General features: G+C 34.2%; 4 protein-coding genes and 5 pseudogenes across 4 annotated transcripts; 7 read left to right on the forward strand and 2 right to left on the reverse strand.

Moving 5' to 3' along the window:
• Nucleotides 1–33,987: 33,987 nt before the first annotated feature.
• Nucleotides 33,988–35,626, reverse strand: LOC145623850 (fatty acid elongase 3-like pseudogene; annotated as a pseudogene).
• A 5,942-nt stretch (nucleotides 35,627–41,568) lies between these two features.
• On the forward strand, nucleotides 41,569–42,941 carry LOC145623859 (uncharacterized). Its single transcript, XM_081676743.1, has 2 exons — nucleotides 41,569–41,766; nucleotides 41,922–42,941. The coding sequence occupies exon 2, from the start codon at nucleotides 41,979–41,981 to the stop codon at nucleotides 42,729–42,731; it is 753 nt and encodes a 250-aa protein (XP_081532869.1). The 5' UTR covers nucleotides 41,569–41,766; nucleotides 41,922–41,978; the 3' UTR covers nucleotides 42,732–42,941.
• A 14,605-nt stretch (nucleotides 42,942–57,546) lies between these two features.
• Nucleotides 57,547–60,992, forward strand: LOC145559513 (putative galacturonosyltransferase-like 1). Its single transcript, XM_081620930.1, has 2 exons — nucleotides 57,547–58,377; nucleotides 60,394–60,992. Exons 1-2 carry the CDS (start codon nucleotides 57,726–57,728, stop codon nucleotides 60,747–60,749), a joined length of 1,008 nt encoding a protein of 335 aa, XP_081477056.1. The 5' UTR covers nucleotides 57,547–57,725; the 3' UTR covers nucleotides 60,750–60,992.
• A 144-nt stretch (nucleotides 60,993–61,136) lies between these two features.
• On the reverse strand, nucleotides 61,137–66,711 carry LOC145559503 (vacuolar histidine transporter YPQ3-like). The gene is made up of 12 exons (XM_081620922.1): nucleotides 66,380–66,711; nucleotides 65,790–65,832; nucleotides 64,659–64,685; nucleotides 63,997–64,095; nucleotides 63,803–63,906; nucleotides 63,507–63,699; nucleotides 62,337–62,441; nucleotides 62,143–62,238; nucleotides 62,004–62,024; nucleotides 61,835–61,893; nucleotides 61,642–61,732; nucleotides 61,137–61,488 (listed from the first exon to the last, which is right to left on the reverse strand). Exons 1-12 carry the CDS (start codon nucleotides 66,631–66,633, stop codon nucleotides 61,384–61,386), a joined length of 1,197 nt encoding a protein of 398 aa, XP_081477048.1. The 5' UTR covers nucleotides 66,634–66,711; the 3' UTR covers nucleotides 61,137–61,383.
• Nucleotides 66,712–74,916: 8,205 nt separating this feature from the next.
• LOC145559524 (putative calcium-binding protein CML41 pseudogene) lies at nucleotides 74,917–75,651 on the forward strand (annotated as a pseudogene).
• A 2,297-nt stretch (nucleotides 75,652–77,948) lies between these two features.
• On the forward strand, nucleotides 77,949–82,667 carry LOC145623867 (cold-regulated 413 plasma membrane protein 4-like). Its single transcript, XM_081676754.1, has 4 exons — nucleotides 77,949–78,365; nucleotides 81,857–81,964; nucleotides 82,068–82,138; nucleotides 82,220–82,667. The coding sequence occupies exons 1-4, from the start codon at nucleotides 78,250–78,252 to the stop codon at nucleotides 82,459–82,461; spliced, it is 537 nt and encodes a 178-aa protein (XP_081532880.1). The 5' UTR covers nucleotides 77,949–78,249; the 3' UTR covers nucleotides 82,462–82,667.
• Nucleotides 82,668–83,151: 484 nt separating this feature from the next.
• Nucleotides 83,152–86,628, forward strand: LOC145623877 (lysM domain receptor-like kinase 4 pseudogene; annotated as a pseudogene).
• Nucleotides 86,629–88,624: 1,996 nt separating this feature from the next.
• On the forward strand, nucleotides 88,625–90,776 carry LOC145623880 (lysM domain receptor-like kinase 4 pseudogene; annotated as a pseudogene).
• Nucleotides 90,777–92,115: 1,339 nt separating this feature from the next.
• LOC145623887 (lysM domain receptor-like kinase 4 pseudogene) lies at nucleotides 92,116–94,065 on the forward strand (annotated as a pseudogene).
• The last annotated feature ends 14,884 nt before the right edge of the window (nucleotides 94,066–108,949 follow it).

A 108,949-nucleotide genomic window follows, 5' to 3' on the forward strand; every position in this document is an offset into this window, starting at 1 on the left:
CCATTTCCTCACTATGTTCTCTGGGTACATATGTGGGTAATTAATTATCTACATCGTGTACTTGGAGAACTAGGGGGAAATGCTGCCGGATTTTCCTTAAAATTGGAAAGTTGACATACATTTACTAGTGAGAGTAGACATTCAAGGATGGGTTAGGTTGGAGTGATAAGGACCCTTTGGAAACATGCATTTTTTCACTATATGAATGGTATATTCACGTTTTGTACTTGAATTTGATTTACATAAAATATGTAGCACTTACACATTATAATTATATGGTGCTATATATGTTTAGAGACAATTTACTAAATGGAGAAGGATCGTGGTTGGATGTATGGTAGACGCGATACATTGGAATTTTGGAATGGGGTTCAAGAGTTTTGTGAGAGGGCTTTAGCTTATCAACGCAAACTGGGAGGCAAAGGCCTTTATTGTCCTTGTGTTGATTGTAATAATGTGAATGTGGTCGATAATGTTGAAATCATTAGAGATCATGTATTATGTCGTGGGTTTAGGCAATTATACCATGTGTGGATTTAGCACGGAGAAAGTGGAGAGTACAGTGGGGATCTTGATCGGAATGATGTGCGTGTTAGAAGCACTGAGATTCATGTGGACGAGGAATACGAGAATGATGAGTATATTGTTGATAATGGTGAGGATGGAGCCGATGAAGATCAGGCGGATGAGGTCGAGGATGAACAAGTGGATGAGATGTTGCAAGGTGTTGAAGGTGAAGTGTTGGATTATTATCGGAGGCTTCCAAAAAGCCTTTGTATCCCGGGTGCAAAAAAATACTCCAAACTATCGGCCGTGCTAACACTTTTCAACATTAAGTCGAAGCATGGGTGGACGGATATCAGTTTTACTTCTTTGTTGACCGCATTAAGTGATATGTTTCCTGATGGGAATGAAATTCCTAAGTCTTATTATTACGCAAAGAAGCTCATGTGTCCCTTTGGTTTGGAGTATAAGAAGATACATGCATGTCCTAATGACTGTATTTTGTATCGAAATGAGTATGAAAAACTGCAGGAGTGTCCACGATGCAAGCGGTCGCGGTACAAGCGCATGAGTTGCAATCCTGGCACGGAGGGACCTCCTGCTAAGGTGTTGTGGTATCTTCCCATTATTCCAAGGTTTAAGCGTCTGTTCTCAATACCAAAAGACGCTAAAAACTTGAGGTGGCATGCAGAAGGAAGAAAGAAAAACAGAATGCTGAAGCATCCAGCTGACTCTCCACAGTGGAAGAACATTGATTTGAAGTTTGAGGAATTTGGTAATGAAGTCAGAAATTTAAGGCTTGGGTTGTGCACGGACGGGATGAATCCATTTGGCACTCTTAGTACCCAACACAGCACATGGCCGGTACTTTTAGTGATTTATAATTTGCCTCCTTGGCTGTGCATGAAACGTAAGTATGTAATGCTTTCATTGCTAATAACTGGTCCTAAGCAACCTGGAAATGACATAGATGTTTACCTTGCGCCGCTTATTGACGACTTGAGAAAGATGTGGGACGAAGGGGTTTCCGTTTTCGATGCTCATCAGAACGAGATGTTCACATTGCGTGCAGCCCTTATGTGGACCATGAATGACTTCCCTGCATATGGCAACTTGTGTGGGTACAAGGTCAAAGGGAAAAAAGCATGCCCCATATGTATTGATGACACATCAAGCGTATACCTGACTCATTCTCACAAAGATGTCTACCTACGGACTCGAAGGTTCCTTAGGCGTGATTACCCGTACCGTAGGCAGAAAAAGGCTTTCGATGGAACCGTGGAAGAGGATACTGCGCCTAGACCATTGACTGGTGTTGAGATTAGTGCTCGGGTGAAAGGGATACGAACGGTGTTTGGAAAATCAGAAAAAACTGTGGTCTCAGCTGCTCTGTTTAAGAAAGAATCAATCTTTTGGAAGCTGTCGTACTGGAAAGAACATGACGTTAGGCATTGTCTTGATGTGATGCATATAGAGAAGAATGTGTGTGATGCTCTTTTGGGGACGCTTATGAATATCCCAGGCAAAACAAAGGACGGAAAGGGTGCACGGTTAGATTTGAAAGAGATGGGGATTCGTCCAGAATTGTGGCCTCAAGAAAAGGTTAGAAAGGGGAAGGAGCCGAGAATAGAAGATGAAAATGTTTCGAAAAAAGGGAAGGAGAAGAGCAAGGGAAAGGGAAAGGGAAAGGCCAAAGATGCATCAAAGAAGAAAGTTAAGGGTAAAGGGAAGGATGAAAAGAATTATTTACCCCCGGCTTGCTATACATTGTCAAGGGTAGAGAAACGTATGTTTTGTGCATGTTTGTACGGAATTAAGGTTCCATCAGGGTACTCATCTAACATGAAAAGATTTGTAACCTTAAATGGAGAATTGAAGCTGACAAGTATGAAATCCCATGATTGTCACATTATGATGCAAGTATTCCTACCGATTGCAATCCGTGGTATTCTACCGAAACACGTGAGGGAAGCGATTACAAGCCTTTGTTCATTTTTCAATACAATTTGTAGCAAAGTTCTTGATCCTTGTACACTAGATGCTTTGCAAGCAGATGTGGTTGTGACTTTGTGCAAATTTGAGAAGTATTTCCCACCCTCATTTTTTGACATAATGGTTCGTCTGGTTCTTCATTTGGTGCGTGAGATTAAGTTGTGCGGTCCAGTGTTCATGAGGTGGTGCTACCCTTTTGAAAGACACATGGGTACATTACAAGATAAAGTACGGAACCGAGCTCACCCTGCAGGAAGTATAATGCAAGGGACAGTGGGTGAGGAGATAGGTAACTTTGTGGTGGACTACATAGCCCTTGCTCAACCTATTGGTCTTCCTACTTCTTGACATGAAGGTAGACTTGATGGTCATGGCACAATTGGGTCGAAACGAATGTCACCAGACCGAGATCAGTTCTTACAAGCACACCTTTATGTGTTGCACCATGTTTCAGATGTGCACCCATATTTAGACGAGCACATGGCTTGTTTGCGTGCCGAATTTCCATCCAAAGGTGAAAGGGCACTTATGCAGTTGCATAATAAGAAATTTGTTGATTGGTTTCGTGAACGAGTAATGAGTGGATTGAATGATACTAATGTGACCGATACAGTACGGTGGCTTGCGTACGGTCCTAGGGATGATGTCCGTTCATTTGAGGGATATGACATCAATGGGTACACTTTTTGGACCGAGGCTCGTGATTTGAAATCTTCCTCCACCCAAAACAGTGGTGTAACTCTTGTGGCATCGTCAAGGGAGTTTGCAAGTTCTAAGTATAAATCACCTGTCGATGTAGAGTTGTCATACTATGGTCGAATTCAAGAAATATGGGATCTTGATTATTGTGACTTCACGGTTGCTCTTTTCAAGTGTAAGTGGGTTGATAATATCAGGCGTAACGTCAAACATGAGGAATTTACTCTTGTAGATCTTGGCCACTTAAATGATAGTGCGGAACCATTTATCCTTGCATCTCAAGCTAAGCAAGTGTTCTACGTAACTGACCCAATGGATTCAAAATGGTCTATAGTGCTAGCTGGCAAAAGAAGAATCCTAGGCATTGGATATGTTGAGGATGAGGAAGAATATGATGCGTTTGATAATTCAACACCTTTCACTGTTCCTAGACCTGTTGTACTAAATGACATAGACAACAAAGCAGGTTATATGCGATCAGACCACAACGAAGGAATTTCAGAATGAGGTAGTTTGATTAAAAGTTAGTAATGGTTTAATTGCAAATATAGTTTAGTTATCATGTATATAGGAGCATAAGTAGGCGAAAATGATCTATTTGTAGTTTGAAATTGCCTAAGTGTACTCATTATCATGCATATACAAGGTTATAGGACCATAAGTAGGTGAAATTGGCTTAAATAGCTTCTACTTAACCCAATTCTTTTGTTTTGTGTATGAACTAACATTTATTCATTCTAAAAACCTACATTCAATATATTTAACATGTTTGTAGTTTGAAATTGCCTAAGTGTACTCATTATCATGCATATACAAGGTTATAGGACCATAATAAGTAGGTGAAAATGGCTTAAATAGCTTCTACATAACCATAATAACTATCATGCATATACTTTACTATACACTAATATTGTTTTATGATTGCTTTGACAGGTGCTTATATCTCATGGCGGACGATCATGATCCTCCTTTGGTAGAGGACATTGACGATGATGAGTATGAGGACGAGTACGAGGATGACAACTCCGATGATAGTGATGTGCCTTATGATGTGAATAAGGAGGATGACTTGGGTGAGCCAGAGGATCAGGCTCAAGATGAGTTCGAGCGTAGGCTTGACGATTATGAAATTTCAGTTGAACGTGCACCGGCCATTGTAAATACAGCACGTGAGATTGTTGGTGAGAACCCGACTCTTGAAAGTCAAGGCCAAGGACAAGATGAAAACAACACAGGTGGTGGAGGGGGGGAAAAGGCACCGGCTGAAAGAAAAAGAAGGGGTCCGATGAGAAGCTTTAAGAAATCGGACGGTCCCATGGTCTTGGAGTATGACAACAAAGGCCAACCCGGGCCCAAATGGCGTCGACAATATGCTAATCAAGTTGGCATATGTTCGCGGAAAATCCCCATTACACTTGTAATGCGGCAAGTACCTCCGGGTTTGATTCAAGCATTTTGGGATGATACAAGGGTAAGTGTGTTTTTGGCACATTTAGACAATTTAAGATACCTTAACCTTATGGTTGTTACTAAATAGAAACTAATAATCGGTTTTAATTTGTGCTTGCAGAGGCAGTTTTCTATTCCTAATGATCCCGAGAAGAAAAGGGTGTTTGTCTCTTTATTAGCGGAAAGATTCAGAGGCTTTAAGACCAAGTTGACTAATCGGTGGATCCACAAGAAGAAGAAGGTGCAAACAAAGAAGAAGAATGCCAAAGAGGATGACCGTCTCCCGTGGCAAATATGGCCGACCGTGTCAAAAGATGATTGGAAAGAGTTCGTTAGAATGAAGAGTCAAAAGAAAGTCTTTGTAAGTTTGTGTAAATATGATCTCAATTAAATAATAGCTTGACACTTTTTGTATTAATGAGACTAACATTTTTTGTTTTGTAGGAACTTCGAGAGCAAAATCAAGCGAATGCAGAAAAGAAGGAATACGTCCATCGTATGGGTCCTAAGACTTTTGGTGAAAAGAGACCTGAGTGGGCCGCTTCGGGTTTATACCCTAAAGCGCTTCTAGTGGCATCGAAGGAACCCTCTAGTTCCACGATCACTACATTGGTGAGTCGTGCTGGTGATTTCTTTTGTTCTCTCCATTCGTTTGATAAGAAAACCGGAAAATGGTTCATCAAGGGTCCGAAAGCCAAAAAACTGGCGGATAAGCTTGTAAGTTACCTATGACTTGTTGAAATTAAGTCACTTTTGCATCTAATCACTGTACAAACCATTAACTGTTTTACTGACCTCATTTTTCCTTATGCTATAGCTTGAGCACACTCAAGAGATGGTGGAGGGCAAATTTGAACCAAGTGTGGAGAATGACCCTTTCACCATGGCTTTGGGAAGGCCATACCATCCAGGACGAGTAGTAGGTTCGGGAGGGTCATTGCTTGGATGGAATAAGGTGATGGGTCCCGAATACACAAAATCGGGTAGATCTCGAGCCAGTGTTAACTCACCGGGGGAGTTGGATGCCAAGGTGGCATCAATTAAGGAACAAGTACGCAACGAGTTAGTTGGTGAATTGAATGCTGGGCGAAGCGGATGAACTTACCAACTTTGTCGTTCCTCACTAGTACCCCGGTCGACTCATGTTCTGAACCAAAAGGACAAGGAGAAGGTGATAGACATGGAGGAGATGAGATAAGTGGTGAAGATGTGCCATTTGAGGTAAAATCAATTAGGTTATTAAAAGTTTTAAAATACCGAGTTAATTGAGATTTGAGGTGCAATGATTGATGTACTGTTGCAGGTTCCTACTCCTACACATGCGGACTCGAGGGAGCTTGAAAATCCAACACCGCATGAATTTCCAGAGTTACAGGTGATTTGTAACCCTCTACCTTAATGAATTTTGTTATATCTATGCTGTTGTAAAAGTCCTATTTAACTATCTTCTTTTTATATATATACTTGTGTAGGAAGACACCCGGTGTGCACTTCTAGCCCCGGGGCATGCAAATAGTACCGCGTTGAGTTTGGTGGCGTATGGTAGTGCCCAACCGACGACGGGTGCTACGGCGGGGCCACATCATTACTCGGTTGGGATCGATTCAGTGGTTGCGGGGTTCGAAGACATCCCACTACCCGTACTGATAGAGGAGGTTGAGATAACAACGCTTTGGCAAGCTGTAGGTAGCTTCGTTGATTGGCCACGTGCATGGGTGAAGTTGATTAATAAGGAGGTAAATTATTTAGTTCTCAATTTTTTTGGCGCATTTCATCAAAATAAAGCCAATTCGAGCCGAAATGGCTACTTACTTGCCTATTTTCTTCATTTCTCAACTTATAAACTCCTTGCATCTCAAAACAACTCATAATCACATATTTATAAGTGTTTTTCATTTGAAATTACATTAAAATCGCTAAGTTCTAAGGTTTTGGGTCCAATTCATCAAAATAAAGCCACTTTGAGCCGAAATGGCTACTCACTTGCCTATTTTCTTCATTTCTCAACTAATAAACTTATACATTATCAAACCATATCATAATTACATATGTATAAGTGATTGTGACATGAAATTGCATAAAAGAAGCAAACTTCTAATGTTTTTGGCGCATTTCATCAAAATAAAGCCAATTCGAGCCGAAATGGCTACTTACTTGCCTATTTTCTTCATTTCTCAACTTATAAACTCCTTGCATCTCAAAACAACTCATAATCACATATTTAAAAGTGTTTGTCATTTGAAATTACATAAAAATCGCCAAGTTCTAATTTTTTTTTTTTTTAAAATATGCAACTTCCGCCGCACCGGGACACCCGAGGGAGCCGCCCCCGCTGCCGGAACAGCGAAGGCAGCCCGCGCCGAGGCCACAGCAGCCCCGACAGGTGGCTGCCAAGGCTGTAGCAGCCACGGCAGGTGGCTGCCAGACTGCTGCAGCCTCGGCAGCACCTGCCTGTGCTGCTACAGCCATGGCAGCCACCTGTCGAGGCAGCAGCAGCCCAGGCAGGCTGCTGCCAAGGCTGCAGCAGACTGGCAGCCACCTGCCGTGGCTGCTACAGCCTTGGCAGCCACCTGTCGGGGCTGTTGTGGCCTCGGCACGGGATGCCTTCGCTGTTCCGGCAGCGGGGGCGGCTCCCTCGGGTGTCCCGGTGCGGCTGCCGTTGCATATTTTTTTAAAAAAAAAATTTAAGCAATTTTCATCATTTCATCAAAATAAAGCCATTTTGAGCCGAAATGGCTACTCACTTGCCTATTTTATTCATTTCTCAACTAATAAACTTATACATTCTCAAACCATATCATAATTACATATGTATTAGTGATTGTGAGTTGAAATTGCATAAAAGAAGCAAAGTTCTAATTTTTTTGGCGCATTTCATCAAAATAAAGCCAATTCGAGCCGAAATGGCTACTTACTTGCCTATTTTATTCATTTCTCAACTTATAAACTCCTTGCATCTCAAAACAACTCATAATCACATATTTATAAGTGTTTGTCATTTGAAATTACATAAAAATCGCCAAGTTCTAAGTTTTTGGGTCCAATTCATCAAAATAAAGTCATTTTGAGCCGAAATGGCTACTCACTTGCATATTTCATTCATTTCTCAACTTATAAACTCCTTGCATCTCAAAACAACTCATAATCACATATTTATAAGTGTTTGTCATTTGAAACAACTCATAATCACATATTTATAACTTATAAACTCATAATCACTTGACTATTTTATTCATTTCTCAACTACTAAACTTATACATTCTCAAACCATATCATAATTACATATGTATAAGTGATTGTGAGTTGAAACTTATTATTTCTCAAACTATTTCAGATTTCCAATGGAAGCAAAACTTCAAAGAGAAAGAGGGTGGAGAAGCCTAAAAGAATTGATCAACCTAAGAAGAAGCTAAGTGAACAACGGTCCAAGAGTGAACAAGCGTCGAAGTTGCACTCTTCGAAAGGTTCACCCATGCCACCTACTCCACTAGTTGAAGACATTGTTCTTCAATTGCTCTCTACTGACATGACCTTTCTTCACAACCGTGCTTTTCATTTGGTCGATCCCATGGAAGTTGCACTTCCTAAGGCAATGTTCCACTATGATGAGGATGCAATTGCATGGATCAGCAAAGAAGATGTGAAGGAATTTCTACGTGGTGCAAAGCTTAACATTTCCCTCATTCAAATATTCATGAGGTAATTCAATGCCCACATAGTCTATACTTTTTTCAAGTTATTCAAATTGATGGTGATTATCCTACATCTGATAAATTATTCAATGTTCATGCACGCAGAGCACTACAGGAGCACTTAACTGACACTGATTCTCCTTGTAAAGTTGGGTGGTTATGCCCCGAGCAGTTATCCACTACTAAAATCATAGGCAACCCCCATGACGTGTTGTACTATGTTGAACAGAGTATAAGGGAATCAGCGCGTGCGGGAGACAAGTTCATATTCGCCCCATGTTATAGAGAGTAAGTCTAACCATGTCAAATTCAATCGATTTGGCCTCATTATATGTTGACTCCTAAATATTAATTACCTTGTCTATTGTGAACTTATGTAGTGAGCATTGGAGCCTCATGGTGATTTGTAATTCCACTAACACAATTTATCACCTTGATTCAGCTCGATCATCGGAGAAGTGGCTCGTGAAGTCTATATTGCAAAAGTAAATATATATAGCGACCTAGTGATGATTATTGCTAATAATAACTAATTTAGTAATCATACGACTAATCAAATTTGAATGTACTTTTTTATACTACAGTGTTATGAAGAAGCTACATTGTCGTGCTCCAAAGGGTCCAACATGGAAGACACCGTTGGTAATTTACATGATATTGTGATTATCTTGAAAATCTATGGTAGTAAATATTTTCTCATTTCCTTTGCATGTTTCACTGATGTGATTTGTTTGTCATATGCTAGTGCGCACAACAAGAGAATGGACTTGATTGTGCTTTGTATGTGATGAGATTCATGCTTGACATTGTGACTCATTGTACGGACACTCAACAGCTTGATGAGGTAAGTCCTAAAACTTATTGAAATTCTATATTGATGTGATTTCACGCCTTAGACACCTAATATTACCCAACAATGGCATGTTATGAGAAACAAAAAAGCTATTTCACAAGAAAGGTAGAAAATGGGCTGAATAGAAGTCATATGGGCCATATTAGGGCCATTTTGTGTTAATATGCTCTTTTGATGTGATTTCTTTCCTTATACACATATAACTAGATAATATTGACATGTTATGAGATAAATAAAGTTCATTTAATAAGAAATGTAGGAAATGGGCAAAGTAAGGTCATATAGGCCATATTCGGGCCATTTTGAGTAAAAAGCGTCATAAACCTTAATAAAATGCTCTCCTATACAATTTTAGGGCTTACACACATATAACTACCCAACATTGACATGTTATGAGAAAGAAATAGTTCATTTGATAAGTAATGTAGAAAATGGGCTACATAGAAGTCATATAAGCCCTATTTGGGCCATGTTGAGTAAAATGCGTTGTTAAACTTCTTGAAATGCTATATTGATGTGATTTCTAGCCTTAAACACCTAATATTATCCAACAATGACATGTTATGAAAAACAAAAAGGTTATTTCACAAGAAAGGTAGAAAATGGGCTGAATAGAAGTCATATGGGCCATATTAGGGCCATTTTGTGTTAATATGCTCTTTTGATGTGATTTCTTTCCTTATACACCTATAACTAGATAATATTGACATGTTATGAGATAAATAAAGTTCATTTAATAAGAAATGTAGGAAATGGGCAAAGTAAGGTCATATAGGCCATATTCGGGCCATTTTGAGTAAAAAGCGTCATAAACCTTAATAAAATGCTCTCCTATACAATTTTAGGGCTTACACACATATAACTACCCAACATTGACATGTTATGAGAAAGAAATAGTTCATTTGATAAGTAATGTAGAAAATGGGCTACATAGAAGTCATATAAGCCCTATTTGGGCCATGTTGAGTAAAATGCGTTGTTAAACTTCTTGAAATGCTATATTAATGTGATTTCTAGCCTTAGACACCTAATATTATCCAACAATGACATGTTATGAGAAACAAAAAGGTTATTTCACAAGAAAGGTAGAAAATGGGCTGAATAGAAGTCATATGGGCCATATTGGGACTATTTTGTGTTAATATGCTCTTTTGATGTGATTTCTTTCCTTATACACCTATAACTAGATAATATTGACATGTTATGAGATAAATAAAGTTCTTTTAATAAGAATTGTAGGAAATGGGCAAAGTAAGGTCATATAGGCCATATTCGGGCCATTTTGAGTAAAAAGCGTCATAAACCTTAATAAAATGCTCTCCTATAGAATTTTAGGGCTTACACACATACAACTATCCAATATTGACATGTTATGAGAAAGAAATAGTTCATTTGATAAGTAATGTAGGAAATGGGATATATAGAAGTTATATAGGTAATATTTGATAAAATACATATCGTTTGCCTAATTAATTATTTTTAAAATAATGTTTTTGTATTTCAAGTTTTGCAAGGTCCAAAAGGATGGTCCGTTGACAATCAAGGAGCTTAATGAAGTTCGTGACATGTTGGCGTCTTTTATCACCTTCAACATGTAAATGGCATTGTAATTGTAAATTATTTATGTTAACTTTTGAACTATATAACTTATTATTCATTATATATGTACGTACTTACTATTATTTGTATATTTAAGCAACTTTTTTTTTTTTGTATTGAGTTTGGGAATATTTATATCTATATATATAATTGAATTCTTGTTTTTAATATTATTTTTGTATCTTATTGTAATAATTAATAATATTATTATTATTAGTTATTATAATAATAATATTATTAATTATTATATTTAATATAATTGCTGGAATTACAGGTTATTATTATTGCTGGAAACAGGTTTTTTTTTTTAAATATTATTGCACGATGGACAAAAAAAAAACAAAAAAAAAAAAATTTGGTGAATAGGCACCGGTTAGGCAGCAACCGGTGCCTAAAATATCTACCACCAATAAAAAAAAATTGGCGGGAGAGCAGTTTTAGGCACCGGTTAACCGGTGCCTATTTTACCCTATGGCACCGGTTAACCGGTGCCTATTCCACTCTATGGCACCGGTTTTGAACCGGTGCCAAAAACTTGGTTTTTGGCACCCCTCACATAGGCAGCGGTTCAAACCGGTGCCTTAGACCGGGTTTGAACCGCTGCCTAATGCCTTTTTTCACCTAGTGTCCCTTTTTCAAGTAAGATTAGATATGTTTAGGAACATTATACTATGTTCCGATAAGGGTAATTCATGTCCAAACTACAATTAAAATAAGTTATAACAAGTTGTGATCTAATAAATTTATATAAAATTTGATAAAATATGATAAGTTTATATTATGTAAACGGATTTTCACCGTATGCCCCTAAGTTTTGTATATTTATTCACCATATACCCCTGAACTTTTGTATATTCAATTCATCATATGCCCATGAGTTTTTACAAAAATATATTATATACCTTTGATGACTAATGATTTTTAATTTTGTCAATTATTAGAGTTAATTATGAACCGAAACCATCCTGAATACATTCCCCTACCTCCGAAACTACCCACATTCTATTTTACCACCCTCAAATCCTCTAAATTTCCTTTTTTTTTTCATTCTCAAAATCAATTATACAAATATAGTTATGGAGATTTGGAGTGGTTTTGGGGGTTTTTCTCTCATAAACAGTTCATTTCAGTTCTGTTCAGCTCAATTCAGTAAATTAGAACAGGCCCTAAATATGTATTCTAGCCCTACAAACTACATATTGCATTTCCCTACTAAATTATAATGATATGAGGCATATGACCATTGAATTTTTTATACGTGTACTCCATATTTGCATAATAGAGTTTTATTGTTTTAAGTACTGTATATATTTTATAGAGTTTGAAAAATTGGTAAGGTATTTAAACGACTTAAATAGAGTTCCATGTAAAGACGAGAGAAAATGATTGGTGCTACTTGTATTTATTTTGATGATAGTATCCTTGTGTGTCTGTCAAGTTTCTAGAAGTGTCAACTTATTATTAGACCCTTATTAATTACTACGAGTAGACGTAGTTTGTTTAGTACTACTCCATCCGTTCTTAAATTACATTCCTGGTTTTATTTTGGGTATTCCAAAATTACATTCCTCCTTTTCATTTTTAGTAATTTTTTTTTTTCTAATATCCCAAATCAACTTTTTTTTTTTTTTTTTTTTTTTTTTTTTTTTTTTTTTCTGTTGTATATTTAATGCATTCTCACTCTTTTTGTCCGAATCTCACTCAAGATCCTTGTGCCTAATTTAAATGAATATGATTGGTTCATAATTTTCAATTAGAAGCATGTTATTGGTCCTTTGTTTTTGCAAAGGATTGATGACATGGCATCATTAATCATAAATCTATTTTTGTTTTTATTAAAAAAAATCATATGTTTTGTATTTCCCATTAATATATTTCATTATTGTTATTTGTCTTATTCTTTCCTCCTTAATTCACGTGTAATTTTACAAACAGAAATGTAATTTAGGGACGGAGGGAGTAACTTTTTGTTAAAATTAAAATAATGAATAGGAGAGGAAGAGGAAGAGTTGCAAGACTTTCATAGTGCTACTGCCTGCTAATGAACAAGCACTATGAATGCACATTTTGCATTATTAACATTTTTATTTACACTTTATTAAAAATTCACAAAAGTTAATTTTTTTAAAATTAACAAAATTAATTTAACAAGAGTCACATGATTATGTTTCTCTTAATGCTTACTCCGTAACATACAATCACAAAAATGGTCAAAGGAGTTTCTATAAATAGTGTAAAATTCTTTATTGTTAAGATAAAACAAAGTTGGAGGAAGTATTTAAATTAAATACACTATACACTATAGGGCAATATTGTGCATTGTGAAGGAATTGTGTCTTCGATAAGTGTAATTATTAGATATATTAAGGATCACTATTATGGAGATAATAAGTTCGTTCTTTTGGGTCGTCATTATCTGTTGCTAGACTATGATCAATGATCTTTGGGCTAGACAAATATTCCAAAGCCTACTAAAATGGATCCTATGAGGTCACACAACAAGGGTATTGGGTTAAGCAAGTAAGAGGCCTATTAATGGGCCTCATGAGCAACTAACTAATCATGAAATGGATTGGGCTAGCATAGTTAGATGAGAATTAGGTTTTGAGCTTTTGACATGGGCTCTGATTTAGAGATGAGATTTATAAATAAGATCCATGCCTAGGGTTGCTTGCAAGCAGTCATAATTCACACACGGTGTATTTTGACATCAAGGCAATCCCAAATACCCTAATTCCTCTCTCTAACTCCCGGCATTCTCTCTCCTCCCCTCGTCCGTACGACCGGCCACCTTGGTGGCGCGTGTGGTGGTTAGTGGTGGTTCATGGTGGTTTGTTGCTCGCACTTCTCCATAGAAGGTCAATTGAAGGGTTCAATTGCAACTAACTAGCATTAGTGGAGGTCTTAATCTGTGCCCGTGGACCAAGTAGAGGAATCACGCTTGAGGTTCTTTATCTCCCATTGTTCTTGCTCGATCGCACGTGGAATCACGCTTCAAAGGTACGATTATATGTTCTTTATGTGTTATGCATTAGATCTTGGGATTAGGTACTATATGAATATGATTCATGTTTTTCCGCTGCGTAGTACCTATAATTCTCTACAGTGGTATCATTTAGCCTATTGCATTTACGCATATTGACTATAATTCTTTGATAGTAGTCCACAATTTTAATTCAATTAGGAGGGAGAATAATTAATTATGGTTCAATCTTTATATTAAATGGAGATTTAATTTTTGGGATATGATTAAATATGATTTAATTGCTCAATTGTTCTAGCAAAATCTGAATTTAGCCCTAGTTTTTTTGAAATTTTTTAATTGAAATAAAGCCTTAAATTTTGATTTTTGTGCTTAATTTTGATGATTTTCGAATAATTTATGCTTCATAATTTTAATTATATTGATTTGATACATAAAATATGATTTTTGTATAATCAATATTTTAATTTAAGAGTTAGATTAAAATTGAATTAATTTTGTGAAGAACCCTAGATTTGAAATTGAATTGTGAATTTGATTTCAAAATTGAATAAGGCATAAATGTTATGATTTAATTCGATAGACCTAATTTAATTTAATTTTTCAAAAGTTGTTTAATTAAATTAAACTCTCAAAAACAAAAAAAAAAAAAAAAAAAAGGAAAAGTTTTGTTGTTGGGAGGGGGCAGCCGTGGCTGGGTGGTCGAACCACCGTCAGGTGCCCACGGCGGCTGCCCGGGTGGTCGAAGAGAAGGGAAGGAGGGCGCAGGCTGGAGGACAGGTGGCGACGACGAGTCACAGCTACGAGCGGCAGCAGGAAGTGCAACAGTTGCACTGCCGCTAGCTGCTGCCGGCGACTTGCTGCAGCCAACAGGCGCAGGTGGCTGGGCTCCGGCCTAGCTGCGACGCGCGGACAATCCTCAGGTTGTAGCGCCGGCGTCCTGCTGGAACAGTTCCAGTCAGGTTGCTGGTTGCGCCGTGGTGTATTCCTGGCTGTGGTTGGGAATGCGACAGTGCCGTGGCTGGGGTTTGCTCCTGGCTGCGGTTGCGGGTTTGCGAGAAGCAGCTGCTTCGTTGGTTGGGGATTACTCCCTGGCTGACGTGGTAGCAGCAATATTAAAAAAAAAAAGTTTTTATTAAAATTATTTTGTTTTAAATATATTTTCAAGATAAAATCTGATTTTATTTTGAGATAATATCAAATTTCAAAAGTTGTTTTTGATAATTATCTTTAATTAAAGTTGTTAATTTTGGATAGGATTTGTTAGAATATTCTGAGCATATTCCAAAAAGATAAAGATTGTTTTAAATAATGTGATTATCCCATAATTATTTTTTGATATAATTGATTTAAAATTTTGTGATTGGCTAGTAATTAGGATAGAATTTCCTAAAATTGTTAGGATAATCTTTGAGGATAAATATGATTTATCTTTTAAGATTAAAATAAGATTTGATTCTATCTCATGACTAATTTAGAATATATGATATTTTATTGATGGTCATGAATAATATATGATATTATCTAATTGCATTAATTAAAATATGAGATATTTAGATGCCATGTTTCCTTAATTATGATCATTCGATGTTATAGTTTAGGAAATCATGATGAGTGATTTATTATGTGGCACTTTATAATATATGATATTATTTACTGCTATATAATGACTAGTATGACCCAGTAGATTGCTAAATACGATCTGCGCATCGTGATGTATTTTTGTAATCTAAGTACGGTCTACGTACCGATGAAGTATTTTTGTAATTTTATTTCATTTTATTTAAGTAGTAGATAGAATAGAGTAAAATTACAGGTTGCAGTTAATCCAAGAAACCCATGAAGTGAAGGCCCAAAGGAGCAAGGTGGATGAGATCCGTGATGATTCAATTCAAGTGGGAGCATTTACTTTATTGGTTTTCTTAGGATTAGGGGGTCATGCTATGTCTTGTTTATGCATTCAGTTTATTATGCATGTTAGATTTTATTGATGTTTTGTGATGATGCGCTAGAGTTCACTATTAATCACAACATAATGAATCTAGGTCCCAGTAATATTGAGGTAGATTTTCCAATCAAAAACCCGATGAAACCTTCGATATTTATGATGGGTCATGCTAAAGCTGGGTGTCATATTATATCTTAGGGGAGTAGGGGTATAACAAATTTTACAATTTTGATTGGTTATACTCAACAAGGTTACCTAAAGAGTTTAGAACCTTGAAGCTAAGGGTAATAATTAAACATGTGATGATTAATTATTCAACCAAGAGTTACAAAGAGTTGTAATCAGTAAAGAGTTTACTCACCTTGAAAATGTAATGGTTGATGGTAGGGCTAAAGTCCGGTCAATTATTGCACGAATAAAGGATCTTGGAATCATTTTATTCAATAGGGATCAAATTAAAATTGAATAAATTCTTTAAAGTTACCAATATTTAATTCTTCGCTTATGGTACTTTAAATTTTATTAAACATAATTGAATTTTGCGTTTACTTATAAGTAACATGTCGTTCTAATTTTATTATTATATATAATTTTGCTGCTAATCTCCCCGATTGAAAATAAAGTTGAGAAATGTTCTCAAAAGGTTAAAAGATAATCCATAAAACTATATTCCAATTTTGCTAAGATGGTTCTAAAAGGCAAGTTTTATAAATCCATGTCACATGTCTAAGGTTGATTTTATTCAAAATGTTTGAGTAAAATGCCAACACATCTTCATTTTGAAAAGTGTTTCAAGGGATATAATGAGATGGGAGGTACAAACCCTCTAAAAGACAAGCATAGAAGTCCAATAAAATCTCTTATTTTCAATATGATTGGATATAAGAAAGTGATTGGAAATTTCTATGATCAAAAGTTGATCAAATGACGCTATTCTTCATCCATTTTATATAAGAGTTAAATAGTTGATTAAACTCTATTATGAATAATGATTGAATAGACTTAGCAAAATCATGAAAAGTGCTTAAAGTAGTTAAGCAAAGCATCATTTTGAACCTAAGAGAAGTGTTCTAAGTGGCTCAAATGGGAAAGTTTTAGGAATATATGAGGATTGCATTAAGAAGTTATGGGCCAAGAAATGCAAACAAGTTGCTACATCTCAAACCTAGAACTACTTACATGCTAAAAGTTGTTAAGAACAACAAATGTTTCAAATTAAATGGACCAATTCCAATTGATTATAAACTACCTCATATAGTTGGAAGGTAAAAGAATGGAAATGTTCCAATTTAATAAGTATATTATAGAAATTGATTTAGCACATTGCTACTTCTTGGACATATGATGTCTTGTTTAGTTCTCTCTCGTTGAGAATGAGATTGAACTAAATGAAGAATATGGCTAAGGGAGAAATAAATCTACAAGTTTAGAAGCAAATTGCTACTTCATAAGTAGAGTCTACGAGTCTGGAAGCAAAAGTTGCAACTTTATAAGTAGAACCTATATTTCACCTTACCTTGTTATTGGCTAGAATTAAATAAATGTTATTCACTCTTGCCATTATCAAAGCACCATTCAATGTTAGTAATGACTAAGCATCGAAGATTCAAAAACGTGGAATAAATTTTATTCTATGCTTCATTGAATCATAATGTGTTTTGAGATTGCTAAATAGGTTCAAAGTTCTATATGATAGAAATAATTAAACCATTTCTATATATATAAATTGTCTCTAAAAATGTCAATTAATTCGAATGAAAAATGAACATTGCATGCGAAAGATCCAAAGGGATGGACTTTCAAAATCATTGGATTATGAATCCATTGATATATGTAAATATCATTCTAATTTGAAATTATTGACAAAGTCACCATTTAGAGAAATGATGATGAGAACTCAAGGTCGAATACATATCGATGTAAGAAAACCAAAGGTTCAAAGGTTAGAGAAGGACAATGAAACTTCATTTGTGATATGATCACATGTGCTTAGTTGAAGCATAAGTATGAAAATTTTGAAAAGTTCAAAATGTTCAGTATGAAGTTCAGTATCAACTTGACAAGATAATAATTGCATTACAATATGATTGTAATTGTGAAAATTTGAGTCAAGACATTTACTTGGCAACACATTCAAAATATTGTGATATGATCGTAATAATGAGAATTTAAGCCAAGACCTTGATGAACATCCAAGAGTTGTGAAATCGTTTTACGACAAACTTCGAAAGAAAACCTTGTGAAGTGTTTATGAAGGGAGCTATCAATCTATATGAGATATATTTTGATAATGGATGAAAATTACCTATCTTCCAACCATTGTTCAAGGGATATACTTTTAAGATAAGCTACAAAACTAAACAAAGAAACATAGGTCAAATCAAATTGTAGCAAAGGTTTCATATGTGATATGGATAAGAAGAGTTCTTATAAAGTCTTTCTACAAAGAAAGGAATAAAAGTTGTATTAAATCGTTTAATGCACGATCAATTCCTATACAGAGCATGGGGTGCTACTACACAAATCATACTTAGCACAAAATGTTTGTTGCTCAAGTAGGTGCCCTTATGGAAATTGTTCCAAAAGGTCAAGTGGGAGTAGTATAAATCTCGAAAGAGTTCGAGAAAAGCAACAAACAAACATGGTTCAAACCATGGTTGGTTCACCCTATGCTAAAAGTGCCTCCTCAAAAGGCAAGTGGGAGTATAAGAATCTCGAAATGTTTGAGAGCCTTAAAAAGTTCAAGAAAAGTGATTTTGAAAATCTTGAAGAAATTCAAGAAGTAATCGAATAAAAGCAACAATATGAGCATGATTCACCTCATGTTACAAATGACAACGCGTGGTCTCATTAAGTGTAATGAGAATAATAACCATGTGTCGAAGGTAGTACATTCCAAGTGCACATCCTCAATTATCGTTTCTCATTGAAACTAAACAAAGTTGTTGTATAAGTTTCAATTGTTGCATCAAAACCCACAATGATGACTAGCATATGTAAAACTTAGTCAAAGAAATATGATTTCATATTGATTAAGAGTTCTAAAATATTCATTTTGGAACATGATGATTATGCAAGTAACAAAGATGATTTGACAAGTTATAACTCTAAGTGGTTTAAAAACCAGGAAATCTGAAATAGATTCTAAGTCTGTAAGCAAGTGTATGACACTTGAATAATTTGCCTAATTGGGTGAGACCCATTATAAGCAAAACAGACAAGAAAGAAAAATGTTTTCTAAGTAAGCAAAGACTTGTTAAAGGATTCAACTAATTCATAGTATGACTATGACTACGTCGAAAACTTTACATTAGTCATGTTGCAAAGATCTATTAAAGATATTTTAGTGATTACTACCTTATAAGATTTGGTAGATGAATTTCAAAACACTTTCTTGAAATTGTTCATGAAAGAAGATTTGTGTATGATACAATCAAAAGTTTGAAGATCCAATAATCCTAGGGATGCATAGCATCATGGAGTTAGTGTTCTTAATTTTATGAGTAAATCAAATCGTTTGATGTTCTCGTAAAATGAAGAAAATGTCTTGTGTGTACAAGATGTTTAGTGGGAGCTATGAAGTCTTCTTGGTCCAGTATAAAGAGAAATTATTCATTGCTTGAAGGGTCAAGTAATGGCTAATGCATTTTGTATGAAAAACCTTGAAGAAAAAGATGAGTACATTTGGGATTCAAAGTCTATAGAATAGGTTTTGATGGATGTTTGAGCTTGGTTAAGAAACTTATATTGATAAGATTCTTATAAGGTTCAACGTTATATTGAAAGGAGTTTCAATCCCATGTAACATGGCACATTGATCAATGATTCAATGCTTTGAGAAAGGTTGATGAAATTAAGGTCTTGAGTGATGATCCTTATGCAGTTTGCAAAGGATGCATCATGCATGTCATGGACTATACTCGTCTATTTGATTCACATGTTTTAAGAACAAGTGATGATAGATTTCAGTCGAAATCCAATGTAACGTTGGAATACAAATTAGAAATTCTAAAGTTCCTTGCGAAAGGGCGAAGGAAAATTCTTAGTGTATGGAGATGAAAATGATTATAAGATTTAGAAATTGCAAAGTTCATGTTTATGAGAATGTCTCATGAACTCTACTTACTAAACCCCTTCCATTTCCAAAGCATGAGAAACATGCTAATGAAACTGGATTGAGGCAAATGATGTAATTAGAAGTTGTATTTGTTTTTGGGGAAAAACAAGTTACATGTGTAATACATTCATTTGCAGAATTATGTTTATCAATTGAAACAAAGTTTCAATCTTATTTAATCGTGGTTTCAAGATTAAATAAAATGTCCAAAATAATTATGAATTGATGGGCTTATTAGGTTGATGACCTGTTGAATGAAACCCCACAAGTGAACTAAATTCATACATTATTTAAGTTCCTAGTCCGGAATCATTAAACTGGACATAAATGATTTCATAAATTGGACTAGCATGTAAGATTGATTAGATAGTGCAGTTTCATGGGCTATAGGAGCATAGTGATGATGCTCGGTCAATCACATGGATATGCATGAATGATGCATGATCGAACTATTGACCTACTTTGAATTTCAAGTATAGAACTTCCGGATATATTAGCGGATTCATTTGACATGAGTGGAACATTGATTTCATTCAATGGATTTTATGGCTGTGGTACACTCAAACGTCTGCCCGTAACTGGAGATTATAAAGGGTGTTTCCCGGTTATTTCAGAAGTTGAGTGGGAGCTTTGGTTGCCACAATATTGGATTGAGTCTACCTATTTAATTAGGAATGTGTCTTGGCCCCTTGAAGAGGGAGAATTCATAAAATGCACGGCCGTGCTCAAATGGATTACATAGTAACCATTTGTTTTGTAATTCTCACTCAGTTTTCAAGAAAATATTTGTAGACTAATATGATCACGACATGAGATGCAATCATATTATCAAATCGACACACATTGACTTAAGGAATTTGAATATTGCGCACTTGTCTCAGACAAGTGGGAGATTGAAGGAGTTATGTCTTCGATAAGTGCAATTACTAGATATATCAAGGATCACTATTATGGAGATAATAAGTTCATTCTATAGGGTCGTCAATGTTTGGTGCTAGATATGACAATTGATCTTTGGGCTAGCTTAATAGCCCAAAGCCTTATAGAATGGATCCTACAAGGTCACACATAAGAGTATTGGGTTAAACAAGTTAGAGGCCCATTGTTGGGCCTCATGAGTTCATGACATACCATATTGATAATTGGGCTTGGATAGTTAGAAGAGTCTTATGGGTTTTGGACTTGACATGGTTTTATTTCTAGATATGATCTATAAATATAAACCATGCCTAGGGTTGCATGACAGAACAATTGACATACAGTAAATTGTCACACAAGCAACCAAGCATCCCAAAAACCCTAACTCTCTCTCTCTCTACTCGGCCCTCTCTCTCTCCTCCCTGTCCGTACGGCCCTCCCTTGTGGGTGGCGCGTGTGGTGGTGCGTGGGTGGTGTTGTGGTGTGTTCGTGGCTCAAATCTCCGTTGAAGGTTGATTGAAGTGTTCAGTCACAACTAACTAGCATTAGTGGAGGTTTAATCCATGCTCGTGGACTAAGTAAAGGAATCACGCTTGGGGTTCTTTATCTCCCATTGTTCTTGCTCGATCGCACGTGGAATCACGCTTCAAAGGTACGATTATATGTTCTTTATGTGTTATGCATTAGATCTTGGGATTAGGTACTGTATGAATATGATTCATGTTTATTTCCGCTGCGTAGTACCTATAAACTCCTACACACACAACAAGGGTATTGGGTTAAGCAAGTAAGAGGCCTATTAATGGGCCTCATGAGCAACTAACTAATCATGAAATGGTTGGGCTAGCATAGTTAGATGAGAATTAGGTTTTGGGCTTTTGACATGGGCTCTGATTTAGAGATGAGATCTATAAATAAGATCCATGCCTAGGGTTGCTTGCAAGCAGTCATAATTCACACACAGTGTATTTTGACATCAAGGCAACCAATCCCAAAGACCCTAATTCCTCTCTCTAACTCACGGCATTCTCTCTCCTCCCCTCGTCCGTACGACCGGCCACCTTGGTGGCGCGTGTGGTGGTTCGTGGTGGTTCATGGTGGTTCGTTGCTCGCACTTCTCCATAGAAGGTCAATTGAAGGGTTCAATTGCAACTAACTAGCATTAGTGGAGGTCTTAATCTGTGCCCGTGGACCAAGTAGAGGAATCACGCTTGAGGTTCTTTATCTCGCATTGTTCTTGCTCGATTGCACGTGGAATCACGCTTCAAAGGTACGATTATATGTTCTTTATGTGTTATGCATTAGATCTTGGGATTTTTTTTTTTATGCAAATGTGGGATGAGTCCCTTTTATTCAAAAAACGAAGAAAATTACACCACCAAACGAGGCAACGCCACCCCTATGGTGTCCTCCCAAATAAGGTCTTTTATTTTGATTGGAGGATCATCGAAATAAACCACCCTTTCTTGGAGAAGGACACCCATATTGGCGAGCCTATCCGCTACTCTATTCCCTTCCCTGAAACAATGAAATAGAAAAAGAAACAGAAGAATTACAAATACTACGGCAGTGATTAACAATGTGTACACATTCACCATGTGGCTTGCTTGGGTTGGCTATAGCTTCTACACATGCTTGGTTATCCATCTGAACAATTAGCTTGGTAATTCCCAATTGCTTAGCTAGAGTCAGCCCATGTTCCAGCGCAAGTAGTTCTGCTCTAAAGCCGTGACATATCCCAAAGTTCAAAGTGAATCCTTTCACAAACCTTCCATCAGAATTTCGAATTAGACCACCTCCTCCAGCAAAACCAGGGGCACCTTTGGCAGCTCCATCGGTGTTTAAGGTCCACCATCCATTAGGAGGGGCTATCCAACGCACATGTATTTCTCTTTTCTCCCTTTTCTTCTGGTCAAGTCCTGGAAACGGATTCCTGGGATTCGACAAAACTTCCCAGATTACTTGAACTTTCCCTTTTAAGAAGAAGCTAGCATCGAGAGGGATTTCATCTTTTCTATCGAACACACGCATGTTCCTCCATCTCCAAATCCACCACAGAGTGGTAGAAAAATATGTGGGCCATTTTTCATAGAAGGTAAGTCCTTTTGCTTCCAAATTTCGTACCATCCAAGCAGACAAATCCTCATTAAAAAATGAAGGGTGAAGTGCTGAACCTCCAATACTTGACCAAATTTCCTTGGCAATTGGACAAACCCTAAACATATGTATCAAGGTTTCATCCTCTCCTAGATTGCATTGGTGACATCGAGGATCATCTGTAAGATGTCTCTTGAGTCTGTTGGCGTTACCAAGTAGCCGATCATGGAGGATAAGCCACATAAAAGTACGGACTCGCTGCTGAGCAGGGGCCTTCCATACAAGGTCCCATTTTGGGTCTCTTGGTATTATGTCGTCCTCTTTCATAAGTTTCATAGCTTGCTTAATGGAAAATTTTCCATTTGAAGAGCCTGGCCAGTAGTGCACATCAGCTGTATCAGGGTCCTCAACAAGGGAATGGGATGCAATGAGTTTGAGTTTCTGATCAGGTAGTAGATGCGCAAAGAGATCCCATCTCCATCCATTTTCTTTATCCCACATTTCTTCAACAATAGCTCCATCAATCAAACTTGGTATTGCTGCTGTTTTAAACTTACGAAGAGGCTTGTTTGTGGCCCAGCAATGGTCCCAAAAGAGGGTTCGACGCCCATTTCCCACGGCCACTTTTGAACCTTTCTTTAACCAATTTGCATTTTCAGTGATTCCCCTCCACACATTAGACATGTTAGAGGTAGGAGTAAACATATCAATGTCACACCGTCCCTTGCAATATTTTGCTCGAAGGACCCTTGACCATAGGGCATTTGGTTCGGTGAGAACTCGCCAACCAAGTTTTGTGAGAAAAGCTGAGTTTGCTTGTCTGGTGGATCGTATGCCCAGTCCCCCCTTATCTCTTGGGAGCTGCAAAGTCTCCCACGAGAGAAGGTGAATCTTGCGCTTTTCATCCGAGCTTCCCCATATAAACCTCCTAGCTTTCCTGTCAATTTCATCACATATGGAGCGAGGAAGATTTGTTGTTTGCATTGAGTAGTTCGAAAGGGTAGTAAGCGTGGATTTTGTGAGAGTGACTCGGCCTGCAAGGGATAAGTACTTGTTCTTCCATCCAGTAAGCCTGCGATCTATTTTTTCACAAAGGTGGGCGAATGTCTCACGTGTAACCCGGCTGGACAGATTGGGCATCCCTAAATAAAAGCCCAGATCCTCTGTTGTTTGCATTCCCGGTTCGGTACTAATAGCAGCTTGGACATGAGGTTGAATATTACTTGAGAAGTACACACGAGATTTGGCCAGACTAACCTTTTGTCCTGAGGCTTTACAAAAGCGGTCAAGGCAATTTTTAATTATTTGTGCTTGTTCGATCGATGCTTCAGCAAAAAGTATGAGGTCGTCGGCAAAGAACAAGTTTGAAAGAAGCGGACCACCTCTACTTGCATAGATAGGCTTTTACATCCCCTTAAAATCGATTCTTCAATAATCTGGTTGAGCCTTTCCATACATAGCACAAATAAGTACGGGGACAAAGGATCCCCCTGCCTTATCCCACGGGAAGGATAAAATACCTCAGATTTTTCTCCATTCCAGAGTACTCGCATTGAGGTTGAGGTCACACATTCCATAATGACTTCTATCATGATCTGAGGGAAGTGCATCTCAAGAAGGGTATCACGGATAAAGGACCATTTAAGCCTATCATAGGCTTTTTCAAAGTCAATTTTTATAGTCATGTAACCCTTGCCTCCTTGTTTTCTTTTCATCGTGTGTAAAACCTCTTGAACAATAACAATATTGTCCGTGATTTGTCGTCCCGGAACAAAGCTTGATTGTGATAGAGCAATGATATTTGGGAGAACAATTTTGATCCGGTTAACAATGGCTTTAGTATTATTTTGTAAGTAATATTACACAAGCCAATTGGGCAAAATTGAGATGGTACTTCCGGATTATCCAATTTTGGGATGAGAACGAGAAAGGTTTCATTGAGAGTATCCGGAAGTCCCTTCCCCTCCAGCGCTGCTAGAACCATGCTATACACATTCGGTGCCACCAAGTCCCAATGTTTTTGATAGAACAAAGCTTGAAAGCCGTCGGGTCCTGGCGCCTTTAAAGCTCCCATGTTCTTAACAACATATTCAATATCACATGGGGTATAAGGCCTGTTTAACTTGTTCCAATCTTCCTGGGAAAATTGCTGGCAGACTTGGGATTAGGTACTATATGAATATGATTCATGTTTTTCCGCTGCGTAGTACCTATAATTCCCTACACATTGATCTGATAAAAAAATGAAAAACTCTGTGGAACAATAAGCTCAATAACAAAACAAAGAGAAATTTCAGTTTTGGGCTAGATCAAGTGCTCCAAATCCCTTTTCATAGAAGTAATTCATATCCAATTATCCGACCCAAGCACAAAACTCTAATGGGTATCACACTATCACTTTACTCAAATTTGACACTATCTATTTTGACTAACCCCAAGCCATACCAACATGACAAATCAAATTGCAGAGTTATGAATATTTTTCATAATTGAGTCTATTTATAGGGCATTCTTAGATTGAGAGTAATGTATTATAAGGATAATGAAAGTCATAGGGAAGGAAGAGATTGTGATGGCGTGATTGTAAAACGTTTTATGTAGTGGTGGTGTATAGGTGTGGTAATCGACTAATAAGTGAAGAAAGGGAAACTATTACCTAATCATGAACCCTCATTATGAAGGTAATGAATCCTCCACCTCCCTTTTTCTCATATATTACAACTACCTTGTGCCATTTATAAAATACCTCCTACGACAACACTTCTAATTAGTCACTCCGTATATGTTATCCTACTTTAATTTTTATTACTTTGTACCGCTAAATAATCTATCACCTCAATATAAGCAATCATGCATTTCCGAAAACTGAAATTTATCCTGCCCAAACAAATTAGAGACAAACCCTAAGTCAACTACCTAAACATTTCCCAAACGAAGTTAAACCAATTGACACAATTCGATTGCCCCTTCTATTCCGCAACGCTAATTTAAGCCACTTACCAATATGCCATCTTTCTCATCAATATTTCAAAACAACTTACGAGTATTATGTATTTTAAAACAAAACAAACAACTCTGGGTTCGTTTGGCATCATTGTAATTTTTTTTTTTTTTTTTTTTTTTGCTTTTGTTTTTCAAAATCATATGATATAATTTTTAAAAAATAATCAAACTTGTTAAAATTGTGATAATTTTGAAAACTAAAAACAAGAAAAGTGAACATTTTTTTAACTGAAAACACAAAAAGGAAAATGTTGTACATAAACCTAATGGCTCTACATATAAGCATTAAATTTTCACTTGAAAATCGTAAAAAGTTAACAAAACATAAAAATATAAACACTAATTACACTGATTTACGCGTGTTTTTGTCATAAATTCCTAATTTTATACAATTTCCAAGAGTGTATTTAGGGCCTATCTCATTGACTGAAATGAGCTGAACTGAACTGGACTTAGAGCTGAACTGAACTGAACTTATTAAAGCTGAACTGAAAAATAACTGAACTGAACTAAACTTATTAAAGCTGAGCTGAACTGAACTTATTAGAGCTGAGCTGAACTGACTGGAAATAATCGTATAAAAACAGGCCCTTAATGCATATACTAGCTCCGTTACATATTATTTGCAACGATTTGACATAAAGTAAAGTAAAGAGAAAAAATGTCTAATCGTTGCACATAATATGTAACGGAGGTAGTATATAGCCTTAGGACTACATATAGCGTTGCCCAACAAAAAATAATGTCAGACGAAGCAAGAAATAATTGATTTTTCAATCCAGGCCATTATTAATATTAAACAAAAATTTAAAGCCCAATATATAAAAACCATTTTCTGGCCCATTTTTAACTAGTTTTGGTACTTTTGTCGCTCGTGGATCGACCCCGTTCCTATCGTATGAGTCTGGACCTGTTTAATTGGTCGGTCAATTCTTAATGGGACAGGGGTGGATCGGGCCTTTAATGGGTCCCCAGCTCATTGAACACCCCAACGTAGGAGTCTACGACTCGGACCCATAACATTAATTACATGGTTGTTCATCTAGTTAACAGTTTAACACCACACACATAAAAATAGTCATTGTTTGATGTGTCGCCAAGCCTCAGCAATCTGTTTTGAGAGGGCGATGTTCAAACTAGGCAAAGGGTTCGTCATCAAATTGTTACTGAATGTGAAGCTTTATATACTGGCGCTCTTTGTTCAATTCTGCAGCCGCTTACACGGTTATACAGCTAAGCTTAAATATATTATTAATTAGAAGCAATAAAATCCGATTCTAGAATTATATCCTGTCTGGAGGGATACTTAGTGAATAATTATGCAGATATACTGATATAGCTTTTAATATCATCAATATAACTGAATTTTAAACCAAAATTATACTAAAAAAAAAATAAATAAAAATGGCAAGGCGCGCCACTAGTTACACCTGACAAAGAAGTATGGAGTACGTGCGCTAGTAGAAAAATAGCAAAGGGCATTGGTTCAAACCCGGCTTAAAGCACCGGTTTGAACCGGTGCCAATGTGGGGGGTGCCAATTACCCCCTTTTTTGGCACCGGTTCAAAACCGGTGCCATGAACCGGTTAACCGGTGCCAAAAATACTCAAAAAAAATATTATCCCTCCTTTTGGCACCGGTTAACCGGTGCCAAAAATGTCCAAAAAAAAATAATTTTTTTTTTGGTTTTTTTTCACTTAACAATTAAATCAACTAAAAAAAATAACATCACAATATAAATCGAATTGGTTTCAATATAATCCAAAATTTACAATATATAATCAAATCCAAAATTACAATATAGATCAATTACAACTAACATATATATAAATAAAAAAAAATTACATTATAAATCATAAAAAAATTACAATATACTCGTAAATCAAAAAGAAAATTACAATATGAACATATCAATATTCTTGCATAATCTGTACCTGCACCAATTAACACAAACAAAAAAAAAATCAATTAGTAAAAATAAGCTTAGGAAAAAAAAAACCCAGAAATTCAATCCAAACAATTCAAACCCAGAAAAAAAAAGCATTAATTCAAACCAAGGAAAAAAAACAGAAATTGAAATCGAAATTAAAAAAATATCAAAATCGAAAAAAAAAAATTGAAACCGAAAAAAAAAATCAAAAACAAAATCCCAGAAACCGAAAACAAAATTGAAACCCAAAAAACCAAAATCAAAAACAAAATCCCAGAAATCGGAAAAAAAAACCAAAATTAAAATTGAAATCCAGAAAACCATAATCGGAAAAAAAATCCCAGAAATTGAAAAAAAAAAAAACCAAAATCAAAAATAAAAACCAAAATCGAAAAAAAAAACCAAATCCGAAAAAAAAACCAAAATCGAAAAATTTGAATCGAAAAAAAAAACAATTAAAATCGGAAAAAAAAAACAGAATTCAAAAAAAAAACCCAGAAATGGAAATCGAATAAAAATCGATTAAAATACAAAAAAAAGAATAAAAATCAATTAAAAACTCAGAGAATGGTGTTGCATGTCTTCGTCTTCGTGGTGGTCTTCGACTCTTCGTGGTGGAAATCGATTTCAGATACTCGTGGTAGAAGGAGATGAGAAAGTAAAGGAGGAGATGAGAAACCCGTGTAAGAAGGAGATGAGAAAGAGCCCGTGGAGGAGATGAGAAAGAGCCAGGAGAGAGAAGGAAAGAGGAGGAGAGGAGAGAGAGAAGGAAAGAGGAGGAGAGGAGAGAGAAGAGAAGGAGAGGCGCATGAGGTGAGAGTGTAGGGTTTGGGGGGTTTTATGGGGTGGTTTTTTTTTTAATATTAAATGGCACCGGTTCACTTGAACTGGTGGGCTTTATGTTTTTGCCACCGGTTTGAAGTGAACCGGTGCCTTAAATACTGGTATATTAGGATGCCTATTTTTTAGCCCATTTTTGGCACCGGTTTGGACTGAACCGGTGCCAATAAGGGGGTGCCTTTTTGATATTTTCTACTAGTGATACAATTCATTTTTTATATAGACATAATACGAAGGTTGCCCTAAACTTATTAGGTACAACTTGCATTGTTTATTCTTGGGTGTTTAAAGAGCCACAAGGGCGGTTAGTTGATGAGAATCGATCCCAAGATCTCTTAAAATCGAGAAGAGAGCTCTAACCACTTGAGCTATCCCTCACTCTCATGTACAATTTGTAATGTGATAGTAAGACAACTTTGTTTAGAGCATATAATTAGATTTAGCTTCGTAAATTTTTTATTAAAGGACTTTGAAGGTGATAGTTAGATTTCACTACAAAATTAAGTCAATATAGCATCAACTAAAATTTGTTGCTATTCATCAAAAATTCGTTGCCAACTCTATTTAGCAACGGGTTGGAAACAAAAATTTGTTGTTGCTAAAAGGCTTGTTGCCATGGGATTTTGGCTACCAGTTGCAAAGCATTTTTTGTTGCAATATTGCATCCATTTAAATACGGTTTCCATGATGGTTGCTATTTTTGGTGCATTCGTTGCCAACTTTGGCAACAGATTACCATTGGTCGTTGCTAAAATTAGCAACAAATTATTAATATTAGTTCCTAAAATAGCAACAAATTATTAATGTTGGTTCCTAAAAATAGGAACAAATTATTAAAGTTGGTTCATAAAAATAGCAACAAATCATAAATATTGGTTGCTATCAACACTACGAGACAAAAACCTAATCCCTATTAGCATTTCGGTTCAACCCGATCCCGGCCTTTACCAATTTGAAATCTCACTCGGGTCAGGTCAACTTGGCTCGACTTTACATGTAAGGCTCTTTGAATCCCCTGTCTCAAGAATCGCAGTTGGTAGGAGTCGAACTTGTGACCTCAAAGTCACATGGTGAATCTCTTACCAACTATACGAAGTACTATTTGTTTACTTCTATACATATAATCTATAATAAGTGAACGAAATATTAGAGACGAAATTGAAAAATTTGTCTCTAAATTAGGGACAAAATCAAAAATCCGTCTCTAAATTAGAGACGAAATTGAAATTCGTCTCTATTTGATGTCATTATAGCAACAATTAATAAGAAGAGTGTTTTCAAATAATTTTATACATAATAGCAAAAACTGAACTACATGTAAATTAACAACAAAATGTAACACAATTTGTTTCAAATGGCAACAAATAAAAAAATATGTTATCATCTAGCAACAAAAGTTTAGACGACTTGTTTCTAATGGCAACAATTCAAAAATTCATTGTCTTTGTTTGTTTCTAAATCAATACAAATAAAATATTAGTTGTACGTCATAGTTTGTCACCACATGGCAACAAGAGAAAAATATGATGCCATCTAGTAACAACTAGCTAGTAAGACGATTTGTTTTAAATAGCAACAAATCAAAAACATGTAGCCATTAATTATTAAAAACTAAAACGTAAAATGTCGCTTTTAATTAGGCAGTGAAAAAAATTATATTCGTTGCTATTTAGCAACGTTTAAAAAAAACTGTTGTCAAACTTAGTTGCTAAAAAGCATTTATTTTTGTAGTGTTTGAAACCATGTAATTTGATTAATCTTTAGCCATTGTACTAACAAGATTCACATTTTTATTACTTTGGTGTATTTTTGTAGGGTGAGTTTTATACTCAAATTGGAATGTGTACCATTGACCAATATATATATAGAGTTTTACAATACTCGTAATTTTAATACGATAAGGATATAAAATATATACATATATATTATCGTAATCCGCGACAAATATTATCATGACTATATATAATATCTCTCAATAACAAGTGGTGCCACTTATATCAAAAGTATTAGGGATGGCAATGGGGCGGGTCAGATGCGGATGATGGTACCTACATACCCATACCCGCCTAAAAATCTTATACCCATCCCCGTCCTACCACACGTGGCTGTTAGAGGTGTGCAAAAAAAACCGTAACCGTTAACCGGTGTAACCGGCTCATTTAAACGGTTAATTTACCGAACCGTTTAAATTAAACGGTTACGGTTAACCGTACCACTAAATATAGCGGTTAACGGTTACGGTTACAGTTACAAGTTTTAGTAAACGGTTAACCATCGGTTAACCGTTAAAATAAATAAATATATATTTTTTTTGAATTAGTGTACAAATCAATTTGGGGAAATTGGGTACGAATTAAAAAAACTTAGTACGAATTAAAACTTTGTAATGTATTTGGTTTATGAATTTGTAATCTTAATTAGAACATGAATTTTATTGTTTATTACTTTATTTTTAAGTTTGTATTAGAGTTGGATGTTTGGAACTATTGGAAGTAATACAGGGTTTAAAATTTATTTTTAAGTTTGTATTAGAGTTGGATGTTTGTACAATAGATATTGAAGTCACTTAAAAAATTGGAATCCAGTCTAGACCTTAAGTAGGAAAACAATGAAACGAAGACTGATTAAGGACGTGACCAAAGTACCACTGTGAGTATTTCTTCTTATTCTAAATTGGAGGCCTTGTTCCAATTTTGAATAGTCGAATTTTGACAACTCTCAATCAACCTCTTTTTTTTTTTTTTTTTTTTTTTTTTTTTTTTTTTTTTTTTTTTTTTTTTGAATTTGTCTAAAAAAAGAGAAAAAAATATTTAATACACCACGTTGGACAAATTGACTAATTATTTTTTTATAATTCTTGTATGGCTGTATTTGTCTACTCTGAAATATTATACACATAAAAAGTCACCAATGAGAGGAAATTAATTATTTCATTTCAGTTATCTTTATGTTTATGATGTCACATAGCAAAGCTTCATCAAACTAACAAACAAAATAAGTCACACTTCTACTATCTCCGCACTCGGCACCCCCCAACAAAAAAATTAAAAATATGAAGCCGACCATGATTCTATACAACATTACATCATCATAAAAGGCTTGAATTAATTAAGATTATATTCTCATCATCTTAATTTTATTTATTTCAAATCTTATAAGTTCTGATAAGTTAAAAATAAATAGACTAAAGGCTAATAAGTTTAAATGACAAAGGTTAATAAATAAATATTTTGTATAATACAAGGTTTGATAGCTTCAATAAGGTAGCTAGGTAAGTGTAAATGTGTAATGAGGCCTTGTAAGTTCTAACGAGGTATAATAAGATAAGATAATATTGCATAACAAAAGATAATGCAAGTATAATATAAAATTTGATAAGTTCATATAGCATAAAGTCAAGACTAATAAATACAAATAAGCAAAGTTAAGTACTCCCTCCGTCCCCTAAACTTCGATCCTTTTGGGTTGATTTCGCGGTTATTAAGAAACTTAAATAAAATTAAAAAAAAAACATATTGGAAAGATAAATTTACATGTGTTTGTAAAAAAGTAGAGAGATAAATTACAAAAAATACATGAAAAAACAAATTTTTACACGGGGAAGCTAATTTTACACAATTATTGAATTATTGTTGTAAATTGGTGGGTATTTTAATGCAAATGGGTCGATAATTTTGAGACTAAAATTAGGCCAAAAGGGTCGAATTTTTAGGGATGGAGGGAGTATTAATAAGCAATTTATGTGAAATTTGCATTAAGAAAACATTACCTAAATACACATGGGAGATTCATTTGATTAGTCTCAATACATAATTTAATTATTTAGTTTTGTTAAACAAAGTACAGACTTACTCTGTATTTACTAATGTTGAATTGTTGATGTTCAAGTAATCAAATATTTGCACAATTGCAATAATGTGCAAAAGATAAAACAAGAACAACATTTAAAGACGGTGAAAGTATTTATATGCTCTATCAAAGGGCTTTAAACATAGATGTGACATGGACCCCCTTATATCATGGAGGGTGGATGAGATTTGAACCTGACTATAATTGATTCAAATACTCTATCATTATACTCCGTAGATAATTTTGTCAAACAAGGATATATACGTTCAACAATGTATAATACTTTTGAGTTTTATAACTTACATAAGAATGAATTTTAGTGGATTTTTTTCTTTCTTTATTTATAAAAACTTAAGCAACAGAAGTCGCATAACTAGCACCTGTCACATCTTTTTCCAATCAAATTTTAAATATTTTGTTTATTAATCAACAACTTGGCTTAATCCTTAACGTCAACTAGTATTGGCGTTTCACCTAATACTCATAAGCATGTCGTTTTGTCATTTAAAATAACACTAATTACAACTTTAAGTTTCAAAACAATAACTCTCCGTATGTGTAACAGATACATATTTTAAGTTAGCTACGTCATTCTATTTATAAATGCAAAAAAGAGATTCTTAGTTTCTTACTCATAATTATTACGTCATTGAAAGGAGATTTAATCTTACAATAATAGTATGTGTATGTGACTTTCTAACACAATGCATCAATTTAATGGTGTTTCCGACTTTCCGTGTTTGGTATGGAGCTAGGTAGCTTTAAGAATTCAGAACATCATATAATCATATGTACACACCGTCTATTTTGTATACAGTAATACATACACGTCTTCTCATTTAATACTTTTTTTACCCCTTCAAAAATCAAGCTAATCTTGTAGTCCGAATAAACAGAATTTGTGAAAAAGGGGAAGTACTCCGTATTAGAAAGATCGAGTACGTTGCATAAAGCAAAAAGAAACAAACTTTTACAATTATGAGTAGGAAATAATGTTTACTTTAAGTGACAAGATTTATGACCAATGTGATTTAGATGAGAGAAAAGGTAACAATGAAATTTTCAATTTTCTGTTCATGAAAATAATCTTGTATAGTCTTGTTTTAATGATTCAGCTGTAACTCGTGGAAAGCAAGGGCTCACCAAATATTATGGTGGCAAAGATATTTCCATAACCAACTCGGCAACTCATAAATATGAAAAAGACGCTGCCCATGACTTAATTTTTTAAACATATATTCTGAAAAATCAAAATCTTTACTTTCATAGATGCTAATTGTGACCGCTTTAGTTTAGTTCCTTTTAATTTTTCTGACCATATCATATTCTTTGATATACAAAATATAACATGGTGTAGTTTGGTTGAACGTGAAAAGTACGATACACTTTATTTTATTTTGAAGTTTATTTTGAGTTTTGTAAATAATAATGTCAAACCTTTCTTGGAGAATTCAGCTTGTCTACAAGATTACGTAACCAATTTCCTTCTCTTGGTATAGACCACAGAGTAGAACTTCCCAAAATATCACATTACATTTCTTGAAGTTTATTGATAAGGTATGAACCTTCCAATCCGAAGTTGTACATAAATTATTAAATTTCCTATACATCATTACACAAATTCTCAAATCATAATAAAATTATGATTAAAAAAGCAAACCAACACTAATCTCTCTCAATGAATTTAGAAGGCCAAATAAAATTAAAGAGAAAATATTCTATTCAACCTCTAAATTCTAAACTTACAATATTCACAACACTAAAAATAAAAAACTCGTACTATTTTATACTTGTATATATGAAACATATCTACCTCAATCATACTACAAACTTTTTTATATACATAAAACACAAGGTAATAATATATAATGCACCCACCATTATTATTATTATTGATCCTTAAGCTTTTCCGACTCAATGCCGCCGTCGCTGCCGCCGCCGTCGCCACCATTATCCGTAATCTTGCTCTTATTGAGGTATCTCTTGACATAAAAATTCAAGAAAAGGGATAAAATCGCGGTGTTTAAGACCGAATTAAACCCCCAAGCACCAATCCCATTACACCCACCTTTCAAAAGATGCATTAGTAGAACACCGATATGACAGATCAAATTACACCCAAGAAGAGCAATCTGGCAATTCAAAACAAAGGGAAAGCAAGCACTAGGCAATCCAATAGCAGTCCAAAATCGATATCCATAAACAATCGACGAGATAAGGGTGGTAGAAATGATGGCTAAGACCTGAAACGATTGCGAAAACTCGAGCCACAAGAACGAGGAGAATATTAGAATGGAGTGGTTGAGGAGGTGGTGCGTCGGAAGTTTGCGACGGCGGAGGAGAGAGAAAAAGGTGCGGAAGAGATCGAGGAAGCGAGAGAGGTAGAAGACGTAGGACCAGAAGAAAACCCGGCCCGAAGGTCGGGTTCCGAGGGGAAAGCAAAGGAGCCATTGAAAGGGGGTTTTACTCCGGCGCCAGAACCACCGTGTGTCGCGGATCTCGGCGGCGGCGGAGAGGAAGATGCCGGAGAAGATGGTGAAGGAGATTAAGGCCATTGAGAGAGAATGGAAGGCGGGTATCGGGCCGAGAGAGATGGGTTTACGGCGAGGGAAGAGGAGGCAAAGGAGAAGGTGAAGGAAGAGAGAGAGAATGAGGTAGAGAGAGATTGAGGTGAAGAGGAATGACCATGTTGACCCCCATGATTGCGAGGGGCTCCATCGGAAGTTGACGACTGACGGATGTTCGGATAGGTAGTATGTTAGGTATTGGATCGGTTTCCTTATCGGTATGGTTATCGCCGCCATTGCTCGGCTTTACGGAATATTCGTTGTTTTGCAGGTGTCCGTTCACGACAAATAAAAAAATCAAGGATCAAATAAAAATGAGTGAGATCATTTGAAATAGAAAGGGATTATTGATGATTCATCCCATATTTTTGTTTTTGACAAATGATTTGGTTTTGGAAACAGTGTGATTGTGCGAGGAGGAGAGAGAAAAGAGGAGGGGAAGACGAGGAATTGGTTGGTGTTGAAGAGAGATGAGATTAGAATATATAGAAAAGGGGTACACGTGGAGGGATGTAATAGGAAGGAAAAAGGTAAAATAAGGTGGATTTAATTGTTTGTAAGAGGAAAAGTGTAGATGGGAAAGTAAGGTGGAAGAGTTAACGTTGGAGGGTTGGAAGGAAGTGAGAATATTTTGGGGATAGAGTAAAGAAGAGAAAGTAGAGTTGTGGGTTCAAACTTGTAGGAAAAACACCGAGTATAGACAATAGTTGTGCAGATTTATAAGGACGAGTGTAGGGGTGTTAGGCACCGGACGAGTACAAGGTCGGTTGCCAGCTTCAGTCAATATGATGTTCAAAGCCGTGTTAATAATGTTAATTAGGGTTAGGGAGTATTTTGCATTATAGTTGCATCGACAGGCGATGTGCAAGTAATTATAAATATTGATAATGTATATACTTGTTGATTGTTAGCTGTTTGAAATAATTGTTTGTTGAATATGTGTTCACACATAATATTAGTTGTTGAAATAATAGATATACTACCTCCGTTACATATTATGTGCAACGATTAGACATTTTTCCTCTCTACTTTATGTCAAATCGTTGCAAATAATATGTAACGGAGGTAGTATTTCTTTCAAGTATACGGTAAGTTTAATTTGACATCTTTTGACAAACAATGTGTAAATATTATTTTAATTTTTTAGATTATACACTGTAAAAAAGTATCATACATTACCTATATACTCTGTTGGATTGCTTAATACTCGTAGGATTGTTTATACCTTATAACAATATGCCAATATCTATGAAAATATGTCAGATTACACATTTGTTTATTGCTATTCACCTAGAACATCTTTTCATGAAAATTAGCTATAGCTAATAAGTTTTTACAAATTTTTGTATGCGGCTGGTCATATAGTGTGGCAAGGGTTACTTGTAAGATGTTACTGGTTTGTCAAGGGTTACTTGTATGTGTTACTTGAATTCTAGGGTTACTTGTATGGGTATTATTGGTTTTGGTCAGGGGTTACTTGTAAGGTGTTACCAGTTTTGTTTGGGGTTACTTGTAGGTGTTATTTGTATTCTTGGGTTACTTGTATGAGTGTTACTGGTTTTGGTCAAGGATTACTTATTGGGTGTTACAGGTTTGGTATAGGGTTTTGATCCAGAGTTACTTGTAGGAGTTACTCAGAATACAAGTAACCCCACATATAAGTAACCCCAGAATACAAGTAACTCATACAAGTAACCCTAGAATACAAGTAACACCCTACAAGTAACCCTTGCCGCACTGAAAAACCTATGTAAGTTTTATTATAAATTTATTTAGCAAACAAGTTTGTCTTATAAATATGATTATGCACACACGTTCATATTGTTATGTTATAACTCACAACAAATAATATTAAGAGGCAATTCAAACACCTAACTTTTTATTTTAAAAAAAATGATCAAACTAAGGTATAAGTATACAATATTAATTAGGTTAGGACCCGTGCGATGCACAATTCTATATAAAACCTTGTAAAAAAAAGTAATTTTAAAATTTTAGAGATATAGTACGATTCAACGTCACCTACTACATATTTCAATGTAGGTCATTTATTAGTATGCCGTTTAAAATTATTTTAATTGCTAAAGATAAATTGATAGGCTTTAGCTGTAATATTGAATTGTGCAATATTTAAATTTAAAAAATGTTAAATATAATCTTATATATATATATATATATATATATATATATATATATATATATTAGACATTTTTCAGGAGCATTCGGCGCGCCACATAAGAAAAGGTATTATTTTGTCCAATGAAAAATTAGATTAATAATTTATTTTAAAATTAAAAAATTTACTCGCTTTAAATTTTTTTTTTAAAAAAATAATCATTATCTTCTTTCAAAAAAAAAAAAAAAAAAACACCTAAGTAATAATTTTTTTTTTTTACATATATGGATGCAAACTCTTACAATACCACAAAGTTTTGTATACAGTTGGTCGTACCGTGCAGCTAGCCATAATTCCTTTTTTTTTTTCATTTTCTCTCCCATCTTTGTCCTCTCCTCTCCTCCATTTTCTCTTTCTAATTTTCTCTCTCTAATTATCAGTGGCGAGCTAGGTCTTCCGCCATCGTCGTGTTCGTCATCTTCGTCCCGATCCTCGAAGGTCCAACCTAGATCGCCGTCTTCGATTCGTCGTTGTATTTTTGAAGCTCCTCGAAGCTCCAAACCAACCATACCTCCGTCGTATTCGTCTAATCTTCGTCTTCATCCGTACAGGCGAAATCAGTCAAATCAACCTCCACTTTCAAAAAGTTAGTTAAAGCCATTAATTAAATATAATTATAATATAAATAATAATGATAAAGATGATGATTTAGTAGGGACAGAGGTTAGACAAAAGGGAAGAAAATCAGGCATGTGCTAAGAAGATGATTTAATTTGGGGTTAATTTAGAATGCCAAATTGATGATGATTATTTGGGGTTAATTTGGAATGCCAAATTGATGATGATTTAGAAGAAGATGAAGATCCACAAACTTCTGATGGTTCATCTATGCGGGTTGTGAGGAAGGTGAGGTGGTTAGGTGCGGTGGAGGAGCAGGTGCGAAGATGGTGGCTGCTACAACTTGGGTTAGTTGGTTAATTACTAGGTTTGGTAGGGGTTACTCGGTCAGGGGTTACTAGGTCGAAAGGGGTTACTAAGTCGGAGGGGTTACTTGAGGGGTTACTAGAGGGGTTACTCGGTCCGGTTAAGGGTTACTAAGTCGTAGGGGTTTCTTGAGGGGTTACTCAGTCCGGTCAGGGGTTACTAAATCGGAGGGGTTACTTGAGGGGTTACTCGGTGGGTTACTAGGTCCGGTCAAGGGTTACTTGGTCCGGTCAGGGGTTACCAGGTGGGTCAGGCTGTCAGGGGTTACCTGGTTGGAGGGGTACTAAGTTGGTCCATTAGTGGGGTTACTTTCTCATTTGCTGATTTGGCACCCTGCCGTAGGATGCGGCCAGCCGCACCAGAAACACACTATTACAATACAATATTTGCTAGGGAGAGAATAAAGATATTTGCTGGAATAGTTGGAATCACTTTGGCTGCAATGTCACTGAAAATATTGTCAAGGAAACCGGTGAGATTTGCAATTTGGATATATTTTGTACTTCCAATAAAAATAGTCCTGTAGGATAACCACATTATCCTCAATACAATCAGTCAAATAATTCATGCAATACCATTATTTGAGAACGAAAGGAGTAATACTGTAAATGAATTTAAAATAAAACATTTCTTATTAATGGAATTTCACTCCTCGACAGCTGATGCATTAGTTTCAACTGGTGTTTCTAAGCTTAGTTACAAATATGTGAACATTGGTAGGTCATATGATTGCTGTGCAGAATTAGCTCGGGATAACAAGGTCTGTCTCTATCTTACTTGATGTATTTCTTACAATACAAGATTAATCAGAGAAAATTTATTAAATGTTTATCCTTTTTTAATGATGTATCAGAGTAACTTTGTTCCCAAAAAATTGACATAATCTTTCTGGGATAAAAACTGTTACAGATTATGTACACAATAATACATCAACATTTTCATTATATATTGATACTACACTTGTAGTAAAAAAATGCATGGATCACTTAGACATGAGGTGCAAAACACAAATATATTTGCGTTTTGGGTATCACAATTACAACTCTTTTCATTCGATATCATTATATAGTCTGAATCATATCAAGAGTTTTTTTTTTTTTTTTTTTTTTTTTTTTTTTTTTTTGAATATATATATATATATATATATATATTTTGTATTGGTTGTAATATGAACCTTTATGATGACCAAATTATAATCAAAATCTTATAATAAAGAAATAATTATCTCCTTACCCATTTTGTGAATGACTAAATAGTAAGTGACAGTGTATCGTTATAAGCCGGGTTAATTATTTGACGACTACTACTTATAAACTAAAGTGGTAAAGAGTTAGAGTTTGTCAATTAGTTTTTGTTACATCCCAAGCCATGAATTCACGTAGTGATAGTCAACTGATCACTTTGTATGTTTCAATATATATGCTAAACAACAAGGTACATAGTTTCTTATTATTAGGGTTGGTGAGTGCAAAAAACTTAATTCTAATCTATTAAGTTTGGTAATGCACAACAGAAGAAAATTAAAGAGTTAGAAATTGAGAAAATAAGAAAGTAATAAGGCATGATAAATAATAAAAGAGAAATGGACACACTACTTTGGTAATTGGATACATCTTCTCAAACAATGTCCAACACAAATATTTATAGGCGATGCATGGAGGTGGAAGAAGTATGTGGAACCTTTTACACTCATGCTATTTAAATTTTCCACATAAATCTAAAACCTTCATAAGTATTCACTAATTCCAACACTCTTAAAGTAGTAGAGTTATTTAGAAACCTTGAGACATATTAAGTCGGGCTTATGAAATTTAGACCACACTAACCCAACATTCCAACACTCTTATATTTAATCTTAACTAGGGCAGCCAACGCGCGCGTTGCGCGCGGAATGGCTAGCCTTTGTAACTTAATTTTACTTGTCTTGTGTTTGCACTTCACATGGAGGAATAAAAGACCGGCAAAGGAATATACTACCTCTGGTTCAATTTACTCGCAACAAAAGATTATTTTATGTCTCACAAATAATACCCCTTTGTTGCGAGTACATTGAACCGGAGGTAGTATTTCTATTGTTTAGGCATTGTTTGTTTGTAGTCGTGCTGAGTTGAATCTTATGTGTGAAATATCTCGTATATTGAAAAAAATCTTTATTTTACTATTTGTATATGGTGATTCTGTTAATTGAAATACTATGTAGAGTCACTGTAGAATATAATTCTTAGGTTTTTCAATGATAATGCAGAAAAGGAACAAATGTTAGAATTGTTGTTTGTTTATTTTCGCAGTGTTGATATTAGCATTACTTAATTGTGGTGGTACAATACAAAATAGAGAAAGAATCATCAATGATGAAACCGAAACGACCAATTCCTAATCCACCACAGAGGCTAACAATATTAAACAACTGCTATATATTGGTATTGCCATTTTTTTTTGCCACAATTTGATTTGGGAATTTTGGGAAGGTGGCCGGTGAGCAAAGATGTGGAATTTAGTACTTGGAAATGGCAATGATAGTGTGGAGAGAGAAAGTTAAAAGCTTTAAAGAGATGGAGCCATGGAGAGGAGGAGAGAAAGCTCAAATGTGTAAGGAAATGTAGACGGGTAAGAACAATTTGAAGTTGGACTGTTGGAGTACAAAATTACAAATAAGGGTACAATGGTAAAATACATTTTGAAGGGTTAATAGGGGTACAAAGGTAAAATAACATTTTTGAAGGGTATTAAAGTCCGTGCACTATTCATAAGAACAACTTTCTACTTTTTATAAGGTAGGGATAATTGCTCATACATAAGAACACAAGCCAAAAAATTCCAGGGTAAAGGAGTAAAGCAGTAAATATTACAAGTAGAGTGTATAACAAAACATCATACATCGATACAACAAATTTTTTAATTATTTCAATTTTTTACTTCTTACCTATATTTAACATTTTCTAAATATTTACTCCAATCTATCTATTTATCTATCTATCTATTAACTTATACTAAAAGCGAATAACAAATGACACACACAAATGACACTTGTGTCATTAACTTGTGAAAAAATTTCCCGCCTTTTTATTTATTTATTTATTTTTAATGTTTTATTTTGCAAACTCAATAAATAAACTATTTAAACATTATAAGATTTTCTTTCCAATTTGACACATATTCCATATATACCCAAATGAAATATTTCTGCATATCTTATATATATTTTATATGTGTAATATTATTGTAAAAAATATTTAACAACCGTGTATTGCACAGGATTTTAACCTAGTGTTGACACTAAAGCGTTGACCCAATGTTCTTAATTATTGGGTTATTAATGAGCTAGTAATTGTAAATTAAACCCAATTAAAAAAAAATAGTCTTGATTTTCTTCGTCTTGAGTCCTGACCCAATGACTTTTCCATCCTATAAAGAAAGCCCAATTGAAAAAAAAAAAAGAAAAAGAAAATCGAGCATCGATGACAACCTCGAACCTTCCTAATCTCCGCTGTTCCTTTGTATATTTTCATTTTCCAGTTTCCAATTTCAACTGTGATTATATTTATTATCACTCGTATTTATACATCACCCCTAATTAAATAATTCCCTTTTTTTTCGTGCTTCTCACTATTCAACCAATTCCACTGGTAAGTTTTATCCCTTTTCTTTGATTAAATCTCATCTTTATTCTAAGTTTTATTATTTCTATATATATGTTATTGTTGCTTCTTGATCTTGTTTAATTGATTTGTTTTATTTTAAATTTCGATTGCATTGAAATCTTCGATCCCATTATTTGCAGGTCGATTATAATTTCTGGGATTTGTTTATAATTTGTACAAGAATTAGGGTTTAGAAAATGGAAAGTGGGTTTGAGGAATCAATGAAGGCTGAATCAAGCTCAAGTAATGGAGAATCAAAAGATAATAACAATAACAATAATAATAATAATGATGCTGGTGATTTTGAGTGTAATATTTGTTTTGAATTAGCACAAGACCCAATTGTTACACTTTGTGGTCATCTTTATTGTTGGCCTTGTTTGTATAGATGGCTTCGATATCATTCTCAATCCCATGAATGTCCTGTTTGTAAAGCCCTTGTTCAGGAAGATAAACTTGTGCCATTGTATGGTAGAGGAAAATCCAATACTGACCCTAGATCGAGGCCGGTCCCGGGTGTCGATATTCCTAATCGACCATCCGGGCAACGCCCTGAAACCGCCCCGCCTCCCCCGGGACCAGAACAAAGTTATTTCTCTAATTTGGGGTTTGGGTTGTTTGGTGGGTTTATGCCAATGGCAACTGCTAGGTTTGGGAATATGACTATGTCTGCTGGGTTTGGTGGACTTTTCCCTTCATTGTTGAGTTTACAGTTTAATGGGTTTCCTCATAATCCAATGTATGGGACCGCCCATGGGTTTCCTTATGCTTATCCACAGGCGGTACATGGTAATGCAATGCACCACGGTCATGGGTACGAGCACGGTCATGGGTTCCAGCAGCATCATCATGGTGGTGTTGCAACTCCTGCTAGTCAAAGGCAAGATTATATTCTCAAGAATTTGTGTCTCATTATTGGCTTCTGTTTTTTGGTGGCGATGCTCTGGTAATTGTTTAGCTTCGATTCCTTTTTGATCTTGTACAATTTTTTAGCACATTTTCCATGTTAGCTGAGGAAGTTGTCCATATAATAATAAGAAGCTTATGATCACTTCCAGTGGTTTTCATCATTGTTGGAATGTAACTAATTGATGTATTTTGCTTTGCGTGTCAGACTCTGAGTAATTAAAGAAATTAAAACTCTATAATTGTTGTTATCAGTTTGTGTGCTGTCATTGTTCTTAGTCTTGAATTGTGATTACTGATGTTTGAGATGATAGCTATTCTTTCCTTTTGAAGATCTGTTCCCATATGCAATTGTGCATTGACATTCTATTTCATGGGTTCACCTTTTGCTATTTCACTATTGCTTTTGGAATAAATTCTCATTTCATGCTCGATATCTTCAGTGATCTCTTTTTCCTTCAAATGCCCGAGTTTCTTAATTTAGGCATGGTGTGTTCCTTTACCTTGAATAGGAGGAGGTGGTTATGTTGCTTGTGTGTTAATGATTTGGGATTTCTTCAATTATTCTTGGGCCTGGGGACTTTTAATGCATCGATTAGCTAAAAGCTAGGATCTGAATAATATCTTATTCCTTAACACCAATGATTTATTCTTACTTTGTCTTGCTTACAAGTGAATAAACTGAAAGTGTGGTTGATGACTTGAGGGTGCTGCATGGAGTGCATAACTTACTTCCTCGGAGAATGATAGGAAATAAATTGAACCTCTGGTAAATCAGTGAGTTTTCAAACTATGCTGTTGTTATGACAGGGAGTACAAATGTACAATATACGACTTATTTGAGTCTGGGTCTACTCACCTTTTCTTTTGGTTTTGCTCCATTGCCGTTGTTTTATGTTACTCTTTGAAATTGGTGGTCTTAGAACACCTTTTTACACATTGTTCTTTTTGTCTTCTATGCATAATCCAAGTTTGAACAATTGAAGACCATTGTGAATGCAGCCAAGTTTCAACATTTTAACACTGTTTTTTTGATGTGGAATTTGATTCCCCTGTAAGTTTTTATTTATTTGAAGGCTTAAATCTGGGTTATGACTCCTTATGATAAAGTTTGAATCCATTATTTTTCTTTAAACTGAAAAGTTCAGTCAAATTTAGCTATTCTCCTTTAGTCTTCACCCTTTTTTGCAGGTTCAACTGTATATTCCTTGATTCCAAATTTTTCCTAATATTGTGAGGCTTAGGCTGTGTTTGGCTGGTAGTAAGTAAAGGTAGTTTTCCTATTCATACCTCTGGTTTGTAAGTTGGAAAATCAGTTTTTTTGAGAATGAACAAGATTTTTCTTTTTCAATGAACAAATGCCTTGTTGTCCTCCCTATCTCCCAACTCCCTTCACCTCCTTCCCACTCCTACCTTTGATTTTTTTCTTTTCTCTCAAACTTTTTTAGCAGTGAAATAAACAAATGGATTGTTACATGTAAATCCTGTCTCCATCGAAAATAAACAAATTGTTTTTCTTTGAATAAATATGTAGCCTTATACCAAAATATTATTGTGCACACAATGTTAGTCAACAAGATAGATAAAGTATTATTTCGATGACTAAAACAGAATGCCAATTATTTTGATTTATACTTGTAAACAAAAACCAATTAGTTTTGGTATTATTCTTGAGGTTTTTTTTTTTCTTGTTTGCACAATGAGAAGTCAACTGAGTTTGATGAAGCAAGGAATGTGTGGCAATGTTTTAATTTGTTCTGGGACCCTGTCCATGTCTGATTCTTTCCAAATTACTTGTTTTCCTAGTGGAACATGTGATTGGAGGCAGTCTATATAGATTATCACAGCCTCTCATAAACATTCAGACGTGCAACTAACATATGACACTGCGATTTACATTTGACCATTCTAGATGGCGACATGTATAGATTCATTCTTCACACCTAAATTTTGTGATTTGCTTTGACCCTGGTTGCCTGTAATTATGGGATGCTTATTGACAGTGCTGCAGTGGCAGTGCTTGTGAATCTGGGGAATGGGATGTATGCATGTATCAATTTGATCTAATAACCCGACTATTATGTTATTCTGCTGTTAGCATCTTGGCGCTTCACCATTATGTCCTGCTGAGCGGGTCAGTTTATGTTTGATGAATTTTTCTTTATTGGTTAGTTTAGAAACAGTAATTCAGCTTAGACTTGGGAGTTATGTGTTTAGCTTGGTTTGGCATTGCTTTACCTATTCGTGTGGCTTGTTTCGAAGCTAGTGATGTAAGTTGTGCTTTAGAAATAGTATTCTTGTGTTATCTTCTCTCATGATTTTATCTTCTTGTCATTGATATAAAAATAAAAAAAATAAAAAAAAATAAAAATTCAAACTGGAAACAATTAAATCACCTACATGTATCTTTGTTATCAGAGTACCTATTCTCTATTCTTGTATTTTTGCTTTGTTATTAAATGATGAACCTACTTCGGTGGAAACATTGTGAATCATGATTGATCAAGCAAATTTTATGATGGGAAGAATATGAGACTCATGAAAGTGCCAATTGTAGTTCTTGGTTGGTTATGGAGTTGTTTGGTTTGCTAAAAAGGAAGTTGCATTTCCTTGAAAGTAATCACTGTCCTTCCTCTGACTTACTGGGACTTCTAGTGTTTCTAGGAAAATATTACTTATGTTCTAATATACGGCCATTTAATCTGTTTGCTTATATGATCCTATCATGGCTTCATTCCAAAGAGAGTTTGGTTGTCTTTTCGAGATCATGTTAGCACAATGTACAATAAGGGGAGTTATTGGTGTCTTTAGGAGAAAATCACTCTTTCTTTTGGATTCACTTCATTAAACCAGTTGCCTACCTTTCGAGCATGCATCTATACAAACCTTGTTCATACTTATTTTCAAAAGGATCATAAATTGCTGATCAATGTTATTTTTCTGTGAACATAAATGTGGTGTGTTTTAAAACATACGGAGTATGCTTTTATGTTTCTGGTTGCATAAGCTCAATAAATGTGACAGTAGACACAAGCACACAACAGTTCAGATGTGCATTTCCAGGTGTCAGTGTTTTCTAAACAGGAAGAATCTAAGATATATTTATTGGTGCCATTGAATTTAGTGTGCAAATTGAGTTTCTTCTGTTAGCCTATTTTATTTGCTAAACAGGTTCCTCAGGCGGATTGATAGTCCATTTTAGGCCTTGTTATTTTGGGGTAATTTCTAATGTCATGTTCATTTATGGTCGATATTAGCAGGGATTTGTGTGTGTTTAAGCGGGAGAATCATGCTTGAGTCTAGACCCTAATCTTCTGTGCAGGTTTGAGATATGCTAGCCGTAATAGAAATAGTGTTGAATGTGTTATATACCGTATGTTTGAATGTGTTATATACCGTATGTTCGATGAGGATTTCCACAGCTCGCTGTTGCAATATGCTAAAAGACCAGCAAGAAATCAATGTGTCAATCAGGAATTTAGGATTTCTAGCAGTACTACAGGTTTTGTATGATTGCGTCCTTGAAAGTTCGTGTGGATCCATGAATCATTTGTCGTTAAACACAAAGTCAAGACCGCGATTAGACTCTTAAACAGAGATTTAGGATATAATGCAGTTGTATTCCACAGAAGCTGAAGTTCATTGTCACCTTGAGTGTATAAATGCATGTAAACAGAGTAGTTCGGAGAAATAATGATAATACGGCAGTTTATACACAAGTTGGGCGACTTACGCTGCATGAAGTGAGAGTGAGACCCACCACATAGCTGTTCCAGTGTCGGCAGGCAATAAGGCATGCCCACTTCCCACTCATGTGTGCTCTTTTTATCTCAATCTCTCTTCACTTTAATGTCTTAATCATGGATTATACTTGATACATTACACTGTTGCTGATTTTAATTTGGGTTTATGCTTTTATTTTGAATGCTCACTGTCTTGTTAATTCTGCCATTATCTTGGTTGGAATTGGAATTATTTTGTAATTATTGAATTGGAAATCTATCTAGATTATGTACGTACAAGAGTAGTTGCCTCCAACTACTACTTAAGTAGAAATAGTTGTATACTAATTTGAGGTGTTAGAGTAGTGGCATGGCATTCCCATCTTGGACTCCTATAGGTATTAAATTTTATAGGACTCATTTACGGGATTTTCTTTGTCTTTTCCCTAATCCCCTCAAGCGAGTTCCCTTCATATCTTGAAAAAAAGGTACTCCATTCATCTCTAAATTACATTCCTACTTCTCTCTATTATGTGAGGAATAAATGTTAGAAATATGAATGTAATTTAGGAACTGAGGGAGTATAATATTTGTATAACATTAAACTTTCAAAAGTTTTTGTATGCCCCGGGTGTACAATAATATTATTGTACATCCAAATCTCACACGTGCCACAAGACCCATAAGCAATCAAGCCATTCATGAAAAGTTGAAAACAACAACAACAAGTCAATAATCATAGTCCCCAATATTTTTCTCTCATGTTTGTTCAACCAAACAAAAGAATATTGCAACCAAATTCAACCTCAAACCACAAAAAGATAGTTGTATCTGTATAGAATTTCAATTCCACTAATTTTAATTTTCAGCCTGCAATTGATTGACCTGTTGATGATCAAATTACGAACCCTAAATTACTCAAATTGCAATACTTGCTTTCAAATTTATTGATTAACAATTCCAGTTGATTTTTCCGGTCATATTTCCGAACCTTCAATTCAAATCATGGCATGAAATTAAAATATTTAACTCTCAAATCATAATTGAAGCTACACGATGGAAACAACTACAGCTAGTATTTGGTAATGTCAGAATAATCTAGTATCCTGTTGTTATTGTATTTGTTTTCATTTTATCGCAATTCTCGCTAATATTTATGGTGATGCTTTTGATTATTTTGTGATGGTGTCTTTCACTTATAGCTTCAATGTCGTTCTAATACTGGTGTATCACAATTTATCACAATTTATATTATCAAGGTACTATGCAATTTTATTGATACTGAGTATATTCATAGCTTTCTGTAAAATTGTTGTTGGTGCTTAATGCTTATGTATTATCAAGGTACTATGCAATTTTATTGAATATAAGAGTATATTTATAGCCCTCTGTAAATATGTCATTTGTTAATTGGAAGAGAAAATCATTATATACAAAAAAAACAATTTTTTATTATGTTGTTTACAAGCCTATTAGTTCAATTGGTCGAGCACTCTATGCTTCTACATGCGCATAGAGGATGTAGGTTCGAGTCCTACGTAGGCTATTTGTTGTACCATAGTATTAAATTAAGAAATAGTGATTCTAACTAGAGACAAAAGTGACCCTAACTAAAGGCAAAAGTGATCCTAATTGACAAAAGTGATCCTAATTGAGGACAAAAGTGACACAAATTGGGGATAAAAGTGACTCTAACTAAGGGAAGAAGTGACCCTAAGTGGAACAAAAGTGACCCTGAGCGAGAGAAAAAGTGACCCTGAGCGAGAGAAAAAGTGACCCTGACTGGCACAAAAGTGACCTTAATTGTGGGCAACAGTGACCTAACCAAGGGCAAAAGTAACCCTAATTCAAGACAAAAGTGACCCTAAGCAAGAATAAAAGTGACCCTAAGCGAGTGCAAAAGTGACCCTAACTGGGACAAAAGTACCTTGAGCAAGGCAAAAAGTGACCTTAATTGAGGGCAAAAATGATCCTAAGCAAGAATAAAAGTGACCCTAAGCGAGTGCAAAAGTGACCCTAACTGGGACAAAAGTACCTTGAGCAAGGCAAAAAGTGACCTTAATTGAGGGCAAAAGTGACCATAACCAAGGGCAAAAGTGACCCTAATTTGAGACAAAAGTGACCCTAAGCAAGCGCAAAAGTGACCCTAACTGGGACAAAAGTGACCTTGAGCAAGGCAAAAAGTGACCCAAACCAAGGGCAAAAGTGACCCTAAGGCAAGACTAAAAGTGACCCTAACCAACGCAAAAATAACCATAACTGAGACAAAAGTAAAGTGACTCTCACCGAGGGTAAACGTGACCCTAATCGAGACAAAAGTGACCTTACTCAAGTGAAAAAGTACCCCTAACCATGGACAAAATTAATAAAGAGTGAAAGTGACCATAACCAAGGCAAAAGTAACCCTAATCAAAAGAACTTAATTAATTAAATGATCCTAAGTAAGTTATATAAAAATGGCCATGGTTACACGGTTACACCAACAATATGAATACACCAATATGTATAGGCTATGTGGGGCTTGAACCCACACCATGTACACTTATAGTACATTGCTCTACCTTTTGAGCTAATAGCCTTGATATTAAACACTTCAATTTCCAATGCTATTATAACCATTGCAACACAATCACACATTTAAAAAAAATAGCTAGTATGCTCATTAAAAGAAAGATAGAGAGAAACTTCATCAATAACTCTGGTGTCATCAAAAGTACATTGTGCCAATCCAAATCATCATCAGTAAATGACTCAAGCTCTTATCATAGTTGCATATTGACTATTACAATATCAGTTTACTTGCTCTAAAAGTTCTTGAGCCTCGAGATCCCTAAAACCATTAAATAAGTGTTATAAAAAAAGAAGGATGAACTTTGAAAGTTATAGTAGAAAAATTTATTAAGGGATGCTAGCAGAATCAAGCATCACAGCAGCCATTACACAACGTGGAGCCTCCTCAACCCATACTCTCATCTCCACTAGCTTGGGCAAGTTTATGAGCAGCAACATTACCACATCTACTTACATGAGAGAAAGAGATAAGATTGTTAAGACTAGTAAGCTTAACAAAATCACTGATAATAACTTCCTGTTTCACATGCTTCAAATAAGAAAAAAGTTAAATGTTATCAGTCTCAAGAATAGCCTTACTAAGGCCAGCATCCATAGCAATTGTTAAGGCAGGACTTGCAGCACAAAGGTTTTCATTAATCTTCTCCCAAAGTGTCCAGCATTTCTCTTCAACCAAATTCCCTACAAAAGACACCAAAATAAATCCCACCAAGATTTATCCTTTGAAAGTTTATCCCTCTCAATTTTCAAGTAATAAGGCAGTGATATCTAGTTCAAAAGACTAAACAATTTTTACTGTACTCAACTCTATTGTCTAATGCTTTTGTAAGTAGGATAATTCCCTTCTTTGCAAAAAAAATTCCATAGAAGTAAGGCCTAAAAATTTTTAAATACTACCATGCACTTTTTTAAAACTCTTTTATCTATTGTATAATGTCTATTTGGTCCAAAATTATCTGAAATCCGGAAAGCTACTCAATACATTAATTTCAATTTCTTCAATAAAGTATAATTTCTTTCATATTGCAGGATAACAAAAATCAAATTACATAAAAGACAAAGCAAATTAACATCCACAACATAGAACCTTATAATTTGATTTTGATAGAGAATATCCATAAAATATTCTCATCCTAGGTTTAGGATATATTTTGTATAAGATTATCTTTGATATCTATACATATCTTATAGTTACCTAATATGATTAGGTTACTCATTGTAACCCTATAAATATTGATCAATGGAAATCACTCTAATTAAGGAGCTTTATATTATCTGACATGGTATCACAGCTTAGGTTAGATCTTGGGATTGTTTATATCTAAAATTTTCTCTTCCCCTGCCGGTGGGTTAGAAAATTAAACCCATCGGCTGGATTCACAAACAATTACATAAAGCACACTTTTTTTTTTGCTTCCGCGTTTTAGTTATGGAGTACGATGGTTGACCATCACCGGCAACCCCTCTTGTGCTCCAACTAATTCCCACCACACATAGGAGCTTTGTGCACCACCTCTACCTCTTGGTTCTCCACCTAATACGCCACCTAGCTCACTCATAGTCTTCCTTCTTTAGCCTAATCTGTGAGTGAAATGCAATCTTGCATAGCGTATCCGATGACTGATAATAGTCTTGGATGAGCCAGATCCACGAGACGAACCACCCTTTTGTTTGTCTTTTTTTTTTTTTTCTCAATGTCGTTGTTGGCCTCCACCACCTTAGTTACATTGTAGTCTTGCTCCTGACCCCTTCTACTTGGCAGGAGCCTTGTTCAACTACACTACAATAACTTAAAGGGAGTGTTGGATTATATTATCTGACAGATTTGAATGATGAAAATAAGTAAAATTTGCACAAATTACAAAATCCACCATATAGCCTAGTTAAATTCATCATATAAAACCCTAGAATTCAAATAAAAACACGAATTACCTTTATTTCAATTGATCCTCAATGATTATTTCTAATGTGTGTAAGAAAAGTGCAAAACAGAATACATAAAATAAAAATTGAAGAAAAAATTCACCTGCAGTTAGTAGATTCGTTTGCAAGACGATTTTCACAATAAAAAGAAAAAAAAAAGTAAATTAAGAAAACAAAACTATGAGTAAACAAACCTAGAAATCGATGGAAGAAAGCTACAAGCTTGTAACAATGGCGGAAACGGGAGCAAAAAATATGGCGGAAGAGAGAATGAGCAAAGGAGAGAGAAGTGAAATTAGGAAGAGAGAGGAAACCAAATACTGTAAATAACATTGACACGTGCGAGCAAAAACAAGGAAAGTTAATTACTTTCCTCATTCAACCCGCCACACAGTACACTAATGTAAATCGGTTTTTTTTTTAAAAATTTGTGTTAAACTTTATGAATTACATGTGATTTTGTTATAAATTTCCGAGTTTTGTTGAATATGCCATTGACTAGGATATTTTGTAATTTGCAAAGGAGCATTACAAATGTTAAATTGGCTTGGTGGCAAGCATTTTAGTAATAATAAACGACGTGTGATTTTGTGATAATTATTAGAGTATCCTATTAATGATTATTTATAAATTGACAATAACACAAAGTACCATGCGACTGTCGATCAGACTAAGAAGAATAAAAGGAACGAAGATTTTTTTTTTTTTTTCCTTTTCATGATATCATATCTCTAACCATATGGATTTTACGAAAATTATATTTCTCCGTTGACTTCTATAATTCAATGTAGTATTACATGCTCTTACAAATTCAATAATTGCCATGTATTGTTCATTTTAGTTGTTATCTCCGGTTTACTCCAACTATAATTACAAATGTCCAATTTCCTTCTCAATTGATGTTTTATATGTGTCAAATCATAAGACTAGTTTCCCCTTATCTTTTCTTCAATTTGAGTAGCTCCAATTTTTCACCGACTATCTTCAATTTTAATTCAATTTCTGTAGGGATTTGTCATGCATCTATATATCTACATACCCATTTTTGCTATAGTTGTTTAATTAATTAATTATTTTTTTTTTTATTTTTTTCCTAATCGTCCAATTTTATGACAAATGTGTGGATTATATGTTTCTTGTATTATACATGAACTTACAATGACATTGCTCCACGAAGTTGACACTACTTGGAGTTGCTCAAACTTGTAAAACAGTATAGTTTAAACATCTTCGTAAAAAATACAAAACAACTTGAAGACATACACTTCTTTTATGGTATGGTTCTGTCAACTGTCTATTACTACCTTCATTCATATGTGCAATATTTACTAAATGTCTTCTTTCCTTCTTAATAAGTTGTCATTTCTCTATATTTATCTCTTAATCACGTACATTTCTATATTTCTCTCTCTCATTTAACACCCACATACAAATTTTACCTAGAAGTTAGTATAAAGGTCTTTATTGTACATAATTTGAGACAGAATTCATCCCTAACTCTAATTACATCTTTATCAACCAAAGTAGCTAGCGAGAGCCGATACACATACAACCATTGTATGTTGTCCCTACATACAACACTATTAGAAATTTGACACATCAACAGAATATGGGAGAAAATTAGGAATCAATTATAAATTAAATTTAATGGAACTTGTGCCTATTATTTTAGCCAATAGAAACATTACAAATTAGAGTTGTATGTAGGGACCACATACAACAATTGTATGCGTAGCCTTTACCGTAGCTATTTGTACAATTATTCACATATGAAGTTACAACTTTGTGCAAACTTAAATAATAATTAGGGTAAGTGTTTTCTCTTGATCAAAATGCTAAAAACTGCTCAAATGCTACCGTCGTAGATATGAAAATTAAATTGCACAATCAACTGAAAAAGTATATTTTCCGGACGTTATTAGTTACAAGAACACGTGTAGGAAGAGCAAGGTACATATAATAAATTAGAGAAACTGCGTAGGTGAAAAGGCGGCAAGTCGGTTGTAAGAACGTTAAAGTTGAATGAAATAGCATAACTTATGGCAAATATACTACGAGAAAGAGTAGTATCCTGTTTGTTTTGCAGTAATTGCGGTGAGATGAAGAAGATCTGATTTCTTTTGAATTTAACAAATGCGATGTCCCCCAATTAGCCATACATTTTTCTAATTTTTGGGATTGATTGTTGGGGGGGTAATTTAAGTTTCACATGTTTGCATTCATGTATTGTTCACGCCTTTTTTAAAAAAAAAATAAATAAAATGGTTTAGATATTTTGTTAATAAAGATCTTAGGGATCACATTAAGTGGGAAGATTGGAAATTAATGTGTAGTTGCTTTTGCTTTGACTCTTTTCCATAATTGTTTGATTAAAAAAAAGTTTTCTTCTAATAGCTAGTTTGCATGTTTGATAATCAATTACTCACGTGATAACAAATAGAGGTAATATATTAAGAATAATGATTTATAAGCCTCTAATATATTTTCTAAATTGTACATTATTATTATGGAAATGTATGGTAACTTCATGCTTCGATTGATGTAATTATTGTTCGAATTCATCGGTAATTTTCACTCTAGATTTAAGAAGAAAAACGCTAAATAATATCATTTCTCATTATTTCATAATACAAATAGGAGTACATTTTGCTAAATTAAAGAAGAAAAGCGCTGAATAATGTCATAGCTATTGCTCATTTACTTGTCCTCTTTCTTTCTTTAGTATGTTGATAGATGATATTGCTTGTCCACTTTCTTTCTTATTGTTTTATCTATTATGATATGTACAATCTTAAGAGTTGCTTATAAATGTTAAATGCATTTCTTAAATGGCTAAAAATTTGAAAATATATAATAATAAAATAATCGCGTGTTGATCACTGTTTTATAATTCATAATCTTTCCCTTTTAATCTTCTTATAAGCAACTCTTAATATCATATTTACCTTATCTTATTTTATTTCATTTCATTACCATATCCAATTTATTATTACCACTTGTAGGTGTGATATGGTACCCAATAATAATGCATTTTTGTTGTAAAAACACATTATTGAAGTGGAAATCCATAAAGTATATGAGGGTTGAACTTTTGTGAAAAACTTTTCTAATGAGTTAAAAGGACACATCGAAGAAAAGTAATTGAAAAACAAACGTAAAATTTGACCAATTGACCTCCATCAATTAAGAAATAAGGGTTGAACTTTTGTGCATAATTAATGTTGCTAAATATTCTGAGTTCTGACATAGATTAAATAAACCCAAATTTTGATATAGATTGTTATTTCGAGTCACATTCTCGGGATTATAATGTGTGTTTGGGTAATTGTGTGTTTAGTATAGCTAGAGTGGTGTGACTGGTGAGATGTAACTAAATTCAGCCTTTATTATGATCTATATAATGTTGAGAGTTGAAATGATATTTATGACAAGGGGAGATTCTAAGGGAACACATTCTCACAATAAGTTGCAAGTGATAACCAACCTTAACATATTCCCTTTTTAATTCTCTCCGGTCCTTTGAAAATTGTCTCATAATTCTAGTGATCGTTTGATTGAAATTGGAAATAAAAATTCACTAAATATGCGAGTTATGATAATAAAAATTGATAAAGGAGTTGATAACTTTATCTTTTAATGTGCGAGATAAAATAAAATTAAAAAGAGATTGTAAGTACTATATTAACTCAAAAGGAAATACGAAGTATGAGAATATTGGCTTTTAGGGATAAAATAAATTGAACCTGAAAAATATGTTGATGTTATTATGGGATCAAGGATATACACTACTAGAAAACAGGCCATTTCCGACGGAAAAATTCCGTCGGAAAAACCCTGAAATCCGTCGGAAAACACGTTTCCGACGGAAATTCTGTCGGAACTGGTTGTCGGAAAAGGCTTTGTAGGAAAAAGCACCTTTTCCGTCGGAAACACTTTTCCGTCAGAAAAGTGTTTCCGACGGATTTCCGACGGAATTTTCCGTCGAAGGAGGTAATTCCGGTGCCGGAAAAATCCGTCGGAAATTTCCGACGGACTGAATTCCGTCGTGAATTTCCGACGGAATTTCCGTCGGAAAATGCTTTTAAAAAAACAAAAAAAAAACGCACACCGCCACCCCGTACCACCGCCGCAAGCCGTCACCCCACACCACCTACCCCTACCTCACACAACCAGCCAAACCACCACAGCCGCCTAACTAACCAGATCTACCACCCCACCACCCACATAAATCACCATCGCCACCACCGAAAATCATTACAACCCAGAAATTAACAAAAAAAATAAAGAAAAAAAATTAAAATCCCAACCCAAGCCCCCAAACACGATCTCCAACAGCCACCACCCACCACCACCATAAATTGTAAAAAAAAATCCGATAAAACAACAAATAACATCAAATTAACCAACTATCCCCAACCAGATCTACCCACCCAAACCCGAACCAGACCCACCCACCCTTACCCGAACCAGACCCACCCACAAACCCGAACCAGACCACCCACTAACTCGAAACGACCATTTTCACCACCCTAACCCATCCAAATCAACCTCTACCACCAAGACAAACCAAGATCTACAAGCCTAATACTACCAACACCCATCCAAAAACCACCACCACCGCCAAAAACCAGAATCACAACAAAAAAAACAAAAAAGAAACAAAACCTAAAACAAGAAAACATACCTTAACAACCAAAGCTTCGAATCCACCCGAATTTGGTTTAATACGGCTAAATTCGACCCTAAAACCTCTAGATCTAGAGATTTCATGGTCGAATTTGGCCGTATAAACCATTAATATGTATGAAATAGAAAGAAAACCATTGGCGACCGTGAGAACCCTTGTCTTGAGAAAATTTTCAGTTCGAATTGAGAAAGAGAATGAGGAAAGAAGAGGAGATCGAAAATAGAAAAGTTAAGGGGAGAGAGGAGATCGTGAGATCAGATAAAGTGGAGGGAGAAGGGGACCGAGGGGGGAGGAAGAAGGAGGAGTTGAGAGAGAAAGAGAAGATTGTACAGGGGAAGATCGAGAAATTGAAGAGGAAGAGAGGAGAGAGAAGGGGAAGAGAGGAGAGAGAAGAGGAAGCGAGAAACTGAAATAAGGGGAAGAGAGGAGGAGTTGCGGCTCAATGAAATAAAAGAGAGGGTTGGAATGTTAGGGTTTCGGTGTAATTAAAAAAAGAAAAAAAAATTCCGACGGAATATTCCGTCGGAAATTTCCGACGGATTTTCAAAATCCGTCGGAAATTTCCGACGGATTTCTTTTCCGTCGTAAATTCCTATTTTTGCGACGGATTTACGTGTCCGTCGGAACCAGTCCGTCGGAAATAGGCCTATTTCTAGTAGTGATAATGCGTTTAAATTAGGGCTGAGCAAAACTACCCGAAAAACTGAAAACCCGTTTCGTTACCGTTCCGAAAATTAGGGTACCCGATCCGATAACCATAACGGTTCGGGTACCCGTTCCGATAATTTGTTATCGGGTATGGTTTTTGGGTATCATTTTAAAATTAACGGTTTCCCGTTCCGTTCTGATAAGCAATTATTTTGTTTTTTTTCCTACTTAAATCTATCTTTTCAATATTTAAACTCTTACATTACTTCGTAATCACTATATAATATTAATAATTAGTAATGTTATTAATAATTTGGCCAAGATCATGTGGTATTGTTGTTAATTAGTGTTAAAAAATATCATAATAACTATTTTTTTTAAGTTTTATTATCACTATTGGATACTTTATTGGGTACCCGATAACCGTTCCGGAAATCCGGGTACCCAAAGTCCGGGTACCGAACTTATCGGTTCGGGTTATGGATATCACTTTTAGTGATATTGGTTATTGGGTACCCGAACCGTTAGTACTAATGGTACGGGTACCCGTCCCATGCTCACCCCTAGTTTAAATCCTTCGTCACTCTTTCCCTCCCAATGAGCCTCAAATCAAACCTTTCAAAATGCAAAAAGTGCTTCCAATCATTTTTGTTATGACTTGAACTTGTTAGTGTTTGACAACAGTTAAAAAAATGTACACTAAGGTTCGGTTTCACCAAACCTTACCTTTTTTGGAATTTTGCAAGGTGAAAATTGAAGGACAAAGTAGTATTGTTCATTTATTTGTAAAGTAAGAGGTACTCTATTACATTTTTACTTGCTTTAGTAATAAACATACTATAGTATCATTGATGTCGATGCTCCTTATCAACTAATTTTCCCGTTCCATTAAACTTGTCCCAGTTCAATTACTAAAATTTCTTTTTAAAGGAGAGAAAAAGAGATAAAAACCAAGAAAATGACAAAATAACAGCGTCACATGCTAAAATTCCAACCAAGTTTTAGAAAAAGTAAAAATTATCACATGAGACAAACTCAGAGAGACATAAATAGCACTCCGTAGTTAAACTATATCATGTGTGCTTGTGCATTACAATTGGTCCATTGATAAAAACTAGGACTAGTAATGCACCATCAAATTACTCCAAAAGATGATAAGCAAAAGAAATGAACATGTTTACATTTACATAGATCATGAAAAGCTTTGACTAGTAGACAACCCATTGGTCCACATTTCTTGATGAATTGGCCCGCTCTTTCATTTTCATTTTCCTCAACCAAATGACCTCCCTATTCATGTACGCGCATTCAAAGCTAAAGTTTGCAACAAACACCACTCAACACCTAAGCATCTCTTTTCCTTTTCTCCCCCCTTTCCCTTTTTATACTTCTTCTTGTACTCCTTACTTATACTTTTGTCACTAATCATTTCACACTACACTACATTCACAACTTCCTCACTTGCTTACCAAGTCGATCATGTAACTATGACTCGACTCGAAACACTCTTCCTCACCATATTCTTACTATCGTTCTGTTCTACAAACTTTGACCTTAGTTCCGCCCTTGAATTCAAAGAAGCACCTAAATTTTACAACTCCCCAAATTGTGTAAACAATGATCAAACCGTCCACATTGCAATGACCCTAGACGCCACGTACCTCCGTGGCTCTATGGCCGCGATCTTATCAATCCTCCACCACTCCACTTGCCCCGATAACCTCCGATTCCACTTCATATCGGTCTCCTCCACCGCCACGAGTCGTGATCTCAACCGTACAATAGCCACCTCCTTTCCTTACCTCACATATTACATGTACTCATTGGATGACGCTAATGTTGCCGGTCTTATTTCCACGTCTATACGGTCATCCCTCGACTGCCCGTTAAACTACGCGAGAAATTACTTAGCTGCCCTTTTGCCGGAGCGTGTGAAGCGCGTGGTGTATCTTGACAATGATGTTGTTTTGGTTGATGATATTGGTAAACTTGCTGCTACTTCTCTTGGAGAAACCGCTGTTTTGGCTGCTCCCGAATATTGTAACGCTAATTTTAGAACTTATTTTACGCCGTCGTTTTGGGCTAATCCTGCTTTGTCTATGACATTTGAAGGCAGAAAAGCTTGCTACTTTAATACAGGTATGCCATTATTTTTTTGTAACATCTTTACTTTTTGATTTATTTGCTATACAAATACGAATCTGTTCTACTCGACTTAGTATTAAAATAAGTTTTTAAAAAATATAAGTGAAGAGAAAAAAAATCGCAAACATAAGTTAAGTTTAGCAAAAATAAGTTATAGCTAAGTACAATTAAATTAAGTCGAGGAGAGCAAAATACGGTACACTTAATAAGTTGACTAGTTGCACATGTTAAGGCAACACACACGACTATTGAGTGCGAAATTGCGGATCCATCTTTATTTTAACATAGATTAGATTCCGAATTGGAGTAATTAATTGTACATTGATTTTATACCTTCATTTAATAACACAAGTACTAAATCTAATTAAGTATTGAATTAGTAAGGGTGCCAAAGTTTTGAATGATAGACATAAGTTAAATATTTTATGCTAGATTCTATTACGTCAATTGTAGATGGCATATTTAATTTTTTGACACATTAGAACATCATATTTCAATAATGTCACTAATTGATCTAATAAATGTTACGGTCTCTGTTCCTTTTTATAGGTAAGTATTATATGCTTTTTACGCTCGTTTTTATTTTTCAAAATAAGTAAGAGATTGGGTGTACCGTATACCTCGAGGTATATAGAGGTAAAAGAAGAAACTGTTATTGAAAAGAAGATTTTAGGTTGATATGATTGTTTATGACTGAGGGGGTCTTGGAGATGCTTGTACGATAGTGTTTTAGTCTCTAGCTAGTTGGTGATATTATCATATCAGAGAGTTGGGAATCTAAAACTTCTGCTTTATAGGTATAATGCGATGAGAGTTGTATACCACCTTTGATAAGCTGTTGGCAGAAATTCTAATAATAGTAACATCTTCTACTATTTGTTAGAACATTGGACAATTAAGAAATTAAGGGACCGAATGTTTCTTCTAAACCCGTGATAAGCTATCTATGATTTTAAGGAAAATGTACGATAAAATTAAGAGTTTATTATATAAATACGTCCATTAGATACTCGTGGAGAAAATATAAGTTAATATCCTATTTCAACATGGTATCAGAGCCAACATGGCATAAAGGTTACGAGTTCGAATCTCATTCATCCCTCCTTTTAAAGTGGAATATTAAATGCAGGGTATGAGGATGGCCCATGGGCTCTCGTATAAAAGGGGGTAAATAAATGCGTGATAGAGCATATAACATATTCACAAGTTTCAACCACCAGCTTAAACTTTTGATTTAATAAATATTTCAGCAATTGACAATCAAAATACTAAATGTACGTAATGGATTTATATCGGTGTAAGTATTGAAGAAATTTTGTTACTGTTGTTGATGGGTGTGCTTGAACATATGTTAGATAGCCATGCATAAAAACTCAATTGAGACAATTAATGTAGGATTGGAGTTAAGTTCTCTTGTCAATTATTGAACATCAACTAGTGCTCAGATATTTTCTAGTGGGAAGGGAAGTGTCCGACGTGAAAAGAAAATTATGGGTTCAAAAGTACCGTATACTTGTATAATCTATAATACTTTGATATAGATTGACTAGTGATTGCTGATGCTACATGACATAATGCATGCTATTCATTTTTACATAGGTTTATCTTACTATAATCAACTTTATTTGGGCCTAGCTAGTATTTTGAACTTTTATTTGATCTATGTTAGTTGTAACTTGTAGATAACATGTTTGATTGTATGTTCCATATATGATATATGTATAGAACGATTTTAGGTTCTATTAGAGTGTAATATCTGTATAGAGAGTCAAAATTGTGAACTCAAAGTCATCGACAACTTCTCTTTACAATTCTACAAACAACGTAAACCTGGTAACGTCTTGCATCAATGTAAATCTTGTCACCTTCAATAAATCATGTAAACCCCATATTGTTCTAGTAGGTTGGATTATAAATATATACTTGTACAAAGTTGTTAGGTGCAAGACAAATAGAGTTAATTTCATATCAGCTGACGATTATATTTTCCGACCACGAAAATTTCGACAGGTGTGATGGTGATTGATTTAGAGAGGTGGAGAAATGGAGATTACACAACAAAAATTACAGAATGGATGGAATTACAAAAAAGAATGAGGATTTATGAATTGGGCTCATTACCACCTTTTTTATTGGTTTTTGCTGGGAAAATAGCCCCAGTTGATCATCGTTGGAACCAACATGGGCTTGGTGGCGATAACTTTCGTGGGCTTTGTAGGGACCTACATCCAGGCCCAGTTAGTCTGTTACATTGGAGTGGTAAAGGTAAGCCTTGGGCCCGTTTAGATGCTAAACGGCCCTGTCCATTGGACTCACTTTGGGCCCCTTATGATTTGTTGCAGACACCTTTTTTACTTGATTCCTGAAAAAAAAAAAAGTACCTTTTTATGTAGTATTTTCTATCATCTATAGGTAGGGATGTTAGGATGCATATAACATACTATATGTATACGTAAGTTTTGTTATTTTTACAAGTAACTTCCAATGTATTGAAGTTGTAGAAATACAAAAATGAGCTTGTTTATCATCAACTTGTTGATAACAAGAGAAAACGCGCGTGTAAACGTACACATTAGAATGAAAGGTTCAACCTGTATGGTTGCTACGTACTTACATGCCAATTGTTAAGCTTATACTCCGTATTAGATAGTATATTTATGTAGTAAGTACTTTCCTTCATCTTACATACATAGTCACATACGTAGTTTATTATTTCAGGGTCTACGTCTCTATGATGGTGATGTGAAGCCCGATTTTAAAAATAAGACAGGCATCTAAAAATTTTACTTAATGGTTGTGAGCAAAATGTATACAAGCATTAGAAAAACTAGGACAAGTTTGTTCATAATTGTTCGTTAGCATAAACAGAACATTAAACACCGTTAGCGTAGTGACATTAGACATTGATACAGGAAGTAAGAATACAGTTGCTCATGATCCTCAGGTCCTATTATAAGCTCAAATTTCATCTTTCTAACGGTTGTATATGTAATGCTACAGCTAGGATACAATTGGCTTTGGCGCTTCCTCGTAGTAGAATTCTTGGTCTGCCTCCCTAGTACTCCTCCTTCGCATGTGTTTGTAGTACACATACTGCATGATTATCTTGAAAAGAAGCAGTGTCAAGGCATAACAAACCGTCTTCTCAACAAGTATTCATACATCAGTATGATTCAAGACCTTGGACTAATAATGGTCAGATTTCTTAGAAATGAAAACAGATATAGAAATTTAAAATTAAGGGAAAATAAAGGATACAAATAGATCAAGCACCACGCAAACGACAGCATCCAGCAACCAAGGCATGTTGGCTTTGATTTCTTCGAATTCTGTATGTCTTGCCAATATGCTGCATTTGTTATAGAGATAATGAAGTGTGAAGTTTAGAACGTTTGACCAAATAACAGTGACTGATTGTAAGTTCTAACAAGAGAGGAGTCAGAAAGAATACCTTGCAACATAGGCGACATTAGCGATAAGTGCAAACATAAACATCAGTGGATTCAGGCCCTACAAAAGCATATGACAGCAGAGTTATCCATCATGAAAACAGGATAAGGGGAACTATCCGTTACAATTGATTTAGATAAGTGTTAATAAGGTCCGATGAGAAATATTACCTCCACACTTCCTCTTTTGATCTGGTCAATAAAAGACAGCAATAATGCTTGTTAGTATCAAATAGTGTTGCAGGAACAAATCAAAATAAAATCAAGCAGTGTAAAATGATTTAGTATTAGGAAGTATAGTATGGCTTACATTCCAAACGATCTGAGGAATCCGGCCGCCCATGTAAATAGCAGCCATCAACCAACCCAACCATTGACCCACTGCACTATGTTCTGAAGCATGTTCCTGCATATGTAGATTAGTTTAATGTCTCATATTGAACGATATCACAAGTAATGAGTTAAGTTCTGAAATTATATGTTGTTGGAAATGAATAGGCGTACGCTTAACAACATCCTCCTCCCTGTAAAGCCCCTGTAAGCTTCTGATAATGCATTGCCCCCACTTGGCAAGTTAACAGACACGGCCACCATTGCTCCTCGAGCAGCCTACCAAAAGGCAATTGACAAAAGAATAAATGAAAATTGATGCTATGTGACTGAGTATGCTATTGATGGATTATAAGATCTTTTCAGAAAGTTCGATTCTAACAAAAAAATGCTCTGTGATTCATGACAGAGAATGTAAAATAATTGTCCTCTTGTATTAATCCTCATTATCTTAGGCTGCATTATGTTTAATTTTCTCAATAAGTTTTGTTTTTAGTCATTACAATTATCACATATGCACACTAACTTGAGGACAACGTAGCTTTTTATATTTTTAATTAAGTAGACAAAATGTTCGTTACATTCTTATCTCAATTCTCTTCAGTCAACAACACTCGAATCAATCAACATACAAGATCTTAAGTACTGTACGTGATAGAGTATAAAACATGATAGAGTATAAAACATATTCCTGGGCCTCAACCATCAGTTTAAGCTTTTGGTTGAGTTGGTCCTTTAACATGGTATCGGAGCCAGCGTGACACAAAGGTTAGGGGTTCGAATCTCATCCGCCCCTCTTTCAAAGTGGAATTAATTTGCGCCGGTTATGAGAGGGTCTGTGTTGCATCCACATTTCAAGCCCAAAGGCTCTTTCATGTGAGGGGGAGTGATAGAGTATAAAACATATTCTTGGGCCTCAACCATCAGTTTAAGCTTTTGGTTGAGTTGGTCCTTTAACAGTACGAGTCTTACTTGCAGGTAACAAACATCTTCAGCAAATCTAACAAGTTACGGGTCCTGTAAGAAGCTAACTAAGACAACCTCCATAGCACCAATGTGTCAATTAGTATGTAATGGGGACCAATAACTTCATGATTGTTTTCATGCAAAACCTTGGACTACATTTTTACATTATTGTCAATATATTATATATGCATAAAGGGTACTTTCGTAAATATAGCATAGAAAATACAAAGTGTGCAAGATAATGAAAATGACTTGTTTTTTAAATTCATAAGCAGCTAAACTGGAGTAGAAATTAGTTCATGAATGTGCACCAGAAAATATGCACAAGTGGCAAAATGAGTAAACCTAAAATATTTTGAAAAAGAAGTGAAAACTTACAGGACGTGGAATTTGTCGCGGTAGGCTAGTGCCTGTGGTACCTCTCTTAGCAGGTATGGGAATAGGATTAGTCTCTTCATCATCTGAAGATGAGTGGTCGTCGAGCCCCACTGCTGAGGGACCGCTCCTAGGGCCCGACCTCAGATAAGATCGGAATGGGGGTGTGTCACTCCCAGCTAGAGACCTTGCTGACCTGCATTTACATTACACGAATAATTTGTTCAGCTCATCTTTTAGTTCAACATGTTTGGATATATGCTAGCTGATTTTCTAGGATTATCTACAACTTTACGTACATGTAGTATCTTCGTGTTGGTGCTCTTACTGGAGAACTCGGGATTGGGATACCTGCCTGATCTGTTGGCTTCGGATTCAGTGGTTTTTTCACTTCTTGATCAACCTATAATATTATCAACATTATCTAACCAACATGACAACATAATAAAATGTACAAATAATTAGTCAATTAATGTAACATATATATAATTACCTCGGTATGGACCTTATCATGACGACATTTCCACCACGAATAGAAGTAATCATAGTACACGCTCTGCAACACTAGCACTATTGTGCTAATTGTGTAAAACTGCCAAAATTCGAAAAATATAATGCATGTAAGTTCATGTAGCGACCCAAAATAGCAAGTAATTAAAATCCTTATTGTTTATGTCATAACAAAGGTGACAAATGAGGTACGATAGCTTAAATCTATTGAATTTGACTATAATCCCATCATAAACTTCGGCATCTATATGATTTGCTTATAAACCATATGAATGCATCATTCGATAAGTACATCAATCCAACATAATCAAAATATCTCATGAGTGATATGCGCGGTGCCCTGGACCAAGTGCATCGTTCTGTCTACTAACACAGAGTGAACATTTTGGCACAAAAATGCCTTAAATTAAAAAGAATATTCTCTAAATCCTAAGGGAATAATACTTCCTAGAGAACGGTTTTTATTTTTGAAGCAGTCAAGAAGCATCAAAACATTTATGTAGTGGATATTCTTGACTCAACTATTTTTCTTTTAAATTTTAATCATGCTAACATAACAATTTAAATGACCTTTATTTATTTCGTATCCAAAATAAGTAAGTAGTGAAAACTGAGGAGTAAGGACGAGAATAACAAGATACTAACCAAAGCTGTATAGAACTGGGTTGGCAGCTGCAAAATCACATACAAACAAAATTTAATTTAGTTAACAACCAAACAAATCAAAGCACTTAAGACGTAACGCCAAACATGGACACTTATTTCGATAAATTAAAAATTCAAACAATAATTATAACAAATTTTTTATAAGTATACATGATCATGATTTTTTTAAGCACTAAAATACAAAATTATTAAGGGAAAGAAGAAAATAACATAAAAGAGCGAGGTAAATTATTTTTTGACTTTGGTGTAAGTGTAAATGCATCATGTAATCATGTCAACACTCAACTGCTTACATGACAACATGTACTCTTATAAGCTTCTACTATCCGGTGTATGCTATTTTGCCTTTAATACGCTACGGAATACATGGATTACTACTCCCTCTGTTCCTAAATAATTTAGGATAATTTGTTAATTACTACCGCAAGTTAATATCACTTTATAAATTACTACCACAAATTAAAAAAGTTGTGAATTACTACCGCAAAATTTTTTAAGATGTTGCAATTACTACCAAACCCCCATCAAATCCAACTATGACGTCAGATATAATGACGTCATAGTTAAGGGCTTTAATCATGGGTTAAAGTGATATAATGACGTCATAGTTGGGTTTAATGGGGGTTTGGTAGTAATCGCAACATCTTAAAATTTTTTGGGTAGTAATTCACAACTTTTAAAATTTGCGGTAGTAATTTACAAAGTAATATTAACTTGCGGTAGTAATTGACAAATTTTCCAATAATTTATTACAATGTTATAAATACAGTTACTTGTACTATCTACGAAATTAGGGAGTAATTGTTACCCCTTCTGTTTTATTTTATTTTTCCTACTTTGATCAATTAATTTGCCTAACAAAAAAATTCGAAGTAGAAAAAACAATACTCCCTCTGTCCCTAAATTACATTCCTACTTCTAGCATTCATTCTTCACATAATAAAGAGTAGTAAAAATGTAATTTAGGGACGAAGAGAGTACGAAACATAGGGAATAATAATGTAGTGAAAATTATAGAGTACTTAAGCTCAAAAAGAAATGAAAAGTAAGAATAATGAAGTCAAGTTTAAAGCTTGAAATAAGGAATATCTAGGGATGTTGATTACTCACCGTAGCCGGCTCCAGAAGGCACCCCGCTAGATTAAATATATCTCTGAAAACAATCAATAAAATAATAAATTTGTTACATGCACATATGCAACTTGTCACACTCAAAACAAAAGCTATATCATTTTTATTTTTTAATACACCTACCATTTATGTATACAAAAACAATTAGTACTTGTAAATCTTAATTAAGTAAGATCTTAATAAATTACTGCCACTACTATTGCATAGATAACAAAAATGATTATGTTTTCCCGTTTCGAAATATCGTAGGTGCATCCTTGTCCCCCCGGATGGAGCGTTCTACTAGCTTGTTGTTTCCTTACATATAGGGCTGGCCACAACTATGTCCACAAGTCGAGCTGAACTAGCAGAGGTACACTGCCGATAGAGTATAAAACATATTCCTGGACCTAAGAATTAGCTTAAACGGAAGGTTGAGGTTCAGGAATAGGTTTTATACTCATTTTGCTGCCTCAAATTGAATTAGACTACTACAATGACAATTACTAGTTCAAATTACAATATCAATACGACAACAAATTCCGAATCAATGGAGCAATAGAGAGAAATGAAAGGAAAGAATTACATACCCAAGAAACCAACCAATGAGGAAGAGAAGAGAAACACCATGGCTAGACTTGGTGCGAAAATTAGTGATGATTTGAGGAACCTCGGCAACAGCCCAAGCTATTAAACTAACGATACCAAAACCAAAGGAAAGATCATCTCTAACATTACAAAGGCAATCTTTGAAGTATTTTTGAACCCATCTCGAACATGGTTTGTTCTCTTTCCAACAGTATATTGCTCTGTTTGAAGACGCTCCCCTGTATTTCGCCTTCATTTTCTCTCTTTTCGTTTCTCCTTTTGTGTGAATGGGTCTGGTTTTATATAGCGCTGGAGTTGTGGCTTACTTATTTAGTCTTTTATTAATATAATACTCTGTTTGTTCTACAAATGTACGTATGGAGTGTAATTTAGTGCGAGGCCATAAATTAGTTGATTAAAGTTTTGGGGTTGAAATTAAATCATGTCTATATTATTATCCTCCCTCTATTTCTAAACTTATAAAAAAAATAAATATAATTTATATGATATAAACATGGTACCTATATAATGGTGGATAACGCTCCTCCTTTCTCCCTCTTTTCTAGGATTTTTAAAAAAATTTCGACCCTTTTCTCTTATTTTGCTTTAGTTTTGCAATTTAGTTTTTAATAAATCTACACAAGTTGTGACGTTGTGTAGATGTTCGTCCATCTCCCTATAGTGGAATAGTTAGTTTTTATTAGTTTAAGTTGTTTTTTTTTTTTGGTACGTTTATAAAAAAATAATAAACTTTTGTCTTATTATCAATTTGTTGGTAGAAATTTGTCCAGGATCGTAACGGTTATTAATTCTTCAAATGCGTTCAAGTGAATCAGATGAAAATCATCCTTACGGCTACAACTAATCGTTAAATTGTCTCTCTGAAAAGGTTATATATTCCAGTAATGTGTGCGAGAGATAGACCACAGTGCAAGATCTATTCAACGACTGTAGTTTTGATGAAGGAAACTCTTATTTGATTCAATTTATATATTTGTTGATCTAGATTTCATTTGTTGTGTCGTATGCCTTTTATTAATGAATTTTTTTTTTAAAAAAAAATAAAATTACTATGTATAATGGTGGATTGGTAAATTAATGGGATTATCCATAAATGGAATGAAATATTCTTGTAGGCAGGTTGTAAATGAAAATTGGTATTTTTAGGTGGAAGGAATAATAGTTTATTGGATTCAATTTTTAACATCACGAATTCACGATTATCAATGTTCTATTTTGACTAATTTATATATTTGGTTAACTATTATAGGGTAATTACTTATTTATAAACATTGATTACCAATGTTATGAACTAGCATTAGATTAATTTAAAGGTTTTTTTTTTTTTTTTTTTTTTTTTTCCCCACCCGGTTCACCTTTTGGGCTAATCTGGATTCAGAGATTAGTTTTGATTCTAATCCCTTCCCAATTGTTATTGCGGGGGATCAGTTATGGGTGGTTAGATCGATTATTTTAAGTGATTGTAAAAAAAGATTGTATTAACATTTCTTCAATTATACTCTGTAAGAAATACCTGAAAAATAATTATATCGTACATTAGAATTGAAATTATTCAGATCCATGACTTCTTAATGTTAAATAAAATATTGTTATACTTTTCTTAATTGTTATTCTTTTCAATATGTACATACCTTCATGTAAAATTCCTTCTAAAATGAGTGTATGAGATTCAAGTATTCAACCCTGGCTAGCCTGCCTCATGTATGCATGCTTAAACTTATAGACCTAGCCAATTGTTCTATCTAGATTCTTACTTCATACTTTGAATTGTTAGGGTTGTGAGGGCGCAATGGAATTAAAGATTTAAAGATGACATAGATATTGAGAAAATTAATTGTGAATAAATAAGGCAAGAAAATGACTAAAGAGAGACACACAATTTATCGTTAGAAATACAAAAAACTACATTAGTAACAAATCAACGTTTGACTTTTTTTTTCATCATAATATCACCAAATATGGAGTAATACTATTTGATAATTTTTGTAATAAATGAGAGATTAAACTCCGTAATTATTCATGACAAAAAAATTCAGAAATTGTGTTGTCTGAAAACTGTAATAAGCAAACATGATGCCATGCATACATACACTACCATGAATATAACCACAAATTATAACAAAGTTCAACGCTTTATTAAAATGATAAACTTACATGATATTTTATATTCTGAATCTGAAGCTTGATACCGTCACTATACATGTACAACATCGATCACCTCATTATTCTATCCCATGATAGTTCTGTTGTACTCCATATATAAGTAGCATGCAATGTTGTGTTGGTACCAAATGGTCCAAATGAGGCAACATTCATTTCAATAGTTATACATAATACAATACTCCCTTCATCCTTTTATTAAATACATGTATTGTTTTTTGACAAATCAAAATTAAGGACCTATTTTCATTTTAAGGTTATAAAATTTGAGAATATTCTCTACTTTTTGATGAGTTGTCATCAATTTGCTGTACTAATAAATTTTTTTACATCAATTTCTAACACTTTCTCTCTCTCTCCCTCTTTTCAATTATTCCCAACCACTAGATTAATCCCGTGCGATGCATGGTTTTAAAATAAGAATTGAATTATAGACTTTTAACACGTACGGAAAGAAAATAACTTTCTCATTTTTCCTAACTAATTAATTTATAATTAAATATGAATGTACAATTCCCGAAAGTGCATAATTTTCATATTTAATTAAGAAATTTCAATTAAATTATATTATTAACTATTGTTAACAACTCGTAAATAACTAAATAGCATAATATGACATCATTCTTGCATTTTGGAGGGAAAAAAATTAAATTAAAAAGTGACACGTAAGTAATGATGACATCAGTGATTGTTATTGTAGTATATATATAGATAGATAGATTATTTTTTCTTAGGGATTGACGAGTGATTTTAGTTTTTGATGAGCATTGGACAAATCAAAATTAAGGACCTATTTCTATTTTAAGGTTGTACGTACTTTTTGATGAGCATTGGATAAGATTACAAGCTAAAAGTAGAAATATTAAATTAAAATAAATATAAATTACATCGATTGACGCGTGATTTTATCATGCATTTCAAAATTAATACCATTTTAGGTTAAAGTTTAATTTTTTAATATAACGTCCGGGGGCGTTCGTTAACAAGGTCCTTTTCTAAGGGAAAATACAAGTTTATCTGCCAGATAAACGAATTTTTATTAATCTAGTGACATTTCAGCTAGTAAATCTATTGAAAAATAGTGGTAATTTATTTAGTAATTTTGGTGAGCTGTCTAATTACTGTTTACAACTTGCATTTACTGTTTGATGCGGAAATTACACATGTACTGATTGTACTCCTCAACTAGTACATGAAAAAACGCATGGACCCCTCCACGGGTAACTTGGAAAAACAATAGATTTATCTGGGGAACTTGAAAAAACGATTTTGTTTATCTGGGAAATAATACTCCTTTTCTAAATATATTGTGAATAAATGAATGACGTTTTTACTTTCCAAAAATGATACTTCGATCTGTATTAAAATTAGTAATGTTTAACTACTCTCGACCCTTTCTCTCTCTAACCCTAGCCTTATCCTCAACCGCCTCCACCGCTCCTCCTTTTCTTACCCCCCTGCTCGCCGGCGACTGGCACGCTCTGCCTAGCCGTCGTCGGTGAGCCTAGCCCTGCAATTTCCTTTCTTTTCTAGTTTTTTTAGCTTTCGTTTTTGGTTAGTTGGTGTAGAAGTCAGGGGTTCTCTTGGTCGTGGTTTCATTTGGGTTGATCGTCAGTGTTTAGCGGCCTACTGTAACAAGTCAAGAACCAAAGGCTAGCCTTAACGCCGTCGTTGAAAGGAACTTCGTTAATAGATTCCCGACGGTAAAGGTGAAGTTATGGTGCTAGCCTTAACGCCGCCATTGAAAGGAACTTCGTTAATAGATTCCCGATGGTAAAGGTGAAGTTAGGGTTAGGGTTTCCTCGCGTACCCAAGGGTTGGTTCAGTGAGGGGTTCTTTGTGATGCCGTGGACGATTGCTTTGGGTGGTGGGTTGTTTACTACAGTTGAGGGCTGCCGTAGAGGTTCCCTTTTTGCTCCCCTGTTTCTTCTCGCTACTTTACTGCTTTGTTTATTTTATTGTTTTTTTAATTTTATTTTGCTTTAGTTTACTTTTGTTGTGTTTGCTTATGTTGTGTGATTGGTTGTTTGGTTTGCTTTGTTTAAATAACTCTCTGCTCAGGCATGAGTTAGAGTGTGTTAGAGTACTTCTTGTTTCGGGAGTTATCGAAGTGTTGTTGTGGTTTTTGGAGCCTAGTTTGTGGTTTTTGTGGGTTGTAAGATTAAACGCCCCCTTTTTCGTTGGGTGGATGGTCCTACTTGGAGCCTTGTTGGGGTGTAAAGGTGTTCCCTTGGTAGTTAATATAGTTTACCGGAGGGGGGGGGGGGGGAAGTTAATTGCGCAGCTGGATGATTCTCTCTGCATATGGAGTTTGCAGGAGAAGTGTGGTTTTGGGGGAAGAGCTTGGTTTGTCGATCTTGTTGCTGGGTTGTGGGATGTGGGATGATATAGGCATTCAGGTAATCGCTATCATCCCGTTGTTAGTGTGGGTGATGACAAGGTCAGTCATCGCTGTTAACCAATATCTTGAAGGAGGCTACCCATCTTTAATGTTTGGGTTGAGCAAAGTCCTCCATTTTCTTGCATTCTGTGTTAGTAGAATTGCAAGAGGAAAACCTGCATTTGGATGCACGGTTTCTCATAGAGTCATTAGAGTATATAACTCTATAGGTTTTGTTTCGAGACTCCTAGAATGCAGTTTTGTTTTTCGATTCCTAGGAGTGGATGGTGTCATAGGTTAGGTCTTCAGCAACAGGGTGCTTTTTTCGGGTTCTTTCGTTTCCCAACAGTTTCCATCATGAGTTCCCGTCGCTTTCAATGCCAGTTCGGGTTCTTTTCAAGGTTTGTGATCTGCGCGCTCGGTCCATCTCGACAGTTCAGTTCAATTGGCTTCTCTTGGTCCACAGTTTGGATGTGGTTTGGTCTTCTGGGTTGTCCAGGCTCTGTGGCTCTTGGTGTGCTGCACGATCTTTTCAGTATTTTCTTATCTTCGATCCTCCTGAACTAGTTCTTAATGTGTGTGGTCTTTTTATGTTCATGTACTGTTTAGGTTGTAATCTTGTTTTTCTTTAATAGTATCTTTTATCAAAAAAAAAAAAAAAAAATAGTAATGTTTGAATGAGGAGTACTCCGTAGTAAAAAAAAAGCTGAAATTGGAGATCGAAAAGGCAAATGATGAGGTGTAGGATGAGAAGGATGACATTATTATGATGAGAAGAAAGAAAAAAGGCGAAAGATAGAGTCGATTATAAAGACGACGCGTGTGAGTAGCGGCCTCGGTTCGCTGCAATCTGTACCTTTAGCTATCACCCCTGTCTTTCTCGAATTAATGTCTCGTCTTTGTGTTTGTAATTGTCTTCAATTCCCTCTCTTTGCCGCATTTATGCAGTAACAGCCAATGCCATCCTCGATGTTTATTCTTTTTAGCTTTCTTACCACTTGTCTAATTTCACCATATCAACTACATTCTAGATTATTATCCGTTTTTGGTTTTTAAATCAAGCAGAAAATATATCCATTACATTGTCACAACTCACAACTAACAAGGTCCATTTTACATTTGGATGTACAATTATTTACTTTGTAATATGCTACCGCGTATTATGTTTCATGTATTACATTATATTTCCTCCGTTTTTATTTAGTTGACACATTTAATTTAGGCACATATATTAAAAAGAGGAGAGAGAATGAAAAAGCAAGTGGGATAGCTTGTAAATGCAAGGTAAAAAAATTACCCCAAAAGAAAACGTGTCAACTAAAAAAAAAACTTCCTAAAAAGAATACGTGTCAACTTAAAAGAAACGAAAGTAGTATATATTTGGCCATTTGTTCATTTAGAAACAGATTTTAAGAAGGAAAAAAAAAAAATTAGGGACTGTTCATATTTACTGAACTGATCTGAACTGAACTGAATAGAGCTGAAGTGAATTTTTTATGAGAAAACTAAACTGAACTAACTGATTGGAGTTGAATTGAATTTAAGTTGAAGTGAACAGACATTTAGGTCCTGTTTACATTTACTTAATTTCAGTTCAGCTCCAATTAGTTCAGTTCAATTCAGTTCAGCTCTTAATTTCCCTCTCTCATAAAATATTCAGTTCAGTTCCAATCAGTTCAGTTCAGTTCAGCTCACTTCAATAAATGTGAACATGCCCTTACTGTATCGATCTTGTAAAACAGATTACTAATTACTAATAATAGTTATTTACAAGTACTATATGAAGTTTTAAATACTAATTATTTATTATTGACTGTCAATTACTAATTACTTCAAGATCGATACAAGTAACTATGTAAGGGTCTGCAATGAATAACTAATTACTAATAAACTTACCAGGCTACCAGCAGTTTGGTTGAATAATGGTGAGAGAGAGAAAGTGACTGCAAAGAATTGGGCTTTAAGTGGGTAGTCCAATTGAAGATACCCAAATTTCATGGAGTTGCAAATCGGGTCGCGTCTACTAGATGACCATAAATTTTTTTTTGGTGCAAACTAGATGACCATAAGTTTGGACTATGTTGTATTGTGACCCAATAACATTCATTCAGATCGCGGGCCTTGTTCACCGAGCCAATTGTTATGAATGTCTTAATATTTGATATTTCATGTGACAGTTTGAGTAAGGGACTGTTCAATTTAGCTTAATTTTTGTTTAGTTCAACTCCTAATTTTCTTCTCTCATAAAATATTTATTTTAGCTCAGCTTAGTTTAGTTCAGTTTCAATCATTTTAGTTTAGTTCAGTTCAGTAAATATGAACAGGCCCTAACACATACTTCTTAAAGGGTTGAGGGTATGGACTTACGGTGGGTGCTACTAGAAATAACGGAATTGTAATCGCAAAAAACAACATTACAATGCATTTTTTTATTTTATGAGAGATATAAAGGTATACTCCCTTAGTTTTTAAATACTTCCTCCATTTCTTTTGGGCTCGTATGCCGATGCTAATCTTTGATCAATAATATCTTTAATCATCAATAAGAATAAATTTTGGGCTCGTATGCCGATGCTAATCTTTGATCAATAATATCTTTAATCATCAATAAGAATAAATTTTAATCTATTAATTGAGACGATTCCAACAAGTACCCACAAGACTATATTTTTTTTTCTCATGTATAAATCGCATACATTAATCAAAGTAAGATAAATAAATAGTGTAAAAAATAAAAAATGAATCAAGTATTAAAACAGAGGGAGTAATTGTTTTGAATTATTAACTTAATTATACACAGTATAATTATTTATCGATGATTACATACTCTCCCTATGAAGCATTGCGATTTCAATTTATGCAAAAAATTTAGATACCTATATACAGAGTATATATGTATTTTCATCATTTTTTGTCAACCAATAATTATCAGGCACAGGGTGAATTTACAAAGATGATCTATACGAGTATTACTTTTTGGGTGTAAAGAGAACTACAAACAGTGTACAAAAGATTTAACCTTGCTAGGTGGATTACCACATGTTCACACTCCAAAGATTTTAGCAAAGTAATAAGATAGTTAACATTCACATATACAGAGAATCTATTAATAAGGAAAGGGATACGCTAACCCATATGATGATAGGTGCAATGTAACTATAAGGCTTGACACAAGAAAAGTACAACATGATGATGTTGCTCCTTTAACAAGTTCAAGAATACAATTTCCTTTCATCTTCCCACCTTTCCACAACTACAATCCTAAATTTCTAAGTCATAAGCTCCTACGTAGTACGGAGTAACTACAAAGATATATGCAAATTCACAATTGCACGTACGACTAACTTGCCAATGACTACTATCTACTAGACTAATAGCTAGCCATCTTTTTTCCTTCATAATCCATGACACATAGTAAAATATTACGAAAAATACAAGTTTTATTAAAAGTAATCCCACTAAACATCGCCAAGACACCAACAAAATTACCAAGTAAATTACAAAAAGTTGGTAGATGTACAACATTATGTGTCACAAAAAATATACAAAAGTATATAGGATATGTCCAACAAAACTTATATTAGTAAGCTTAAAATATGATAATCGTACATTAGTATTAGTACTACTAATATAAGCCAATATCAACATTTATTTATCCCATTTTAGCATACAATTCATACATAAAAATGAAAGTCGGCAAATTGACATAAACAAGTGGAGCCTTAGTTGCGTCAGATAATTACGTGGGGTTGGCCCAAACGAAGCTACCATGCAATTTCCTTAAAACAACTCCTACGCAAATCTTTCCAACTTACGTTCTTTCCTTTGCACTTTCCATTTCAAATTCCTCTCATTTTTTTCTTCTACCCTAATTTATTCCACTACTTTTTTTTTTTTTTTTTTTTTTTTTTTTTTTTTTTTTTTGTCATATTGATTGTAACTCTTCCACTTTTCCATTCCTATATATAAACTAAATTTAGCCATGATTCAAAATCACACGGAAAGAGGTTTTTGTTAGATATATATGGTTGTCAACAACTTTAAAATTTTAAAAATAAGATAAACAAAACATGGCATCTGAGTGTATTCCTAGGTCAAGTAGGTGGTTCTCAAATGTTGGACTACGAATAAGCCTCCACAAAAAGAAGTCCAAGGGTAGCACATCGGCCTCCTCATCGAGTTCCTCAGGCTCCCCTCGATCCCCTTTACCCCCTCCGTCCATCCCTTTTGGCCCTACGGGGAGGAGTAGGGAAGAGGAGCTTAGGGAAGTCTTTAGACATTTCGATATGGATAACGATGGAATGATCACGGCTCTTGAGCTCCGGAGATACTTTAACTCCATAGGGGAGATCATCACAGAGGAAGAGGCCCAAGAGGTTATTGATGAGCTTGACTCAGACAACGATGGTATGCTCGAGTTTAAGGATTTTGTTAAGCTCATGGATAGTAAGGAGGGTGCGGATGAAGACATGAAGAAGGTGTTTGAGATGTTCGAGCACGAAAAGGGATCCGGTAGGATCACTCCTAGAGGGCTTCAAAGAGCTTTGAATCGCCTAGGGGATTCTAAGTCTTTTAAGGAGTGTGCGTCCATGATTAGGGTGTATGATACCGATGGTGATGGAGAGCTTGATTTTAATGACTTTCATCAAATGATGGCTGTATAAATTTTCTTGCTCGTTGTATTAAATAATATGATAATTCTTTTTGGTTTTAGTTGTCATATATATTACTCCGTACTAGTTTAAATTACACTACTGTTTGGAGGACGATAATATTTTCCATTTGGAGGGATTTATTATATATCCATGTTTTCTTGTGTATGTAATCTTTACTCACTGTTGTAACAAATTAAAGGATATAAGGAGCTGAGAGGGGTTAAGGGACTTTGAAAATAAGTCTGAAATGATAATCATTGCAAGGTCTAGAACCCTAAAATTAATATTTTGGTGGTTTAGTAGTTTGATAATACTTGCATCAATTATGAAGCGTGCATGACAATTATACTATACTCCATACAATGTATAAACTGTAAAGTGGGTGAACAAGCGATGATACAAATAAACATTAATGCACTTACTTTAGTAGAAAGTAATCAAAGTATACACGTAGTATAGATAACTTTGTTAATTTTTTCAATTTAGGGAGTTTAGTTGAATGTTTACCAAGGGTATTCGTCATTACGCTAATGTTTTGCAATTATGATGTTGTACATATATTCAGCCTCTCATGTCACAACTCTGATCTAGATTTAATACGACAAGTAATAACACTTGACTTAATTTTTAAAGATTGATTTTGGAAATTATAGTTTTCGATTGATCACGGATTAATAGTTGTAATCTTATGAGTTTCTAGATAAATTTTTGTTGTGTAAATATATAAGTGTAATAAGTAACTAAGAACTAACAATGATCATTAACTAGATAGTTTTTGTTGTCAAAAAAAGAAGAAAAAACGACAAACAAAATAATAAGTTCTAATAAAGTCATTCTCAACGTAATAAATGTTAGGCAAGATTGCAAAGAAATAAAGCACCTTAATAATAAAAGGACCCTTAACAGATGGACATCGTTTTATAGGCCTTAAAATGGATATTGCGTTATGTTTGTGATTACGTTATCTTGTGTTTTGTTGTTAATTGATTGTCATTTGCATATGAATCTTTGCTACTTGTCCAAGTATATGTATCAATGTATGTTACGGAGAAGTTGCCACCCATGTGTCCGTATAAAATCCAGTATAACTGTACAAATTATGGGGTGTAAAAGATCTATAAGGGTTCTTGTTTGATTTTACTCCGTACTTTGTACTCCGTATTATTTAAAAGGTGTTAAGGATTTTACAATGGGGATTAAGATTTTGATTATACATAGTTTGAGTCGTCCGTAAACTTTAATTGTATTTTCTTTAAAGTTTAAACTGTACATTTTTTCTTATCTTTCATTATCTTATTATTTGAATTTTTTTCTTTATACATAGTTGTATAAAATTTAAGGGAAAATGAAATGTAACAGGGAGTACCCTCGTTTTATTGGTCTTGATGTATAAATTTTACAACACCTTTTTAAATATTTATTATGCAAATTATAAAAAAGGTATAAAGGGAAAAAATTTACTGTGTTAAATTTGTGTCAAATTTATCAATATATTAGCAACTAGTTTAGTCCCGTACGTTGCACGGATTAAGTAGCCATTATTTGTTTAAATAGTTGTCAAATTTATATTAAAAAAAAAAATCATAATCTCATTAGTTAATTTTGAAGGAAGCACCGTATTTATTTAGTTTTGGAATATAGGAAGAGAGAAAAAAAAAGATGATGTCAAAAATAGTTTAGGCGGGAAAATTTTTAATAAGGAATTGACATGTGTTACTTAATAATGTCAACATGTTTTTTTGTTTTAGTAATAGTTAATAAATATCTACCTAAATTGATTTTTTTACAAGTACTATCTAAGTGTTCTAGTTTGCATTCTCTTCACGAGAAACTTGTTAAACTTTTCTAAACACTTGAGTTGAGAAAGTTAGGACCTTATATAATTATTGTAACCCAAAATATTATTGACAATGAAAAAACGTTATACCAATAAGGTTTTGACCTAGTGGCTAAGACAATGGCAAAAAAAAATTAATGTATATAATACAGAGTAGAAATTAATTTTCATTGTCAACTTGTGTGTATTCAAAAATTTTTATGGTAACTTTTGTTGAATTTAGGGTAACTTTTATCCATAAAACGTGAATAATTTTTATTTATATCAGGATAACTTATATACGAAGAATATAAAAGGTAACTTACATTTATTATAGAGTAACTTTTAATCATTTTATGGCTGTTAAATTTCAAACAAATGTACCTAGGTTTCAATAAGAATTACTCCTTTACCTTATAAAGTGAAACCACCTTTTTTCTTTCTCCGATGTAAAATACTCACAAGCGGGTTACAATGAGTTAGGAAAGGGCCAACCGGCCAAAGTTTAGAAGGGCGGACATACATTGGCACGAAGCGAGAGGTACCAGACTACAAGTTGACCCAGATCAAATACGACAAGGACTAGCATACTTAATTAAGGTTAACAAAACAATCAAGGAACCTCATTTAATCTTCTAATTAAAGATATGTGGGACCTCAAATTCGAATTGTTTGGTAGAAACCAAAAAAAAAAAGAAAAAAATTTGGAATATTACCAAGTTAACAACTCTAGAAAACTCAGAAGGGAGTAAGGCGGTGGTTGAGAGGGCTTAGTCGACGCTTCCATCTCATCGGAAAACGCCGTAATTTCATCACTCCCCCAAAATTGCGTCGGAAAATATGAAGACGGAAATGCTGGATACGTTTTATACGGTAATTGCCGGCGATTTTGCGTCGGAAAATGGAAATGCAGCAATTCGCTCCGCCTTTTGTTGGGCCGCTTCTTTCTCTGCGCTGTTAGTTTCTCTCTCCTCTTTTTAAGCTCTTCACTGTTTTCGAATTTCGTGTTAAATTTGAACCATTTCTTTTCTTTTCATCATTATGTGTGTTAATTCTATAGTAATGTTGTCTCTTTCACTTTTTAGTATTGCAAATTTGCAATTGTGATTGTTCTCCTGTTGTTCTTGATAATTGTGTGATTGATGTAAAATTTTCAAGTACAATGATTCTATTTTGGAATTGCACATGAAACACGTTTTCTCAATTTTGATTTATACAGTAATAGATGAATCCTGTTGATTAAAGGGGTGATTTCATTTTCATAAAAGTTATGAAGGCATATTATCAAAATATGTTTCTAATTTAGATCAAAATAAGTCTTATATAAGACGGCCTTACATTTATTTTTATTGTAAGATAGTCGATTTAGGAGTAACTTTTACAATATACGTAGATATAGCAACCTTAATCTTTTTAATGAGTTTGATTGTACCTCAGTTCTTTTATTATTGCACCATTTAAGTTGGGATGTCATCCCCGGCTCCCCGCCCTCTTGGTTTGGCGGGTGATGGGGCGGGGATGGATTTTACATTGTTCCCGCCCCACCCGACTTCGTACCCACCTCATACACACATCTATATATTTTTAAAAACAAAATTATATATTTTTAATACTATTTTAAAAAAAAAATATAAAATAAAATGCTACGTAGTAGATATAATAATTGTAATACACTAATATTTTAACTAAAAGAGTGTAATATTAACATTTTTTTTTTCTTGTAATCTATATTAATTATGTTGGATTGTGTATGGGATTAGTGGGGATTAAGTAGGGATGGATATCTAAATGGAGGATGGGGTGGGGGGATGGTTTTGGAATTGTACCCGCCGGGGTGGGGGTGGGGATGAATTTTTTTTGGTATGGATGGGATGATCAACATTTGCCCCACCCCATTGATATCTATACGTACAAGTTTGGCACAATAATTTTGGTAGTGGGGAAAATGGAGAGAGAGAAAGGTAAAAATACACAAATGTCCATGTGATATTGTGATGTAACATAAACTAAATAACAAGTGTGAAAAAGTAAGGATATGTTGGGGAAATGATTTTGGCACACCCTTAATTGATTTTGGCACACCCCTATGTGAGAGCACAATTTTTTTATGTTTTTCTCACATAGGGGTGTGCCAAAATCAATTCAGGGTGTGCCAAAATCAATTTCCGTATTTGTAGTGTGAACATAGATATTTTTTTGTCCTAAAATAGAAATGATGCAATATTTATGAAACTTCTTTAAAAGTCAAGTGGTGCAATATTAAAAGAACAAAGGAAGTACTAGTATTTAATGTGTAATTTCAAATAGATATGCTATGAAAGCTAATATGACTAATGTACATTATAATATTTTTTTAAGGGTTAAATTAATGTTAGGATATTGATAACTTTTGTAGTATGTAATGGTAACTTTAAATTAACTTTAATCCATCTTACAATAATTTAATTAAAGTCCGCCCTAATCAAAATTTTGTGTAGATAAAAAAGATTTCGGTAAATAAAATTGATTTGATAAAAAAGAAGTCCATACACATGTTACATACATGCTCATGCACTTGTTTAAAATACTCTGTATACAAAATTGATGATATTTGAAAATTTACGTTTGACGCTAATCCAATTACATTTGGATTTATATATAGTTGTAAAAATGAGTAGTCAAAATTAATTTATGAATAGTGTAAAGACAAACTGTTGCGATTATGTAGAATTGAAGGGCGTATGACTTAGGGTGCATTTTACTATTTACGTGATTTCAACTTAGCTGAACTTAATTGGACTCAATAAATTGAACGTGGGTAGTTTAATTTTTCTTGTAGTTTAACTTTATTCCACAGCGTGACATTAGACACGAGAGGACAGAGCCCGACGTTAGCTCTTGTAAGCCTGAGCAAACAATATAATTGGAAATGCGGAATAAGGTGAACATGATCTTATCAGGTTCACATAAACATATACGAAGTATTGAATACTAAGAGGATTAAGCTTAAGTTTACTTTTTTTTGGTTGTTGGGGAGGGGGAGCTTAGGGCTCATTTTATAACGAGTATACTAAGTTTCCAACACAGTCTTACAAATGACAAACATTGTTCATTTTATGGTTGATATATAAACCAATAAGAACAAAAAATGAATTTAAGGAGCCCATAAACTAAAAATTAATTTTGGGTTAAAGCACAAATTCAGTCCAAATCAATTATTTGCTCATGAGTCGAGTTGAGCAAGTCTAAGATCAAGGTTGACTCAACTTATTATTGGGGTTAGTGGGACATAAATTTCCATAATTGGACGCGTGGATTTTCTATCACTAATCTTCCTCCACTTGTTTTACTGGAAATGATTTGTGGTCTTGAAATGAATATCACAATGCTATAATGGAGCCTAAAATCAAGGTATAAAGCATGATTGGATAGTGGAAATGTGGAATACCATTTCATCTGTAGTTCTATACCAACGAATATGGAATTTCCATGCTAAGGTGATATTTTTCCTTAGGGAACTTACTGGAGTTGACCGTCGTTGTATTGCCTGATGTATTTGACATCAGAATTGCCCCCCCCCCCCCCCCCTCCTTAGTTTCCCTGCCTACAAGGCATAAGCTAATCTAAGTAAACAATAAATTGTTGACCTTTAATTTTTTTTTTTTTAAAAAAAGGTTCTTCTTTGATATCCTCCATGAGAAGGTGTTTTCCAATTCAAAGTCAAATTTATGGGAGCCACTGCTGAATGGGAACTCAAATTTAACATTTATTGAAGGATGACACCTTCACTTATCATCAGCTTGGGTTTGTTTAAAGATGGCGGCTGATGAATTTGGAAATCTGGTTTCAATCCAATGAATATATGCCAAGCTTGGTATTGGAAAGTGATTAGAGGCATGCTTAGGCAGTAGGCACAAATGCACCTTGTGTTTGTGATGCACAGCCCATCATCTTTTGCATCTTTTCTATAAACTGTTTGCACCTCAGACTGCTTAATGTTAATATCACGTTACACAGAGAACTAGACTAGGACCTCTTTAACATTTTTCACCAAATTTTGCAAAGAGAGGGGATATATGACCCATTAAAAAATTGACAGTCCTATTCAGGTTTCTGTCATTTTGGAATCTGTAGACTAAGTGTTAATGACCTTAATGTTATGGTTAATGATGCTTCTTATATTAGTATGGATAAAGAAACTGAATTGGAAATGATTTAGGATATATTGGCACTGTCTTGATATTTTGCTTCTTTAGAGCTGGATGACTGAGAAAAAAAGACAGATAGCTAAATTATCTATTTGAAAAATGTTTCAGCTGTACAAGTATTAAACTTCTAAGATGTTTATAGTTTGATTCTACCGACTCTATTCTGTCACATTAATATATATTCTGTACATTAATATGATTTGTTTACACATTTATTGATCAAGTATCTTTCTTTCCTTCTTCCTTGGCTATTGCTGTAGGTTTCTATTAGTTTTGAACCTACTGGGGAGAAGATCAAGGCTGCAAGCTTCATTTCTGGCCCTTTTTCTTACGGCTAGTCTTCCAGAAGCTGTATTCCAGATATTAAGGTGGTTTTAAAGATTCTTGGCAAATTTCTGGCCTTCTCAGATTAGAACTCTTTTCTGTGTAAGAAAATTACTGAGGATATGTCTCCATGTTGCCATGTTGCAGAGGACAATTTGGCTGTTGGGTTGCTATTTTTGCTATTGCTGCAAATTACTGCTTTCCTGATGTATTTCCAGGTAAGAATAAACTATTTTTTGGATCAGACGTAACCCAGTTATCAATTATAAAGTATTATAATGTGATATTCTTGCTTGCAGTTTCTGTCTCTCGATTTCTGTTCTTTGTTGTCATGCCAAACTGGCTGGCCTATGAACTACGTGAGAGCATTGCAGGTGCTATATTTTGTCTGGTGATTTGCATTTTACTTCTCGTAATGGAGATACATGCAAATGGAGGATGCAGCAGTTGTATCTGTAATTTGCAATGCTGTGCATATTGGCTCTGTATGGCCCTTCTCTTCTTTTTTACGATACTTTATATATGTTTAGGATCTTGGTAAGTGACTAGACACTAGAGTCCTCTGCTGGATGAAAAATCCTTGTGCAATTATGTTATGTGCTGATTGATATTCATGTTCTCTTGGACATTTTTTGCTTTGTAAATTTTTTGTATATACATGAATTTTTTGTATACATATTACATAATAAAAGTAGATACAGATTAATTTTTTTGATTAAAAGTATCCTGTCTTGATCATACTTGTATTTGCGCCTGAAATATGTTAACGGAGCAAAATTTAGATTAACAGGATCTCATGTAGCTCTGTTCACTTATAGAGTAATAATTATTGTCATTGGTCAATTATGGTTTATTGAGTTGATGCAGGCTGCCTAGTCTCTAGTTTGTGTGAAATGAATGATGTTGATTTAGCCGACTTGAACACGGGATGTTACTATGTTAGTGTAGAGATCATTCTATGTGTGGCTGTCATATTTTTCCTTTCCTTTTTTGTTCTTTTATGATTGGATTTGCTGTCTAATTCTGTGGTGTAACTGGAAAAAATCTACTTCGTATCTGTTTTGCTAGTTTCGGTAAGAATAAATTTGGATTAGGGTCAATAAGTTTGGTTTAGATACAGTGTAGTTTTTAAGTGAAGAACGTAGCTGATTTTTCCTTTTGCATTTTTAGTATACTAAGAACTATAATTGATAGTAGATCTCATTAGTGATAACTAATGGGGTTTCACACTTACATGAGACCACGTCTAGTAGACTTACCAAAAAGCCCACTCTCACTTGTTCACTACCGAGTACTGACTTCGACTGGTTGTTTACTTTTGTGAATAGGCATGCTTATTGTCAATTGTACTGTATCTTTTTTACTTACGGAATAATGTATAAAAATTCCATATACTCCGTAATTGATTTTTCTTTGACTTTGGGGCAAACTTTGGGTGGACAAAAATGTACGGAATAAGAAACCGTGTTCAAATTCAATGTATATTTTTGGAATGAAAAATGAATTATTCAATGTGCATTTAACGTGAGGGGTAGTTCAAGTGGTTAGAGCTTCCCTTCCGTAACTAGGAGTTTTTTGGATCGATTTCCCCAGGCCTTATGTGGCTCTTTAAACCAAAAAAAAAAAAAAAAAAAAGAAAAAATTAAAAGTTTTAAAAAAAGAAAATGGAATATACAGCAACAACAGATAAATGGACCAAGTGATAAAATATGAAGGTAGTCTCCCCTTCGAGAGAAATTATAAAATATTGGTGGGTTCTTGCCAAAAATAGTAGTGTTGCAATTATTATGAAATGGCCGAAAATGAAAAGCGTTTTATTCAATATGAAATGGGGGTGTAGTTATTATTTGTCGGATACATTGTTCATTCAAAACTTTTCATGGGTGCACGGTGTATTATTTAAATCTTTAGGGGCACACCGAACAATTTTTTATTTTTTTTAAAAACAATGGTGTTTTTCTCTTTTCTCTTTTCTTTTTATTTTTTTAACAGACAAGAGCAAAGGCTAAAATACATCTACTTGTTCCTTTCATCCCTTTGTTTTCAATAGACAAGCTATATTTTTTTAACTTGCAAGAAATTGAGTACTGTATTTTGTGTTGATTTGTTAAACTTGTCCCTTTGTGATGCTAAAATCTTCTACTTTACAAATCCGTCTTCTGTAGTTGACTATTGACTTCAATACATCCTCCCATGACCACATATGAGTTTCCCTTTCAAATTTTGCTTCTTATTTATTTTTTTTTTTATTTTTTTTTGGTGAAGATAGTCAAAAACTCAAAACAGCAACTTCCCTCAGCTTTCCTACGTAGGTTTCAACAAATTCTCATTGTGGTGAGTGTAAGTTTGCTTTACACTCACAGTAAACCCACTTATAAACAAAAGCTTGCTATATTTAGCAATCCATATAATTTTCATTCCACTTCAACCTCTCACCATCTTAGCATCTCCTAATCAGATCCAAATGGCTTTTCCTTCATTCATTTTTGCCTTCCTTTTCTCAATCTTCTACTTCTCTTGTTTCATCACAGCCCAGCAACCTTATGCTGGGAATGTGTGCCGTCGAAACGAGTCCTCTGCTCTTGGATACACCTGCAATGGTGTGAACCGATCGTGCCAAACTTTTCTCATATACCGGACTCAACTTCCCTACAACACCGTCTCTTCCATCGCCTCTCTTTTTTCTGTCAATGCATCTCAGATATCCGCATTCAATAAAAATATTGCGGCAAACATGGCCTTGGCAACAAACACCAAGGTGATCATTCCTGTGACATGCTCCTGTGTTGGTAGGTTCTACCAAACCAATACCACTCATGTTGTTCGAACTGGTGATAATTACTACTTGCTAGCTAACAATACCTTTGAAGGTCTGACTACTTGCAGGGCTATCAAAGCTCAGAAAGTTAGTCCAAATATAGTTAACATATTTCCCGATGAAAGGCTTACTATACCTCTTAGGTGTGCTTGTCCTACTCGGAGGCAACTTAATTTAGGGATCAAGTATCTTGTGAGCTTTGTGATCCAACCAAGCAATACTGCTATTGGGGCTATTGCTACATACTTTGGAGCTGACGTTGGACAAACTCTCGAGGCCAATGGAAAATCTGAGCAGGATGATGTTATCAACCCTTTCACAACCCTTCTTATTCCGTTACAGACCCCACCAAATGTTTCTAAATTGGAGTATCCTCCTTACGTACCACCCCCAACATCTTCTCCAGTTTCCTTTCCTCCTATAGAAACATCATTACCAATGTTGTCTAGTGGGAATTCAAAAAAGAAATGGGTTTATTTCGGGTTAGGGGCAGTTGCTGGAGGTGTGTTTATTTTAGTAGTAGGGTTAATGACTTTCTTTATGTTGCCAAGGATGTGTATGAGGAAAAAAATTGATCCAAATACGCAAAACCTTGAAGCACAAGGAAAGGATGTAGTGAAGCAGGCGCCAGAGAAAGAATCCCTCGAGTTTCTTGAGAATATATCTAGGATAGCTTCCCTGAATGTGTATAGCTTCACGGAGTTGCAGGCAGCGACAGAGAATTTCAGCTCTGATCACTGGATTAAAGGATCAGTATATAGGGGAAATATTAGCGGTGATGAAGTGGTTATTAAGAAGATGGATGTAGATGTCAGCAAAGAGATTAGTGTACTGAACAAGATCAACCATTTCAACCTTATCAGGTTGCTGGGGGTTTGTTTTGATGACGGGGTTTGGTACTTTGTGTATGAATATGCAAGCAATGGACCATTGAGGGATTGGATCTTTCAAGACAACCCTGATGGAAAAACCTTAAGTTTGGGGAAGAGAATCCAGGTGGCTTGCGATGTTGCCACTGGGCTTAACTATCTTCATACCTATACAAACCCGCCACACATTCACAAGGATATAAGGAGCAGCAATGTTCTTCTGAATAATGAGTTCAGGGCAAAAATTGCCAAATTTGGTCTCTCAAGACCAATCAAAGGCAATGATGGTGAATTTACGTTAACTAATCATATTGTGGGTACAAAGGGTTATTTGGCTCCTGAGTATTTGGAAAACGGAGTAGTCTCTCCTATGCTTGATGTTTATGCCTTTGGTGTTCTGTTTTTAGAGATGCTCGCTGGGAGGGATGTTGCTAGTCTTTATGAAGGGGTTAAGGTTCATTTGTCAGAAATTTTAAGCCCTGTGCTGAGTGAGGATGGGAATTTGAGCTTGAAAGAATTTATGGATTCTTCCCTTGGGGAGGATTACCCTACTGATATTGCATATACTATGCTTGTGCTAGTTGATAGTTGCTTGAGAAAAGATCCAGGAAAACGCCCTTTTATGGATGAAATTGTGCAGATTTTATCAAAAACCTTGACAACCTCACTGATCTGGGGATCCAGTACATCTGCTAGTGTCTTGAGCTTATGACAATCTGAAGAGTGAAGACTAGTGTTTTTTTTTTTTTTTTTTTTTTTTTTTTTTTTTTTTTTTTTTTTTTTTTTTTTTGCAGCGCTTGTTGCTTCAAATCACCCTTTTTACCCTTGTCTTACATTAGCTTTAAGCTTCTTTCCTTTTGTTTAGGTGAATGTTTGGTACTTTTTTAACAGAAGGATGCTTGTGTAGAACGATCCAAATTTTTTTTAAAGCTTTTCTTATGTTGCTATGAAGTGTGTACAAGACTTGAATAAATAAAATACAGCATTAATATTTTTCGTAAAACTGAAGGTGATTGAAGTTGTAAATATTATGTCTTGATGTTAACCTTCTAACCAAAGAAATTCTTGGTAGAAATCGTGGGGGAGGCTAGGTATAAAGTAAGGGGAGAGAAATTAATCGGAGACTAGTGACTGAAAGTTGTTGCACAAGTTACAAACTGTTAAAATACATTATTATGCCTGGCTAAAAACGCTGATATATGCATTATGACTAGTTCTATTATTGATAAGGATAGAGAATTGATTTGACTCCCTTTGCTCTTATTTTATATTTGTATTTTGTAAGAATTGAATGTAATATATAGACTGAGGAATTTTTTTTACTCAATTTCGCGTAGAATTCTTGAAATCAGCTGATAAAAATAATTGGTTGTCCTTGCTGCTTATGGGCTCATCCCATTAATTATAATTTTGTTTACTTGGATGAGCTAACTTAATTCAAACTATTCCTTGCCCATTATTATACTTTTTATCTGCATGGACAAGCTTATCACTTTATTTGAATTAGTAGCTGCTAGTTTTTGATTGTTTCTGATAAACTTGAAGCTAGTTAGAATCTATTTAACCGTGAGTTAAGGCGGTTTTGAAGCCTTTTTATCATGACTTAGGTACTAGATTGATATTGTTTCTCTTTATGTACATCACCTCATCGGTGTTTGATGGAGTTATAAGGTGGATAGGCTAGCGCCAGCTTGACTAACCTGATCCGCAGCCTCTGGGTCCTTTCTGTTATGAGAATTTTCATCGATTTTGTTATTCATAGTGCATAGCATAAATAAACTGTGCGTTTGAGTTATGAGCAAGAGACAGATTGAAGAAACGATTTAAGAATGATATGTTAATAAGTGATGATAAATAAAGATAGATATCTGAGTCTGACATCATATTATTCTATGAAGTTTTTCATAAAATGCAATCAGGTTACATGGGTTGAATATTCAGGAGTTTTGATTTTTTTTTTTTCGTTTATCAATTGGCATGATTCACACATCTAATGATTCCCTGCGCTTTTCCTTCAGTTTTTCACATATTGATATTTTGCAAGCTAAGATAAGCTTTGTTTTTTTTGGCATAATTCTGATCTGTCTTAAGTAAAACTGTTTTTTTTTCCTAAAAAAGTTTACATCTGACAAGAAATTTTCATGTAATTCAGCATAGCGTCTAGATGTTTACTATAAAGTGATCAAATACAATTTGCACTCTTTAGCTTTAGGGTGATGATATGTTTGACTTATTGTTCTAATCTTGTGATTAATTTTTGTTTTAGAATAAGACACTTCTTTTAAAAATGAATATTTGGGATAAGTTTACTTTGATTTTCAATGGTCTTTTTTTTTTTTTTTTTTTTTTTAACTCTGTATTGTATAAAGATTTTCTTTTAATTCATTGAATAAATGTAGACCATAGGTATACAAAATATGATTTAACTACTTATTTAGTTATTTCATATGAGAATCAAGTGGGAGCTCAATGGTAAAGCTCTTATCTTGTAATATTTCCTCAAATGTAATATTTCGTTTTTCCTAATGAGCACAATTAAGAGTACAACTAATTTGAGCATTCTAGAAAACGAAATAATTTGCATCTTCATTTTATACAGATTAGTTTTAATAAACTACTCTGTAATCTTTTTTTTTTATCATATCTATTAAAAATATGATAATGTGATGCATTTTCTTGTATAACAAGAAAATCCTTACAAATCCCCCTTATGTAGTTGAACATTGACTTCAATAAAACTTTCTAATTCCTATGGCCCACTTATGAGTTATAAATTATTCATGAGTCATCCACAACATCGGACATCCCTATTTCCATACCTTAATCCCCCTTTTTTTCTGGGATGAAGATGGTCAACTTAGCAATAACATGTAGCTTTCCTACATAAAACTCTTCCAAAATAATGCCTTTCAAGAATAATTATTATCAACTACTTTAATAAGGTTGCTATCTTATACAAGTACTATATAAACATACCATCTTTTGCACCATCCCACCCCTACCAAGCCACATTCACTCCAAATGGCTTCTCTTTCTTTGGCTTTCGCTTTCGTTCTCTCCTTGATTTGCTTCCCTTACTTGCTCATAGCCCAGCAGTCGTATGGTGATAGTAATTGCCCTGCATATAACAACGCTTCTACGGCTCTTGGGTATGACTGTAATGGTGTGAATAGGACTTGCCAAACTTTTCTCATATATAGGGCTCAGCCGGCCTACAACACCATCTCTTCCATTGCATCCCTTTTATCTGCCAATGCATCTGAGGTATCTGCGATCAACAGCAACATATCTGTAAGCAAGGCCTTGGCAACAGACACCGAGGTGATTGTCCCTTTGACTTGCTCCTGTGCAGGTAGGTTTTACCAAGCCAACACCTCTTATGTTGTTCAAACGAATGAAAATTATTACGTTATAAATACAAATAAATTTGAAAGTTTGACTACTTGTAATGCTATTCAAATTCAGAAAACCAGCCCAAATGTAATAAATGTATTCCCTGATGATAAACTTAATATCCCTCTAAGGTGTGCTTGTCCTACTAGAAAGCAATTTGATGCAGGGATTAGGCACCTTATTACCTATGTGATCCAATCAGGCAATGCTATAGCGAGTATTGCTCATCGATTTGGAGCTGATGTTGGGCAAACACTCGAGGCCAATGGAAAATCCGAGCAGAATTCTGTTATCCAACCTAACACAACCCTGCTTGTTCCAGTACAATTCCCGCCCAACAGTTCTCATATGGACTATCCTCCTTATGTACCACCCCCGCCACTACCTCCACCATCAATTCCTCCTAGAGCAACACCATCACAACCGCTGTCTAGTGGGAGTTCCAGTAAGAAATGGGCTTATTTTGGGGTTGGAATAGTTGTAGGAGCTGCATTTATTTCAGTTGCAGGGACCATTCTTTTCTGTATGCTTCTAGGGAAAACTACGAAGAAGAAAAATGATCCAATTGTGTCATTGCGAAGCTTTGAAGCACAAGAAAAGGCTGTTACAGAGAAGTCTCTAGAGACTGAGACAGAATCCCTGGTGTTTCTTGAGAGCATATCAAAAATAGCTTCCCTGAAAGTATACAGTTTCAAGGACCTGCAGGCAGCAACAGAGAATTTCAGTGCTGATCATTGGATTAAGGGATCGGTGTATAAGGGAAATGTAAATGGTGATGAGGTAGTAATCAAGAAGATGGATGGAGATGTCAGTAAAGAGATTAATGTACTAAACAAGATCAACCATTTAAATCTCATCAGGCTGTTGGGAGTTTGCTTTCAGGATGGAATTTGGTACTTTGTCTATGAATATGCAGGTAACGGACCTTTGAGTGATTGGATTTACCAAGACAGCCCCGATAAGAAAACCTTGAGTTGGGGACAAAGAATGCAGGTGGCTTTTGATGTTGCCACGGGACTGAACTATCTACATAGATATACAAGCCCACCACATGTTCACAAGGACATAAAGAGCAGGAATGTTCTTCTTACCGACGAGTTTAGGGGGAAAATTGCAAAGTTTGGGCTCGCAAGGCCAGTTATGGGAAATGATGGTCAATTCACCTTAACGAAGCATATTGTAGGGACAAAAGGATATTTGGCACCTGAGTATTTGGAGAATGGAATAGTCTCTCCAATGCTTGATGTTTATGCATTTGGTGTTCTGTTGCTTGAGATGCTAACTGGTAAAGACGTCGCTTTCCTTTATGAAGGAGTTAAGGTTCACTTATCAGAGGTGTTAGGGCCTTTGGTAAAAGAGGAAGATGGGATTTCAAACTTGAAAGATTTTATGGATACTTCTCTTGGGGAGGATTACCCTGCTGATATCGCTTATACTATGCTCGTGCTTGTTGATCATTGCTTGAGAAAAGATCCAGGAAAGCGCCCTTCTATGGATGAAATTGTTCAAATTCTGTCCAAAACTCTGACAACCTCACTTATATGGGGATCCAGTACTTCTGCTGGTAACTCTAGCTCATGATCATGGTAGTTATGTGTAGCAGCTGCAGCCTTTTCGTCAATACCTGCTATCAGCCCTGATACCTGTAATAATGTAGTGTGAACTCTTATGGAATTCCGGATGATTGTTGTAACAAAAACCTCATGTTTAATTTCCATTTCATTGGTGTATGTTTGTTCAGGGAATTGAAGTATAGGACAGTTTTATTTTTCTTTTCTTTTTTGTGTAACGAATTGGTTGCCCTTCTTTGGTAGGAAATCTAATAAATTATATCTCTGTGTCAATATTCTTGCCAAAGTTTCTCCTAATATAAGTTCCATCTTATCATATTAGTTGCATATATGAAGTACTATTTAAATTTCTGATTTTTTTCTGACAGAGAGAGAAATAGATTACATGCTATTTTTGTTGATGTTATCTATTTGTATTAGGTTCTGTGTGAGAAAGTCACTTGAGGATCAAATTTAGAATCTATGATATATATATACTTTGATCTTGTAGGTGAACTGACCTCATTTCTTACAACTGTTATGTAAATGTTGTTTGCAGACTTCTTGATACCTTACTGTTAGACTAGAAGAATGACATGTTGCTTACAGCGCATCACAGCGGGCCTAACTGTGATGGAAATGCCTGAGCCATCACAGGGGCAGCACGGTCATTCTCGCTCCTCGCTCAATTCATCAGGTTTAGTCTTCTCTTCTCACCTCAACTTGTGATGTAATTGCCCATAAAATGAGGGACTTGAGCTGAAGCAAAATAAACAACCAGTAATTGTTTTATCAGTTTTTTGTCAACATAAAAAATACGTCGTTTATCTACAACAATAAACAATTACATATTTAGAATTAGAAAATGAAATATGAATTACACAAAATAGTAGATATGCCTATAATTTGCAGTCCGAGGTAGTTATATAAATAATATAATTGTTCCATCAATAACATGAGAGTCATCCATCTACCAGCTCATAACATGTTTAAATTAATATTTGTTGAGCTCTTATGATCATTTGGTATCATTAAATAAATTTAATTAAACACTAATCACCTTCTCATGAAATTTCCTTGTATCACAGGATTATTTTACTAAACCCTCTTATGTAATTGAATCTTGGCTCTAATAACACTGTCAATGGACCACAAATGAGTTTTGTTTAATTTTCCATCTGTCAACTTACCATTCCCCCACATCCTTATTGTTTTGGTAAAAATGGTCAACCCATCAATTTCCTAGTCACTAATAGGCCTTTCAATCATTATTCATTTGAGTATAAACTATGTTGCTGAAATTGGGGTACTTGTGTTTGATATGGTTGCATGTCTAAGTTTCTGAGTGTCTAACTCGTCTATTTTGTGAATGAAAAAAATCACAATTTTGAAGTGGCAAAGTTTCCTACTCATATATTAGGGGTATTTGAGGTAAAATGAAGAGTATGAGTAACATAGCTTATAAAATGACTGAAGTGGCTATCAAACACAATACATCATTTAAGAAAGCATACTATGTAATCATACATTCTTTCCCACCTAGTTCAAGCCAAAATCCAATTAAAATGGCTTCTAATTCATTAACTTGCACCTTTGTTCTCTTCTTAATTTTCTTCCCTTACTTGATCACATCCCAACAGCCTTATGCTCCTAATATTTGCCCTGCAAATAGCAACACCACTTCTGTTCTTGGATACAACTGCAATGGTGTAGAACGATCTTGCCAGTCTTTTCTCATCTACCGGACTCAACCTCCATATAACACCGTCTCTTCAATTGCTTCCCTACTATCCGTGAATGCATCTCAGGTTTCTGCAATCAACAGCAACATCTCCGAAAACATGGCCTTGGCAAATAACACTGAGGTGATTGTTCCTGTAACCTGCTCCTGTTCAGGTAGGTTTTACCAAGCCAACACTACTCATGTTGTTCAAACTGGTGATAATTACTACTTGCTAGCTAACACAACCTATGGAGGTTTAACTACTTGCAAGGCTATAAGAAGTCAGAAAATCAGTCCGAATATAGTAAATATTTTCCCAAATGAAAGGCTTACAATCCCTTTAAGGTGTGCTTGTCCTACAAGAAGGCAACTTAATGCAGGGATTCGGTACCTTATGAGCTTTGTGGTCCAATTTGGAAATCAAGTTCCTGATATTGCTATAAAATTTGGAGCTGATGTTGGTCAAACACTCGAGGCCAATCAAAAATCCGAGCAGGACATTGATGCTATCTATCCTTACACTACACTGCTTGTTCCATTACATAACCCTCCCAATGGTTCTCAAATGGAGTATCCTCGTTATGTATAACCTTCACCATCACCTCCACCGTTCCTTCCTCCTTCAGCCTCATCACCACCGCGGTCTTCTAGGGAGAAATCGAGTAAGAAATGGGAATATTTTGGGGTAGGACTGGTTGCAGGGTTTGTATTTCTCTCAGTTTCACAACTTTTCATTATGTTCCTAAGGAAGAGTATGAAGAAGAAAGATGATCCAATTGTGTCATCACAAAGCTTTGAAGCACGGGAAAAGGCTGTTGTAGTACAGCAGTCAGAAACCGGGACAGAATCCCTGCAGTTTCTAGAGAGCATATCGAAAATATCTTCCCTGAGAGTATACAGTTTCAAGGACTTACAGGCTGCAACAAAGAATTTCAGGGCAGATCATTGGATTAAGGGATCGGTATACAAGGGAACCCTTAATGGTGATCAGGTGGCCATCAAGAAGATGGAAGGAGATGTCAGCAATGAGATTAGTGTACTAAACAAGATCAACCATTTCAACCTCATCAGGTTATTGGGAGTCTGTTTCGAAGATGGAGTTTGGTACTTTGTTAATGAGTTTGCAGGGAATGGACCATTGAACGACTGGATCTACCAAGACAACCCCGAAGGAAAAATCTTCAGTTGGGGGAAGAGATTGCAGGTTGCTTGCGATGTTGCCACCGGGTTGAATTATCTTCATAGCTTCACAAGCCCACCACATGTCCACAAGGATATAAAGAGCAGCAATATTTTTCTGAATAACGAATTCAGGGCGAAAATTGCTGGATTTGGTCTTGCAAGGCCAGTAAGAGGGAGTGATGGTCAGTTCACCTTAACAACACATATTGTGGGGACAAAGGGATATTTGGCTCCTGAGTATTTAGACAATGGAATAGTCTCCCCCATGCTTGATGTTTACGCGTCTGGTGTTCTGTTGCTAGAAATGGTAACTGGTAAGGATGTTGCTTCTCTTTATGAAGGGATTAAGGTTCACTTATCTGAGGTCTTAAACCCTGTGTTGAGCGAGGAAAATGGGATTTTGAATGTGAAGAAATTCATCGATTCTTCACTAGGACAGGATTATCCTGCTGATGTTGCTTATACTATGCTCGTACTTGTTGATCGTTGTTTGAGAAAAGATCCAGGAAGTAGGCCTACCATGGATGAGATTGTGCAAATTCTGTCAAACACTCTTACAACCTCGCTTATCTGGGGATCTAGTACTTCCGCTAGTATCTCAAGTTCATGATCATTGCATCCGGAAAACTTTCTACTTTAATCAGTATGCAGTTGCTTAGCTTACCTCTTTATTCCCTTCCGAATGTGTTTATGATGTTTTGGGGAAATTCCAAGTTTATCTTCATGATAAACGTTTTTTGTCAATCTAGGGGTATATATGGTATTTCACCTATACTAGTTGAGGATATTCTTGTCAATTCCTTGTGCTGATTGGATAAACTTGGAATGACTAAGCTTCCAGCATGTGCACAAAGAAGCCTTGTTGGACTTAACGGCACATGCCCCACGCCGTGTTGGACTTGATGGCTTCCATCAAGGATTTTCTTCCGTCAGTGATTCATCCTCTTCATTAGTTTCATGCAAGTTTGTTGACATGTAATTACCCCACAAGTGGCATAATATGATTTTGCAAGAATATGTGCAGAATATTATTTATTTGTATATTTGCTTTTCTTCATTTGTATGACTTTTTGTAAAATTGTAAATAATGTGTTATAGAAAATTTGATATGGTAATTTGGTTACTTTCTTTATTTGTATAAATCAGCATCTTTCCAAAGTATAGTTACTTTCTTTATTTGTATAAATCAACATCTAAATTAATATTGTAGTTAAATTTGTAAGGTGTTATAATTATCATTTAAAAAAAAAACGTAATATATTAATCAATATCTTAGTTATTAATATAGTTAAATTTGTAAGGTGTTATATTTATCTGATTTATTTTAATTACATTTCAAAGAATATTGCCTTTACCTAAAGAAAAAAAAACAGATTTAATTTATAGTCTTTTTCATCTTACAATATTAATTGACAAACACAATATTTAAGAAGCATGGCTTAAAAGCCCAAACTATGATACACAAATAGTCCAACTAAAAGGTAAATAAAGTGGCTACCCTTAAGGCTCATAACTTAATAGAATAGTCCATCTACAAATGGCCCACACACTCTACAAGTAGTAGTCTACTTAGGAAATTGACATACAATCACTAACAAAGTAACAATGTCCATTTAAAAGACATACATACTACAAAAACTAGATCAGACGAAAGTCAACACATTTTAAACAAAACAAACCTATTTGAATAAAATGAAAGTCAAATAATACACTTAACATAAGCAAATTGTAGTCAATTACACTCAAAAGAGCTAATTGAATCAAATAAAAGTCAAACTCAAGCAAACAAATTTTTGAATAAAATGAATGTAAAATGCATTCGACAAAACTAATTGAGTCAAATAAAAAACAAACACATTCAAACAAGTTATTTGAATAAAGTGAAAGTCGATCAATTGCATTTAACAATATATAATAAAGTCAAACACATTCCAAACAAAACAAACCTATTTGAATCAAATGAAAGTCAAATACACTTAACAAAAGCTAATTGAATCAAATGAAAGTCAAACTCATGCAAACAAATTTTTGAATAAAATGAAAGTCAAATTCATTCGACAAAACTTATTGAGTCAAATAAAAGTGAAACACATTCAAACAATGCATTATGAATCAAATAAAAGCGAAACACATTCAAACAATGCATTATTAGTCAAATGAAAGTCAAACACATTAAAACAATGCTTTATGAATCAAATTAAAGTCAAAACTCATTCAAATAAATATTTTTGAATCATCTGAAAGTCAAATGTATTCGACAAAGCTAATTGTGACTGAAATGAAAAAAAAAAAACAAAACACATTCAAATAAGTAATTTGAATCAAATAAAAATGAAATTCATTCAACAAAGCTAATTGAATCTAATGAGCTATTATGCACATGTTCCTTGAATTTGATGAAAGTAAAATGCATTAGAACACACGTTTTTAAATTAAATGTAAGTCAAATGTATTCAACAAAGCTAGTTGAATCAAATGAATGTCAAACACCTAACAAACAGAGCTAATTGAATCAAATAAAAGTCAAACTCATTCAAACAAAGCGAATTGAATCAAATAAAAGTCAAAGTCATTAAAACATTCAAGTGATTCATTCACTACCCTTAAGTGTGGGTATCATTGATCCCTTCTTAAGGAAAGAGACCATTGCCATACATTAAACTTCCAAAATTGATTAAAATAAAAGTCAAGCACATTAAAACAATGAGTCAAACTTATTTAAATAAATCTTTTTGAATCAAATAAAAGTCAAATGTATTCGACATAGCTACTTAAATCAAATGAAAGTCAATTGCAATCAACAAAGGTAATTGAATAGTCTTCTTTGTGTTTTATATGATTCATTTTGCCTTCAACAATAGCATAAGAGTAATATCATTCTTAACCTAGTTCACTTTAATACGTATTTGTTCCGTGTAGGATAATTGGTTAACTTAAACAATAATAGCTTATGTAGAACACATTCTTACACCGAATCAAATGAACGTGAAATACATTCAACAAATCAACTTGAATCAAATGAAAGTGAAATGCGTTCAACAAAGTTTAATGACTCAAAATGGAAGTCGAAAACATTCAAACAAAGTTTTTCTAATCAAATGAATTTCAAACTCATTCAAACAAAGCTTTTTGAATCATTGAAAGTTTAATGCATTCAACTAAGCTAATTGAATCAAATCAATGTTAAACATATTCAAACAAAGATTTTAAAATCCAATAAACGTCAAATGCATTCAAGTAAGCTAATTGATAAAAAAGAAAGTTAAACACATTAATACAAAGCTTTTTGATCGAATTCGAATTGTTATTAGGAATTTAGGATGCATTGAACAAAGCTAGTTGAATAAAATGAATGTCAAAATTCATTTTCAGAACAAAAAAACTTTATTTTATAACTATTTCGATAAACGAAAATGAACATGTCCAACTATTAATTTATGCTCACGGTTGTTATCTATATATTTTGAAATCTTATGTAACATTCAACTTAAATCCAAGTTTTATTGAACTTACATTCATTCATTATTAAATTTTAAAAAATGGTATATAATTAGCTAACTTTTTTTCATCGTTGGATATTACATTTCTCTTGTTATTATGTTTTGCCTGTAATTTTTTTAAAAAAGAAATTTTCTTATAAATTTTTTAAAAAATGTGATTACAATAACAAAAAAAAAAAAAGGAAAAAAGGAATCTAAAAATCCAACCTTTGGCCGGTCTAACAATAAAAATCCAACCTTTACTCTATACTTTGACCTTTACCTTCGTTTAATCTCACAAAAATCCAACCTTTATACCCCACCTTCTTTGACAGATCCATTTGACTTTTAACCTGTTACACAGGTTTATGTTTTTGTTTTTTTTTTTTTTTTTTTTTTTTTTTGTAATTTTTTTTTTAAAGTTCTATTCCTTCTCACTCCTCTTCTTTCTCTTTCCTCTCTACACCACCACCTTTGCCACCACTTACCCACCCTACCCAAACCCGAAACCCTCTTCCTCCTTCACTCTCTCTCCTCCCAAACCAAGGCAGCCTCCTCTTCATGTTTTTTATTTATTTTTTATATTTTTTTATGATTAAAAAAATTAATTGACCAATTAACGCCTGACACGTGGCACATATCTTACAAAAAACGGTTGCTTTTTTAGATTCCATTTTTCCAAAAAAAAATTACATATTTTGATCTAAAGTGTGTTACTGGTTTACGTGTATTAGATGAAATAGTACAATTTTTTTTAGTTTACATGCTATGAAAGAAGACATTTGATGACTCGTCAAAAGTGATGAGACATACTAAAAGTGACGGTTGTACTCTTTAATTGCCATGAACCTAAATTTTCTGCATTGGAAGTCCAAATGATTTAGCTTTCTATCTCCCATTTTCTTTGCCAGTATTTAGGTTCATTCATATCAAAACCCCCTGCATTCCATTTAGGTTCTTTCAAAAAAAAAAAAAAAAACCCCTGCATTCCATTTTCCTTTCTACTATATTATTTCTAAATATCTCCATGGCAGGCAACAATGACGATTCCATTTTTAATGAGTGGTATCGCAATTCTCTTGTTAAAAGAAAAGATAATCTGAGGGGGCAATGTATTGCAGCAACTGAAACCCGATTGGATGCGATCAAGAAATTCGATATGTTAATGGAGCAGATGAGGGATATTGATGCTCAAATTGCGAAGTGCGATCAAGTCGCTTGGAACAGGATGACAGGCAACAATGATGATTCCATTTTTAATGAGTGGTATCGCAATTTTCTTGTTAAAAGAAAAGATAATCTGAGGGGGCAAGGTGTTGCAGCAACTGAAACCCGATTGAATGCGATCAAGAAATTCGATATGTTAATGGATCAGATGAGGGATATTGATGCTCGAATTGCGAAGTGCGATGAAGTCGCTCGGAACAGGAACAAGGATAAGAAGCCTAAAATTGGGAGTTCTGTTGACTGTCCAATTGAAATTCATAGTGATAAGGAGGAAGAACCAGTGAGATTGGGAAAAGCCGAGGGTTTTAGAGGGCAGGCAAGCAAAAGCAAGGGGGGGTGTATTAAGTTCAACGAGATTCAGGCTGTTGGTGTTGAGAGTGGGGAAGCCGATATGGATATAAGTGAGGATGAAACTGTTGAGAAGCAAGTTATTCTGTCATCAGATGTTGCTCGGGTTGGAGATGTTCAACAACAGCCTGCACTTCAAGAAGGAGACGCAAATGTAGTCCAAGCAGGGCAGCCACATGCACAGCAAGGAGGGGCAGAGGATGATGAAGAAGATGATCAGGAAGGAAACGAAGAGCAGGAAACAGAAGAGGTTTCCTCGGAGGATGATTTTGGTGTTCCATACCATTATCACTCCCCTGAGGTCTCTCATAGTGATGATGATGCATATGGATTTAATTCAGATTAGAGCAATTAGTTTTGGTTCAGAAGTTCCTTTATCATATTTTGATTATGTAATAGTTGAAGCACTCTTTATAAAATTTTAAGTTCTAAGTATTGGCATCCAATCCAATTTTGTGATGCTTGTAAGGATTGGATGTCTTGGTTATTATATATGGTATCTAATTGGAATTTGTTATCATATGTTAATTAGTATTTTACTTGAAATTTGTTTGCTGCAATTTTAAGTTGAATTGCATGATATATGTTGGGTGAAATATTCTGTATTATATTCAATTTAAGATAGAAATATGTTCCTGGACACACAAGTCTAAGTTATATTTTTGTGTGGAATTTGTAACACATATATGTCCCAAATTGAAAAAGGGTAAGGGTTCTAAATCTTTCATTAATTTTACTGAGGGAAATAAAATGCACCCTAAGGAGCACTATTTTTTTAATTAGCAAAAATTACTAAGTTTAGTTTGTCAAAAAAGCTAATAATGCAATAAAAAAGCATCACATAAATCAACAGCTATGCAAATTGATTTCTAACTTGGAAACAAACTGATAATTGTTATTAGGAATTTAGGATGCATTGAACAAAGCTAGTTGAATAAAATGAAAGTCAAAATTCATTTTTATTATTAGGGATATGAACAAAAAAACTTTATTTTATAACTATTTCGATAAACGAAAATGAACATGTCCAACTATTAATTTATGCTCACGGTTGTTATCTATATATTTTGGAATGGATTTTCGCTCGTGTAACATCTCTTTTTTTTGTCCATATCCTACATTGAATATTAATTTAACAATTCACATAATCCACCTCAATACTCGATCTCCATGGTAATCGAAAAGTAATATGAATGTATGAAATGTTCTTTCTCAATATCTTAGTTTCAATGTACTATGAAACCCACTTGATTTATTTATTTTTCACAAAAATTTTACTAACACGGTTATACCACATAGAATGTTTAAATTCCTTCACTCAATTATTAAGATATAATTTATTTTGTGATCTAATTGAAACACTATTTAAAAATGAGAAGTTCATCATATTGTACTACATTGCTATGAAGTACTTACCATCAATAAATGCCTTACACTTGTATTTAGCTTTAATGATAACTTGTTGACCAAGAAATATGTTGACCCATGCATAATTACATGATTTACATCTATATATACTAGGTAAGTATTGACAAGATTGTATCAATCTCTTGCTAGTTTATTTCTCTTCTTGCAATGGCTAGACGTTGCAGATCAAGAAGTGGAAATTTAGCTCTTATGTTTTTCACTCCACCATCTGGCCTTGTATCTGAGATAGATTTCTCATCATTTCAATATCTTTTCAAAGATCCTAGAGAACCAACTGGTTTCACAAAACTTTCATTGGAAACAATTGCTTTTTGATTATTAATCCTTCAAACCCTAATAACAACACACTAAACAACCTTTTTATGACCCCAATTGATGGAAGTGGTGAACCACGACCCGCTCATTTACCCAACATTCAAGACATATACCCAATACGTTATGAATTTGAAATTTTTTTGAGGTGGTGTCTTGGATACCAACAATTCAACCCAAACAATTTAGTTCCAGCTTTGCATGTTCTAGATCCGAGGCCTATTATAAATATAGATTCTCCTATATTGATATTAGATCATAACCCTATTAGGTTGTTGATGGGCCTGTTTACAGATGCATTTCAACTTTTGAAAACTCCATCATATCCCCATGTTCTTCATATATGGGTTGCATTTGACATTTTCGCTGAGTATGTTGCAGGTTATTATAAAGTCGATTTTACTACCTTTCACGGCGCAATAGCGGTAGCACTTGTTAATGCTCCATGTATTGAGATGCCAAGTGACACAATTATATGTTGCTGGAACGTTAGAGGACTTGCAAGGCCATCATTTGTTGAATATTTTAAGCAATTATATGGCCTTCATGCACCTGGTGTAGTTGTCTTGTTGGAAACAAGGCAAAGTGTTGAGAATGTTCAACTAATTGTAAGGGAACTACCAGGTAATTATCGCTTTTCATTTATATCCCCTAATGGTGTCTCTGGAGGTGTTATTGTTCTTTGGAGGGATGACATTATTGCGGGAGACCAAAGACATGTACACTCGGATTACGTGAAGGTGGATATGTTTTTTAAGGTACGGAATATTTTAAAATTAAATTTATATTTGTTGTAATTATATTATATATACTTTACTATTTTGTAAGAAGTAGAATCCAAATTAAATGTATTTGCTAATTATATTATATTTGTTAATTTAAGGGACATCCGGTTGCAAGGCGTGCTTTATTTTAAATGGTATGACATTGCAAGTCTGAAAGAAAGCACATCAAGCTTAAATACTTGAATGAAGCTGTAGTAGATCGTGGAAATTAACCAACTGGTGTTATTGTTGCATTAATTTAGGAATTTTTAAAATATGTCTTGTTATTCAACATTTTATGATTTGTATCATCTTAAAAAGGTACCCTATGCGGAATGTATTTTATTTCAGTTCTTAATGAATGTTTTATTTCATTTAAAAAATATTTATTGTGTTTTTTCATGCATTTTTGGTTTAAGTTATTATGGATTTCATGTACATTTTATTGATGTACAATGATTAAGTGTGAATTTTTTTTTTCTTACAAGATTTATTGTACAAATGTATTTACTTTGTGTTCCAATTATTAAGTCACATAAACTGATAAAATAAGATTTTGAAATTGATGAAAACACATAACACCATATTAGGGTTTACATAAATTAATCTAAAATTTTTAACAATCTTTCCGAATTAGGCGTAATCAAAATGAATTGACTTTATTGAATTTGAAAACTTCAAATCAAACAAAGTACATTGTTTGAGTGATTAGGCATAACTTACATAAACAAAATAAAAATTACAAATAGTAATATTATTATTGCTACAAGTAGACAATTATTCCTTGCCCTCAAGTTGACAGTCCTTAATTGAGTCTTCTCAACCAAAGTTACCAATCTTTGTAATTCTCCTATCAGTTCCTCATTTTCCTTTGTAAGTGTGTCGTTATCCCTTTGAAGCATGATAATTTGTTCTTGAGCTCCGATAAGGGTTGTTGGTAAATCATCTTCCCACTTAAAAAAACGACAATCCTTAGATCTATCCTGGGAAATAAAAACAATAAAGAATCACAAACAATTATTCAGAAAATAATAATTATCTTGCAATTTTAGAAAAATCATACATGTATTACCTTCCAAAAGGGACAACTATAGAAACATTTACCAATATTAGGACCTCTACGAACTGTTGCGATTCTAGCGTGCACACCATGCGCGCAGGTGAGATTAGTTGCGTATGAAGGGCTTGAGCTTGAGGAACTCATCTTTGAATGATTGTATCTTTAGATGTAATAATAAATTGCAATAATGCGAAGTCTTGATATATAATGCTGGGTGTTCATGTGTGTATACAGTGTTATTGAACAACAATTTGTTTTGGATCTTTTACCAAAATGTCCATTTAACAAAAGTATTTACCAAAATGACCATTCATATTTGTTAATTCCAAAACTAGCTAGGTAAACTATATAATATATATATATATATATATATATATATATATATATATATATATATATATATATATATATATAAATTGCTTGCTTGGTTCAGGTATTTGGATTTTAAGCTAGCTAAATTAAGTAATTAATTCTAGAAATATTAAATACTGGCTGTTTTTTTGTTTGACTTTAAATAATTGAATTATTGAAATAAAGTTTGTTTTACACAAAATAAAGTAAATATTGCTGCAACTATGTTGAAGATTTTTTACCTATATTAATGGAGTATTATAAAGTATAGCTATAGAATTTTTCAAATAATTAAAACCTAAAATGTATATAATCCTCTAATTCAACTAAAATGTATATAATCCTCTAAAATGTATATAATCCTCTAATTCAACTAAAATGTATATAATCCTCTAACTTCAACTAAAATGTATATAATCGTACATGGTATTGTACTATTGTGTCATTGTGTGACTTTGTAATAATATATAAAATTGAATTACTGAGTTAAATTAAATTTTATATCTCATTGAAATACGAATGTAATTATAAAATATTGAATGCTATTTTATTTGAGAAAGTATCGAATTAACAAAATTAATATCAATTATTATATCTAAAGTAAGTATCGGTACTTATATCAATACATGATTTTGTAAATTGTTCAAAAGTTAAGTATATGTTTGTAAATTTAGCAAAAGTCATTTTTAATACATTGTTTAAGTTTATAAAAAAAATTATAGTTAGTAAACTAGTGATGCATAAGAAGCTAGTATGTAGTATAGAGTAGGTCATTTAAGGATATACTCTACACTCTACACCTCAAACATGCAAAGCTTTGTATTGGACATGCAAGACTTCAATTCAACATGCAAGAGTAGTTTGTGTTCCACATGCAAGGCTTGTTTGAATTCAAACTATGACCTCAATCATGATTTTGGCTATTGACTTCAATATGAAGACATGACTAACTTATGAAGACTTGCAAAGTGTACTCTCATGGACTCATTGTTTCATGCACCCTTTGATTTTTTTGTCCATTAACCAATAGATGATCTTGGCTTCTATGACAAGTTATTAGAAAATAACCAAATATATCATAGTTTATATTTGATACATGCAAAACCACTTCCGAACGTGTACAACTTAACAAGATTATAAATCCATTTAATAATTTTTTTTTTTTGCTTATCTGTTCATAATAGTAATTGTATATTTAATTTGTAATAATAAATATTCAAAAAAAATATTAAATTTTCAAATAAAATATTACTGAAACTTGATTAAATACATAAGGACACTTGATCAAACGACATTTTTTTTTAATATAAGATTTTTAATATTTTTTTTAATTCGTTATTTTGAAAATTAAAATTAAAATGACAGAAAAATAAAATTATAAAGTATGGTTTGCAGGAAAAAAAAAAAAAAAGGGTTAGTATTTTTTGTGAGCGTTCATACAGACAAAGTTTGGTATAAAAGATTTTTTTGTGCCAAAATCAATACGGTCGATGACTGTCCCAATGGCACTTCCTACTACACGCTCTACTCCATCTCCCCTACCACACATCAAGGGTTCGAATCCTGCTAAACCCCTCATACCCCCCCCCCCCCCCCCAAATTTTGTTTTTTGTTTTTTTTTGGTTTATTTTTGTTGCGTATTCCAATGTATTCATATTTTTTTTTTGTTAATATTAAAAATGTTATTTTTAATTCCGTTGTTTTGAAATTAAAATTAAAATGAAAGAAAAAAAATATATTAAACTTAAGTCGATATATTTCAATTAAGAGGGGGCGAACATGTGCATGGTTTGACCTAAATTTTTGGTTTGTTTATTGTTTCATTTTAATTTAATGTTGTTAGCAAATTTAACCTTTAATTGTATGGGATTAAGTGAGGTAATATCTCTCATTATTTTTATGATCAGTTTTGTATTTTTTTAGGCAAATAAACTTAAATCAATTGTTGGTTTACAATGGAAATTGAATACAAAAAACTTCAATAATAGAGCCATACTAATGATTTTTAAGGTAGACAAGATAAAAAGACCTAATCAATTAGGATACTTAAAGCATTGGTTGTTTCTCTTATTACAACCCAACATAAAATAATAAACATAATCATTTACGAGGTTTTGGCAGGAAGAAAAGTGGTGGTTTCACGTCACCAATAAACTCTGCCGTCACGGTCAAGCCGGCCTTAAAACATTCTTTTGTAATCAAAGAATTCACACCTTCCTTGATTAAACATTTCACTATGTTCTTATTGGCATCATACTTGATCTTCATAACTGCCTTCCAAGTGTTGCATCCAACAAGGATTTGCACATCACATGACGGGGGGTATCCATACAAATTCTCTCTTGCAAACTCCACGGGAACGTACTGGCATATAACCACATTTAAAATTAAGTATTTGGACAATTTTTAGTTTGTAACAACATCTAATCATTAAAAAAAAAAAAAAAAAAAAAAAAAAAAAAAAAAAAAAAACTTTATGAAACACTTGATTCAAATGATTTAATAAACCTCTAATATTTCTCAAATATCTTACCAATCTCCCACTTTTGATGTAATGCTTTGTAAAACGACACTTGAAAGTAGGTGGATCGGCATCCATAAAGCGTATAGTTTCGTTATCTTCCGCAACATCTTCACTTTTTTCATCAATATCCGAAAAGACTTGATAGCCGTCGCGAATAAGTCTTACCCTAAAATAATAAGTTCCAAAATAGTACATCTCCAAGGTATCTCCAATTTGGATGTCATTTTGTTCCATGAAATCTGTCCACCCATCCTCAATGACACACTGCATACGTTTACCTATCTTTACCAAGCTGGCGATAATTGGGTAAGGTGTACCACGGTAGCCTATAGCAACAAAAAAATTTCCAGGTGTATTCCCTATCGATTTCTTCACCCTATCAGGTACAAACTGATACAAAGAAAATCACTTATTTGAATTTATTCAGTTTTTTACGATTTATATAATTGTATTCACGAATTAGGCTTAAATTTACAAAGCTCACCAGTCTTAAGCGTGTTGTTTCATCAACCAAGCATTGAAACCAAATTAGAGATGATTCATCCATAACCTGTTTTTTTTAAATAATATTAAGGAACAAAAATTAGCATCTATAATTTAATTATATATCACAAATGTATAATGATTTTATGTATTTTTGTTATGCCAAATTGTACATTATCAATAATTCTATTATCTAATAAAATATATAGTCATCAATTCATCATAGAGTCATTTAGTACCAAATTGAACAACAACAAGAAGCTTTAAAGCAATTAGCATAAGGAAACAAATAATTGCTTCTTAGCAAGAACAACCATTATTAATAGAAATACCCCAAAAAAAAATGGGCATTGGGAGTAATTATGGCAAGTTAATTATACTTCAGATTTTACAAGATATTTAAGACACTTAGTGTTATATTATCATTACTGAATGAATAATAGAAATAATTCCTCAAGGAGTCAATGGATTTCCATTAACTCGCTGGAATATATTCACATTATCTTTATTCTTTAACAATGTACTTGTACGAGTATATAAATATGTACATTCTCTTTAGATAGCACAAGAGTCGGACTCTAGATATAATTTTGTCGTTTATAACTATTAAATTCAATAAAATTAATATTTTTGAATACATAAATAGTTTCAGATATAAATTTATTATATTTTAATAATTTTTTAAAATTTAGTCGAATAAAACTGAACTAAATATAAATTAAAAAATAAATCCATAATTTTATCCTGAACATGGAGCTAATTATATATATATTACAATATCAATATTTATTTCAATATCCTAAGCAAATTAATTCATATATTATTATAATTTCTACAAATTTAAAAACAAAAACCTATATAATCTGTACTAATGCATTGTCTAAGCCAAGTAATTATTGACTTTGAAATTAAATATGAAGGAAATTAGTTTACCTCTTGTGGGAGATGAATAGGAGGAGCAGCTGCCACTCCCAAGACCTAGTTGTATGAAATAGCCTTTTTTTTTTTTAATGAAATAGCTTGAATGAGGAAGAGTGTTTGAGTTGACTTTGGAGTAAATGGTTCATATACTATCAAAATATCAACTTTTCATAATTTTTGCTTATTGGTAATTAACAAACATGACTAAAGAAACTGAAGAAGTATAAAACAACAGCTATGACCAATTTTTACATTTGTTTCACGTCATATTATGCTATTGGTCATTTTTAGGGTGGGTAGAATTTACTTTTCCAAATCTTCTATAGTACCTCCTCCCCAATGAATGATCTTGCATGTTAGTACACTTTGCATGCATAGCTCTGAACATTCTTGATTTTTATTCCTCAAGTACATTTGTCTGAAGTGGGAATGTTTTTACTGTTTTCCTTTAGTTCATGTGGCTTTGACTTGCATAAAAAATTGGCTTTGCCTTGCATAATTTTTGACAAATGTTAATGTTGAGACAATGAGTAAAGGAACAATGGCAATTTTAGCTAATGAGTATATGACACTTCGCAAATCCTTGTATAACAAGTTAAAGTTTAACTTTTGCATGTCATTGTGTACTATTGTTCATTTAACTTTTGCATGTCACCTATGACATTATGTTATTTTTCTAAATAATTTTTATTTGATTTTCGATCTAAAATAAATAAATAAAAATTTCCGTTATAAAAATATATCATTTGATAAAAACTCAAACTGTGCCTATAAAAAAACAACATTTCTCAGCATGATTTAAGTTCAATTTCTCAGCATGATTTAAGTTCAACTCAAACTATGCCTATAAATAAACAACATTTTGCAGTTCAAACTAACAATTAACAGCATGATTTAAGTTCAATTCCAATGCTCATCAGCGTTCGAGCATACTCTAATACTTTATCTGCACCAGCTTCCGAACCCTTCTCTTCTCCAAGGTCACTATCCAAATTTTTGGGCCGCTCTTCAACAGCTCCACGGGGTTCAGATTTAATGTATGTTTTGACCAACTGCTCTTCAGAGGATCCTTGGGATTGAGATTTAATTTCTGTTTTGTGTAATCGCTCTTCACAGGATCCACGGGTTTGAGGTTCGATTTCTGTTTTGTCTAACAGCATGTTTGCACCAGATTGACCAGAAGCCGTAGCATTAGGTGAGGCAAAACTTAAATGGTATTATGACTCAAGGTATAAACTTGACTCGATATATTTGACTGACTCGAGGTTGACTCGACTCAAAGTGTAATGACACATGTGTTAGACTCAAATCAAAGTGATATGACACGACAAGGCTCAATGTGTACATGACTCGTGTGTGCATTGTAATGTGATTATTTCTGTAATCAGATTATTTTTTTATAAGATTTTTAATATATATTTAATTTTTAATTCCGTTGTTTTGAAAATTCAAATGACAGAATTAAAATTATAAAGTATAGTTTGCAGAAAAAAAAAGGTTAGGAATTGTTTTTAAAAGAGAATCAACACGGTCAAAGACTGTCCCAATGGCACTTGCTACTACACTCTCTACTCTATCTCCCCTACCACACATTAGTGGTTCGATTCCTGATAAACCCCTCACACCCCCCCTCCCCATTTTATTTTTTTTGTTTTGTAATCAGATTTTTTTTATATATATAAGATTTTTAATATTTTTTTTAATTCCGTTGTTTTGAAAATTAAAATTAAAATGACAGAAAAAAAAATTATAAAGTATGGTTTGCAGAAAAAAAAAAAAAGTTAGGATTTTTTGTGAGCGTTTACACAGACAAAGTTTGGTATAAAAGATTTTTTTGTGCCAAAATCAACACAGTCGAAGACTGTCCCAATGGCACTTGCTACTACACGCTCTACTCTATCTCCCCTACCACACATCAGGGGTTCGAATCCTGCTAAACCCCTCATACCCCCCCTCCTCCCCATTATTTTTTTTTTAATTTTTGTAATGAGAATTTTTTTTTTTTTATATAAGATTTTTAAAATTTCTAGAGATATCTTAATAATTTATCCTAATCATTTGAGCTAGGCTTCTAATCCTTTCATTATGTTACTTACTCTACCTCCCCATTTTTTTTTGTTTTATTTTTGTAATGAGAATTTTTTTTTATATATAAGATTTTTAAAATATCTAGAGATATCTTAATAATTTATCCTAATCATTTGAGCTAGGCTTCTAATCCTTTCATTATGTTACTTACTCTACCTCCCCATTTTTTTTGTTTTTGTTTTATTTTTGTAATGAGAATTTTTTTTTTTTTTTTTATATATAAGATTTTTAAAATTTCTAGAGATATCTTAATAATTTATCCTAATCATTTGAGCTAGGCTTCTAATCCTTTCATTATGTTACTTACTCTACCTCCCCATTTTTTTTTTGTTTTATTTTTGTAATGAGAATTTTTTTTTTATATATATAAGATTTTTAAAATTTCTAGAGATATCTTAATAATTTATCCTAATCATTTGAGCTAGGCTTCTAATCCTTTCATTATGTTACTTACTCTAGTATAAATGATAATTGAACAACTTGGTTGCTTCCAAAGTTTATGGTATTTT

This window comes from Chenopodium album, chromosome 1 (genome assembly GCF_948465745.1).
Source record: "Chenopodium album chromosome 1, dcCheAlbu1.1, whole genome shotgun sequence".
NCBI lineage: Eukaryota > Viridiplantae > Streptophyta > Magnoliopsida > Caryophyllales > Amaranthaceae > Chenopodium > Chenopodium album.

What these genes read in the sequence shown, in the direction of transcription:
- LOC145623859 (XM_081676743.1), top strand. Translation starts at nt 41,979, where the DNA reads ATGGAAAGTGGGTTTGAGGAATCAATGAAGGCTGAATCAAGCTCAAGT.
- LOC145559503 (XM_081620922.1), bottom strand. Translation starts at nt 66,633, where the DNA reads ATGAAGGCGAAATACAGGGGAGCGTCTTCAAACAGAGCAATATACTGT. An exon ending in GCCTTCTGGAGCCGGCTACG is followed by an intron (nt 64,686 to 65,789) that starts GTGAGTAATCAA and finishes GTGATTTTGCAG; the next exon opens with CTGCCAACCCAGTTCTATAC. An exon ending in TTCCTCAGATCGTTTGGAAT is followed by an intron (nt 62,025 to 62,142) that starts GTAAGCCATACT and finishes TTTATTGACCAG; the next exon opens with ATCAAAAGAGGAAGTGTGGA.
- LOC145559513 (XM_081620930.1), top strand. Translation starts at nt 57,726, where the DNA reads ATGACTCGACTCGAAACACTCTTCCTCACCATATTCTTACTATCGTTC. An exon ending in AGCTTGCTACTTTAATACAG is followed by an intron (nt 58,378 to 60,393) that starts GTATGCCATTAT and finishes AAATTTCGACAG; the next exon opens with GTGTGATGGTGATTGATTTA.
- LOC145623867 (XM_081676754.1), top strand. Translation starts at nt 78,250, where the DNA reads ATGAAGACGGAAATGCTGGATACGTTTTATACGGTAATTGCCGGCGAT. An exon ending in GCTGTATTCCAGATATTAAG is followed by an intron (nt 81,965 to 82,067) that starts GTGGTTTTAAAG and finishes GCCATGTTGCAG; the next exon opens with AGGACAATTTGGCTGTTGGG. An exon ending in CTTTCCTGATGTATTTCCAG is followed by an intron (nt 82,139 to 82,219) that starts GTAAGAATAAAC and finishes TCTTGCTTGCAG; the next exon opens with TTTCTGTCTCTCGATTTCTG.